Source organism: Nyctereutes procyonoides, unplaced genomic scaffold (genome assembly GCF_905146905.1).
Source record: "Nyctereutes procyonoides isolate TBG_1078 unplaced genomic scaffold, NYPRO_anot_genome, whole genome shotgun sequence".
NCBI lineage: Eukaryota > Metazoa > Chordata > Mammalia > Carnivora > Canidae > Nyctereutes > Nyctereutes procyonoides.
The window spans coordinates 2,352,728-2,474,623 of record NW_026575040.1 but is presented as its reverse complement, the minus strand read 5'-3'; the positions used below and the strand labels follow the sequence as shown (position 1 = coordinate 2,474,623).

General features: G+C 48.1%; 4 protein-coding genes across 15 annotated transcripts; 3 read left to right on the top strand and 1 right to left on the bottom strand.

The window, feature by feature from the left end:
• Positions 1-8,516: 8,516 nt before the first annotated feature.
• RPP25 (ribonuclease P and MRP subunit p25) lies at positions 8,517-9,957 on the bottom strand. Its single transcript, XM_055320019.1, has one exon. The coding sequence runs from the start codon at positions 9,797-9,799 to the stop codon at positions 9,158-9,160; it is 642 nt and encodes a 213-aa protein (XP_055175994.1). The 5' UTR covers positions 9,800-9,957; the 3' UTR covers positions 8,517-9,157.
• Positions 9,798-10,782, top strand: LOC129506160 (proline-rich protein 2-like). Its single transcript, XM_055319613.1, has 2 exons — positions 9,798-10,026; positions 10,343-10,782. Exons 1-2 carry the CDS (start codon positions 9,798-9,800, stop codon positions 10,780-10,782), a joined length of 669 nt encoding a protein of 222 aa, XP_055175588.1.
• Positions 10,783-27,810: 17,028 nt separating this feature from the next.
• Positions 27,811-49,281, top strand: SCAMP5 (secretory carrier membrane protein 5). The gene is made up of 7 exons (XM_055319583.1): positions 27,811-27,953; positions 40,243-40,306; positions 41,043-41,171; positions 44,396-44,552; positions 45,704-45,805; positions 46,238-46,355; positions 46,621-49,281. The coding sequence occupies exons 2-7, from the start codon at positions 40,300-40,302 to the stop codon at positions 46,813-46,815; spliced, it is 708 nt and encodes a 235-aa protein (XP_055175558.1). The 5' UTR covers positions 27,811-27,953; positions 40,243-40,299; the 3' UTR covers positions 46,816-49,281.
• A 1,336-nt stretch (positions 49,282-50,617) lies between these two features.
• Positions 50,618-86,342, top strand: PPCDC (phosphopantothenoylcysteine decarboxylase). 12 transcript variants are annotated; one of them, XM_055319878.1, is made up of 9 exons: positions 50,664-51,017; positions 54,680-54,768; positions 56,778-56,860; positions 57,047-57,191; positions 58,367-58,575; positions 71,896-71,991; positions 72,866-72,994; positions 77,039-77,207; positions 77,597-86,342. In XM_055319878.1, the coding sequence occupies exons 5-9, from the start codon at positions 58,441-58,443 to the stop codon at positions 77,680-77,682; spliced, it is 615 nt and encodes a 204-aa protein (XP_055175853.1). In that variant the 5' UTR covers positions 50,664-51,017; positions 54,680-54,768; positions 56,778-56,860; positions 57,047-57,191; positions 58,367-58,440; the 3' UTR covers positions 77,683-86,342. The 12 variants fall into 12 exon arrangements, with proteins under 12 accessions (XP_055175854.1, XP_055175852.1, XP_055175861.1 ...); XM_055319879.1 differs by lacking the exons at positions 50,664-51,017; positions 56,778-56,860 and adding an exon at positions 50,618-50,657; XM_055319877.1 differs by lacking the exon at positions 56,778-56,860 and having other exon boundaries at positions 50,638-50,749.
• The last annotated feature ends 35,554 nt before the right edge of the window (positions 86,343-121,896 follow it).

The window sequence follows — 121,896 nt, the reverse complement described above, 5'->3', positions numbered from 1 at the left end:
GCCTCCCGGGCGTCCTACACCCTGGGAATTTCTAGTAAAGGGAAGATCACAGTCCAGGAAAACTCTTGTTTTCTCTGGTAGGAACAAAGTGTATACTGGGAAAGTGTTAATGCTGCTTGTCAAGGCTGGACGTGGTGCCCGAGGCCAGTAGGCTGACTGATCCTTTTTTTTTTTTTTTCTGACTGATCCTACATGCTTCCCTGTCCTCAGGCCCCCAGTGAGCAGTCCCAGTGATGAGGATCCCACTGCCAGAGGGATGGGGATGAAGGAGGAAGGTACATGAGAGAATGATGTTCTCGCTGCTTTTGAATTACCGCTCTGCCACATGCCCTTAGACAAGTTACTTCACTTTCTAAACTTTCCTCATCTATAAAATGGGAATAATAATGGAATCTATCCAATAGGTTATTGGGCAGATTACATAAGATGTCATATATGTGATGCATGGGAAACACTGTCCCAGTGGGCACACAGGGCACAATAAATGGTAACTAGGAAAAGTATTTTCCTGTTGTAAAATTATAGTTATTTAACCAGGGCAGGGCAGGTTATGATATGGAGAAAAAGGCATGGAGGTGATGTGCACAAATATACCACCTTGGTCACCTGAGAATCAGGAAGAAGGAAGCAGCCTTCAAAGGTGATCCTGTGGGGCTGCCATTATATGGAGGCTTTAATGGTCTTTTTACACACTGTAGTTACTTATATCTATTATGTAATTTCCTAAACTATTACTTTTTAAAAAAGATTTTATCTATTTATTCATGAGACACACACACACACACACACAGAGGCAGAGGCACAGGCAGAGGGAGAAGCAGGCTCCATGCAGGGAGCCTGACATGGGACTCAATCCTGGGACTCCAGGATCACACGCTGAGCCAAATACAGATGTTTTAACCACTGAGCCACCCAGGTGTCCCTAAAATATTACTTTTTAATCAGAAAATTATTAAAGGATATAATTTTTATTGCTATGTGGCTTACATACCATAGATGCACCCCTCTGAAGTGTATAATTCAGTTGTAATATATTCACTCTGATGTGTAATCACTATCACTGTCTAATTCCAGAACATTTTCATCACCCCAAAAAGAATCTCTCTACCCAATGGCACTCACCAACCACATCCTAAACAGCTACTAATCTATCTTCTGTCTTTATGGATTGGTCTATTCTGGCCATGTCATATAAATAGAGTCATACCATGTGTTTTTTTTTTTTGTGTGTGTGTGTGTGTGTGTGTGTGTCTGGTATCTTTGTTAGCATAATGTTTTCTTTCTTTTTTAAGATTTTATTTATTTATTCGTAAGAGACAGAGAGAAAGAGAGAGAGGCAGAGGCACAGGCAGAGGGAAAAGCAGGCTCCATTCAGGGAGCCTGACATGGGACTTGATCCCTGGACTCCAGGATCATACCCCGGGCCAAAGGCAGGTGCTAAACTGCTGAGCCACCCAGGGATCCCCAGCATAATGTTTTCGAGGTTCATCCATGTTGTAGCATGAATCAGTACCTCATTCATTTTTATGGCGGAATTATACTCTATTATGTGGATATACCACACTTTGTTTACCCACTCATAAACTCAAAATCAGTTTATGGACATTTGAGTTGTTTCCATGTTTTGGCTGTTAGGAATAAGGCTGCTATGACCATCATGCACATGTTTTCTTATGGATATCTATTTTCCGTTCTTTTAGGTATACATGTAGGAGTATAGTACAGGTCAAATGGTAACTGTTTTTTTAAAAGATTTTATTTATTTATTTGACACAGAGAGAGTAAGTACAAGCAGGGGAGTGTCAGAGGGAGAGGGAGAAGTCGGCTCCCCACTGAGCAGAGATCCTCAAATGGGGCTCCATCCCAGGACTCTGGGATCATGACCTGACCTGAAAGCAGATGCCTAACAACTCAGCCACCCAGGCGCCCCTCTATTGTTTAACTCTGAAGAATTGCCAAGCTAGGGGATCCCTGGGTGGCGCAGCGGTTTGGCGCCTGCCTTCGGCCCAGGGCACGATCCTGGAGACCCGGGATCGAATCCCACGTCGGGCTCCCGGCATGGAGCCTGCTCCTCCCTCTGTCTGTGTCTCTGCCTCTCTCTCTGTCTGTGATAAATAAATAAATAAATCTTAAAAAAAAAAAAGAATTGCCAAGCTATTCCAAAGCAGCTTCTACCACTTTGCATTCCTTCCAGCAATGTATGCAGGTTGCAGTTTTTCTACATCCTTATAATTTTTTTTAAAGAATTTATTTATTTATTCATGAGAGACACAGAGAGATATATAGAGACACAGGCAGAGGGAGAAGCAGGTTCCATGCAGGGAGCCTGATGTGGGACTGGGTCTCAGGACCCCAGGGTCATACCCTCAGCCAAAAGGTGGTCGCTCAACTACTGAGCCACCCAAAAATTGAGTCCCCAATTTTTTTTTTTTTAACAAAGAAAGCTAAGTCTTTGTAGCTGTTTGAGCTGGGCTCCACACCCTCAGTTTCCTTTCCGGAAACAGGGCCCAGGGCGGGGAAGCTCTGTGTTTTGTGTCCTTTAGTGGCTCTTCTACAGTGATCTCCCTCAGCCTGCGAGCTCCTGGAGCGGAGTCTCTGTCTCCCAGAACCGCCCCTAGGGGGCAGCTCTTAACAGTTCTTCAACAGTTAACGTTTCTCTCCAGAAAAGGGTTCAAACTGGCTGAATGTGCAGGGTCAGAAAAGGGGATTTAATTTCATGCCTCTCCTACCAATGTGAGTGCTGTTCTCTATATTTTAGCTCAGAGAATAGTCAACCCTGATTAACTATCAAAAATCATATGATGATCTAGGGGCACCTGATGGCTCAGTCAGTTAAAGCATCTGCCTTTGGCTCAGCTCATGATTCTGGGGTCCTGGGATTGAGCCCAACAGCAGGCTCCCTGCTCAGTAAGGAGTCTGCTTCTCCCTCTGCCCCTCCCCGTGCTTGTTCTCTATCTCTTTCTCCCCGTGCTTGTTCTCTACCTCTTTCTCTCAAATAAATAAATAAATAAATAAATAAATAAATAAATAAATAAAATCCTTAAACAAAATATCATATAAGGATCTTATTAAAATGCCTATTTCCAGGGTGCCTGGGTGGCTCAGTCTGTTAAGCATCTGCCTTTGGCTGGGGTCATGATTCCTGGGGTCCTGGATCAAGCCCCATATTGCATTGGGGTCCCTGCTCAGTGGGGAGCCTGCTTCTCCCTCTCCTTCTGCCACTCTCCCTGCTTGTACTCTCTTTTTCTGTGTGTTAAGTGAATAAATAAATAAAATCTAAAAAATAAATAAATAAATAAAATCTTTAAATACAATAAATTGCCTATTTCCATTTCCATTCCTTCCTAGGAGATTCTAATCCCTTTAGTTTGGAGTTCAGCCCAGGCAATCTGTATTTTTAACAAGTACCCTAGGTGATTCTGATGAACTGTAGTTGGGAAGCAAGATATTATACCTTTTATCCCACAGTGATGTGGCCCATTTTGCAGAATAGAAAGCTGAGGCTCAGAGAAAAATTAACTTGCCCCAAATCACAGTTAGCTTGACCTTCTCCAAAGTCTCTATGTTCCATATGACGCCAGGCATCACATTTGTTAGCATGGGCCTGCAGAATAGAGAGCCTCTCTCCATGCAGGACTGGAAATTCTGACAACAAAGACCTTGGCAAACACCCTACATTCCTCTTCCCTATTTCCACTGAATGTGGTGAGAATACATATTGTATTTGATTCCTAAGCCTGTTATAACAAAGTACCACGGGCTGGGTGACTTAAAACAACAAATTTGTTTTCTCAAAGTTCTTAGAAGCTCAAAGTCCAAAATCAAGATGTTGGCAGGATCATGGTCTCTCTGAGGGATCTAGGGAAGACTTTGTTCCATGCATTTTTCTTAGCTTCTGTTGTTTCCCAGCAATCCTCGTCATTCTTTGACTTCCAGCGATGTGACTCCAATCTCTGTCTCCATCTTCATGTGTTGTTCTCTCTACATGTCTCTTTTCTTTTTTTTTAAAGATTTATTTATTTATTTATTCATGATAGACACACACACACACACACACACACACACACACAGGAGGAGGGAGAAGCAGGCTCCACGCCGGGCGCCGGACGCGAGACTCGATCCCGGGACTCCATGATCGCGCCCTGGGCCAAAGGCAGGTGCTAAACCACTGAGCCACCCAGGGATCCCCTGTTTCTTTTCTTTTTATAAGACACCAGTCATACTAGGTTAAGGACCTACCCTACTTCAGTCTGATCTCTTCTTACATATTAGTTACATCTGCAAAGACCCTGTTTCAAAATAAGGTCACATTCACAGGTACCGAGGTTAGGGCTTCAACATACCTTTTGGGAGGGGAATACCCCCCCAAATATCTAGGCTAGTCAGGAAGTAGCAAACAAAAGCAGGATTCTCATGCTGGACTTACACACCCAATCACTATGGTGATACTTAGTTTCTAAAAGCAGGTACAATCCAAGGGCCAGATGGGAAGAGAAGCTGTGGTGGGCACAGGGGGAGATTTGGGCACCGTGCATGGCACTTGACAATTAAGGACTTTGATCTGGCATCAAAATAGTTCATAAATCTGGCTCAACTAGATTTTATTCATTCAGTCAACAGCTCTGTAGGCTTCTCATGTGCCAAGATTGGGTAGGGAGCAAGGCAGGTGGGAACCATTCAATCATGGCTCCTGGTTTATTGGGATGACTGACCACCAGAGGATCACACCACACTAATGAGGGCACAATTACAAACTAAGATCTGTGCTCTAAGAAGAAACCTGTTGTCACCAAGGAGACCTTCCTGTTGCTGTATTTACTCCCTCGCCCCCTTCCTTCCTTTCCCTTCCATTCTTCCTCCTTCCCTCCCTTTTATCAATTAACCTTCTCTTGGGACACCTGAAGGTATTGCAAAATCTCAGTGAAATAGAGGGAATTAGAGCATTCCTAGTAGTGTGGGCGTAGTGGTATTAACAACCCAAACTGCAGGATTAATGGGGTAGAGGCTGGGAGATGGAGGGGTGGGAGGCTTCGTGTTAAAGGGTAAGGGTGGGAGAGTGTCCCACCCGAGTTTTCCCCCTACTGTGCAGTGAACACGCCCTGGGAGATTCATGGCCAGTGGGTAAGAGCTCTTAAAGCTTTTACCAATTTGAAGCTGTGGACCTCCTCCCCTCCAAAAATCCCTTTATTGTTTAGCCCTTATATAGCATGTTCCCTAGGATGCCAAGATAGCAGGCCAAGCCCTGGCCAGGGTAGGGTCAATGCCTAGAGAAGCCCCACTCTGACCTGGCTGTAATGGCTGTGAAATCCTGCCTAGCCTGGGGAAGCTCTCAAATCTGGCTCCGTCTCCCTCCCTACTACCATGGTCCCAAGGTCCCACTGATGAAGGATACTTGGAAGGCAGGCAAGTGGGGACACCCTTAAAAGGATCTGACACTACTCTGGAAGGCTTCCTCCACCCTTTCCCAAGAGATAGCTAGGTGACAAAAACCTGATTGGATGACAGGCTCAGGGAGGGTTCATCAGGTGAAAACAGCCCGCCAACAAGCCCTAGACTTAGGAACTCCTGTGGCAACCCTCTCCAGTCCCCTCCCTCTTGGGGAGCTTTGTATTACCATTCAATAAACCCTGCTTGACTGCCCACCACTCTGCCTGGCCACCTCTTGATTCTTTGAAGTGGCATGACCAAGAAGCAAAGGCACCAAAGTAAAACGAATCCTGTAGCACCATCTCTTACCTCCCTGTGACCAGGACGGTCAGGCTCCTTCCAATCCACCTCCCACCTACACAGGTGTCAGAGGGATCCTTCTCAAATGCCAATCAGGCTGGGCACTCCCTGGCTCCCACAGGCCTCCCATTTCCTTCAGGGCGGCTCCCAGTGACCTGGCTCCCATCTGGTACTCCAGCCCCACTTGCCTCTTGCCAGGTACCCTTCAGCTACTTGTGGCTGCCTCTACACCAGACACAGCATCACTTCTCTGTACTCTGCCTGGAATTGCCTGTCCGGTCCCGTTCTGGTGGCTAACTCCTCCTGATCCTTGGACAACCACTTCCATCAGCATCTCTGGATGCATTAAGTGCCCCTTTTCAGAGCTCTCACCTTCTCCCACTATCATTGCATTGTGTTGCAACTTTCTTTCCACTGAGACATAATTTTTCCTTTTTTTTTTTTGAGACTTATTTATTTATTCATGAGACACCCAGAGAGAGAGGCAGAGACACAGGCAGAGGGAGAAGCAGGCTCCTCATGGGAGCCTGATGTGGGACCCAATCCTGGATCCCGGGATCACGACCTGAACTGAAGGCAGCCTCCAACCATTGAGCCATCCAGGTGTCCCTTTTTTTTTTTAAAGATTTATTTATTTACTTTAGGGGGGTGGCAAGCACAGAGGGAGAGAAGCAGACTCCCCGCTGAGCACAGAGCCTGATGCGGGAGCTCCATTCCAGGACCCTGGGATCATGACTTGAGCCAAAGGCAGACGCTTTGGGCCTGAGCCACCCAGGTGCCCCTAACTGGGACATCCTTGAGGCGGGAACAATGTCGGATTATACTGTGATCTTCCCCCTACATGTCTCCCTGCCCTGCCCCACCACACCGTGTGCCTAGGAGCCGGCACCACAATACGACATCTCTTAATGCCCAGCTAGGGCTCCACTGCCCACCTGACCACAAGCTCTGGCCTTGGCTGATAGATACATTTATGTTCCCAAATGGACTTTGACTGTGACCTGACAGTTTTGTGGATGTGAGCCTTCACTACCACCCCTAGTCTGCAAGTGCCCCGAGACCCGGCCCAGAAAGCTCCCAGACAGAGGTCACTAGTGGAAAGATGGGGTCTCACAGAGCTGCTTCCGTTCCCTGAACTTCTGCCAGTAGTCAGTGAGCTATCCCTGAGGTGCTCCTGTAGCCACCCTCCTTATCCCAGAACTTCTCAGGTTCCCCCCTCGGTCTTGGGGGTGGGGGTGCAAAGGGGTATCAGTCCCCTTCCTTCGGAGCCTGCTCCTGGGTCGGCAGGGCCAGAGGATGGGTAAGGCAGGGGTAGGATGCTCAGGTGTGCTGGATTCTACTGTCCTTGTGAGTACCTATCAAAAGCCTGGGAACTGAACGTGTGGGGGTGGAGTGGGGGTGCTGAAAAGGGTTTCATAACCTGCTTTCTGGTATGGGCGGCAGAGACTCAGTCAACCATCAGGGCAGGTTAATGCTCTGAAGGTGAGGAAACAATCTCTAGGCAGGAAAGGGACTTAATCTGCTCCCTACCATCAAGAAAAGAAAGCCTCTGCTTGCGTGGTCCTGCTGACCTGGCAATCAGGACTTCAGATCTTGGTTTTGGAAAGTTGGCCCTTTTCCAGAACCAAGACCAGTCTTCTTTAAGAGTCTACCATGCAGGACCTCTTCCAAGTTTCATCATTTACTTTCAATGCACAAGCCCAGGACCAGCCCAGGGCAGCTTAGCTGTCAGGCTAGTGGATTTTTTCCAACCTTCTCGGACCACCCACCCGTGAGGGTCGGACAAGCACACATAAACCCCTTGGCCTTTTGCAGGGACTCATCAAGAAATCGGGGAGGGCAGACAGTGCCTGAGTCTGGGGGACAGGGCTCACTGATCCAAAGCTCAAGGGGAGGTAGGGGTGGGGGAGGAACTCCCTAAAGAGCCTCTCCTGTCAGCTGTCAGCAGACTCACCTCTTGTCACTGGAGTGATTGATTTCAGGGTCTTGCCAGCAACATTCTTCCCCATCTTCTTTCCAGACTTGCTGTTGAGTTGCAAGTGGTAGGGTCTGCTTGAGATCCTGGGGCTACGTGCTCCCCCAGCACCCCCTCCGCCTTCACTGGCCAGAGTCCTTCCGGCACATAGCACTCCTCCCCCCACCGCCAGCCCCAGTTGACTTGAGCTGGACCCAGAGGCTTATGAGGCTGTTATCTCTCAACAGACAGCTGTGCAGGGCTGGAGGCAGCAGCTTATCAGGGAGCCTGCAGTGATTCACAGCCCAAGTTCCAGCTTCTCTGCTGAATAGTAATTTCCAGCAGTGGATTTGTGCTCAGTCTGTCTCCTCCCCCTCTCCCAAGGGTGTGCTGTCCTTTCTGAGAGAGCAGTGAAGGGGAGATCCTACGGATGGCGAGGAGGGGTTTGGTGCCAGCTTTCTGGATATGGCTGTCAATTGGCAGGAGGTGGCAGGTTTAGGGAGCCCCGAGGGGTGTGCCTCCCTTGGCAGTGACCCCCAGGAGAGTTCACTGGGGCCTACCAGCCTGCCTGCCTTCCCAGGAAAGCAATGAGCTCCTCTTTTTCCCTCAGTGGTGGTGCACCCGGGGGGACAAAGGCCCCCTTCCAGCCACCAGCCCCTGAGCCTAGAGCCAGACGGAAAGCTGGGAGAGGAAGAAGAGGCCAGGGACTGGGCAACGTGCCCCTTGTTCCATCTTGGAACAAGACTGCAGGCTGGAGGGGACGGAGACCCAAGGCCGCAGGCCAAAGCAGTTTCCACATAGGTTAAGCGCTAAGAAAGAAACCTGGGGCCAGAGCCATTTTTGTGTTTGTTTTATTGGAAGCAGGACTCCAGCTCAGTGGGGGAAGGCAGAGAGTTCTGTCTGGGGTCTGTCCTTCTGGGCCAGCAGGGGAAGGGGGACTGTTAAGAGAGCTAGAGCCCATGGAGACGCCCCTGCACCAAGATAGCAGGATGCTCCTTAACAGCAGGGTAAGGAAACTAGAAAGGAAGAGGTCTTCCCGGGTGACATAGACACCCCCCCCCAGACTGTCCTGCCTTCCAGCCGTCTGCTGTCCTTCCTCGCCCCTTGCCTCAGCCGCCAACGGTGGAGAGGGTGCCAAGAGCTCTCCTGGGGCCACACACTGTCCTCGGGAGCACTGGATGCCTCCAATCCTCGGGGATCCTGGGCAAGGCTCAAGAGTCCCCCTGCCCATCTTCCCCTCCCCGAAGAAGGTCCCGGCATGGCTTGGTGGACTTCTGCGTCTCCAGGCAGCCCAAGTGGCGGAGCAGCCAAGCGCCCACGACGCTTCCCTGGGGTCCCCGCCCCGTGGCCCCGGGCCCGGGGCCCCGTGCTGACGGCGCGGCGCGAGGAGCTACGTCCCGAGCACCGGGGCATGAAAGGCTGGAGATGCGGCTCAAGGTCGGGGCTCCGGGGGTGGGGGCCCGGCCCCGCGAGCTCTCAAGCCGTCGGACGCTCCTCCGCGGCCCCGGGCTCAGGTCGCAGGCGCTTGGCGGAGCCTTCGGCAGCCGCGGCTCCCCCCGGGCTCCGCTTGGACGTCGGCGCGGCGGGCTGCGACGAGGGTCCCGGGTGGGCGTCCGGGGGCTGGTAGCCCGGCTGGCGCGGATCCAGGGCGTCCTTGCACAGCAGGATGGCGAGGCCGGGCACGTTCTTGAGGACACTGAGGCTGGCGGCCGGCTCGCCAGGCCTGTGCCCCGGCGCGGGCCCCGGCGGGAGGCTCTGCCACACCTCGCGCACGCTCCGGTAGCGCAGCCGCGTGACCTGGTGCAGGCCCGCCAGGCGGCGCTTGAGGATCTCCGCGCACGTGACGGTCTTGGTGGAGGCTCGACCGCAGCCGCTGAAGACGATGGCGCGCGTGGCGGGCTGCGCCATGCTGGCCGTGGCGAAAGCCAGCAGGTTCCGGATCTTGCTGCCCTCCTTGACCCGCATGTGCACAGCGCCCGGCGCCAGGTCGGCGAAGGGCCCGGAGCCCGGGCCGCCCCCCTCGGCCCCCTCGCCCCCCGGCGCCTCCTCCGAGCGCACCTTACGGAAGTTCTCCATGCGCCGTCGTTGCCCGGACCGCGGGGGCGCGGACTTGGCCATGGGGCCGCCTCAGCCCTGGGGCTGCATGGCCGCCGCCGCCCCTGGCCAGGGCCCGCAGGGCTCGGGGTGCGGGAGCGCCGCGGACGCCGGCGGGCAGGCTGGGACGGCGCGATCCTCGCCCCCGACCGTCTCCGGCGGGCGCCGCTCTCCGCCGCGCTCTCCGCGCCCAGGGCTCCGCGCCTTCAGCGGCCGCCCCGCCCGGGAGCCCGGAGCCCCGCCCCCGCCAGGCCCCGCCCCCGCCAGGCCCCGCCCCCGCCCGAGCCCCGGCCGCCTCCGGGATCCAGTCCCGAGTCCCGCCACCCGAGCGGTGCGCGGGGAGGTGCGGCGGCGGCGCGGGGGCGGAGCTGCCGGGCGCAGTTCCCGCGGAGTCGCCATCTGCCCTCCCTGAGCCAGCCCTCGTCAACGGGCGACCTGCATAAAAACTGTGTGTGCGACGCCAAAGCCGCCTCGAGCCGGGCGCCCCAGCCCTTGCGCCCCCGGTGCCCTCGCAGGGAGGTTTTGCCCCCCGCCCCCCGGGGGAACGCCTGCGCCCCGTCCCCCCAGCGCCCGAGCCGCTCCTCCCGCCTCAAGGACGGCGGGGGCGCAAGCCGCAGAGTGCGGGGGCCCGGCTGCAGCTGCGCCCCGCGCTGCGCCCCGCGCTGCGCCCCGCGCTGCCCCCCGCGCTGCCCTCGGAGCGCCACGTCGCGGCGGCCGGGGACGGGTGGAGCCGGAGCTCGCGGACCCCGGCCGGCCCCGGGCCGGGGATGAGGCTGTGGGCCAGGCTGCTCCTGCGGCGCGTGGGACGAGCCCGGGAGAGCCCCTCCCAAGGGCGCCGGGCCGCCTCCGCGCGTGGAGCGTCCACTGTTAGGGTAAGCCAGGCGCTGCTCCCTGGTGACGTGGACCCCCCTTCTTCCCAGGAGGAACTCGTTGACGGTCAGCCGCGGCCCCCTGACGCCCAGTGGGGTCCATTTCCAAAAAGGAGGCCCGAGGAAGGCAGGTTTTGAGAGGGAGAAGGGTGGCAGGTGGGAAGTGGAGGCCGCGGAGGCGGTGTGGAGCCACCGCGTGCCCCTCTCCGGGAACCCCGCCGGCCGGGAGAGGCGGGACAGAGCGGGGGCTGGGGTGGGAGGACAGGATGGGCGCGGAGTTCGCAGGCACTGGGCCCCCCGCAGCGCTGCCCTGGCCCGCGCCGTCGGGCGAGGGGAGTGGGGCGGCCCCGGCCCGGGTGGGGGCGACCAGCGCGCGGCGAGCCCCGGAGGCGCGGCCGGGAAGCCTGAAAATGCTGGCGGCCTGGCAGGGCCTGGGGGTGGCGGGGCCTGGCCCTGAGCCCGGGGCTGCCTGCCGGGGTGCCCCTCTCCCTTCCCACCGCTCCTGTCGCCTCCTCGGCATCGGGTTTGTCCTGGGTCCCGGCCCCTGCTGTTCAGACCCCGGGCTGACCCCGCTACCGCCCTCGGGGAACGGCTGCAGGGTAGACTCGGCGGCTGGGCTCGGGGCCCTCGGGGTCGTGCTCCGCTTGGAGCCGCGACTGGGGCTGTGCATCAGCTCCCGCGGGCCCAGCGAGGGGCAGCCACGGAGGCCGAGGCACCCCAGCCTCGAGACAACACGCAGACGGCCTGCAGCGCGTGGCGGGGAGCGGGGAACCTCACATTCCGTTAGCGCGGGGTAGTTGTGGCACTTAGAGGGCAGCTGTTTCGGCTAGGCCTGGGAGCCAGCCCTGGAACTGGGGGAGTCGGGGAGGAGCGAGCTCGCCATCCGCAGGGGCATGCAAGCCTGCGCCGGACCTTCACTAGGAGGGTCTAGGGCAGGGCTGCGGCTGGGCGGGTGGGCCCTCCAAGGCGGCCCCCCCCCGCCAGCTGTGGGGCGCTGGATTTACTCCGCTCCCCAGGGGAGGGAGAGCGCGGGAAGGGCCCGCGTCCCCCCCCCTCTTCCCCGCTCCCTCTGCAGCACTTAAAATGTAAATGTACATCGTGATTAGCCGCAGGGTCGCTAATTACCGCCGAAGCCATTCATTACCCTGTCAACGCGCGTGCTAGCCCGCCGGCTGTGCGCTCCCGCTGGGCCGCGGGGGTGCGGGGGGAGCAGGGAGAGGCGAGAAGGTTCGCGCGGGGGCGGGGAGGGGGGAGGCGGGGAGGGCGGTGCGGGAGAGCGGACGCGGCCTGGGAGCCGAGCGGCGGGAGGATGCGCCCCGCGGAGAGCAGATGGGAGCGGAGCAGAGGGCTCAGCTCCGGGCAGGTGGGCAAATCACTGCGCCGCGACCCCGCGACGGTGAGAAACGTGTAAAGACGGTCGAGGCTTTCTGTTAAAAGAGCTGGGTGGAAAAAAATAAAAATAAAAATAAATAAAAGAGCTGGGTGGGGCCACAAGTATTTTTCTTTCTTTTTTTTTTTTTTTAAGGCGGACGGGTGGGGAGAAATCTATTTCCATATGTGCGTGTTTGTAGATGTAAATGTATTTTAAAATATCTTTAAGAAAAGAGCATACTGCATCTGTTACCTCTGAAGCAGCATCCAGTTTTTTGAGCCTCTTCAAGAACTACCGAATACAGAATTTAACGCGGAGCCTCGGAACAGCCTGTGTAAAGGAGGGACTGACCGTGCAGCATGAGCTTCTTTGCCTCTGTGTGACCTTGGGCAATTTACTTAACTCCTGTGCCTTGATTTTCTGAGCTGTGAAATGGGGCTAACGTAGGCACCTGTCTCTTAAACTGGCTGTGAGACACATAGCAGTCTTAGGAACTTGGCTGGTAAATTCTCAGGAATGTCGGCTAATATTTTCCATGTATTATCTGAGATTAAAATACATTTTACAAAAATTTTAAAGGGAGATGAGGGAGAAAGGAAAATGGGCAAAACCTTGGCAAGAGCAGTTTTCCTATATGCCACTGTCAGCGGCAGCTTATAGTCCTTGCACTCTCAGAGGAGGTGGAGGGGTGGCTAGGCTGGAGCCCAAGCCCAGCCAATGCAGCACCAGTCCCTGTCTTGCAAAAGACCTTTCCAGCAGTGCACCCTGCTTCAGTGGACAAGTCTCTTCTCACCCCAAGATTGAGAGAACCCCCCAGGCTCAGGACAGGTCTCCTCCTCTGTCTCCAGTAGTAGGAAGAATGAGCATGGGGAGCTCCTAAAGCGCTGGTCCTAGTCCTAGCCTCTCTGGGCAAGGACTTGGGAGCATGCAAAACTAAACTTTTGAAGGGGGCCAGAGGGAGCTCAGACTTACCAGGCACCTACCAAGTGCCCAGCATTGGGCCAGATGCTCTCAAAGATCTATTCCCTGATTCAGTTTTCATAATCTCCCTTTTCATCATATGGAAACTGAGGCACAGAGAGGTTAAGTAACTTGCCCTATCATCACAGCTAAAAAGCAGCAACCACAGGTGTTTGAATGCAGGTGCTCTGACTCACTTTACTACCTCACCTGAGTATAAGAGAGAAGGAAACTCTAATGATTACGCTGCCCAGTAAAGGTTTGAGTTGATTTTGGGGAGAGTGGGGGTTTCTACAGTGGGGAAGGTACATTGATTATCTATTGCTGCATAAAAAGTTATCCCCCAAACTCAGCAGGTTGAAACAAATTCACATCTTACACAGTTTCTGAGGGCTACAGACCCAAGAACAGCTTGTAAGGGTGGTTCTAGCTCAGGGCCTTTCCTGAGGTCACTGCCAAGATGGCAACTGAGTCTGGGGGAACTGCTCCCCTGCTCGCTCACATGTTAGTTAGAGGCCTCAGTTCCTTATCACGTTGGATGTTTCCATAGATGTGCTCATGACATAACAGTGGGTTTCTGCAGAGCAAGTGATGTGAGACAGAGAAAAGAGAGAGAGACAGAGAGGATGAGAAGGAAGCCACAGTGCACTTTGTAACCCAGCTGCCTCTGAAGAGGAATTAAGATCTACTTCTTGAAGGAAACAGGGTCAAAAAATTTGCAGATATTTTGAAACCGCAGCCTAAGGGGAGTATTTGGGAGGCAAATTTAGCAGGAGAGGCAATCAGGAATCAACATATTGAAGCAAATATGTGGAAAGAATCAGGAAAGCTGAATGTATTTCCTGGCATACAGAAAGCACTTAATAAATGTTTGCTTGTTTGTTTTTAAAGATTATTTGAGGGGGGTGGTGATGCCTGGGTGGCTCAGGGTGCCATCCCGGAGTCCCAGGATCGAGTCCCTCATTGGGCTCCTGCATGGAGCCTGCTTCTCCCTCTGTCTGTGTCTCTGCCTCTCTCTGTGTGTCTCTCATGAATAAATAAATAAAATCTTTAAAAAGAGAGAGAGAGAATGCACGCAAGTGTGGGGAGGGGCAGAAGAGAAGAGAGGGAGAATCTTTTTTTTTTTAAGATTATATTTATTTATTCATGAGAGAGAGAGAGAGGCAGAGGGAGAAGCAGGCTCCATGCAGGGAGCTCAATGTGGGACTCGATCCCGGGTCTCCAGGATTACCCCCTGAGCTGAAGGCAGAGGCTCAACCACTGAGCTCCCCAGGCATCCAGGAAGAGAGAGAATCTTAAGCGTGCTCCACATTCAGCACATGTCTGATGTGGGGCTTGATATCACAACCCTGAGATGATCTGAGCTGAAATAAAGAGTCTGAAGCTCAATTGACTGAGCCACCCAGGTATCCCCAGAATCTGCTCTTAATCGTGGCACTAGACCCCTCCTGGAGGAGGAAGGGGCAGCAGGGCTGAAAGCCATCAACTATCAGCCTCCCTAGTTATCCATAACGGAGGTCCTGGAACTCCAGGGTAGAGTTCTCCTCTGCCTGGGATGGAGGGCACCAGGGCTGCTCTTCCTTTTCCAGCTCTGAACTGGGATAGAGCGAGGGTGCTTAGTTTATCCCTTCCTAGAATTAAAACTATTCATCAGGGGTGCACTGAGTTTTCCCACAAGTTATAAAATGCTTGCCCATTCAACACCCAGAAGCAGCTAGTGGGGTGGTTAAGAGTGTGGACTCTGGAGCCCATTGCCTGAGTTTGAATCCTAGCTTTGCCCCTTGCTAGCTGTGCCCTTGGTCAAGCTTTGGAACTTCTCTGTGCCTTACTTTCATCTCCTGTTAAATGGAAATGGGGATGTAAGTGGTAATAGTACTTACCTCTTGGAATTGTCTCAGGTTATCCCCCTAGTACTGCTATGGGATCATTACTCTTACTTTTCAGAGACAGGACAAACCCTTTGCACACTCAGCTACTGAGCAGTAAAGCTGGAGGCAGATGGAAGGTAGGGTAAAAACAAAAAAGCAAACAACATAGGCAGAACAGAATGTTCACCTCCATGAGGCAGCCAGAACTGTTGGGCCCCAGCTGTTAGGCAGGAATGCGGGTCCAGTGGCTTTAATTTGCTTGTGTGTGATTTAACACTTTTGGCTTCATTTCAATGGGGAGTGGCTGTCTCAGCTTTTCTCAACATCACATATACAGAACCTTCTCCCATCACGTCCTGTTAGAGTCAGGCTTATGAAAAACTGTATCATTTTGTTGCTGTAGAGGCAGGCAGGGTCTGGAGCCCTAGGAAGATGTCAGGAAACAGTCTTCTCTTCCCTGGATCACCTCTCTTCCAAGCAATAGTCCCTTCCCTACTTCTCTGTGGTGGTGAGAATAGAAACGGGTCTTTTTTTTTAATTTTTTTTTTATTTACTTATGATAGTCACAGAGAGAGAGAGAGAGAGGCAGAGACACAGGCAGAGGGAGAAGCAGGCTCCATGCACCGGGAGCCCGATGTGGGATTCGATCCCGGGTCTCCAGGATCGCGCCCCGAGCCAAAGGCAGGTGCCAAACCGCTGCGCCACCCAGGGATCCCGAAACGGGTCTTTTTATCTAAGACCCCTGTCACCTCATCCCCCATCCTACCTACCAGCCCAGAACAGAGCCCCCAAATCAAGGTGGTGAATTGGAGCTCCTTCCAGTTCAGGGAGCTGCTTGGTCAAATCCCCTTTATGGCCATGAGGGTTCCCTGTTACCACCAGGTAATTAATTATGTCTTTCCTTCCTTTGAGCAAAAGATGAAGTTAACCAAGTGTGCCTGCCATCTATTGTTCGAAGTAAGTCACAAGGTGCCCTGTACATACTGTCCCGGAAAATAAATTGTATGTAGTTCATCAGGGGAAAGAACATCATTTTGTTTGCAGAGTTTCTGGGAGAATTCCCTCTGCCTAGAAATTATGTATATTTGCTGATTAATGGCTTTCCTGGTGAACCTGCCTCGGAAAAAGTAATAGAGTTGTGAGTGGGTGTCACTAGCCCCCATCATTCCCGCCTCCTCCAGGAGAGGTCATGGGTACAGGCAGATCTCTGAAGTAGTTGTCTTTTCTGCCCACATATCTTCACTGTGGGTTGGGGGTGCACATCCTTCAGATTCTGCCCTGAAGTCCAAGTGTTTTCAAGAAAACAAGCCAAAAAATGTCATGGTTTTATGTGACAGCTTCATGTTTTAAAAATGTGATCAACCTGTTTCAGCCCCCTATTGCTGGGTAAAAAATCACTTTACAACATCATTGCTAAAAATAATAATTTATTATTTCTAATGCCTCTGTAGTTTCACTAGACTCTGCTGGGCAGTTCTTCTGTACCACAGTGTTGGCTGAGGTCACTCCTTTGCATTCAGCTGGGAGCTCGACTGGGGCTGGAACACCACAGGTGGCTTCACTCACATGTCTGGTGACTGAGCTGGGCTGGTTGGAATGGCTAGGGCTGCTGGCTGTGCTTTTCTCCACATGGTCTCAAGCTTATTTCTTGAATGGCATGATCCCCAAAAGATGACAGTGGGGGCCGTGATGCCTTGCAAGGCCCAAGCCTTAATGCCACACATTATTACTTCCCTTGCAGTCTGTTGGTCAAACCAAGATAAATATCCAGTCCGGATTCTAGTTGTAGGGAAATTGTACTTCTTAGTGGAAGGCCTGACCTTCATATACAGCCATGGGAGCATTTGTAGAAATGGTGGCCATTCTGTGGACAGTCTAACACATCAAGTAACTCATGCTTTAAAACACACTTACCTATAGGTCTGTGTGGCTCACAGTTGCGGTTTCTACTTAAACTTTTAACAAATTCACCTGGAAATCCCTCATGGACCAGGAGGTTTTTTTTTTTTTTATGTTGGGAGGAAGAGGTGGGGAATAGCCAGGAAAGGAGACCCTGGGTTTTCTCTTGGAACTAGGCACTGCCCATGCCAGACTATTATTACTTCCTTCTTATTAATCTGCTTTTGGGACTACCATCCATTAGCCTGAATCTCAAAGCTGCACAGTTATAACCTGGAGGGAAGAAGGCCGAGTGATTGCTGAGATTTTTTTTAATGCTTTGGTGGGATCACCACCTTTGACTTTAGCCTACTAAATCACTGCAGGATTTTTTAAAAAAGATTTTTATTTATTTATTCACGAAAGACACACACACACACACACACACACACACACACACAGAGGGAGAGAGGGAGAAGCAGGCTCCATGCAGGGAGCCTGACACAGGACTCAATCCCGTGTCTCCAGGATCAGGCCCTGTCATTGCAGGATTTTAATCAGGCCTATATTATTAGATTAGTACTTTGGAAAGGTCACATAGAATGGCAAGAGGCCTCTGTTCTAGTTACCAATTGCTGCATAACAAATTATCCAAAACGTCTTTATGTAAAGCAATAGTTTGTTATGCTTCCAGATTCTGTGAGTTAGGATTTTTTTTTAAGATTGTATTTATTTATTCATGAGAGATGGAGAGAGAGGCAGAGACATAGGCAGAGGGAGACGCTCAACCACTGAGCCACCCAGGCATCCCTGTGAGTTAGGAATTTGAGCAGGGCTTAGGAATGAATGGCTTGTTTCTTTTTCCATGATATCTGTGGCTTCAGCTGGAGGACTTGAAGGTTGGGGACTGAAATAATCTGAAATTTTGTTCACCTGCTTGTCTGTTGGTTCTGCTAGCTGTCACCTGAAAGCCTCAGATCCCCGTGTGGGCCTCTCCATGTGGTCTTGTCTGCTTGGATTAGTTTGGGCTTCCTCACAGCATGGTGACTGGATTCCAGGGTGAGTATCTAGTAACAGAGAGAGAAGCAGACATAAACCATGTTGTGCTTTATGACCTAGCCTTAGGTGTCACACAATGTCATTTCTGCCACATTCTGGTTATCAAGGAAGTCACTGAGCCCTGCCCAAGTTCAAGGAGAAAGGAAGTACACTTTACTTCTTGATAGGACATGGCAATGTTCTGGGAGAGCATGTGGGGCTAGAAATATTGCTGTGGCCATTTTTTGGAGAATATAACCTGCTGCCGCCTCAAAGAAGGGCATGGATTCATGCATGTCATTATCCCTTTAAAGTATGCCCAGAGTCGGGACGCCTGGGTGGCTCAGTGGTTGAGCATCTGCCTTCGGCTCAGGGCCTGATCCCAGAGTCCCAGGATCGAGTCCCACATCAGGCTCCCTGCATGGATCCTGCTTCTCCTCCCTCTACCTATGTCTCTGCCTCTCTCTGTATCTTGTGAATAAATAAATAAATAAATCTTTAAAAAAAAAGTATGCCCAGAGTCTGAGCACTCCTCCCTCCTCTAACCTCATCTTCCGCTCTCCTCACTCATCCCATTTAAGCCCTACCAGCTTCCTCGCTTTTCCTCCAACACTACGAACATACTTGTGCATCAGGGTTGTTATACTTGTGCCCCTTCTGCCTGGAGGGTGCATCCCACCAGCTCTCTCAGAGTCGGCAGGCTCTGCTCAGATGTCACCTTTTTCAAGAGGCCTCCCTGACCACCCTAAAATAACAATTCTCCTCCTTCAATCTCTCCCATTAGAATGTAGGCTCTGTGAGGGCAGGGACTTTGTTCTGTTCCCAGCTGCATCTCTAGCACCCAAGGACAGTGTCTGATACTCAGTGCACAGTATTTGTTGAATGAATGAGTGATGGGCTTCTTTGAGTGTGAAAAGTCAGCATCCTACCCTAAGATATGGTCTGGAGCAGTGAATGGTTCTAAAAGTGTGATTCAGGGATCTTTGGAGGTCCTTAAGACCTTTTCTTTGGCTGGAGAGAGGGGTGGGGAGCTGTGAGATTAAAACTTTTGTTTTTTTAGGGGACTCCCGGGTGGCTCAGCGGTTTGGAGCCTGCCTTCGGCCCAGGGTGTGATCCTGGAGTCCCGGGATCGAGTCCCACATCGGGCTCCCTGCATGGAGCCTGCTTCTCCGTCTGCCTGTGTCTCTGCCTCTCTCTGTCTCTCTGTGTGTCTATCATGAATAAATAAATAAATAATCTTTTAAAACAAATAAAACTTTTGTTTTTTAAAATATTTTATTTATTTATTCACAAGAGACACACAGAGAGAGAGAGAGGCAGAGACACAGGTAGAGGGAGAAGCAGGCTCCATGCAGGGAGCCCAACTTGGGACTTGATCGAGGGTTTCCAGGATCACGCCATGGGCCAAAGGCAGGAGCTCAACCGGTGAGCCACCCAGGGATCCCCAGAGGTCAAAACTTTTTATAACAAACTAAGACATTATTTGCCTTTTTCATTCTTATTATTTCACAAAGGTTCAGTGGAATTTTCCAAAGATTGCATGATATGATATTTCAACAGATTAAATGCAGAGGCAGGGGTGACTGGGTGGCTCGGTTGGTTAAGAGTCGACTTTTGATTTCAGCTCAGCTCATGATCTCAGAGTGGTGAGATCGAGCCCCCTGTTGGGGTCTGCACTGGGCATAGAGCCTGCTTAAGATTCTCTCTCTCCCTTTGCCTCTGCCCCCTCCCCCGACTAAAATGATAATTAAAAAAAATAAATAAATGCAGAAGCAGATATGGGACTTCAGTTATCTTCTATGAATCCAGATATTAAAGAGATTTGCAAAAATGTAGAACAGTGCTATACTTCTCACTACTTTTATATGTGTGTTTGTTTTAGAAAATATAAATTTTTTAATGTTACCATGTAATGAGATGATGATGATGATTATTATTATTATTATTTAGAGAAAGAGCATGCATGAATGAGGTGGGGTTGGGCAGAGGGAGAGAAAGCATCTTAAGCAGACTTTGTGCCCAGCACAGAGCCCGACATGGGGCTTGATCTTAAGACCCTGAGATCATGATCTGAGCCAAAATCAAGAGTCAGTCACTTAACCAACTGAGCTATCCAGGTGCTTCTATCATTGTTATTTTAAGTGAAATTATGGAGAAAAAAGTTTTAAATTACTGGTTTTAATTCATAATGTAGTAAATATTGGTAAATAACTCAAGTTTACAAAGTTCTGTGGTGTTATAAATAATTATAAAAATGTAAAATGGGGACAGCTGGGTGGCTCAGTGGTTGAGTATCTGCCTTTGGCTCAGGTTATGATCCCAGGATCCTGGGATCGAGTCCCACATGGAGCTCCCCACAGGGAGCCTGCTTCTCCCTCTGCCTTTGTCTCTGCCCTCTCTCTCTGTGACTCTCATGAATAAATAAAATCTTTAAAAAAATGTAAAATTGTTTTCAGACAAAAATGTTTGAGAGAGTAGGAAGTAGAGGCTAAATGGGGATGCTACAGAATTGGGGATTTTGGAGCTGATCAGCAGCAGTTCCAGAGAGAAATGAGGTTTGGGAAGAGGTGAGAGGCCTGAACCCAGGGAACCCTGAGTTAAAGTATGCAAGGGAGCCTAGCATCACAGTGGCCCATTCTGCCTTTGGATGACAAGGCCAGGGCTATAAGTCTCTGAGTTTGGTGATAACCAAAAATATTCTGGGGACTGTCATGTATGATATTAACTGGTTATTATTTTGTTTGGTCCAAAAAGATGATTTTTGGAGGCATATGCATAACCATATTTTTATTTTCATAGTAAGTTGCATATAAGAACAAAAGAATAAAGCAGACAGATCCTTGAAATCAAAAGTGAAAAGCCTAATATGAGTGCTAGAAGCAGCTCATGCTGGCCCATGAGAGCCAATTGTTAAAATTTCAATTTTGTAATCTGCTGTTCAACTACAACCATTATTAAAAATTTAATTATATCAGCTTACAATTAAGCTTGTTGCAGTAAAAGAAAAGTAAAATATTAAACTCATCATTCAAAACTCATGGCTTTCTAATAACTTTATGACATTTTACTATTCATGCTCTTTTTTAAAAAAGATTTTATTTATTTATTCATGAGAGACACAGAAAGAGAGAGAGGCAGAGACACAGGCAGAGGGAGAAGCAGGCTCCATGCAGGGAGCCCAACGCGGGACTCGATTCCAGGACTCCAGGATCACGCCCTGGGCTGAAGGCGGCGCTAAACCACTGAGCCACCTGCGCTGCCCTCATGCTCTTGAATTAAGGTATGCTTCTTGTATTGGTGTGGCAGTAACACTATATAAGAGTATGCTGTGGTGCCTCTTTGCCGGACCCAGCATTTAGTAACATCATGTTAGTAGCTTGAAATCAGCCATGGGGGATGTACTTACAGCACAGAAATTAGCAAACACTACAAACACAGAGTTTGACGTATTGTTATTTATTTGTTAATTATCACATTCATTCATCAATTGTAGCTATAGGTTACGGAGACAAGAATAAAGGAAAGACCAATGAAAGCATTCTTTGAGGATTGATTGGCTATATGGAATTGATAATAAACTGTATTGTATATTTTATTATGTATAAGTTGTGTGTTACACATCCTTTATATCAGTAAAGCTTATAATAAATATATCGGTACTTTTTTTCCCTGAAGAGCCAATTGTTAAACATTTACCAAACACACTACTCAACCGAGGTCCACTGTCCCTGAGACTAGCAGTGCGATGAGGGTATGCAACACAGGGGTATGCTCCCTCACCCTTGGCCCTGAACTGTCTGATGGGGAGTCAGATACGAAGGTAATAATACAGCCCTGGGGGATGAGGAAGGAAGGTGCTGAGGAATCTAGTCCAGGGAGGTGTCCAGAGGATCTGAGACTCACATGGGCGCTCAAAGGATGAGTAAGAATCAGCTAGCCAAAGGAACACCATGAGCAATGCTCAGCTCTGGGCAGGAACAATAGCAACAGAGGATGGAAAGTTGAGGACCCCAGGGCGTGCTATGCCTGCAGTTAGTGGGGTCAGGTTTGGATGGGCAATTCTGTGCTAATTCGACAAGTAAACAGTGGGTGTTGCATGTTCAGAGCTTCTGGCTAGACTGTGAAAGGTGGCGGCGATGAAGATGAGCTGCACAGGCCATCCGTCGCACCCAGCTCTTCTGCTGCCTGCTGAGCAACCAGGCTGGTGGCCAAGCAGCTCTTGCCAGGGTTAGTCACTGCGGGCGTGGCTGCCCCCAAGTGGTCCGTCGGAGGCACTGCTGGGAGCAGGAAGGAAGCGCTGAGAAGCCACCGTGGACCAGGGCCGGGGACACCCACAAGAGGTTGGGGATTGGGAATTGTACTTGTTTCCTACTCTCAACCTGTTCCAGTGATCCCCATCTTTTCAAGCTAACGAAACTGAGTTATAACCTACACACAATAGAGTACACAGATCTTCACTTTTCAGTTTAATAAGTTTTGATAATTTTATATAACTTGTAACTACCACCCAAAACAAGATCTAGAATATTTCTATCACCCCAGAAAAAATTGTTCTCTTTTTAGTCAGTCAACTCGCCCCTCCCACCCACCCCACAATCAGCAGCCCCTAGGTTCATTTGTATCACATTAACTTTCCTGTTGTTAAACTTCATGTAAGTGGAATCATATAGTATAGCTTTGTTTTGGTTTTTTGGTCTGGCTTATTTTGCCTAATATAATGTATTTTAGATTCATCCATATTGCTGCATGTATCCATTGCTCATTCATTTTTCTCCTTGAGTCATATTATATTGTATGAATATATAATAATTTGTTTATCCATTCTCTTGTTGCTGGCTGTTTCCAGTTTTTAGCTATTATGAATTAAGTTGCAACCAATTTGCAAGTCTTTTGTGAAGTTATGTTTTTATTTCTCTTGGGTTTATACCTTGCTAGGTCAAACAGTAACTCTATGTTTAACTTTTTGAAGAACTGCCAGATTATTTTCTAAAGTGGCTACACTATTTTATAATCCTATCAGCAGAGTATGAGGGTTCCAATTTTTCCACATCCCTGTCAGTGCTTAGTGTCTGTCTTTTTGATTATTCTAGTGGATGCACAATGGTGCTTCATTGTAGTTTTGATTTGCATTTTTCAGTTTACTAATGATGATGTGTGTATTTTATTTTTTTTAAAGATTTTATTTATTTATTCATGAGAGAGAGAGAGGCAGAGACACAGGCAGAGGGAGAAGCCGGCTCCATGCAGGGAGCCTGATGTGGGACTTGATCCTGGGACTCCAGGATCACGCCCTGGACCAAAGGCAGGCACTAAACCGCTGAGCCACCCAGGGATCCCCTCCTTCCTTTTTTTTTTTTTTTTGTTTTTTTTCCCTCCTTCCTTTTTTTAAAAAAAGATTTATTTATTTATTCATGAGAGACACAGACTCAGAGAAACAGGCAGAGACACAGGCAGAGGGAGAAGCAGGCTCCATGCAGGGAGCCCGATGTGGGACTCCATCCTGGGACCCCAGGATCATGCGCTGGGCTGAAGGCAGGCGCCCAACCGCTGAGCCACCTAGGCGTCCTTCCTTCCTTCCTTCCTTCCTTCCTTCCTTCCTTCCTTCCTTCCTTCCTTTCTTTTTCAAGTAAGCACTATGCCCAATGTGGGGCTTTAACTCACGACCCCAAGGTCAAGAGTTGTATGCTTTACTGACTGAGCCAACTAGGTGCCTCCTCGTTGGAGAAATTTCTATTCAGATCCTTTGCCCATTTTAAAGGTGAGTTATTTTTCATTGTATTTTTTAAAAGGTTTTATTTATATGAGAGAAAGAGAGAGAGTGGGGAGTGGGGAGAGGAGCAGAGGGAGAAGTAGGCTCCTCACTGAACATGGAGCCTGAGGCGGGGCTCAATCCCAGGACCCAGCGATCATGACCTGACCTGAAGGCAGATGCTTAATCTACTGAGCCACCCAGATGCCCCTCGTTGTTTTATTGAGTTTTGTGAATTCTCCATATACTCTACATGCAAATCTTTTATCAGATATGTGATTTGTCAGCACTCTCTCCCATTCTGTGGGTTGCCTTGGTGGAGTTTCCAGTGTGGTGAGGGAGAGAAGACAAACATAGGGAGCGGGTGGTAGGGAGGAGGTGTGGAGGGGGAGAGGCACTGTCCAGGGGGCCTACCTAGGGTAAACTCTCTGAGTTTGAGGGTTCCCCACCTTGGTAGTAAGTGGACTGGATGAACTTCTCTGACAGTGCCATGGTTCTGCAGGCAAGAATGTGTATCATCGTATATGCAGTGCTGTGTGATCAAGCATATATGCTAGGTGTCAGGGACCTGGTATCTCACGAGACCAGAAGCATGGGGTGGGATGGGGAGCCGGAGCTTCTTTCTTAAGAAAGGAGACTCCATATTGCAAACTTCAAGGACTAATGGGTTACCTTGAAGGCAGCATGATGTGGCTTGAGAGCCAGATAGACTGAGTTTAGATTTTGGTTGTAGTAGATGCTACTACATAGTGCTCTCTCCATACTTCCTTAACCATTTTTGATGATATCTTACTGCAAGCCCCTGGGATTTACTGCCTGAGGGATTTCTCTGCTCAGAAGGCACACAGGAAAGTCTGGAAGTGCTAGGAGCAGTTCTCAATCCTTAGTTTCCTCATTTTCTTGGCAGGACAGCTGTGTTGTACTCTGCACTGTGTCTCAGAGGTCCCCAGTAGGATGCCTGCCACCCCTGCCACCATTGCCCACAGTGGTAACCTGCTCATTATTGTACCTTGAATTGGTTTCCATTCATTTCTTTGCTTCTACTAGAGCTTCCTGGGATCATCTTTCAAAAAGACCATTTGTACTCACATCCTTATCTCAATGCCTGCTTCTGAGGAAACCCAACCTAAAAATACTGATTCTTCCATGTCTTAGATACATCCATTTTATTTCCTTGGGCAGATCACTTTACCTTTTTGAACCTCACTTTCCTCATGTACAGATTGGGGATAGTAGCACAACTTCATGGAATAGTCATGAGGCTTAACATCTTACTCAGATATATTAATGGTTTAGTAAATGCTAGAAAAATCCTCTTTTATTTTCAGTTGTTTACTGACTTGTTCTGATAACAGGTGCTATCCCAGAGGTGCTTTGGTGGACCTGCCTCATTCAACCATAACTGGGCAAGAAAAGCCAAGCAGCCTGGAGCTGGCCCAATGAGTGATTGGATTATTGCTCCCAGTTACTTGCTCCCTCCCTGCAATTAGACGTCCCTACTGTCTGTCATGCCTGCATCCTCTAGAGAGAGCATATCTTCTGTCTCTCATGCATTAGCCCTATGACATTCTTTGGTGAGTGGCATGTGACATTTGCCATATGTGAGAAGCTTTAAATGTATTACAGCATGGTTTGGCTCAGGCTTTTTCATTCCTGCCCCTAACCATGAGAAAAACATGTTCCCAGTGCTTAGCACATAGTATAAACCAGCACTTATTAACAGTGTATTAGGTACTGTCTTTGTGTTCCATGTGTCTACATGTATTAATTCATTTCATTGTCACAGAAAACCTAGATACAGGTTCTGTTATCACCACCTTTATTTTATGTATGTGGAAAACTAACGTTCAGTAAGAATGAGTACTTTGACCAAACTAACACAGCTGGAGAAAGGCAGGCAGTCTGCTTCATCGGTCCATATTCTAACCACTGTATCATGCTGTTTCCCATTGTAGGTGATCAGCAAATGCTTATTGAATAAAAGTATGTTTAAATGATTGTTATCACTGACAGCATTGTTCCTTTCCATTTACCCACACTCCAAAGGTGTAATCCACTGGGACAGAGATGGGCTTATGACTTTGGACCTGGATGCTTTTCCTGCCTTACTTGTTGGACAGATAAGAAGCCCTTCTGAATCTCCTGCCTGGGGAAGAAAAATCATCTGAGGTCATCAGTTGGGAACCCAAACATTTCTCCCATAGGACCCACAGGAACCACAAGATATCTCCTGTAAATTCTATGTGGAATCCAGACATACACCCTGTAAACTTATTTTTAAAGAATATTTTATTTATTCATGAGAGACAGAGAGAGGCAGAGACACAAGCAGAGAGAGAAGCGGGCTCCATGCAGGGACCCCGATGTGGGACTTGATTTCAGGTCTCCAGGATCATATCCTGGGTTGAAGGCAGGCACTAAACCACTGAGCCACCCAGGATTCCCTACCCTGTGAATTTCCATGTGGACCTCAGACCCCTCTCCTAAAGGCTCATGTCAACCCCTATATCTTTCCTGAGGCTCACATGGACTCCCAACATCTCTCCTGTAGGAGTCATGTTTGACAACGTCCTCAGGTTCCCATTCCTCATCTTATTGGGTCCTCCTTAAGGCTCTGTAAATCTGCTAAAGCTTGCATTATAGCAGGGGGAGAGTACTGACCATATGAGTGAACCAGGGACAGGACTAACAGCAGAACCCAGTGTCCTTCCCTGTAGCACATGATTGTCCGCTCCTGATTGGCCTGGGTGGCTAGATTATGCATCCTGCTCAACTCCATAGCCCCCGAGACTCCCTCCCTTCCCTTCCCTCTCCCTGTTTCTTGTCTGCCTTTCTTCATTCCCACCCCCTTTTCATCCCAGCTGTGGGAGTGTGGCCCCACTCACAGCAGGCTAGAGCCAGACAATGGGCCCTTATTCTGGGCAAAGAATCCCCTCAGTGTCTCCCACCCACTGAGGCCCCCTTCCAGGCCCAAGATGGTGTGAGTGGAGGGCACTGTGGAGGGCAGGAGCCATTGGCTGGCAGGACAGAGGGTGGCCCTGGCTTTAGAGGTCTCCACAGGAGGTTTGCAACATAAACACTGTTCACAATAAAAGCTTGTCTTTCACTCTCAGCCCCATTTCTCCAAGCGGGTCTCTCCACTGTCACTAGTTCTGGGGTTTTTAACTATTTACCCTAGTCTCTACTCTCTTTAGGTGTTCATCTCTGCGTATTACAGTCTCTTTCATTCTTTTTTTCTGTGTCTTGCTAAACTTCTGTCTTTCTATTCCATTGTGTACCTTGCCTGTCCCTATTTCTCATCTCTTTTACTTCATCACGTTCTCTCTCTCTCTTCTATCTTTCCATATCTTTTTTCTTTCCAAATCTTGATCTGTTTGCATTTTTCTCTCTCTGTCTCTGCATGTTTCTATGTCTCTATGTTGGTGGCTCTCCTCTTGTCTTCCTATTTCCATATTTCCATAGATCTATGTGTCCATTCTCCATATGTCTTGTCTCTGTCTCGTCTATGATTTTTTTAAAAAAATTATTTATTTATTCACGATACACACACACACACAGAGGCAGAGACACAGGCAGAGGGAGAAGCAGGCTCCCTGCGGGGAGCCCGACGTGGGACTCGATCCCAGGACCCCGGGGTCACGCCTTGGGCCGAAGGCAGGCGCTTAAACCGCTGATCCACCCAGGCTGCCCCTCGTTTATGATTTTCTTTTCTTTTCTTTTTTTTAACATTTTATTTATTTATTCATGAGAAACACACACAGAGAGAGAGGTAGAGACACAGGCAGAGGGAGAAGGAGGCTCCATGCAGGGAGCCCGACATGGGACTCGATCCTGGGTCCCCAGGATCACGCCCTGGGCTGGAGGCAGATGCTCAGGCGCTGAGCCACCCAGGCGTCCCTCGTCTATGATTTTTCAGCCTCCATCCTCTCTGCCACTTCGGGCCTGTGGACCTCAAGGAGCTTCATCAGGTGTCCTGCTCGCAAAGCTCTTCCTTCCTGATACGTCCCTCGGAGTGGCGTGGAGGTTATTCTCCCCATTTTACAGATTTGGAAGCTGAGGCTCTGGCTACAGGTGCCAGGCTACCAGCTCCGGGCCTTTCTCTCCCCGTCCTAGCTCTCCGTGCACCCTCGCCCTCTGGGGGCCCGCTCACTCCCGGATCGGGCGGTGCCTGGGAACTTAGCACCTCGGACAGTTCCCGCAAGGTGCGGGGGCGGCCGGGCCTGTCTTCTCGCGAGCGCAGGAGCGGCGGCCCTAGAGGAGGCGAGGGAGTCTCGCGAGAGCGGCGGCTGCAGCGGGCGCGGGCGGCGCGGGCGCGTGAGCATCCTGCCCGGAGCGCGCGCTCCCGGCCCCCAGCCCCGGAGTGGCTCCCGGCAGGGCTCCGCGCCGCGTCGCAGGCTGAGCAGGCGCAGCGCCGCGGCCTTTCTGCAGCCGAGCGGCGGCGGCGGTGAGTCCTGGGCCTCCAGGCCGGGGGAAGGGCTTTCCAGGGAGGCTGGGCGCAGGGCGAGGGGCGGTGACCCCCGTCCCGCTGGGTGCCCCCTCCGCGCCACCTTGGCGGGCAGGGCAGGCCGAGCGGCTGGAGAGGTGGGCTCCAGGTGACCTTCCCCGTCGGGGGCGGGAGAAGATCGCTCCAGGTGGCCCCGGGCCTCCCAACCCCCACCACACCCATTCCCGGCTCCCGCAGCGGGAACCTGGGTCTTGGGTGACGTCAGACCCTGGAGCCTGGGCTCGGGCCCCCTTCCCCCCCAGCCCCACCTGGCCCTGGAAACCCGCCTCCTCCTCTGGGGGATGGCGCACGCAACGGGCGGCGGGGTGACGGTGGCCTCCTGTGGGTGCTTGCAGGTGGACCCAGCCTGTGCACCCCCCACCCCCAACGGTCTCCTCCCTTGGTTTGCCGACCTTTAGTCGGCGGGAGATGGGTGCACTGGCTGGCCGGAGCCCGGGGTTTTGGAGGGGTGACGCCGAGGTAGCTCGTTCCCGTTTTGGCAGGAGGTGACCATGAGGAGGGGGGTGAGGTGCGTGGGGATGCATCCCGGTCCCTGCCCCGAGGAGCTCCTGGCAGGGGGTTGGGGAATCCGAGGAGGGACTCCTACTGAGAATTCACCATCTCGTAATGCCCCAGCTCCGGGATGGGGGGATCAGTTAGGGCCTGGCCGACTTTCCCAGGGACAGAAGGAGAAAGGGAGGCAAGAGCCAGTGAATAGACTTCCTGGGGGAGGGGAGATTTGGTTGGGGGGAGAGTCCAGAGGGCATTCCCAGGGAGTGGTATGGGCTAAGAGGGGAGGCCCGCCTGTGACCCCAGCTCTGTGCCTGTGCCCATGGGGTAGGGGGACTCTGAAAGGATCCGAGCGTTACCTGCTCTACCTGCACAGGCACAGGGCTCTGAAAGAGGGGGATGGTTCTTGCAGGGGCATGACTGACAAGGGGGATTTTGTGTGGGGCTTCACAAAACTTGCTAGTTTAGATCTGACTGGGGCGTACTCCAGGAGCCTGAAGGCAGAGTCCTTGGAGCTGAGAGAGGATGTCTCTGGCGAATGTCTCTCTTCACAGAAGAAAGGGTCGCGGGTGTAGCAAACCCGGTGGAGAGTCAGCGGGATCGGGGAAGAGAACTCTGGAGAGGGGCCTCGGGCTCTGGGCTCTGCCGCTGTTTCTTTAACTCTTTCCCTGGCTGGCCAGCTACCTCTGAACAAGTTGATTCCCCTTTTGGGCGGCTCTTTGCCAGCACCTTTCTCTGGGGAAGAAATAATAGGACTAAATACTGTCCTCCCTTGAGGAAGCTGCTTGATCTAGTTTAGAGCGTCCCTCCCAGTTCTTCATTTTCCTTTCCTCCCTCCTCCCTTCGCCTTCCTCCCCCTCTCTCTGCCCCCTCCCCACAGCATTTCCTCTACAGGCTGTGCTTCCTTCCCCACTGATAGCCTGGAATCTTTCAAGGCTTCCTGGAGGAAGCATGGTACAGCAGGGTTGACAGAAGTTTGTGGGCTTAGCCTGGTGGGGGAAGGGCAGCAGGTGCTCCACTCCCACCCCTTGGGAGGCTTTTTAAGTCTTTTTTTTTTTTTAATATTTTACTTATTTATTTAACAGAGAGAGTGAAAAGCAAGCACAAGCAGGGGGAGCAGGAAAGGGAGAAGCAGGTTTCCCACTGCAGGGCTTGATCCCAGGACCCTGAGATCACGACCTGAGCCGAAGGCAGATGCCTAAAATGCCAGCCAGGCTCAGGATCAGCAGGGGTACTGAACAGGCGTCACAGGACAGTGACAGCCACATGCCAGAAGAGTGCTGTTTTCTGAGGATGATTCATAGTTCTGGGACTTTAGGGCTGGGGATGTGGGCTTGGGGTGTGATAAGCGGACCAGAGGTAGAGCAAGAGTGGGGAACTTCCGTCTTAGCAGCCTTGCTCTGTGCTCTGGCTTTTGCACTGAGTCATCATACTTTGCTACACTGACTTCTCTGTAACCACAGGCACACCTTTGGGAGAAACCCCGGGAGCAGGATGGGGGTCAGGCTGGAGCAGGGTTGGAGTCTCCTCTTTTGACTCTCCCACAACCCAAGTTATTTTTTTTAAGATTTTATTTATTTATTCATGAGAGACACAGAGAGAGAGGCAGAGACACAGGCAGAGGGAGAGGCAGGCTCTCTGCCGGGAGCCCCATATGGGACTCAATCCCAGGAACCCGGGTTCACGCCCTGAGCCAAAGGCAGACACTCAACTGCTGAGCCACCCAGGCATCCCATCCCACAACCCAAGTTATTATCTGCCTCCCTCCTCCTTGTTTTTATGGAGGATTTTAGTGCTGGGCCACAGTCTTTCACTCCATTGCTTCCTTCTACCATCCTTTCTACCAGCCACATTTGAATCTGGCCATCATTGGCATGTGACTACCTCTAAAATCTTAAACTCCAGTATCCTCTGGAGGTCCAACTTCTATTTTATCTGCTTTGTGATCTCAAGGAGACCTCTAGTTCTCTGGTACCTCCATTTCCTCTGTTCCATGAGCATTACACCTTCCATGTCCTTCCTGGACCCCAGGGTCCAGGATTTTAACCATTCTCTGGTTCATGCCCTCAACAGCCATACCACTTTGTCTGTGTGTCCCACTACAGCAGCAGACCCCCCATTTCTGGATTCTACACTCAGAACACAAAAGTTTCTGGGTGCTATCACATACCAGGGCAATCTGGTTCTATGTCGGTGCATGGTCTCCAGCCTCAGCTGTTCCTCTGTCACTTTAGAAACCCTTCCCCTCTTCCCATCAGCTCCCCATTCCATTTTGTGGAGAAGTATCCCAAACTGGACCACTTTCCCAAAGCCTTTTGCTCCCAAGGAGGAGAGTTGGGTGGGTGTGTGGGAGGTAGGACTGTGCCCACGTTTCTCCATTTCTTGAGTTTGGTTGTTCAATCCCAGTGGAAGGAGGGCTGTCTACTCTGTGTTATGGATGCTGGCCCTTCTGTCTTCTGGGGTCCCAGTGTCCATCAGCTGTTTCCCTCTCTATTATATCTGCCACTGTTTTCCCTGATGCCTTCCTCCCACTTCCAAATATATATACTCAAGTATCCTATCTGGAAAAACCTTTCTAACCCTATGTCCTCCTCCAGCTGCTGCTGTTTAAAACCTATTGTATCTTACTACAAAAGTGATATGAGGGGACGCCTGGGTGGCTCAGTGGTTGAGCTTCTGCCTTGGGCTCAGGGCGTGATCTCGGGGTCTGGGATCGAGTCCCGCATTGGGCTCCCCGCAGAGAGCCTGCTTCTCCCTCTGCCTGTGTCTCTGCCTCTCTCTGTGTGTGTCTCTCATGAATAAATACATAAAATCTTTTTAAAAAAGTGACATGAGACCATTGTAGAAATTTTCGAAAGCAAAGATAGAAGGAAAGAAAACAACTTATAATCTTGTTATCCAAACATGACTACTATTCATTCTTTGGCACATGGTGTTACAGTGTTGCCACTGATAATCTTTGTGTGTGTGTGTATTAAAATCTCAGCAATTTTTCTGAAAGATGAGTCTGCTAGACTTGTCCCTTCTTCTCTTTCCTGTTTTCAGTTCTTGGCAGCTGGCCTTTGCCCCACCACTTCCTGAAGCTGTGACCTCTAAACTGCCAAATAGCCCGTGACACACCTCACTGCTCCATGGCCCATGATGTTGTCGATCCAGTTGATCAATCATTAAAAATATTGAGATAACCTGTATCATTAACATGAAAAATTTTCAAGAGATATTGTTGAGTGGAAAAAAACAGGTTGTAAAACAGCATGTACAAAATGATCTTGTTTTTGTCATATATGCAAAACAGACACCTAGAGGTCAATCTTTTAAAGAGATGGCCTTTGAGAAGTAGATTTGGAAGAACTTTTTTTTTTAAATATAGTTCTTTTTTTTTTTTTATGATAGTCACACACAGAGAGAGAGACAGAGACAGAGACATAGACAGAGGGAGAAGCAGGCTCCATGCACCGAGAGCCCGATGTGGGATTCGATCCCGGGTCTCCAGGATCACACCCTGGGCCAAAGGCAGGCACCAAACCGCTGCACCACCCAGGGATCCCAAAGATTGATTGATTGATTGATTGATTGATTGATTCATAGACACAGAGAGAGAGGCAGAGACACAGGCAGAGGGAGAGGGAGAAGCAGGCTCCATGCAGGGAGCCCGATGTGGAACTTGATCCCGGGACTCCGGGATCACGCCCTGAGCCAAAGGCGGGCGCCAAACCGCTGAGCCACCCAGGGATCCCCAAAGCCACCCAGAGATCCCCCAAATATTTTTATACAAAGCTAAAAACATTTTCATTTTACAAAAAAAAAAAAACCTATGAGACTATATACACATATTTTTACTTTCTATTTAAATTATAGCTAGTTAACACAAGGCGCTCTTTCTTTTTGTTGGTTTTAATTTTGTTTTTATTTTTTGGGGGGGAGGGGTAGAGGGAGAGAGAGAAAATCTTAAGCAGGTTCTAGACCCAGTGTGGAGCCCAGTGCAGGACTCAATCTCACACCCCTGGGATCATGACCTGAGCCAAAATGAAGAGTTGAATGCTTAACTGACTGAGTCTCCCAGTCACCCCATGAGGCTTTTTTTTTTTTTTAAAGAGGAGAGGAATAGAATATTTCAGTGGTTTTCAAGACTCTTGAGGATAAAGCCCAAATTCTGCCCATAGCCTTCAAGGCCAGGATGACCCAGCCCTTCTACCTTTCAACATGATTTTTGCCTTTCCTTCCTTCCCTTCGCTTTGAGCTTCATTCAGTCCCTTGAATATGCCATGCTATCGCTGTCCTGACTTTCACACTTGTTTCCCTGTCTTTCCCTGGCCGACTCCTATTCATCCATCAGGATTCAGGTCTTTTCTGAAGCGCTCCATGGCTCCTCCAGGACAGACCAGGGAGGGGCTCTTCTATGTTCTCACAGCTTTTTGTACTTGCTCTTCCGCGACACTTCTCAGGCTGTGTTATAATTGCCCATTGACGGGATCCCTGGGTGGCGCAGCGGTTTGGTGCCTGCCTTTGGCCCAGGGCGCGATCCTGGAGACCCGGGATCGAATCCCACGTCAGGCTCCCGGTGCATGGAGCCTGCTTCTCCCTCTGCCTATGTCTCTGCCTCTCTCTCTCTCTCTCTCTCTCTCTCTCTCTGTGTGACTATCATAAAAAAAAAAATGCCCATTGACTTAACTGGGTTCTCCACTCTTCCCTCTTCCCTCTCAACCCCATCCTGTCTCCTCTTTTATAAAGAAAATTGAAGCAGATACACAGGACTCTCACTGTCCTTTCCAAGGCCTCAAACCCTCATCTGTTTGCATCATGTTTTCCTTCCCACTTGCTAGTATTGAGGCTTGTCCCATCTCCCGGCACTGGACCCCATCCTTCTCCCTTTATTAGGGGCTTGCTCTGTGTTAACCTCTGTTTCTATTGTCATTGCAGCTTGCCTGGATCTTTCCCATCTCTAGCTTACTTCCATCTTAAACACCCAGCAGCTGCAGCCCTCCCAGGACCCCATAGCCCACCTACGTAGTACCTGTCTCTCTTCTCTTCCTAGACAGGCTTCTTCAAAGAGCTTTCTATGCCTGCTCTCAGCTTGTGTGTTCAACTAGCTCTAATTTGACGTCTACTTCTGCCCACCCTCACCCATCTGTGGCCATCAAAACAATTCTTGCCCGGGGCATAGATGACTAGTTGTTATTGAGTGTTATACACACCAGTCTTTAGCCCTTCTCATGCCAGACTTCTCAGTGGCATCTGTCATATTTGTTCACTGTCTGCTCCTAACTTTGGAGACTCCATGCTCCTGATTTTCCTCCTGCCTCAGTGACTGCTCTCCTCATTCTTTGCCAGCTCATCTTCTTCTGCCTGGCATTCATTCATTCATACATTCATTCATTTATTTTCTGTTTGTATTTTTTTTCAAAGATTTTATTTATTTATTCGTGAGACACACAGAGAGGCAGAGACATAGGCAGAGGGAGAAGCAGGCTCCCTGCAGGGAGCCTGATAATGGCATTCAATCCCAGAACCCCAGGATCACACCCTGAGTCAAAGGCAGACACCACTGAGCCACCCAGGCATCCCAGATAATGACTTTTAAAAATTGTCATTCCATTTACGTTTATTAGAACATTCTCTTTCCTTCCTTTTCTTCCTTTTTGGATTCTTCCATAATCCATGGACTTATGCATTTTTTTCATTCCTTATATTATAATCTATTCCTTTCATTATTCATATTCTTCTCCAACTTTGTATTTTGAAAACTTTTACACCAAACTAAAGTAGAAGGGACATTTAATATTGCTTTGCCTAGATTCACACCTTGTTAACTTTTGCCACATTTGCTTTGATTTTGTATCTATGTCATTTTTATTTTCTGAACTATTTGAAGCGAGTTTCAGACATATGACACGTTACTCCTAAGCCCTTGAATACATATTTCCTAAGAATAAGGGCATTCTCCTGTAAAACTTCAATTAAATTATCACACCCAAGAAATGTAAACATTGACACAATAATTATTATTTAGTTTCCTTTTCATCCCAGTGATGACCTTTATAGTGTTTCCCCTTTGAACAAGGATCCAATCGAGGCTTACTTACACGTTGCGTTGGTTCTTGTTGCCATACATCTTTAGTCTCCATTAGTTTAGATCATCCTTTATTTTTTACTTTAAAAAATCTTTTAGGATGTTGGCATTTTAAAAAAGATTTTATTTGTTGGGACACTGGGTAGCTCAGTGGTTGAGCCTCTGCTTTCGGCTCTGGGTGTGATCCCGGAGTCCTGGGATCGAGTCCCACATTGGGCTCCCTGCATGGAGCCTCCTTCTCCCTCTGCCTGTGTCTCTGCCTCTCTCTGTGTGTCATGAATAAATAAATAAAATCTTAAATTAAAAAAAATTATGTAAGATTTTAATTTAAATCTTTTATTTAATATTTTATTTATTTATTTAAGATTTTTTAAAAAAGACTTTTTTGGGACGCCTGGGTGGCTCAGTGGTTGAGCACCTGCCCCTGGCTCAGGGCGTGGTCCGTGGTCTCAGGATCGAGTCCCACATTGGGCTCCCTCCCTGGAGCCTGCGTCTCCCTCTGCCTGTGTCTCTGCCTTTCTCTCTCTGTGTCTCTCATGAATAAATAAATAAAATCTTTAAAAAAAATAAAAAAGACTTTATTTATTTATTCATGAGAGACACAGAGACAGAGGCAGAGACACAGGCAGAGGGAGAAGCAGGCCCTCCATGGGGGAGACTGATATGGAACTTGATCCCAGGACCCCAGGATCACGACCTGAGCCAAAGGCAGATGCTCAACCACTGATCCACCCAGGCACCCAAGATTTATTTTTTGTTATTATTATTATTTTTTATTTATGATAGTCACACACAGAGAGCGAGAGAGGTAGAGACACAGGCAGAGGGAGAAGCAGGCTCCATGCACCGGGAGCCCGACATGGGATTTGATCCCGGGTCTCCAGGATCGCGCCCTGGGCCAAAGGCAGGCGCCAAACCGCTGCGCCACCCAGGGATCCCCCAAGATTTATTTTTAAGTAACTTCAATATCCAGTGGGGGGCTTGAACTCACAACCCTGAGATGAAGAGTTGCTCCACTGGCTAAGCCAGCCAGGTGCCCCTGGATGTTGGCATTTTTTAACAGTCCAGGTGTGTTTAGTTTTAAATTATTTTTATGAATTATTATTATTAATTTTTAATAGTCACTCATTTATTTATTTAAAGATTTATTTATTTAAAAGAGCTAGTGTTTGGGGAGGGGGGTGGAAGGAGATGAGCAAGCCGACTAGCAGGGAGCCGACTTCCTGCTGAGCTCAGTCCCAGGACCTTATCCCATGACCCTGAGATCATGATCTGAGGTGAAAGGAAGAGTCGAATGCTTAACTGACTGAACCATCCAAGCACCTCCAGGCCAGTTTAGTTTTTAGAATGCTCCACAACTTGGATTAGTTTGTTTCTCATGATTGGATTCAAGTTAAATGTTTTGGGGCAGGAATACTACATAGGTGATGGTGCATCCTTGGTACATCATACTGGGAGGCCATAATGTTCATTTGTCCCATTATTGGTGATGTTAAGTGTGATCACTTAAGGTTGTATCTGCTAGCTTTTTTCACAATAAAAGCACCTGTTCCCTTTTGTAATTAGCAAGTCACCTTTGGGCTGGTACTTTGTGACCGTGACTCTTCCTCCTCATAGTCTCTGGTCCAGTGGTTTTGGAAGCCATTGAGGATCCTTGCCTGAATCAGCAGTTACATTAGTGATGGTGGAGCTGGGTGATTTTCTAATTGTCACTCCTACATTTATGGCTAGCTTTTCTGCAAAGAAGAACTCTTCCCTCTCTTTTAATTTTTTTAAAAGACTTTATTTATTCATGAGAGACGCACACACAGAGAGGCAGAGACACAGGCAGAGGGAGAAGCAGGCTCCATGCAGGGAGCCCGAAGTGGGACTCGATCCCGGGACTCCAGGATCAGGCCCTGGGCTGAAGGCAGGCGCTAAACCACTGAGCCACCCGGGCTGCCCATTCCCTCTCTTTTTAAAAAATAAGATTGTCTCTTTGGACTCATGGATTATTATTTTTTTCACCACAAAATAGTGATATTTATTTTTGACTTTTGTATTTTAAATACTATTTATCTTATTGAGGAAGTAGTATATATTCGTTGTAGAGAATTTGGAAAATAAATAGGGGAATAAAGGAGAAGATAAAAATCACCTATGATCCCCACCATCAAATGAAAATTCCTGAGAGCATTTTGGTGTATCATAGATTATTGTTTAACATTCAGGATGTCATATATTACTATCATTATTTTTGAGACTCTTAATTGTATCAAATTTGGCTGGTGGTAGCTCTTTCAAACTGGTGTCTTTTTGACATGCGTCCATTTGTTGAATACCTACTTGTTTCTGGTACCACAAGATGTTCTAGGCTCTCCTGGTATTTCCTTGTCCTGGCTTGAGACCAGCCGTATATATTTTTTTAAGCTGTGAGTACATACTGATTCCTCCATTTCGAATTCAACATCATAGGGCTCTTACCTTCCCACATTGCATATTCTCTCTCCATGTTTTAACAGTGGGAACCCACGTCCCAATGATATCCACCCTGTACACTCATGCTCTCTCCTATGATACACATGACAAAGTTTCAGCATCACCGCACTGTAACAGCGGTAACAGTAAACCTGCTTATATTTAAACTTTTGTTTTCTTTTTTTAAAGATTATTTATTTATTTATTCATGAGAGACACGGAGAGAGAGGCAGAGACACAGGCAGAAGGAGAAGCAGGCTCCCTGAGGAGAGCCTGATGTGGGACTCGATCCCGGGACCCTGGTATCACGCCCTGAGCTGAAGGCAGGTGCTCAACCACTGAGCCACCCAGGTGCCCCCCCCTTAAGCTTTCTTTCCAGTTATTTTTATCCTTAAGATATATCCTTTTAAGAGAACACAGAGTGCTCTGATCAAGTTATTTGGCCAGTTCTTTTTTCTATGTGGTCGTGTTATCAATTTCCTGTACAGTTAACTTCATTTGCTTTTGTTTATTTCATTTTTAGGGTTTGCTTTTCATTCTGGTGTAAGTTCTTGAGTATTTAGATATTATATGTACATTATATGTATATTATAATGTGCAAAACAAATGTACAAAAATGTACATGTATATGTACAAAAGTATGTATAAATCTTTACCCAGGGAAGTCTCATTAGTCATCTGAGCCCTGACATCACGTAGGTGACCATTTTTTTAGTGTCTGGTTTACTTTTCCTGTGTTTCTTTTGCAAAAATAAGCAGCTTTGTATGTATGTTTTTATCCTTCCCCTTTTTGCATAAAAGGTAGCATACTATTTATACTTATTTGTACTCTGCTTTTTTTTTTTTCATTTAACCGTTCCACAGCAGTTAATAGAGATCCTCTTCATTCTTTTTTACAGCTACTCCATTGAATGATGCACCACAGTTTATTCAAATGGTTGCATTTAGGTCACTTCCTACAGTTTGCTATTGCAAAATAGAGTCACACTGAATGACATGTATTTATTGTTTCTTATTTGTGGGTAAATAAGCAGAAGTAGGATTGTTGGGTCAAAGGAAAAAAATATTTTTATTTTCTTCTCCCCTCTTTTATTTTTTTACTATAAAAGATAGCATATTGTTTTGACTTTTCTGTCTTTTGTTTGCCTATTGTCTAGACTACACTGTTTTATATTTATGTCATTTATTCAATGACTAGTAATGGTGGAGATCTTCCCACACCAGTATTTTTTTTTTTAAATAGCTGCAGAGCATTTTAAAAACTGCGGAACAGTCCACTGTATGATTGTACCCTTTATTTCATCATCCCCTATTAATGTAAATTGTTTCCAATCTTTTGGTGTTACAAACAGTGCTACAATTAATGCAGCTGTGTAAGGGGATAATGTCTTTTCTTTTCTTTTTAAAGATTTTATTTATTTATTCAAGAGAGACACAGAAAGAGAGGCAGAGGTAGAAGCAGGCTCCTCGCAGGGAGCCGGATGCGGGATTGGGACTCTGTGGGATTAGGACTCCATCCTGAACCGGGATCATACCCTGAGCAGAAGGGTGTAGTCTCATGCTTGATGAATTTGCACAAAGTTGACACTGTGTAACCAGCTCCCAGGCCCAGGGACAGACCATTACCAGTACCTCTGTGTATGTTCCCTGTTCCCCCAAGGGTAACACTATCTTGACTTTAATTTTTTTTTCCTCTCCTGCATCTTGACTTTTAATACCACAGATTCATTTTGCCTGCTTTTAACCTTGATAGAAATTTCTACTGAACTTTTAAGCGTTGCATTACCTTAGTACTTGGTCATAGACGGTTTTCTTTATTTTTTTTAGATTTTAAAAATTTTGTATTCATGAGAGACACAGAGAGACACAGGCAGAGGGAGAAGCAGGCTCCATGCAGGGAGCCCGATGTGGGACTTGATCCTGGGTCTCCAGGATCATGCCCTGGGCCAAAGGCAGATGCTCAACCACTGAGCCACCCAGGCACCCACAAAGACCATTTTCTGATTTTGAATATTCACAATGTCTACAAGGCAGCCCTGTCTGGGGTGAGGGGGTTCTCACAGCAACTGGGACTTAGTGTGTCCATAAGGCAACTTCTTATCTCCCTGGGACACTGTGTCTGTTCTCTTGGTTTCTTCCCACGATGGGACTCTCAGTGAATAATAGCTCCACCATCATGCACTTATGGTTTTAGCTGGCAGGGAGTCTTCTTGATGGCCTCCCTCCTCCCACTCCCCAAATCCACCTCAGGGTCCCTTCAAACTGGCCTCCTAAGCGCCTCAAGAATCACTCCCCACCTCACCTCTCCAGTTGCTGCTTCCACTTTGTACTCTTTGCTTTGGCTAAGGTAGCTTGCTTTTCCCTTTCTTAAAAGTGTGAGGCTTCTTCCTACATCAGAGTCTGTGCAAGCTTTCTACTCTGCCGGGAAGGATGCCTTGCCCTAGGCATCTCCTCTATATTCTTCAGGTCTCTTTGCTCACTGCTTACGTCAAATTTCCCTGACTCCCTGACTCCCCTTACCAGGTTAGATCACCTTGCTATCTATTGTGCATATTTTCATGGTAGCCACCTTTCCCTTTTAGAGTACGTACTGCACAGGTTATTGACTGTTTCATGCAGAGGGCAGGAGCCACATCTGTCTTACGCTGTCTCCCTGTGCTTGACACATTACACATCCCCAACAGATGACCGAAGGCAAAGGCAGGAGAGAGGGGAGGCCAGCCATGAGTGATGCCGGCTTGTCATGTTCAGGATCAAGGAATAGAATTTTCTCTTTCATGGGCAGCCCGGCTGGCTCAGCGGTTTAGCACCGCCTTCAGCCCAGGGTGTGATCCTGGAGTCCCAGGATCGAGTCCCATGTCAGGCTCCCTGCATGGAGTCTGCTTCTCCCCCTGTGTCTCTGCCTCTCTCTCTCTCTGTCTCTCATGAATAAATAAATAAATAAAAATAATTTTCTCTTCCAGAGGTCTCTAGTCTCCTCAGGCTTTCTCTGTCACTTGCCTTCTCATGGGGGTCCCTTCCCAAGTTCCTTTCCCCTCCTCAAATAGGATTTCCTGAAGATAAACTCTATGCCTTGAGGCAAAGGACGGGAGTGCCTGGGCTCACGCCCCCTGTAGGCGTTAGAACCAGGTTCTAACCCTGCAAGGGCTGAGAGAGGGACTTGGTTGAGCTGGGCCTGATCCTCATCCTGCTCTGGCTTTTCTTTTCTTCCAGGTCAAGACAAAGAGGCGTGGGCAGGCCACTGGGCCGGCTGGTACCATCGGTGCCATCATGGCAGGTAAGGACAGGGTCGCGTGGATAGAACATGCAAGTGAGCATAGGATGGGTGGCCCCCTTCCTAGTCTCTTTATCCCCTTTGGTTTTTAGAGGTCGAGTTCTTTCTGTCCTCTTGTCCCCAGGCTTTTCCTGGTCCCCCACTGAGGCCTGTATCTCCAAAACCCTCAGCATGACACTGTCCAGCTCTCTGTCAGGTCTCTGATTGAGCATCCTGATGCCCTGGTCCTGCTGGCCATCTGACTGATACAGCAGCACAGGTGGCTCACTCCCTGTCCCTCGGTCACCATTGCTCTTTAATACTGTGAGACCCTTTCCTTCTGGCTTCTCAATTGTCTGGTTTCCAAAGGCTCGGGTACAGAATGCCAGAGCTGGAGGGACATTGAGAGACTATCTAGCTGATGCCCCACCATACCAGATAAACATAAAACAGGAGTATTGGTGTACACATAGAAACCCTCATCTCCAGGCTCGCCCATCCTGCTTCATCTGTCTGGAACTGGACAGCATTTAATTGTTCTTCTGAGAGATGGTAACACTGCCTCGAGGCCTTTGGTTACTTTGGGAACCTAAGAGCAGACTTGAGGAACCAGGGATAGCCAGGTGGGGATTGCGTGTAGCCTGTGACTACAGGGGCCGGGGGCGGGGCGGGCAGCTGAAACCAGGGCAAGGAGGATCATACTGGGTCATCAGGGAGGGGAACATTCAAGGTGATGCTGTGCAATATGCTTCACCCACAGAGAAAGTGAACAACTTCCCACCGTTGCCCAAATTCATCCCCCTGAAGCCATGTTTCTACCAAGACTTTGAGGCAGACATCCCTCCCCAGCATCTCAGCATGACCAAGCGCCTCTACTACCTCTGGATGTGTAAGTGCTGTGGGATGGGGGTGGGCCATGGCGGGTGGGAGGAGGTGGGAGGAAGGCTGGTGGGTGCTGGCTATCAGGATGGGGGCCCGTAGGCCTGGCTGTCCTTCAGCCACACTTGCAACATCTGCATGGGCCATCTCTCAGCAGCCTCCTTTCATGGGCCGACCCCCCCATCTGGGCCCCGGTTTCCCTCATCCCCTTGCCCTCCACTTCTCATTCAGAGAGCATCTGGATGAGCATTTCTGGCCACAGTATCATTTCTCTTTTCTTGTGCTCCCTTCCCCTTCCCGCTTGGGTGATTTGCCAGGGAGCCTCCAGTGGCTGCCAGGACCTTGGGATTCTGGATTCAGAGAGAAATCCTAGTCTCAAAGCCACATTTGTCTTGGCTTCCTTTGGAAAACTGCTCAGAGAAAAGAGCATTAACTGGGAATTGGGAGATAGGGGATCAAATTGGGCTGGTTGTCCTTCTTCCTAAGCAACGGTCCCCTCACTTATAGCAGGAGAGTTTTGAGTCAGTGATCACTATGGTTCCAAGGAGTTCTGTGTTGTTCTCTAAGAATATAGAGGTCTAATGTTCTACAGAGTCGAGGTCTAGAGTTTAAAGGCTCTAGTTGCTGATAGTCTGTGTCAGGTTGGTGGGAAAGTATCATTTTAGAGGGATGGGACTTGGCTGTGCCCAGGCTAGTACCTTCCAGGCATGTACAAGGAGGGGGAGGGCAGGCTGGCTTCCTGAGTGGGTACCTGGCCTCACGGAACCTTAGACCTGCAGTGGACCACCGCCAGGGTCTGTCACGTGTGATGTTCCTTGAGTCAGCCCACACTTAGCTGCTGACTTGGAGAGGTGATTGCTCATGCCAGCAAGGTGGCAAAAAACGCTGTCTTTGCAGGTTCTTCATGGGATGGTAGAAGGAATGTGGGATAGACAGACTCAGTTTCAAGTCTTGGCTTGGCCTTTGGGCAGAGAAGGAGCCTTTCTCCAAGTAACATGAGGAAAGGAAGAGATGGGGCAGGTGTGGCTAGGTCTGTAGATGTGGGGAAGAGGACAAGGAGGTCACCTCTAATGGCTTCTGTTTTTTCCAATCAAATGTGATGTAGAAGCAGCAATGGGAGCTTTGAGGAAAGTGGGATTAGAATGAAAGCACATTTGTGGACAGAGGGTAAGGACACTATCCAAAGACACATGACCCCTAAAATTTCTAGGCCATTCACAGGGTCCACTTGAGTTTGGCTGATGAATTTATGGTCCTTGCAGGCTTCTCTGTAGGCTTCCTTCTTTCCTAGCAGCACTCAGCTCAGGTACAGATGGGAATTGTGTCCATCCAGGGGGAATGTGACCAGAAAACGAGGTAGGGGAGAGCATTAGAAAACATGTAATGAATTATGGAATCAAATCTGGACAGGGAGAGAAATGGAGGTAGTAAAAAGCTGAGTGGCCATGTTAATGGATCTGTTCCAAAGAAGTAGTAGAATAATCCCAGTAGAGGCACTAGCACCAGTGAGCTAGAGGGAGACAGGACTGGGAGGAGAGGTGTAACCAATATAAAAACAGGTTAATGTCTGTTCTATGTATTGAGCAAGTAAAAGCAGTTCTGGGAGTTCCAGCATTCTCAGAAATTGGGGTGGGGGGGCAATAAACAGAGATGGAGGAAATGCAGCTGAAGTGCAGAGGAAGAAATGCTCACCCTTGTTATGAGGGGCCCCAAGATTGCTGTGAGCCAACAGATGACCATGTTGTCCTGCCAGTCTTGGGGAGCACCCCACCTGGCCCCAGGCTCTGAGAACTCTGCCCCTGAGAAGATCTCATCCAGGAGCTGGATTTAAGGGCTATAAATACCTTCCTAAGTCCTCACTAGGCATCTGCCAGATGCTTTGCTCCCAAGGAAATGCCTATGACCCTTGAGATGCTTAAGGGCTCTATTCAGAAGCCAAGAACCAGATCCCTGGTTGTTTGAGGCCAAGATTGAGGCCCCCTGCCTTTGATTTATTCAGCGGGTCTTACTGGAGCCTTCAAGGGACTCAATCTAATGTTCGAGGAAGGGAGGAAGGAAGCACCCTGATGGCAGAAGCCCTGAGTGTATGTTAATGCCAGCATGAGTCTTTAAGGTTTCTGCTGGCTGTGATTCAGTAACCCTGTGGTTCTGAGTTCAACTAGAGTAGGTGGGCACAGAGGAGTGGGAGCCTGAGTTCTACACTTTGGGAGCTTCTAGTGTGGTTGATGGGCTGGGGTTTTGTACTTGGGGAACCATCCAGAACAGCCCAAGTCTGCATGAGGTCGGAGCGTTGGGACATGAATAATGCTGCAGGAGTGAAGGAAGGCTTCGTGGAGGAAGTGGCATGGTAGTTGTCTCAGAAATGAAGTAGATAAAGACTGAAATCCCGGCCAATGCTGCCTGCCCCATTTAAGAACAGGGCAGATGGTACAATGGCTCGAAGAGATGCTTCTACAAGGCCCTTTACTTTCCACTTTTTGTGCCCCTTGCAAGAAAAGATGTAAGGGTTTCCAATACTTTGAGCTTGGTGATTGCTGTGAGCCTGGGAGGGCCAAGGGCTGAGGCCATTCTTAAGAAGGAGAAGAGCATTTGTTTTCTTTTTAAAAAATATTTTATTTATTTGAGAGAGAGATCACAAGCAGGGAGGAGGGGTAGAGGGAGAAGTAGACTCTCCACTTAGCAGGAAGCCCAATGCAGGACTCGATCTCAGGACCCCCAGGATTATGACCTGAGCTGAAGGCAGATGCTTAACTGCCTAAGCCACCAGGTGCCCAGGAGAAGAGCATTTCCACCACCTGGAGGCTTTGGGGCCCTTCAGTGGGGCTTGTCGGGCTGAGGCTCTGGGTTCCTGATCTGGAGACTCTTTGTTCTCCAGATTTCTCAGATCTCTAGGAGTGGGTATGGGAGGGGAATTGGTCTAAGCTCCCAGCTTTCTTTCTTACAGTCTCTACTCTTCTGTGTGTGTATGTATGTGTGTCTCATGTATCTGTGTGTGTGTGTGTATTCACTGATGTGGTTGTGGGCACGAATCTCTGTAAATGCGGTTCTCATGTATGTTTGTGTGTCTCTACCTCTCTCTACATTGTGCTGCTTCCATTTGTTTGCTTGTGGGTCTGTTGAGTTATGGGTGTGTGTGTCCATGTCTGGTTGCTCACGTGTCTGTCCATGGGCCTGGGTGTCTGTGTGTGCACCTGGTGTTTGTCTCTGTGTGTGCATGTGCTCCTGGGTCTGCAGTGAACAGCGTCACGCTGGCCGTGAACCTGGTGGGCTGTCTCGCGTGGCTGATCGGAGGTGGGGGAGCCACCAACTTTGGCCTCGCCTTTCTCTGGCTCATCCTCTTCACACCCTGCTCCTACGTCTGCTGGTTTCGGCCCATTTACAAGGCCTTCAAGTAAGTGGTTGGTGCCGACCCCAGCTCCTAACCTTGTCTCTTTGCCTACCTCCCCTTTTCTTCTTTACATATTCTCTCCCCCTTTTTTTTTTAATTACCCCCTGTTCCAAACTCACTTTCACTTGTTCATCTTCAGCTCAGATGGCCAGATAGGATGTGGGCTTCCTGAGAACGCAGTGCTGGGGTGAGAGAGCTAGGAGGCAGAGCCTTGGTTCCTTCTTTCCTCACTCCTCACTTCCTTTTTCACTTCTTTGGGTGGACACAGCATGGAGATTAGGTCTATTTTTGTTTTGCCTTCCCCAGGCAGCTGTATGTCAGATTTGCCAATGGGGCCACCTGTCCCAGTTGGGCTGCCTATTTTTGTACCTCTGGGGCCAGCTGATTTGGTACCAAGTGGACCATCTATCCATGTGCAAATGGAATCAGTCATCCATGTACTACGGACATGGTTTATGTGCTAATGATGTCATCCAACTCTGTGCTAAAGGGACCACCCATCCATGTATGAGTGGGGCTGTCTTGGTGCCGATGGGTGTCTACCTTGTGTAAAATGAATTTTCAATCTTGGTGCTAATGGGACTATTCATCCGTATACCAACAAGGATATCTGTCTTGGTGCCAATGGAGAATCCATCTCAGCGCTAACGGGGCCTCAAATGTCTTTGCCAATCAGATCATCTATCCGTATGCCAATTAGGCTACAGTTTAGTTCCAGTAGGGTTCCATTCTTATACCAATGGACTTTCTGTCTCTGAGCTTATGGAAATGTCCATCCATGTACCAGCGGAGCTAGATATCTTGGTACCAGTAAGCTTATCCATCCCCTTGACAATGGAGTCATTTATTCCTGCCATAACTGACCCATCTATTTCTATGCCAGTAGGGCCAACCCTCCATGTACTTACTGTGCATCTGACTGGTCCATTTGTAGGGAGATCTCTCCCTATGTAATGTTGCACACACAAGACTAACACATAGAAGCTTGCGAAGATCCATGTAAACATGGTCCAGTTTTTGCCTCTCCACTAAGTCCTGTAAGCGTCTTCTGTCCATTGTATAATCATTTAAACTTGAGAGGCCTGGGGGGTCTTGAAGATAGGGGAAGCCCTGGCCCTCTACCCAGTTAATGAGAATCATCTCCTCTGCTGCAGGACTGACAGCTCCTTCAGCTTCATGGCATTCTTCTTTACCTTCATGGCCCAGCTGGTCATCAGCATCATCCAGGCCGTGGGCATCCCAGGCTGGGGAGTCTGGTAAGAGATTGGGGTGTCTGGGATGGACCCACGCCTGGGCACCCGTGGCACCTTGGGTGTGTCCTTTGTTTACATCTTGGGCTAGCTGCTTGGCCTGTAAGAGGATTTTCAGGGTAGTGTAGTAGACACAGCCATAGCAGCAGAGGGGAAGAAGAACCTCGCAGTGGTTTTTGAGGTTACCAAGAGGTGAACCCAAGAGCAGGAAGCATGATGGGAGAACCCAAGGGCAGGAAGCTTTAGTCTGAGGAGCTTATCTCCTGAGTCCTGGTAAAGGATTTTTCTGAACCATTGCCATAGGCCCTTTGGATGATCTCTTTGCATCCGATGTTGTGGCCCCTCCCTGTGACAATGAGATTGCTCCTGGCTGTGGTGGGGTGGCTCCCGGTTATCCCTCACCATGCTGGCAGCCCGACAGCTGGCCTCTTCTTGCAGCGGCTGGATCGCCACCATCTCCTTCTTCGGAACAAATGTTGGCTCAGCAGTGGTGATGCTCATTCCCACCATCATGTTCACGGTCGTGGCTGTGTTTTCCTTCATCGCCCTCAGCATGGTATGTGGTCACCTCAAGGTTGAGAGGGCGGCTTTGGTAAGGGGCTACAATCTGTAACAACCCCTCCTCCATGTGACAGGAGGACCCAGAGGTCTTCCAAGGGACTCAGTCTAAAATGGCTTGGTGGACTTTGCTCCTAGTACACAGGGCAGGTGTGGGAGGGAGGACTGGCTTTTACAGGGACTTATCTCTGGCTTCCAGGTGTTTCCTGGATAGGCTGCCCCTGCCCTTTGATTAACCTTTCCTTGTGCTTCTCCTCCTACAGGTTCATAAATTCTACCGGGGCAGTGGGGGGAGTTTCAGCAAAGCTCAGGAGGAGTGGACCACGGGGGCTTGGAAGAACCCACACGTGCAGCAGGCGGCCCAGAACGCAGCCATGGGGGTGGCTCAGGGGGCCATGAATCAGCCGCAGACTCAGTACTCCGCCACCCCCAACTACACATATTCCAATGAGATGTGAGCCATCCACGCCTACCAGGAGGGCAGGGCTGGGGGTCAGTGGGCCGGGGACTCAAGCCACATTGTCTGTTGTGGTAACCAAGCAGGGTTCCTCCCTCCCTTTTCTCCTCCCCACCTTTGTACAAAGAATCAGAGTTATATATATATAACTCCCCCTTCCCCCACTCCTTCGGATTCTGCTCTCAGCGCCCTGAGAGCTGTGGGCTGCACGTGGAGCTGTCCCGTGCGGTGGTAGCTGTGTCCGTGTCCCCTTCTGAAATAGTATGCAGTGGAGGTCTCTGTTGTTGCGGTGCTAGATGTATGTTTAGAACTAAACCAGCCCCCACCCTCCACCAGGGTGCCCCCTCTGACCTTGGCCCAGGGACCCCTCATGGACCAGGGGGAGGCAGAGCAGAAAGCCTGGCTCCTTCCCCAGGGTTATGAGCTGAAACTGTCTCCACTTTTGATGTCACTGGGAAGGAACAGTATTTAGCACTCATGGGGGCGGGGAGGGGGGGGTCGATAGGAAGGTGGAGACAAGCTAGGGATCTTCTTTGCTCTTCCTGATCTGGTCTCCTCTCTCCTTCTCCTCCCTCCTCTCTTCCTGGTGTCAGATTCCCTGTGCTTCTTTTCTTGCCCAGGGTCTCTCTCTTCCCCATGTGGCTTATCTTTGTCTTCCCCAAGGCTGAGTGTCCCAATTGTATCTGCTCCTGAGACTGAGCCCATTCCCAAACCAAGGAAGTAGACAGGAGCTGAGCCTTAGGCGCGATGTAGGAGGGCACACAGCTGGAGATGCACAGCCTACCTGGGTACCCGACTCCCAGAAAGTGGAAATGCAGGGTCATCTCAGAGCTTGGCCTGCAGGAGTAGGCTCCTCTCTTCTCTGCCCTGCTTCCCCTCCTTCTCTTCCCAGAGCCCCCTTGAACTTTTCTGCCTGTGTCCCTCCCCATACCCTCAGCTGCTAGCCTAGCCCCATCCTATGCTAAGTGGCATCTGCCATCCATGAGGGCAGATTCCACTGCCTTCTCTGAAGAGCTGGGTGGTGTCCAGGTAATGTTCAGGTGTAAAGTTGCAGTTGGAGCCAAGGATATGTAAATAATTATTGGTCTCTGTGTGAGATCTGGCTGGCCCAAGCCCACTGGGCAGGTACCAGCTATCTCTGAATGACCATTGGATTCCTAGGAGCAAATAGCTGTTCTGCTTGGGTCTGGTAGAGTGGCAGGCTTAGAGGCTGGGAAGATCAAAGAAGGCAGGCGGGGCCCAGTGAGAGGAGAGCATGCCTCCTCCCACCCCAGCTTGCTTTTGGTCATGGAGCAGTTCTGGGCACTTGAACTCAGGTCCCGGAAGAAGCACATGTCCAGTCCTGTCCATAAGCACAATGGCTGGAATGGGATTTCAGGTTGGATGGGGTGGGAGTGGAAGCCCTCTGGTTTGATTTTTTGTTTTCAAATCAAGATTGCTTTTTCCCTTCTGCCTATTAGACTTGTTTTTTGGCCCTTCCTTACCCTGTCAGGACCCCCTTTCCCTTGCAGGATAGTGATTTAAGGCCCGTGGGGATGTTCTGTTCCAAGCATTGTGAAAATGTCCCTGGCTCTTTCTGAGTCCTAGAGGGAGTGGATTCTCACCCAAGGAGCAGCTGCCTATTTTCCATCCTCCCTTCTCCTGCCTGCGCTATTTGGCCTGCAAAATGTAGCCAACCCAGCTTGGTCACTCTGGGCTGGCTCCAGCTTGGAACCCAACATCTGGGCTTCCAGGTGCCATCCTGAGCTTAGAGCTCCAGGCACTTCATTTTCCTGTAAGGGGAGCCAAGACCTCTGAAAAGTTATCTTCCTAATGGTCCCTTAAGCTTGGGCCAGAATATGATTGGCTCTCTGCTCTACCATTTTCTCTCCAGAAAGCAGGTGTCACAGCCTCTAGTACCTAAGAAGAGACCCAAGGTCTAGGTTTTCTTCGCCTTTCCTCTCCCCTGCCCTAGACCTCTGGCTCCCTTTCTCTTAGTCTCTCTGGTAGCCCCAGGAGGCCTGTGGTAGATCTCATCCCTGTTGGATGCCACCTGCAGTCAATTTCCTGTCCCACCTGCCTCTCTTCTTTCCTGGCCTAGACCTATATGGCCATGCCTTGGCTCTGCTCTTGGGAAGGCCTGCAACCTGTGTGTGGCCTAGCTGGTCCAGGCCCTGGGATGCTGTATCTCCAGGCAACTATGCACTTTCCTAGGGAGGGAACTAGTATGAGATATGGGGGCTGGGCAAGAATTCATCTCTGCTGGATGGTCTGTGTTGGGGCTGTGGTGGAGGAAGGCCCAGGTCAGTTCTGGGAATCCTCAGGTCTGGCCAGCCAGTGATCTGCTTTGCATTTTACTGGTGCCTACTGCTCCTCCTTGTTTCTGGGAGACACAGACCATTGTCCAACTGGCAGTTGACCTGCCTGAGCTAATGTCTGTCTGTGGTAACTAAGTGAACCATAATAAAGGGGAAAATTTGGCCCTGTGCGTCCTGCTGCATCTTGTGTCTTCATGTGGGCCTGTGTGGAGCTTCACTGTGGGCTGTGGGACATGGCGGTAGGGTGGGTCAAGTGGGTTTGTGGCCTGTCATTCCCAGAGGCCAGAAGTCACACATCTCTGTGTGATTCTCCAAGGCAACCTTGGATAGGCCTTGAAAAGGCCACACAGGCCACCTTGCCTGTCCTATTAGGAGGAGGAGTTCAGAGTTGCCTGAGGAGAGGAGGAAGTGGAAGGCTGGATTAATGGGTGGGGGGTGGTTTGGTCCAGACAGTCACTGCAGGCAAGGGCAAGGGTAGCAAGGGTAGAACACAGAGGGCCCCCACCTCAGCTCTCGCTGATGGAGACTGGCAGCTGACTGAGCAACCTCAACAAACACAGGGCTTGGAGGGGGGGAGGGTTGTCTCTGGATGGTGAAGAATGAAGATGGCAGAGAGACAGCAGCGAAGGGTACCCAGTATGCTCTCTCTGCTCTGGAGGAGTGTGTGCCCTCCATTTAGATCGCTGTGCTGGCACTTTTTTTTTTTTTAAGACTTTATTTATTTATTCATGAGACACACAGACACACACAGAGAGAGGCAGGAGGAGAAGCAGGCTCCATGCAGGGAGCCCAACGTGGGACCCGATCCCGGGTCTCCAGGGTCACGCCCTGGGCCAAATGGCAGGCGCTACACCGCTAAGCCCCCAGGCTGCCCGAAAGTGCTGTGCTGGAACTTTAAGTTTCTGGTCATCCTTCAGGATTCACCTTGAGTGACTCCTCTGAGGGCTTCCCTGCCTCTAGTTGTTTGGTCCCTCTGCTTCATGGAGGATCTTCATCTAATTTCCTGTCCCCTTGCTTGTCTCAAGAGCAGGGACAGGTCTGATTTAGCTTTTTTTTTTTTTAAGATTTTATTTATTTATTATTAATGAGAGAGAGAGAGAGGCAGGCTCTATGCAGGGAGCCTGAAGCGGGACTTGATCCCAGGTCTCGAGGATCAGGCCCTGGGCTGAAGGCGGCGCTAAACCGCTGAGCCCCCCGGCTGCCCTCTGATTTAGCTCTGTCACCCGTGCATTTAAAACACAGGAGAAGCTCGGCAAAGCTCAGTATTAAGTGTCCAGTGATGAGCAGTGCTTACGTGTGCGGTGAGAAGGGCAGATAGGCCAGACCCCGGAGAGGGCGCCAGCAGCTCCGACCTGGCGTTCGCGGCAGGACTCCCAGGTGGACTACAACTACCAGGAAGCAGAGAGGTCGACTACAACTCCCAGAAGGGTGCGCCTCACGTGGGTAGCAGGACACTCTCGCGCGGCTATGCGCTAGAGCGGAAAACAGCGGCGGGGCGGCTGAGATATCGCGGTATTTGGGGCTTCCCGAGCCGCCCCAGGCGGCGGTGAGGACCTTGGGGGTTTAGGGGGCTGGGTCCTCTCGGCCCCGCGGTAGCAGCCCTGGGAGCCTCGCTTCGCTGTCGGTCCGCGACTGAGTGTGCGTGACCTCACTTTCCGCCCGCGCGCGTGTCTGTGCGTGCGTGTGTGTGTGTGTGTGTGTGTGTGTGTGAAGGCCGTGGGTCCGCGGGGGCGTGTGCTCGCGTGTGTGACCTCAGTCTCCGGTCTGTGCCCGCGAAGCTCGGGTCGCCCGTGTGGCTGGACGGCTGTGACGGGCTGCGGACGCCTCGGCGCTGCGCTTCCGGGCGGCCGGCGCCTTAGGGACCTCCGGCCCGCGTCCTGGTGGGTGTGTATCTGCCCGAGTCCAGGTGGGTGTGTGTCTGCCCAAGTCCGGGTGGGTGTGTATCTGCCCGAGTGGGTGTGTATCTGCCCGAGTCCAGGTGGGTGTGTGTCTGCCCAAGTCCGGGTGGGTGTGTATCTGCCCGAGTGGGTGTGTATCTGCCCGAGTGGGTGTGTATCTGCCCGAGTGGGTGTGTGTCTGCCCAAGTCCGGGTGGGTGTGTATCTGCCCGAGTGGGTGTGTATCTGCCCGAGTCCAGGTGGGTGTGTGTCTGCCCAAGTCCGGGTGGGTGTGTATCTGCCCGAGTGGGTGTGTATCTGCCCGAGTCCAGGTGGGTGTGTATCTGCCCAAGTCCAGGTGGGTGTGTATCTGCCCGAGTGGGTGTGTATCTGCCCGAGTGGGTGTGTGTCTGCCCAAGTCCGGGTGAGTGTGTATCTGCCCGAGTGGGTGTGTATCTGCCCGAGTGGGTGTGTGTCTGCCCAAGTCCGGGTGGGTGTGTATCTGCCCGAGTGGGTGTGTATCTGCCCGAGTGGGTGTGTGTCTGCCCAAGTCCGGGTGGGTGTGTATCTGCCCGAGTGGGTGTGTATCTGCCCGAGTGGGTGTGTGTCTGCCCGAGTCCGGGTGGGTGTGTATCTGCCCGAGTGGGTGTGTATCTGCCCGAGTGGGTGTGTATCTGCCCGAGTGCGGGTGAGTGTGTATCTGCCCGAGTGGGTGTGTATCTACCCGAGTGGGTGTGTATCTGCCCGAGTCCAGGTGGGTGTGTGTCTGCCCAAGTCCGGGTGGGTGTGTATCTGCCCGAGTGGGTGTGTATCTGCCCGAGTCCAGGTGGGTGTGTGTCTGCCCAAGTCCGGGTGGGTGTGTATCTGCCCGAGTGGGTGTGTATCTGCCCGAGTGGGTGTGTATCTGCCCGAGTCCGGGTGAGTGTGTATCTGCCCGAGTGGGTGTGTATCTACCCGAGTGGGTGTGTATCTGCCCGAGTGGGTGTGTATCTGCCCGAGTCCGGGTGAGTGTGTATCTGCCCGAGTGGGTGTGTATCTGCCCGAGTGGGTGTGTGTCTGCCCAAGTCCGGGTGGGTGTGTATCTGCCCGAGTGGGTGTGTATCTGCCCGAGTGGGTGTGTGTCTGCCCAAGTCCGGGTGGGTGTGTATCTGCCCGAGTGGGTGTGTATCTGCCCGAGTCCGGGTGAGTGTGTATCTGCCCGAGTGGGTGTGTATCTACCCGAGTGGGTGTGTATCTGCCCGAGTCCAGGTGGGTGTGTATCTGCCCGAGTGGGTGTGTATCTGCCCGAGTCCGGGTGAGTGTGTATCTGCCCGAGTGGGTGTGTATCTGCCCGAGTGGGTGTGTATCTGCCCGAGTCCGGGTGAGTGTGTATCTGCCCGAGTGGGTGTATATCTACCCGAGTGGGTGTGTATCTGCCCGAGTCCAGGTGGGTGTGTATGTGCCCGAGTGGGTGTGTATGTGCCCAAGTCCAGGTGGGTGTGTATCTGCCCGAGTGGGTGTGTATGTGCCTGAGTGGGTGTGTATCTGCTCGAGTCCAGGTGAGTGTGTATCTGCCCGAGTCCAGGTGGGTGTGTATCTGCCCGAGTGGGTGTGTATCTGCCCAAGTCCAGGTGAGTGTGTATCTGCCCAAGTCCGGGTGGGTGTGTATCTGCCCGAGTGTAGGTGGGTCTGTATCTGCCCGAGTGGGTGTGTATCTGCCTGAGTCCGGGTGGGTGTGTATCTGCCAGAGTGGGTGTGTATCTGCCTGAGTGGGTGTGTATCTGCCCAAGTCCGGGTGGGTGTGTATCTGCCCGAGTGGGTGTGTATCTGCCCGAGTGGGTGTGTATCTACCCGAGTCCAGGTGGGTGTGTATGTGCCCGAGTGGGTGTGTATCTGCCCGAGTGGGTGTGTATCTACCCGAGTCCAGGTGGGTGTGTATGTGCCCGAGTGGGTGTGTATCTGCCCGAGTGGGTGTGTATGTGCCCGAGTCCAGGTGGGTGTGTATCTGCCCGAGTGGGTGTGTATGTGCCTGAGTGGGTGTGTGTCTGCTCGAGTCCAGGTGAGTGTGTATCTGCCCGAGTCCAGGTGGGTGTGTATCTGCCCGAGTGGGTGTGTATCTACCCAAGTCTAGAGTGGGTGTGTATCTGCCCGAGTGGGTGTGTATCTGCCCAAGTCCAGGTGAGTGTGTATCTGCCCAAGTCCGGGTGGGTGTGTATCTGCCCGAGTGTAGGTGGGTCTGTATCTGCCCGAGTGGGTGTGTATCTGCCCAAGTCCGGGTGGGTGTGTATCTGCCAGAGTGGGTGTGTATCTGCCTGAGTCCGGGTGCGTGTATATCTGCCCGAGTCTAGAGTGGGTGTGTATGTGCCCGAGTCCGGAGTGGGGTGTATATGTGCCCGAGTCCGGAGTGGGGTGTGTATGTGCCTGAGTCCGGAGTGTGGGTGGTGTGTATCCGAGCGTCCCACTGCTGCTTTGTGCTGCACTGTGATTGCTCAGTGTTGTTTAGACTAGGTTAAAGGGTGGCCCTATACTTACCCTTAATTTAAAAATTGGCAAAATAGAAAAAGCCTTTGTGTGTTGGAGTTTTATCCCCTAGATCTGCGTAAAAGTGCTGAATGGTGTTTCAAAATTAGAATGTGGCTAAATTTTGCCAGAGAAAAACTTCCTAGTGTCCTGAGATGTATTTAGAGGCCTGTGCCAGCTGATAAGCAGGAGAGATTCCTATAGTTGGGGAAGTAGTGAAGGTCTTGGGAACAGGGTTTTTCCTCACCTCTCTTGCCAGTGTGTGGCTCATAGCCAGTGTGTGTATGTGTGTGTGTGAATTTGATATTTAATTAATATACAGTGTACATATATATTAATATACAAGGCATAGAATACAAATGTATAAAATATATATAATATAGTGTATAATATATGTATATATCCCCAACATGTGGGCTTGAGGAGGAGTGCCTGAATGGGATTTCAGAAGCTGCAGAGTCCAGCTTGCCTGCCTCTAGTGAGAGAGAAGAGCAGTTTTATTTTTTATTTTTTTTAAAGATTTTATTTATTTATTCATGAGAGACACACAGAGAGAGGCAGAGACACAGGCAGAGGGAGCAGCAGGCTCCGTGCAGGGAGCCCGACACGGGACTCGATCCTGAGTCTCCAGGATCAGGCCCTGGGCTGAAGGCGGTGCTAAACCACTGAGCCACCCAGGGTGCCCGAGAAGAGCAGTTTTAGCAGAATGCCGAGGCCTTGAGCTCTCTCGCGAGTTCCTTGTCTTACCTCGGGGACAGGAATTTAAAGTGTCCTGTGGCCTTTAAAATTTTTTTTTTTTAAGATTTTATTTATTTACTCACAAGAGACACAGAGAGAGGCAGAGACACAGACAGAGGGAGAAGTGGGGCTCCCTGCAGGAGAACCTCATGCAGGACTCAATCCCAGGTCTCCGGGATTATGACCTGAGCTGAAGGCAGATGCTCAACCACTGAGCCACCCAGGTGCCCCAGCCCTGTGGCCTTTAAAGTCTTTGGGTTTGGGGCAAGGATGACATTTTGGGGAGCTAGAAGCTGTTCATTAATAGTGGGGCAGAGTATAGTGTGTTGACTGGTTGGAGATGGGGTCAGAGCAAAAGCCTAGAGCCAGGAGTGAAGGGCTTTGACCTCAGACTAGAGATGACAAGCACTTAATGGATCCCCGAGCCCCTCATGTTTGGTTCTGCTTTGTCCTAGGCCCCAGCCCTTCTCTGTTGCTGTGTTGGGCAGTGCTTGTACCACCTGGTTCTCTGTGGCTCCACACGTGCCCCTATTGTGACTGGCAGGTATTCCTGAAACCTTTACTTAACTCTGCCTTCATTACGCTCATCAGAGGAGGCTTACAAAGCACAAGTTTGCCGCAAGCAAGCTCTGGATCTGCCTTTTTTTTTTATTTGAGAGAGAGAATGTGTGCATGCTCAAGCAGGGGAGGGACATAGAGGGAAAATTTTTTTTTAAGATTTTATTTATTCATTCATTCATGAGAGACGCAGAGAGAGAGAGAGAGAGAGAGAGAGAGAGGCAGAGACACAGGCAGAGGGAGAAGCAGGCTCCATGCAGGGAGCCTGATGCAGGACTCGATCCCAGGTCTCCAGGATCACGCCCTGGGCTGAAGGCAGGTGCCAAACCACTGAGCCTCTGAGCCACCTGGGGATCCCAAGAGAGGGAAAATCTTAAGCAGACTTCACAGCATGAAGCCTGGCATGATTCTGGACATAGGTTCTATCTCACAGCCCTGAGATCGTGACCTGGGCTGAAACTGAAGTCGGACGCTTAACCTACTGAGCCACTCAGGTGCCATTGTCTGGTTGTCTTTCTAACAGAACCTGCCATTTTTCTGGCTGTGGCTTACCTGCATGAGGGGTGCTGGGAGCTGGAGGCTTAGTAATCATAGCCTTCAGCTCTTACAACCTCTCTGCCTGCCAACTCTTTCTGCTGCTCAGGAGTTCCTGAGTCCAGCAAAGCCCAGAAAAATCAGGCACTATCTATAGTTACCTTGGCTGTGCAAGTAGGTGGTTCTACCAGGACCTGGCTAGAGTAACAGACTTAGTGGTTTGGGATTTGATCTTTTTTGAGAGTAAACAAAGAGCTGCCAGCTATCACACTTCACAAGATTCTTAGGTTGAACCAGTTTGATTTTGCTTTCAAATATTGGTTGAATTATCCACTTTCTGTTACTCAAATACATCTGTCCCTCACCCCTGACACCCAGCCCACACTCACTTTTCTCTAAAGGTAAGTAGGCTTTGGTCCTTTTAAACCTTGCTCATCAGGCTAAGTAGTAAATCTTGGGCTATACCACCTACTGTGGGGAAGCAATTGAAATCCCTAACATGGCTACATGGCTTCATGCTCTAAGTTTTGTCTTTGTTTTTAAGATTTATTTATTTTAGACAGCAAGTGTGAGCAAGAGGAAGAGAGAGAATCCTCAAGGAGACTCCCTTCTGAGCATGGAGCCTGACTTGGGGCTTGATCCCAGGACTCTGAGATCATGATCTGATTTGAAATCAAGAGTTGGCTGGTTAGGGATGCCTGCGTGGCTCAGTGGTTGAGCGTCTGCTTTCAGCTCAGAGCGTGATCCCCCGAGGTCTGGGGATCCAGTCCCACGTCGGGCTCCCTGCAAGGAGTCTGCTTCTCCCTCTGCCTATGTTTCTGCCTCTCTCTGTCTCTCATGAATCAATAAATGAAATCTTAAAAAAAAAAAAAAAAGTTGGCTGCGTAACCAACTGAGCCACCCAGGTGCCCCGTGCCCTAATTTTAAGTGATTACTTTCAGTAGCCTCTTCCTTAGAAATGATATCAGCTTGATGTAGAGGCCGTTCGGGGACTGCAGAGATGAAGTTCAGCCTGTGGTGCGGCAGGAATCTCCCTGACCTGGCATCAGTTGGCTGGGGTGGGACAGGGTCAGGGTTTGAGATCTGGCAGGTAGGTGTCCCTGGAGATTCAAGAATGCCTCCATCACCTGAGGGTGCTAATCAGTGTGCTGATTAGTCCTGGGAAGGAGCTGGCTGATAGGCCCTCTAGACCTTGCCAGTTGCTAACAGGGCTCCCCGAGGCCTGGAGTAGACTCATTTCTGTTCTGGGCAAGCCTGGCCCTGGCTGAGGCCCTGATGTAGAGCAGAGACTGAAACAGAACTGGCAAATGGGGGAGTCTTGCTACCGGGAACTGGCTTGTGCTTAGCTCCTGCTGATTAATCCCTGGGTCTGGGCTTCTGGGAGATCTTTCCAGGTAGGAGTAGGATAATAGATCCAAATATGATCCTTAGCTCATGTGGATGTGTGCCTGAATCCTGAAGGCAAATACCGGACAAAGCGGTCCTCGGGAACCTAGGGGCCTGTGGAGAGAAGAGGAAGCCCCTATGGGTGTGCAGCCATGGAGGTAGTGATTCACAGATACTTCCGCCTCGGAGTTTGCCTTGGTTTCCCCTCCTGCTGCTGCCTGTTTTGAGTGCATCTTCCAGGACCCTTGTACAGAGAGCGCCCACAGCTGTCTTTCACACATTGACTCAAGATTCTACTGGAAGGAGCGTCAGAGATCACCTGGCCCTACCTCTATATTTTTCAGATGAAGAGACAGGTCCAGGGAGGGAAGTACTTGGGGCCAAGGTCACATACCAGCCGAGGAGCACGACAGGGGACAGGGCCCAGGGTTCCTGATGCACCAGCCAGGCTTCTGTGTCAGTGTCCTGTGCCCCACCCTGCTTTAGAAGGTACAGTTAATTATTCCTCCAGCAGTTCAGGACCCACCAGGTGCCTGGCTTTTGGCAGTTAGACCTGGTCACACATTCAGGGAACTTGCTGGTGGTGGTGGTGGTGGTGGGGAGTGGAGAGAGAGAGGCAAGGAAACGGGAACAAATTGAATCACTAATCACCAGAAAGGTGCATCTCAGAGAAGGGCCCATCTCAAATTATTTCACTTGTGACTTCTGTCTTCTCGACTCATCTACAGATTCCCTGAAGGCAGTGGCATGTCTTCCACAATTCCTTTGCCCAGTGCTGGACGTCATTGGCCCTCAGATAGTTGCTGATGGAGTGGGTGCATTTTGCTGACCCAGCTTGCGGAGTGCGGGTTTGGGTGTGTCCATCAGCAATATTATCTTAGACACTCCCTTCTAGCAACATCTGCGGGCCAGAGGAAGAGACCAAGCCCTGGTCCCATGGGGATGGCCAACATCCCCTTTATGCTTGTTTCTTCCTGGGCTTAGATTTGTAGAGTGGTGTCCAGTTTGATCCACAGGGACAGTGACAGAGGCAAATCTCTCCACTCCCTAGATCACCAAAGTCCTGTTGCCTAGGGTTTACCACCTCTCCGGTGTCCCTGAACCTGTCCCATCCTGCTACTCCCTTCAGTCAACCCAGCCTCCTCCCACCTTCATCTCCAGGGCCCCCTCCACACTCGGCACCAGCACTATCTTTCTAAAGTGAAAACCCGCCCTGGCCCTCACTGCCCTTGACATTGCCCTTGACCTACTGCAGCTTTACCTCCTGCCACCCCCTACCTCCCATCACTACCTCACTACTAAGCTGCTCCTTATTCCCCAAACCCACCACCCTCCTTAGGCCTCCTCACCTTTGTGAGATTATTCCTTCCTGCATAGTTATTTCTTTCTCGCTCTGGGAAACGCACTCATCCTTCAGGACTCAACCTGATGATCATTTTTGGGGGTCTCTGAATTCCTCAGTTACTCCTGGGTAGCCACGGCCCCTGGTACCAACCCTCCTCGCACCCCTGGACCGTATTACATGGTACCTGACCTCATCAAATTGTGTGCCCCCAGCCGCGGGGACTGCTATCCCCTCAGCAACTCCAGTGTCGGGCCCAGGGTACTCGATACATTGTGGTGGAACGTATGAGTGAAGTGGGTGCCCCTTGTTCTGCTTTTAGATTTGAAGTCCTGACAGAGCCTCGTGGAGACCAGTCCTGGCAGGCGCTGAGGATTTGATGCTCTTAGAGCCTACATGGAGCCCAGCACCTCATGTCCGGCCGCCGCCCCCTTGGTGAAGAGACCGTTTCATGTTCTCGTGGGCGTCACTGGGAGTGTTGCAGCCCTGAAGTTGCCTCTTCTGGTGTCTCGGCTTTTGGACATTCCTGGCGTGAGTATGCTGATTAGACAGCGTGGCGGTCTCTGATGGTGGAGAGCTCCAGGGGCCAGCCCATTTTTATGCACTGCACGGGGGTTTTTTGTTAATGGTGGTGCGTGTGGAGGCCCTCCGTGTGCCTGGTGTGCAGGCGATGCAGGAGGCAGTCCAGTATGACCGGGAGCTAGGTGAGAGGGTGTGGATAGAGAATGAGGGGAGACCGGGAAAGAAACACCGCTGAAGGTAGGGTTTGGGTTCCCATGTGCTGACCCTGGTTCCTTGGGGTGCTGGTGTGGGAGGAGGAGCGTCCCCTTGCTGCCCCACCCCCATTTCACCTTGAACACTGCGGCTTTAGTCTCCCTCCTCGTTAGACACCTTGGCTGTCCTGTCCATCTAGATGCGCTGCAACCTTGGGTACCCCGTTGCCTGCGGCTCTGGTTTCAAACTGCTCCTTCAGGTGTTCAGAGATGCCTGTGGGGCACCTCCATTTTGACCAGTTTTATATAGTTATATAAATTTTTATATATTGGGGTTCTGGGGCAGATTCTTCTTCTGGAAAAGTTCAAGGCCTTAAACAGTGTGAAAGCCAGGAGGTACTGACCTCATTTCCTTGTCTGGTCTCTAAGGTCTATTGAACTCCCACTGCCTGCATTCCACCTTAATGGCCTTTGCTTTGGCCTGTTCCCTGCCAGGCTGTCACTGCCCTCCTGTTCCTCTGCTTCTCTAAGTTCTGCACAAAGACTTTATAGGAAAGCTTTCCTGGCCTGCCTCGGCCCATGTGGCTTTGCTCCCTTCATTTTAAAAACTCAAGTGATGAGGGGCACCTGGCTGGCACACTGGGTAGAGCATGCAATTCTTGATCTCCGGGTTGTGACTTTGAGCCCCACACTGGGCATAGAATTTACTTAAAAATATATAAATAGGGGATCCCTGGGTGGCGCAGCGGTTTAGCGCCTGCCTTTGGCCCAGGGCGCGGTCCTGGAGACCCGGGATCGAATCCCACGTCGGGCTCCTGGTGCATGGAGCCTGCTTCTCCCTCTGCCTGTGTCTCTGCCTCTCTCGCTCTCTCTCTCTAAGAATGAATAAATAAAATCTTTAAAAAAATATATATATATATAAATAAAATACCCCAAAACAAAAACAAAAACAAACCCAAAACCCTCATTTGGTGTCTTAAAAACCAGAGACGGGCAGTAAAGTGGTAAAAACATATTTTGTTCAGAAAAACTATCACAATAAGGGAAAAGAGACCTTGATGGAGAACTGGGGTGATTCCAAATACAACAGGGAAGAGTAGGGGTTTCTAGTCAAGGAGCAGGTGAAGGGCAGTGGATGGAAAATTTCTAAGAGGAAATACCATGAGTCAGGAGGGTTCTGGCTCAACTGTCCTTCCAGGATTCTTGGTGCGGACAGGCCAAGGTGATCAGTCACCACCTGGGGGTTGTTGAGGGATGAGGAGCCTGATGTGATGTCAAGGCTGAACGGATAGCGAGGGTGAGGGGCTACACCCACTGAACAGGAATCTTGCTCTTAAGGACCAGGCCCGAGGATCGGCCTAGTTAAAAAAGTGGCGCAGAGGAGCCTGACTAGAGTTTGGTCTGGGAGAGAGTCTGGACCGAGATATGAGGGACCACAGGTCACGTTTGACATTGCCCACGTTGCTGCACAACTTGGGTGCACTGCGCCTTCTGTGGTGGCACGGGTGCACGTTGCCAGGGCGTCCAGCAGAGGGCAGTGCTCGCTTGCAGGTGACCGTGTCGGGACTCCAGGCAGGGGTGAGAACTCTTTTTTTTTTTTTTTTTTTCTTTATAACCCTTACTTTCTGCAAACTTCCCCCTGGGAAGTCACCCCCTCACAGTCCCCCTCATGCTGGGCAAGCGGTGAAGCAGGCAGCCAGGGATGGCAGCGAGTCCAGATTGGGGAAAGGAGGTGAGTTTTGTGGCTGTTGGGCAGTACCACCTGTAGCCTGTCCCCTCTCCCCGAAAGGCCCAGCACTGTTGGTAGGAGTTGGTTAACTGGCCCTGGGAGCTGCAAGGAATTGTTGCAGCCGTGACAGCCTGTGCCCCTCTGGTGGGAGCCAGCCAGGCAGTTCCCTTTTCCCACAGCCCCGGAGCAAGTGAGTTTCCGGCCTGAGGGCGCGCGGGGGCGCCTGGGGGCAGGGCATCCTATCCCAGGAAACAGATGGGCAGCCTTAGAGCTGGGGGAAATGGCAATTCCCCCACGTCCTGCTGCCCTGCAGCCCGCCTTACAGCGCTGAGGGAAGGGTTGCCTGAAGCGGGGAGGCTCTCCAGCCCACCGCAGGCCCTGGCCCCCTGAGGGGGACAGGCCTCGCCTGGAACAGGAACTGGTCTCTCCCTCCCTGGCCGGCGTCAAGCTGAAACGCTGGCAGCCAGAAGGTCACTGGCCTTGGAGGGCGGACTCCCTGACTTAGCCTCCTGGAGCACAGCTCCTGGCACACAGACGCGCCTAGTGGTGTTTGTTTCCTGTCCTTCACCCACCCTGCCGTGTCCTTTGGGCCAGCCACGTGGTGGGGTTGCTGGGGCTGGTGAGACAGCCCATGGGGGAGGAGCTGTAGGAGCCAGAGCCCTTCTGCTCTTGTGGAGGGGCCCGCCGCCCACACCACACCCGCCAGCTCATCCTACAGGTACAACAGCTCTCCAAGAAGCCTGGATTTGCTTGGTGGGGGCCTTGTGAGGTGTTGGCAACCAAAGGGGGGTCCTTGCTTGGCCCGCTGCTGTGGCCTCCCCACGCTCCCTGATGGTACTGATCCCCCCCATTGCCCTCTTTCTGGGTCACCCCAGGAGAGGTCTTTGTCCCATGGAAGGTCCTTCTCAGCTCTTTGCCTACATCATGAATTTACATGCTCAGGGCTTTCCTGAACTCCCTAGGCAGCTCTAAATTTTGGCCAGCAAACAAGTAGCTGAAGTGCGGGCTGCAGGGAGCTGGGTGATTCTGCAGATCTGGCTCATAACTGCAGGTGTGCCTCATTTTATTGTGCTTCGCAGATACTGAGTTTTCTTACAAACTGAAGATTTGTACCAACCCTGCATCAAGCAGGTCTGTTGCTGCCATTTTTCCAACAGCATTTGCTCACTTTTTGTTACCTTTTCGTAATTCTCATAATATTTCAGACTTTTTGATTATCATGACTGTTTTGGTAACCTGTGGTCAATGATTACAGCTTGCTGAAGGTTCAGCAATAAACTACTTTTATTTATTTATTTTATTTCTTTTGGGGGGACAGGGGCTGAGGGAGAGTGAGTTTCACGACCCTGAAATCATGACCCTGAGATCACAACCAAGAGTTGGATGTTCATCTGACTGCACCACCCAGGCACCTTGCAATAAACTACTTTTAATTAAGGTGTTGTTAGAAGTGGAGGAGGGAGAGTCAAGTGTCCTCCAGACGGAGAAGGCACTTTGAGACTGAAAACTGAGCCACTCCATAACTTTACAGAGATTTATTCAGGGTAACTGATGAGTGAGAGGGCAGGCAGGTTGGGTGGATGACGATCTGGGCGCTACACAGCTGTTCTCTGCCAAGTCCAGACCTTCACCTATAGCTTTTATAGAGTGAGGGGCATGGTGGGGTCAAAGAGTAGTTTTCTAATGTGGTGCCATCTGTGCAGCAGAGGATCTCTACTGGTTATCTAAAGTGATGCCCCTGGGCACCAGTTTAGGGAAGATCAGAGCAAAGCTTCCTGCATTCTGGTCAGGGCATACATTAACCACCTCACTCCTGGAGGGAGGTCATTGCACAGGCATGAACAAGATGGAGAGTCCAATATGGAGTCATTGTTGTCCGTACTCCTACAGGTATGTATGTTGCTTTTCTAGACATAATGCTACTGCACATGTAGGAGATCACAGTATGATGTAAACATGACTTTTATGTGTACTGGGAAACAAAAAAAATTTATTTGACTGGTTTTATTGTGATATTTGCTTTGTTGCAGTGGTCTGGAACCAAACTTGTAATATCCCAAGCTATACCTATATTCCTGACTCACCAGTGTGTCCACGTATCCCAGGAGAGCCACTGGCTAGATCCAGATCAGAGAGATGGTGGAGGGGTGCTGGAGAGGAGCTGGGTTTGGCCTCATGACTCACACACCAGCAGTCGAGGACAGTGGCCACTATAAAGAATCCCGGGAGACTCTTTGTGGTCGGGGGAATTAGTAGTGGGGGCCAGCTGTACCTCAAGAGAGGCAGCTGAGCATAGAGGACTTCTCATGCTGGGACTCTGGGCAGCTCAGGTCTCCTTTGTGGCCTCAGTTTTCTTAGCCCTGTAATGGAGTGGGGGCGGGGTGGGCACGTACTAAGCGATCCGTCTCCAAAGCCTCTTCTGGCACTAGTGCTTGAAGAGTCTAGATGTGAGGGCAGAAAGGAATAGGACCCGAAGGAGCCTGGGAGAAGGTCCTGGAATGCAGGAGCTTCGGGGTGTCTCGCAGCTCCACAACTGTCATGTGATCAGGTGGTAGTTCCGCCTCAGCACCCTGTCTCTTGGAGGAGAAGACGACACCTCTAGCTTTTGCCAGGGCGGGTGTCAGCAGGCGGCTGACAGCAGGGGATTTCTTAAGGTGGAGAAAGTCTCCCATTTGGGGAGTTGAGGGGCCTTGGGCATAGAGAAGGTCATGTTTCTAGGAAAAAAGTTCCCACTCATATGTAACATGAAGTGAATTCTGCCTCTGTGGAGGACCAGCTGGCAATATCTGGAAAGACCACGTGTTCATGCCCTCGATTCACACGTAGGATTGAATCCTGTAGGGTACAGAGATTCACTGTATGTACACGATGTTCATTATAGCATTATTTATCATTTCAAAGCAAGACAAAAACCAAAACTGACAACAGACTGTCCAGGGATGGAGAGCGAGCTCTGGTGCACTTTTGGTCCAGCCTTATAACGGATCACGGGCCGCGGTTCAGAGGATGGATGCATCTCGGTGTCTGCGTGGCACCAGTCCTCAGGATGGAAATGAAGTGCGCATGGTACGGGGGTTGGCACCGGGGCCCACAGGCCAAGTCTGGTCTCGTCACCTGTTTTTGTCTGTGAGCTAAGAATGATTTTTGCATATTTAAGTGGTTAAAAAAATCGAAAACGAGTATTTTGAGACACATAAAATTACATGAAATTCAAATTTCAGTGTCCATAATGTTTTGTTGGAACACAGCCATGCATTCATCTAAGTATTGCCCACGAGTGCAGTCTTGCTATTACAGAGTTGAGTAGTTGTGACGAAACTGAAAATAGCATCTGGCCCTTCAGAGAAAAAGTTTGCTGACCGCTGGCATATTGTATGGTTCCTTTTATATGTATCTGAGTTCCTGCCTGCAAATTTTCCTCTGGAGGTAGTCACCTTTGTGTAGAAATGGGGGCAGGAAGGAAGACTTGTATTTTGTATCATTCTGTTCAGTCTTAATTTATTAACCTCTGTATGTATTTTTAAAGTCAGTGGGACTCTTGGTGGGAATATTATGGAACATTCTTTGTAACTTTATGTATTTATTTTTTTCAATGTTCGCTGAGAAAAGGAAGCAGGAGACACAAGGCCTGGTTTGAGGTTTTCCTTTCTTTCTGGACAGAGGCTACCTGCCTCCTCTGTGGTCCTGTTGTGGAAGCTGGTCTGTTCAATAGTACTGCTCTGAGGCATTTGTTGAGGTGTCTGCTGGTTCTGCTGGCCCCTTCCATGCCTGGCCGGCTCCTCCAGGGAGGGAGCTCTGCAGTTTGCCTTTTGAGTCGCACCCTTGAGAATTTTCTCTAGCTGAGGAAGGGCACAGAGGGATTGGAAGCGTGGTCCTGCTTGAATGGCAGGAAGGGCTGATGAGACCAGAGCACCAGTTCCCCCCCGGAGGCCCACTGGGAGGCCAGTGGAGATTGGCTCTCCCCACGGAGCCTGGTGGGAAAGGGCAAGAGGGCTGGGACGGCATAGTGAGCTGGACGCTAGATGGCCCCTGAAGGCCTAGTGGGTTAAATGGCTCATGGCTCAGAAGAGGAAACCGGGGCCAGAGAGGAAGAGGGATTTGCCCTAGGCCCGCCCCCTCCCCCCACCTTGGGGCAGTGAGCTGGAAAAACTGGTGCTTGGGGCCAGCCTTCTTGACTCCGGTCAGCAAGCGAACTTGAGCTCGGATCTGGAGCACGGGCATTCTCTGCTCAAGCTGACCATGGCCGTGAGGATGAGAATTCCCAGGAAATTGTAGGCTCTTACCTGGTCTGCCTTGCTTCTTGGTCAAGGTCCTATATACCGCACCCCCTTGTCAGGCTGCGTCCTTGCCAAGGGCAGAGCACAGAGCGCATACCTTACCAGCTGTGGCCCCCATGTATACATAAGCTCAGTAAATGTTTGACAAGTCAAGACATCATCACCTGGGTGGTTCAGTCGGTTAAGCGTCTGCCTTTGGCTCAGTTTACGATCTCGGGGCCCTGGGATCGAGCCCCACATTGGGCTTCCTGCTCAGCAGGGATTCTGCTTACCCCTCTGTCCTTCTCTCCCTCTCTCTCTCTCTTTCTCAAATAAATAAAATCTTAAAAAAAAAAAAAGACATTATGAGCTGGCATATGATGAGTTGGGACACCCACTCAGCCAACCGGAACCCCCTCAGGGATTCATTAAGGCCAACTCCTCCACAGCTCCCCACCCTGTGTACTGACTGCCCTGGGCACCACGAGTCCTTTTTCCTAGAGTATACCCACCACCCCCACACTCAGGTTCGTGTCAGCTTCTTGGCTGGTCCCCAGGCTCTGGGCACTGCCAGTGCCAACACTGGTCAGCTCAGTGTCAGGGGCCTCTGCTGTGTGTGCCAGCCCCCGAGGACCAAGCCACCAAAAGCTCTGATTCCTTGCCTTGTGGCGGGTTAAGTCATGGCAGGCACTTCCTCTTTAGAATCCTCACCAGCATCCTGTGAAGCTATCATCACCTGCCCTACTAGAAACACCTGCTCTTTTTGGGCCACTCAGTTGGGGGTTCCAGCTGGGTCTCTCCTTCACTTGCGCATGCCAGGGCTGTGCTATCTAATACAGTAGCCACTAGCCACATCCAAATTTAAATTATTAAAATAAAACCAAAATTTCATTTCCTTAGTTACACTAGCCACACCTCGGGTGTTCAGTAGCCACATGTGGTTACTGGCTGCTGTGCTAAACGGCACAGGTGTGACCTGTTTCTATCTCTGCAGTCTTTTGGATAATCCTGTAGAGCAATGGTTCTCAACTGGGGGCAGTTTTGCCTCCCAGGGGACATTGGACTTTGTTCAGGGACCTTTTTCATCGTCCTAACTTGGGGAGCGGGTGCTACTGGCTCCTGGTTATAGTAGGTAGAGGCCAGAGATAGGGTTGGTGGGGGAAATTCAGGCCATGGGCTTTGTCTCATCCTCTGGCTGTGAAAGTGCTTCTCCCCAGGTCCCTCTGGTAGTCGGCCCCAGAGTCAGCCCTGGCCAGACTAGGCCTAGAAGTAAAAGTGGAGGTTTCCATTCGCCCCTCCCTGACTCTCCAGGAACCCCTGATGGGATTGCTAATGGACCTTCAACAGAGAAAAGAAAACTAGATTTGCCAGCTGGTTTCAAGAAGGAACCTCTATAAATGCCAGGCAAACTGTAGACAGCTTATATAAGGTCGCCAAGCCTTGTTCACATCACCCAAAGAAGTTCAGGTTTTAAATATTAGATATAAAAACTGTTGGCAAAGGTCTCACCAGGGGACCAAACACAGCGCTTCCTTTCAGGAACTCTCCAGTGTGTGGGAGATTGTTTTAATCACAGCCCTGCTTCTGCCAGGGCCCACGAGGGGTATCAGAGAAAGCCGAGGAGGGTTCCTGCCCTTAGGAGCTTCCTGCCCTGCCAGGGCTCCTTGGCATTTGCTAGGGGAAACATTAGGGTGAATGAGTGAATAGTCTGAGTTATTTAGTGTCTCAGAAGTTAACAAAACATGTTTCCCGCCCCACCCCCCTTCCTTTTTTTGAAGTGTGTGAAAACCCAGGCCTTAGCCCTTGGCTCTCAGGACATTTGACAGAGTAAATGAAAATGAAAGAACAAAGCCCATAGGGCTGATGAATCAGATCAAGTGACATCCCTCTGAAACCAGAAAAACGGGCTTGGGCCTGCCGGACATGTGGGCCAGGTCACTGCCAAGGAAAGGTAGCTGCTTCAGTGGAGTCGGATGGGCACTGGGAAGGATTGGCTCATTGCATACTCTTCAGATTACTCTTGAGGTAAAGATACTGACCCCAGGAAACTCCCTAACAATGACTGTAACCTGGGAGGGTAGTCAGAAAAGGATGGACTCAGCCTGGGGGTGGAGCTCAGAGGGAAGAGTTCAAGCAGGGGCCCAGAGTGGGAGGCTCACCTGGACCCCTGGTTAGAACTCCCTAGGAGCCAGAGGAGCCTCATGCCGTGAGGGGGACGTGGCAGAGCTGAGACGGAGGATGGAGCCCCAGAGCAGGGCCATTACCAAACTGGGAATGTTTCTTAGCCCTTGGCACAATCTTTACTTTTGCAAACTGATAGGCAGTTTGGGAGTTAGGGAAAATAGGGGAATTAGATCTTCAGGAAGCAGCCTTCCAGATTGCAGAATAGAGGATGAACTGGGATTTTTTGTTTTTTAAGATTTTAGTTATTTATTTGAGGGGAGTGAAAGAAAACAAGAGCATGAATGGGGTGAGGAGCAGAGAGAGAAACAGACTCCCCACGGAGCAGGGAGCCCAATGCAGACGGATCCTGGAACTCCAGGATCATGACCTGACTGAAGGCAGATGCTCAACTGACTGAGCCATTCAGGCACTACTCCCACTCCTTTTTAAGATTTTATTTATTTATTTATCTATCTATCTATCTATCTATCTATCTATCTATATTTATTTATTTATTTGACAGCACACAAGCAGAGGGAGAGGGAGAAGCAGGCTCCCCACCAAGCAAGGACCGTAATGCGGGGTTCAATCCCAGGACCTTGAGATCATGACCTGAGTTGAAGGCAGATACTTAATTGACTGAGCCACCCAGGGGCCCCTGAACTGGGATATTCTTAAGTTGCAAATTGTTCACAGGGGTTGGGAAGCTCTTAGAGATGAATGACAATGGCCCCCATGAGGAAAAGAAGGCAGTGACCAGAAACCAATGTCTACCTGGGAAGGTCTCTGTTGAAGGAGATGGGAAACCGTTAAATGGAAATGAGGACATATAACCAAAGATGGAGTTAGGAGTGTGGCCCAGAGCCCACCAGAGTGAGCCGAAGCTTGCACTGAAACTCAGCACGACCAACAGGGCTGTTATGTATATTTGGGAAAAGAAACCAGACCTGGTCTTGGAGGCCAGTGGTATAATGTTAGGAGGGAACAGAAGGAAACGAGAGACTCTTGTGTCCCATTTTGTTTCCATCTTTTGGGCTTGAAAGAGCAGGACAAATGTTGATAGGAGGAACTTGAACCCAGGTTGGGTGATTCATCACCTGGGCCAATTTCTGTCTGGTGGTGGGCCTACAAGATGTGTGGGAAACAGCAGAGGACTTGGGAGCTGGAGATGACTAATGTCATGACTTTTTGATAAAAGGTAAAGGAGGTGGGCTCCTCAGATTACCATAGAGGAGATTTGGGAACACTTAGGAAAGCTCTCAGCAGGTGGTTGTCACTGGGGCTTGATATGGCTCATTGGGAACAAGGCCTAACAACTTCAGTTTATTTATTTGGACGTCAAAATACTCTGGATTGAGGTGAGGCCTTCAGTAGAGTCTTGGGATATCCCCCTGGACCACCTGATGGTGATGTCTGTGGGTTTATAAGCAGTGAAAGATCCCACTTTAAAGGGTTCGTTCTTGATTCCTTCCCAACTCCTACCCCCACCCTGTGGACCTCAGGGAAGAGCTCCACTCTGAACCTTGTTCTGTCCGTGGTTTGGATTCATGTCTCGGGGTGGGGGTGGGGGGCTGCGGATGGTGGTGCTGGCTGAACAGGACTGAGATCTTAGGGGCTCTCTGTGGGCCCCCTCTGGAAAGTGGAATGTACCAGGAAAGTGTGACTTGCTGCATTTAGGACCAGGAAAGTAGCTGTGCAGGTACAGGCTGGGGTTTGTGGCTTATCAGCAAATAAGTGGTGAGAAGAACTCTTTTGACTTTGCTGATTGCAAACCCCATATATCTCAGCAGGAGGATGTGGCTTCCAGAAGAGCTGGTGTGGGCTCTGGCTCCACAGACAGACACTCAGCAGGTACCAGGGACGTGATGCTCTGGGTCCCCTGAGTGAACGACACCAGGCAAGCAGAAGAGATGCCTCCTGTCTCTTGAGTTCTTCAGCTTTGGGAGATTCCATTCCATTCCTTTTGTTGTTTTTCTCACCTTCATTTTTCTGTCTTCTTTTTGCACCTCAGGCAGATTTTGGACCTCTTAAATTGATCTTCTGATTTTCTCATCTATTTTTCTAACATCTGTCTTTTCTTTATCTTTCTGTTCTATTTTCTGGCAGATATCTTCTACACTTATGCTTAGTTTTTTATTTCACTGTTTGTAATTTTATTTTATTTTATTTTATTTATTTTTAAAGATTTTATTTATTTGTGTGAGAGAGAGAGAGGCAGAGACACAGGCAGAGGGAGAAGCGGGCTCCAGCACGGAGCCTGACATGGGACTGGATCCCGGGTCTCTGGGATCACGCCCTGGGCAGAAGGCAGCGCTGAACTGTTGAGCCACCAGGGCTGCCCACTGTTTGTAATTTTAGTGTCCAAGAGTTCTTTTTTGTTCTCTGAATATTCATAAGAAACTTTAGCGTCAAAAAAAAAAAAAAAGAAAAAGAAACTTTAGTGTCTCATCTTAACTGATCTGCTAATGCTTCCTTTCACTTCCATCTTCCAGAAATGTGTGGACAGTCTTACCTGCTGGTTTCTGGTCTTTGTTTTAATTTAATTTTGTTTTTTGGTCATCTTCTCTTTGTTCTTGGTTCATATCGTTAAAAAAAAAAAAATCCCTTGAGGAGCCCTGGTGGCCCAGCAGTTTAGCGTAGCCTTCAGCCCAGGGTGTGATCCCAGGGTCCCGGGATCGAGTCCCACGTCGGGCTCCCTGCATGGAGCCTGCTTCTCTGCCTCTCTCTCTCTGTCTCTCTCTGTCTCTCTCTCTCTCTCTCTCTCTGTGTGTGTGTGTGTGTGTCTGTCGTGAATAAATAAATAAAATCTTAAAAAAAATCCCTTTTATTTTAGTGAGATTTTGGAAGGAAGCAGAGTTGAATCTACCTTATTAAACTGAAAGTTTATTCTTTTGCTTAACATTTATATATCCTTTTTTACCTTTTTAAAAAAGATTTATTTATTTATTTGAGAGAGCAGGAGTGGGGGTGGGGAGGGGTAAAGGGAGAGGGAGGAACAGACCCTGTTGAGCAGGGGAGCTGGCTGGAAGGCTCAATCCCAGGACCCCAAGATCATGACTGGAACAGAAGGCAGATGCTTAATTGACTCAGGCACCCCACCTTTTTATTTCTTAATATTTTATTTTTAAGTAATCTCTACACCCAGCGTAGGGCTTGAACTCACAACCCCAAGATTGAGAGTCGCACGCTTCATTGTCTGAGCCAGCCAGGTGCCCCAGTGTATCCTCATGTTTTAAATGTACCTTTCCAGACACATTTTGATGTGATCGGTGGATTGTAAAGATCCAGTATGAGAGCCTGAGTTCTGATCGGGTAATTTAGCTCATTATGTGTTACTATAGTTGCTATTCTGTTAGGACTTCACTTATGCCTTCTTGTTGAATGGTTTCTACTTGTCACGTGTTCTCTCTGCTGCTCTTTTTTCCCCATTCCAATCCTTTATTGTCTAGATTGAGTTTCCTGCTGGTTTGAAAGTCACCTACCCTGCTTAGCTCTAACTGGCCATTGCCATGTTTTTCCTGGTCTCTGTCTTGTATCTGGAGGGCCTCAGCCCTGCCCTGCCTCCCTCTGCTCCCCTACCTGTGCTGGTCCCGTGTCCGCTCCAGCCCTGTCCGTCGGCCTTGCTCAGAGCTGTCCTGGAGGGAGTGTAGCTTCAGTGACCTTTAAACAGGTCGCTGAGGTCGGAGGGTGCAAGTCCTGTTGTGGTGGATTCTCAGGGATGGGACCGGGCTGAGAGCTGTCTCGGAGAGCTCGGAATAGCAGACCCTCTGGAGTCGTGCGCTCTGCCTCTCTGACACTCTGCGCCCTGGTCCCCACTTGGCTCTTACGTGCTGTGGGGAATGCTGCCGCAGGACAGACGGGGAAGCGGGAGGAGGGGGCCTCAGACGACAGGGAGGGATGGGGCTACTGTGAGTTGGCAGGGGCCCGCCATCCCAAGCCCCGTCCCAAGTGGCAGCTTTGCGCGATGCCACCGTTATCAGGTAGGAACACGGGCCCCACGGTGCCAAAGCTTTTAGTTTTTCAAGAGAAGCCAGGAAATTGGATTTTCTGTGTGAAATCTCCCGATCTGTATATATTGGCTTGAAAACGTTTATAACCTCAGGAAGGCCAAGTGGCACGTCTGCAGGCTGGATCTGGCCTCCGTGCCACCGTGGTTCCTGCTCTAGCCAGGTGACGATCCTTGCCACCCTCCACTCTCCTGTCTCTTGGAGGAATGTCCCTCCCAGACCTGTGATTTTCTACCCTGTTCCCCTCTTGGCCGCCTCTTCGGAGCTCTTCCACTCGGCCAGCTTGCAGTTCAGTGTCTCATTCTGCAGATGATGGCCCGGCCTAGTGCTGCGCGGCCGCAGCTCCTGGGCGGCCCAGCCTCCCTGCGGGCACTATGGATTCCTTGTGGATGACGAGCGTGAAAGTGAATTTCATTGCTGCTCTGCGAGCGTCAGGCACTCGGCTTTGGGTTTCCTGGAGTCTGTCTGCCGCCAGAGCCCAGAAGTACGAGAGGGGACTCTCGCTGGGGCCGGAGGCGGCCACCGCGCCAGGCCCGGCTGCCCCTGACTGGCCTGCAGAGGGCAGGGTTGGGGCGCGCATCAGAGCTCAGGACCTGCGAGCCTCAGGCGGCCCCTCCTGCCACCCCTCCTGCCTTCCGTGGCCCTCTGGCCCTGCATTCCTTCCCATCTGCCTCTGCCTCTTGGCCTGAGTGGCAGGAGCCTGCTGCTTTATATGCGCTGGGCAGTTGGTGACTCATTCTTCCGCAGCCCCTCAGATAGGGAAGTGAAACGGCCACATCTGCTGGGGCCTGACCTTTGGGTGACAGCGGAAGTAGCTGTGCAAACAGGAGGCTCACTGCCAGGGAAGAAGAAGCCTTTTCCAGAGCCAGGCCGTGCAGAAAGCACTTGCCTGTCCTGGCCCCGTGTGGCTTCCAGGCCAGTGGCTCTGGTAACAGTTTCCTTTCCCTCTCTCCCCCGCCCGCCTGTTTTTTTCTCTGTGACAGCTGGAAGTAGCAGTGGTCACAACTGAGAGAGCCAAACATTTCTACAGCCCCCAGGACATTCCCGCCACTCTCTACAGCGACGCTGATGAATGGGAGGTCAGTGCGCAGGGGCCCCACGGCCGAGTTCCATCGTATTTCTACCAACAGGACAGGAGTGGCCTCTCTGCAGCCCGTGGTCCTGGAGGCCAGAGCAGACGGGCCAGGCTCAAGTCAGTGGTCAGGGCCCTCTGGGCAGAGGCAATGAGGAAAACATCTGTCTAGCTTCTGGCCCGCAGGAGGCCGGGAGACTCCTCCCACCCCAGGCAGAGCTCAGGCCTGGCTGGGTGCCTCCGGTTGAGTGTCCTTGTACTTATCGGGGCTGATGAAACCGCAGAGGAGCTCTGTTCCCACCACCCTTGTCCACGTGGCTCCCAGTGTCAGGGCTGTCGAGATGCCTCGCTTCCCATGGACGTGGGCCCTGCTTCTGCTCCCCTGAAGAGGGGCAGGCCCCGGCCGATTCACCAGACATCGAGTGTGGGCCTCACAGGGGTGCCCTGCCAGGCATTTTTAAACACTCTCAGCCTAGAACATTTCTGGCTGGCCCGTTCCCCTACCCCACCCCCTCCATTCTCACCGCCCCAGAGCCCTTCCACTGGCTTGGACAACCCAAGCATCCGCCTCAAGCAGACAGGCCAGGAGTTCCCTGCCAGATGTCAGTTCTCTTGAAAACCAAACCATAAAGGGAATAGCTCGGAGAGACAAGGGGCGTTTGTTTCCTCAGGCCTGCTTTCTCTCAGGCTCTTGGCTCCACCGCCAGTGCTCACCAGCTTAGCAGCGAGAGGAACAGCAGTGGACGTGGGCAGGCATCGCTCAGGGGGTCTCCCTCTGTTTCTGACTTAAGCATCCCTGGCCTGTGTCGCGCACCGCCCCCCCCACACACACACACTGAGAGAGTAGCAGCTCAATGACTCTGTTTCCTTCCCTCTGCCAGATGTGGAAGTGCCGATCTGACCCTGTTCTCCACATTGACCTGCGGAGGTGGGCAGACCTCATGCTGGTGGCTCCTCTTGATGCCAACACCCTGGGGAAGGTGGCCAGTGGCATATGTGACAACTTGCTTGTGAGTGACTCTGCCCTCCTCCCTCCCTGGGCCTCCCTCCCGGTTTGCTGAGCTGCAGACTGCCTTTGTGCAGGGTTCTTGCCTTGGAATTCTTTTTATGGTGGGCTGATTTGCTCAGAACACAGTCCTCCTGGATCCCCTACCCTCCTCCTGGTCTCACCTATGTTCTGGCAAGTGGGCAGGTGGATGGGCTCGGCTTGTGTATGCTCTCTGAGGGCATGCACCTCTCACCTGCTCTTTGATGCTCAGCTCCTCTCCCTTTGTCATTGGCTGCCCTCGATGAGCTCTTCTGTTGGTCTCCCTGCCCAGCCCCCTTGCCTGCCCCCTCTTAGCCCTGCCTTCTCCCCAGGATCTGGATATCCACATGGGCAATCTGATAAGAGTGTTTACTTCCTCATGGATCTCTTATGCACACTTATCTCTCCTGTAGCATTGGCCACAAGGCAGAAATGTGGTTTTCCTGTGTGTTAGGGAAGGCTTAGAGGGGACGGGAGGAGAAAGACTGGGTGAGGCGTGCTAGCCGGTGAATGGTGGAGGAGAGGAGCAGAAGTCCAGCTGCACAAAGTGGGGATTGTTTTAGGCCTAAGGAACCTCCAGGAAGCTGTTGTCCTAAAAGGTCTTGTTTATCTGATCATCCTGGGAGGAGCTAGGTGTGTGATCTCTCTTCTCCCTCTCTCTCCATTATTACCCTGCTTTCCTCATACATTGAGCTTTTCCCTAACATGAATTGGGCCCCATGCTGAGGGACACACAGGACACAGGAGCTCATGGTCTGGAAGGAGAGGGTTTCTGGTGACCCGTGCAGGTGAGAAGGGAGTATGCTCTGCTGTGTGGTACAGTCTTAAATCACCCAGTTGGTCCTTTGACCATGGAGTCACCACTTTGCACAGTGCTGGGCATCTAGTAAGTTCAATAAATACTTACTGTATATATAAGGTAATTAGTTACTCTACTTTGGCAAAGAGCAAGGACTTTTTCGGAGTTTAATAGGATCAAGAAGTGAATAATGAAGCTGGGTCCCAATTTTGGGGGTCACATAGGAGCTTAGTCTTGTATGCTTGTTGATGCGTGTGTAGGGCACTTCTCAAAGAACCTGCTAGGGATTGAAACATCACTTGAATAAGAGTACAGGGTGACCAGAAGAAGGGCAGCACACAGACTGTATAGCCAGGAGCAGGGGGAGGGGAGTACAGGGAAGAGCGAGCTTAGTGGCAGCGTTATCCAGAAGGCTTCCCAGTGAGGCGGGTGCATGGTTGACAGGGCAGCTGGAGCAGGTGAGGCTCCTGGCCACTTTGATCTCAGTAGGTCTGACTTGGGCATGACCTGCACCATCTCACCAAATTTCTAGGCTTCCCACTGGCTGGTCAGAACCAGCTGATGTGATGAAGCACACTGCCATCTAGGAATTATGCCCCTGGCTGCGCTGGCTCTCTGAGGGCTCCTTTCTTTCCCTCCAAAGCTCTGCTTCCCTTTTTTCCCTTCAAAGCTGCCCCCACTCCCTGAATTCTTCGGGATTCCCTCCTCCTGAGTGGGCTGAGCAGTGGAACATGTTCCTATGACCAATCTCCAGGCCATTTGCCTCAAAAGGTTTCCTTTGAAGGCCCAAATATTTCAAGGAATTATAAATCTCATAAAGTTTAAGCTTTAAGTCATCATCTTCACTCCACGGCTCTGTCCTTACTCAAAAGATGTTTTGTCCTTTTATTCCTGGAAAGAGCACCCTGCTGCCCCTTGCTTTCAGATCTCCCGTCTCAGTGCCCAGAACTTGGGTGCCAGTAGAGCAGTGTGCTGGGTGTGAACCTGTGCGCCAGGCCTCTGGGCCCTCGGCCTGGGTGATGTGCATCTCCATCTGCCCTCTGGCCCACGCAGGCCCTAGCCCCTTCTTTGTGCTAAATAGCTGAGCAGAAGGCTGCCTGGCTAGCTCCGTCAGTAGAGCATGCAACTCTTGATCTCTGAGTTGTGAGTTTGAGTCCCACACTGGGTGTAGAGATTACTTAAAGAGAGAGAGAGAGAGAGAGAGAGAGAGAGAGAGAGAGAGAGAAAGAAAGAAAGAAAGAAGCCAGGAGATCCAGAAAGAGGAGTAACTTCCTTGGGTCACCAGTGTAGCTGGGAGCTGGTCTCCTGCTCGGGATCTAGGCCTTCTTTCCGCCAGGCAGCTTCCCAGGGCAGAGCCTGAGGTACAGAACAGAGCGTTGGCCAAACAGATGTGACCGTGGGAACTGCCGCCTCCTCTCATCCCTCCCACTGCCAGAAGGTTCAGAGGAGCTGTGGTTTGTCTGGAAGCACTGAGCTTTGGCATGAGATGGGAAAAGCTAGAGAGGTATGGGTCATGGAGGTATTGGGTTTGTCCTCTGGTTGGTGTGCTTTGCTCTGAAGACACTTAGAAACCCTAACCCCCACCCCGACCCCCACCCCCACGCTGCACACAAAGCCAGGGGGGGGCTCTTCTAGGTACGTTCGTGACTTTTGCAGAAGCGGCAGATGGCACAGGGCCAAGAGGAAGTGTGCCTGAAACTATCCACTCAGCCCACTGGTTGCCAAATTGAGAGGACTTGGTGGGAAACAGACGCTGGTGTCTGGGACTACACGGGTAGCCAGATCCTGAGGCTCTGTGCTGTTCCACTTCCTTCCTGTCCCTGGGAGAGAATGGGGGCACCGAGAGGGGCGGGCATCAGCTTTGGTCCATCCAGGCCATTGTTTTCTGGGCTCTCCCCTCTTTTCCCAGATGGGCTGCTTCAGGGAAGGGATGTGCTGACCACTGTCTCCCCAAGGGGCCCACAGCTGGAGCAGAGGAGCCGGAGCAGTCAGGGCACAGAGGAGCACCTCCTGGCCCCAGGAACCTATGCCTGGGGAATAATAGGAGCTAATGCTTCTGGAGCCCGTCCTGGATGCCAGGCCCTGTGTGAAGAGCTTTAAGCCTTTTCAGCCCATGCCCCACAGTCATCCAGTGAGGGAGGCTTTTGCAGGGAAGAAGCTGGCCTCCAACATTAAATTACTCGTCCAAGTTCTCCCAGTTAGTAGTAACAGTAGATGGCAGAGTCAGGATTTGAACCCAGGTCTCTGTGATTCTGCCACCCACTGAGCTGGGAAGTCCCTTTCATGGCTCCTCTGGTGTGTGACTTGGTGGGATGGCTGGAACTCGGGAGGTAGTGAGGCTGTGTGCTATGGTGGAAGATGACAGGGCCGGTGTGCAGAGCATCATGCCCTGATCTTTGTCTCCGTGGGACCTTGGGGAGCACAGCTTTCCCGTCTTTGAAACAGGCAGCCCCTCTTCACAGGGTTGCAGCGGGGTGTGTGGGATACTACATATGAGAGGGGTTTTGTCATGTGGAAGGTGTCCTCATTGCCAAGCTTTAGTTGGCCTTGGGCAGCCCGGGTGGCTCAGCGGTTTAGCGCCGCCTTCAGCCCAGGGTGTGATTCTGGAGACCCAGGATTGAGTCTCACGTCGGGCTCCCAGCATGGAGCCTGCTTCTCCCTCTGCCTGTGTCTCTGCCTCTCTCTCTCTCTGTGTGTGTCTCTCATGAATAAATAAAATCTTTGAAAAAAAAAAAAAGAGGGAAAACCTTTTAAAAAAAAAAAAAGCTTTAGTTGGCCTTGAAGTAGGGCTGGTGTTGGGGTAGAGGGGTCCCCACCCCATGAGTGGTCTGGGCCTTTGCTTTGGGGGTAACTGCAAAGCTTGACCTCTGCTCCCCTGGCCGGTTTCTCTCTATGAGGTATGTCTCACAGTGGAGAGGCCTTATGCTCCGGCTCGGAGAGCGCTTTCTGCACAGGAGTAGGGGTCTGTGTGGATGTGGTTGGGCCATTGCAAGTGGCCATTGCAAGAGACCCTCCTGTGGGTAGGCCCTGTGCTGGCAGCTGTAGGGACGTGGAGGGGATGAGGAGACGAGAGATGCAGGGACACAGACAAGTAGCACCCAGTCATCCTTAGCCCATGGCTGGCTGTGACCCAGAGGATGGGGGGCAGGATTTGGGAGCATTGGAGAGGGCTGGCAGGGAGAGGAGCTTGGGAGCACTTACCCGTCCCACCCTGGCCCTTCTTCACAGACCTGCGTCATCCGGGCCTGGGACTGCCGCAAGCCCCTGCTCTTCTGCCCAGCGATGAACACTGTCATGTGGGAGCATCCCATCACTGCGCAGCAAGTCGGCCAGCTCAAGGCCTTCGGCTATGTTGAAATACCTTGCGTTGCCAAGAAGTTGGTGTGTGGAGACCAAGGTGGGCATCTGGGCAGGCCCACAGCCCATCCTCACAGCCCAGGGTCCCAGAAGGGCTCAGCCCTGGGGTCAGATCTGGGTCTACATCCCAGCCTGTTGTGACCTCAGGGAAAGCTTGAGTGTATGTCAAGTGTCTGGTGTCCTTGGCATGTAGCCCATATGCAGTTCATGGTGGCTACTGTTACTGTTCCGGGGCCTGTCGTATGGGTGGCTTGGAAGGGATATGATGGGTCATAAGATATAAGATATAAGAGTTGGCTCTTGCAGAGATGGTCCTGGCCTCCAAAGCGCTGGGCTCTGGGTGGAGCACTCAGGGGAGCATTGAGCAGGGTGGGTGGGGGATGGGCCCCTGCCTCAGTCTATGAGCCACAGCAGAACCTTGCCTCCTAGGTCTAGGGGCCATGGCCGAAGTGGGCACCATTGTGGACAAAGTGAAAGAAGTCCTCTTCTGGCATGGTGACTCTCAGGAGAGTTGAAGCTGGGATCTCTGGCATGTGTATCCCTCTGTACTGAGTGTGTTTCCAGGCCAATCTGTGAAGAAGGTGGACATTGGCAAAATACAGTGAAGACTTCTGTGATTGCTGGGTAGGGGTTTGGCCTGGGCCTGCTCCAGAGCCTCCCCGGGGGCCTGACTTGCCTCAAGTTCAATTAGACCAAAGGCCCAGGTCCCAACTTCTTTCCAACTAGAGATGCCTGCTTTCCAGAACCCGCTCACCTTTCCCCAGGATTGGCATAGCAAGCTGCTGTATGTCCCCGTGCTCTGGGAAGGTCGCAGAAACCTCGATTCTCCCTTATTTCCGGGAGCCACTTCAGCTCCATGGGGGGCTGCCCAGGTGCCATGCTTGCAGACTCAGGGAAGCCTGGAACTGGCAAGACGCCGAGATTCTCCACAGGCCATGCTGTGAGATCAGGGGTACGTGGGAATAGAGAAGAGTGACTTGTGGGAGACTGTCCTTCCTTTACCTCAGTTTGTAGTCTTGGAGATCAGGGGCATTGCTTGGTGTGGCTGGGGAAGGGTTGGGGCGGACAGCTGACCAGCATATCTTCGAGCTACTATCAAATGGTTGTTAAGGGCAGAGGGCTCCGAGGCAGGGGGACCCTAGTTCAAATCCTAGCTCTGGGGACAACCAGGGGGCTCAGCAGTTAGGCGCCCGCTCTCAGCCCAGGGCGTGATCCTGGAGTCCTGGGATCGAGTCCCACATCGGGCTCCCCGCAGGGAGCCTGCTTCTCCCTCTGCCTGTGTCTCTGCCTCTCTCTGTGTCTCTCATGGATAAATAAATAAAATTAAAAAAAAAAAAATCCTAGCTCTGTCACGTGCTAGCAGTGGGACCGTGGCTCAGGGCTCAGCCTTTCTCTCACTTTCCTCATCTCAATTATCCTGCCTTCATGGACTTGTTGAGAGGATTAAATGAGATTATGTGTGCAAGATCTCTACCCCACTGCCTCTTACTTAGTAAATGTCGAATAAAGAGAAGTTAAAGCTAAGTGTGTATTCACACCAGTGAGCTTTTCTAACATTTACTTAAATAGACCCTCTCATTTTGGGAAAAATAAAATAACCAGCCCTTAGCTGTCGTGGCCTTTATGCAAATGAGAGGCAGATAGCCATTGGAACCTGCCCTGGAATCCAGGCCTCTGGTTTCCCCATGTCCTCATCAGCTTTGTGCACCTGAGACTAGGACCTGGGTGTCTGTGCCTCTTCCTGAGCCCCACCCAACAGCACACATGAAGGTGGGAAGTAAACTCTACAGAGAAACAGTTCTGCCCTAGAAAACCCCATCACCCTGCCTTTGACTTAATTGCAGTTTGGTGGCTGCGGGAGGGAGGGGCTTATTCGCCTATTTGGAGCTGAGGTTGGGGCTGGCTTGCTGCCTTCCAGGCCAGGGGTGAGTGAGCACTCCACGCATGCCCTTGGACCACTGAGCGTAGCGGTTACCTTTGAAGGGCACCAGTAAGCCTGTTGACTGGGACCAAGTCTTCCCAAGAGCCTTTATTTCTGCAGCACTTGACTTCATCAAGTGCTTTGGGATAAAGTTGCCTAAGGGCAATAAAGAAAATATAACTAAAATAGTAGCATCACAGACCCAACCTCTCTGGCAGGTTTGAGGGTTGGAGCATGAGGAGGGCCTGAATGATTAAAATCCAGAGACAGTCCCAAAGTTCTATTTAAGTGGTTTCCAATGTCCCTCCCCATGTCCACGTCTCCCTTTCTTTCCCTCAGCAGCCTGCTAAAGAGTAATGAAACGCTCCAATTTTAAGAAACTGCCACATTTACTGAGTGCTTATTGTATGAAAGGCTTTGTGCTGGGCACTTTGGGGAGGACAACTACCCAGCAGAGCTGCTACACCATGCCTGTTCTAGAAGGCCACAGGAGCAGAGAGGTTGATAGGCTTCTACCTAATACTTCTGCAGATAGCTGTGGCTCCTCAGAGCAGGCCGGAGATTTGTTGGCTGGAAGGAGAGAGGTCCCCAAGGCAAGGGCCAGCAGCGGGCTCCATCCTTAGGCTCCCCCAGGCCATCGCTGCAATCCTTTATCCCTGCTGCCTGTTTTGAATGGGGGTGAGGGTTGGGCTGCTGCTGAAGAGCCCAGCTCTCCCCTGAAACCCTGAGGCTGGAGTTAAGAGGAGAGGGGAGTTAGTGTCAGGCTGCACTTACCTGGCCCCAACTGAAGAGGAGTGTTGAGGTGGAAGTGGGAGCCACAGCTTTCCCCACCAGGAGTCAAAGCTCTTAAAGTTGGCAGCATCGAAGTTAGAAGTGTTTCTCAGAGAATATGGTAGTTTCTCTGACTTTTTAAAAAGATTTTATTTATTTTTTCATGAGAGACACACACACACAGAGGCAGAGACACAAGCAGAGGGAGAAGCAGGCTCCATGCAGGGAGCCCAGTGCGGGACTCGATCCCGGGACTCCAGGATCGCGCCCTGGGCCAAAGGCAGGCGCCAAACCGCTGAGCCACCCAGGGATCCCCCCAAGCTTCTTGTATTAACAAAAAAAGGTGTGGGGGTGCAGGAGGGGGCAGTCTTGCTCAGAAAGGAGCTCCTTTCTGAGTAAAACACACGACCTAGGAGCCATAAAAGCAAAGACTAATAAATTTGCTTACAGAAAAATAAACAAATCTGCCTAGCAATAGCCCAAAGGCAAGGTCAAAAGGCAAACAAGTGGGAAATTATCTGCAGCTCACATAACAAAGGACTAATGCCTCCTAATACATAAAGAGCTATTCATTGACTAGAAAAGGACCAAGAGTACAAAAGAAAACTGAGCAGAGGATAAGAAATCAAGTCCACATGTATATGTATGCTCGAGTGTGTGCGCGTGTGCGCGCACACACACACAAACACCCCACATGGCTCTTAAACATAAAAAGCACTCAGCCACATTCATGGGGAGAGGGATGCGAACCAAACTGCACTCAGCAGAGGTTTCTGTCTGTTAGATTGGTGAGGGCGAGGGGACTGGCACCCGTTACTTTGCTAGTAGGACTGCATACAACCTTGCTGGAGAACAATTTGGAAATATCTATCAAAATTACATTTTGATAAATTATGTACTGGGGCCACCTGGGTGGCTCAGCAGTTGAGCATCTGCCTTTGGCTCAGGGCATGATCCTGGGGTCCCGGGATGAAGTCCCACATCGGGCTCCCTGCATGGGGCCGGCTTCTCCCTCTGCCTGTGTCTCTGCCTCTCTCTCTCTCTCTGTGTCTCTCATGAATAAATAAATGAAATCTTTAAAAAACTTACATATGTACTTTACCCTTAGACCCAGCAATTCTGCTTCCAGGGATTCATCCCACAGATACACTCACACATATGACGTATATAGTCTGAATAAGGCTATTCATCACAGCATTGTAGGTGGCAGTAAAAGGCCAGGAGCACCCTCACTAACTAACTACCGGAGATTGGTTGCATCAGTTAGGGACTGGAACATGTTGCAGCCACAAGATGAGTGTGAGGAAGCCCTCTAGGTGCCGTCCAAGATATGCTGCTAAACAGAAAATGCAAGCTGCAGAACAAATGTCTATTGCATGCTAGTTGGTGTGCAAAAAAAGTGAGGGCTGAAAAGGAGGATGTATTCCTGTTGGCTTGTAGATGCATCAAACACCTATTGAAAAATAAACAAGAAACCAGTCCATTGTTTGCCTCTTGGCAGCAGAACTAGGTGTGATTGAGAAAGGTGGGAGGCCAGCTTCATTTTAAGTTGTGAGGCAGATGAGTATATTATCTCCCACAAAGGCAGTAAATACACACATTTTATTTTATTATTTTTTAAAGATTTTCTTTATTTATTTGACAGAGAGTGAGAGAGCACAAGCAGGGGGAGCGGCAGGCAGAGGAAGAGGGGAAGCAGGCTCCCTGCTGAACAGAGAGCCCAACACGGGGCTTGATCCCAGGACCCTGGAATCAGGACCTGAGCTGAAGGCAGCTGCGTAACTCAATGAGCCACACACATTTTATTTTATTTTAAATATTTATTTATTCATGAAAGACAGAGGCAGAGACACAGGCAGAGGGAGAAGCGGGCTCCATGCAGGGAGCCCAACGCGGGACTCGATCCCAGGACCCCGGATCACACCCTGAGCTGGCTCAACCACTGAGCCCCCCAGGGATCCCAAGCCACACACATTTCAAAATGGGTTATTTCTGTCCTTTATCCAGAAGTTCCTAAAAATGACGGGGGCATCTGGAGATTTCCATTGAGGCCTCTGGAGTAGAAATGGGTCTGGTTTTCTTGTCATGAGCTAATTAATAGAGGAGGAGAGCTTTTGAATACCCCCGAGGGCTACTCATAAGCCTTTGAGACGCCTGATCTCAAGCAGCTGATGGTCTACGGGAAGATCCAAGGCCTTAAAACAATCAAGTGACCATGAGAATCAAGCGTGAGACTGTGCTAGTCTAAGCTGCGTGGCTCCGAATCGAGTAGTGTGGGTGGGCCTTTGGAGGCTGTAGAACCCGCGCCCATGCTTTCTGGAGGACTGAAGAGTGGACACGGGGGGAAGCCCTGCGGCCGCGTACCTGGTGAAGGACACATGCGTAGGAACCCGGGCTCCGTGTGCTGGGGATGCCGGAGCTTCAGCAGGGAGCCCGGCGACTGTGCAGTGTGGTGTGGTGTGGAGGCTCGCTGGGTGGCTCGCGGGACACGTTGGAGGGTCAAGGAGGAAGCCAGATGCTAAGCTGGGGAAGCAAGGCTGTGCCAGCCTGTGCTTCTGGAGGGGAAGGGGGTGCAAAAGTGAGTGAGGACGTGAAGAAAATCCAGCATGATTAGAAAGTAGCAGAACCACTGCCCTGTGGCTAGAGGTCCCCCCTGGGGCTGGGGGACACTTAATGGCAAGATTTATTAACAGCCCCTAGTGCCACCCACTAAAAAGAATTTTGCTTTGCTTACCACAGTTTTTTCTCTCAGGATTGTTTAGTCTGCCCTCACGGTTCCTGGGCATTTTGTGGTGGGGAATTAGGGAAAAAACAGACTGAGCTACAGAACTGGGGAGATGGCAAGAAAGGGGAAGGGAGTCTTAGTTTTTATATTGTGTCTCCTTTGAGTGGCAAATTCCGGTACTGGGTCAAGGGGGAGAAATTAAAGCAATGAGCCGAGAGCCGATGAACTCTCCAGTAAGGGGCCGAGAGAGGCCTGAGTGGAGGGGGGCAGCTGAGCCATGTGGGTGGCCAGGAGTTGGGGCTCCATTTGGGACTTGGCTTAAGAGTCTTTGAGCTGCTGAGGGGGTACAAGGAGATGGGGGTGGGGGCTATGGGAGTTTTTAAGGAATGTGGCTGACGATTGTGAGTTGGACACACTTTAGGTTCTTCAGGAGGCCTCCCTCTTCAATTCCTTGGCCAGCGTGTGCTTCTCTGAGTGAGACTGCGCAGGGTTCAGCCACCTGGAGCCCTGCTTCCCTTTGGGTCATATACACGTGGTGGGTGTCCTGCTGAGTTTCCTGGATCTCCTTCTCCCCTCCTAACACCACAGCTGGGTGATGGGGTCAGCTGGATTTCAGACAGTGACAGTGAGGGTCACTGGCCAGTTCCTCGCCCTGCCCAGGGGCGCCTCTCCTCTGGCTGTTGCAGCAGAACCCGAGCTCCACCCTTATTAGCACTTACCTCGCTGAGGTCCTTTGAGATGCTCCCTCCACCACACACCACCACTACCACCAGATACCTGTTTTGGTTTTTTTTAGTCCCAATTTAGTAGCTGCCTCATTACCTTTTTCCTCCCATAGTTTCCTTCACACATACATTGTGGTTTCTAGGGCAGCACAGAAATCTGAAATGTCACGCAAATGCCCCTGAACAAAGAGCCCTGGAATCAGATCCCAGTGACTGACAGCTTGTTTACACCAAGAGCTTCCTGGTGGAACCAAATATTCTACAATATTCAAGGCAGGTTTGGGACTACCTGGGGCAAGGCGAGGAGCAGGCCAGAACTGCCAGTTGTCTAATAGCAAAGGAATGTCAGGAGTGGGTGGGTGCGAGGGCAAGAGGCTCGGAGACTTGGGCTTTGGGGCCTGTGGAGGACATGCTGCTAATCCAGCTATGATCTGGGAGCATGTTTTTCCCTGGTTGCAACAGGCTGGTCTCATGGTGGCTTTATCTACTGAAGTTTCGTGGTTACCCTTTGCCTGCTGACCCAGATAGCAGGTCCCTGGGGGAATTGGAGGCCCAACAAACTCCCTGTGGGTCTCCGGATTCCTGGAAGAGCGGGGAGAGTTCAAAGGTGCCTTCACTCCGTGTGAGTGGGGGCTGAGGCTTCCCGGCTGGCCTGGCTACTCAGCAGTGCTTGAGGCCAGAAGGCAAGGCTGGGGCGCCCCGGAGCCTGCAGTGGAGCTCGGGGTGGGGGTGGAGGCCCTTTCTTGCTCTCAGGAAAGAGCACAGGTAGGCAGCTCACTTGTCGCCTGGAACTCCTAAAAGTCACCCCCTCGAGAGGGGAGCAGTTGAGCTCTGGAGCTCCACTCTTGGGAAACTGGCATCATGGGGAGCGGGCATGCTTCTCTCCGGCACCTGGCATGTGCTTTGCATTCCTTATCTCATTTCTTCATCTTCACCCGTCCTTCCGGATAGGCATTGCGATCCCATTAAAATTAAGAACCCGAGGCTCAGAGAGAACTACAAGCCAAGACACGGCCCCTTAGAGGGTGCAGAAATGGGTGCTGCTCTCATGGGCTGGGCCTGAGCTGGGAACAGAAAGAGGCGCAGGTAAGCTAACCGAGTATTTTGTCACCCCGAGTGAGCACCTCTGAGAGTAAAAAGGGGACAGTGAACACATCAGGACAACAGGCATCCACTGGGACTGACCCGGGTGAACCAGGATGTGTGGTCGCCCTACCCCGTGAGCACTGCTCAGGGCTAACCGCCAGTGTTTATAATGCAATCCTCATGGCGATCCCTGAGGTGGACATTAGCCCCATTTGGCAGATGAGCAAACGGGGGCTTGACTTCCTCAAGATCCCATAGCTTTGAAGTCGGCTCCAAGCCCTGCTGCCTCTCAGGCCCCGAACCTTTGGAGGTGACCAGAGGATGAGAGCAGCTGGAGAAGCAGCTAGAAAGCTCGAGTCTTCGAGTGTGCCAGGCTGTGTGGCAGGCCGTCCCTGCAGTCTCTGGGTAGCCTCTTCCAGGACTGGCATGTGAGCAGTAGCTGAGGAAGGTGAGTGTGTGTGGTGGGGGGCTGGGCAGGGTGGAGGCCCCAAAGGCTTCTGTAGCATTCCCTGAGCTTCCTGGGCCTCCAGGGAGGCAGTGGCCAAGGCAGGCAATTTTGGGGGGGGAGAAAACATCTTCACTGAGTTGGCCCATTTCTAGGATTGGTGAATAGGAACACTGAGAGATCTCAGGGCACCTTTCCCAGAGCCAGGACTGGCTCCCCCGGGGCTCCCGGGGAGACTGGTAGCCTGGGATGCAGGCATACGCTCGCTCGTTATGGGCAGTGGGTAAGGTCATGCATAGGTGGAGGGTTTGTGAGCCTCCGGGTTATTTCCTTCTGACCTTCACCAGCCAGGCTGGCCTTCCGGGGGGGTGGGGGGTGGTGGCAGATATGGAGGGCCCGGGCCAAAGGTCAGATGGCCTTTGCAGGCCCCTTGACATATTGCATCACAGGTGGATGCGCAGCCTAGGCCGCCGGTCATCCAGCCAGGCCGTCCGCACCACCTGTTAGCACCCATGCCGGGGTGGGTTGCAGGCTGGCAGGGCTGGCAAAGGGAAGGAAGTCCTTTCCGTTGGGGAGGACCAGTCAGTCTGGGGCACTTCACACAAGTGCAATGGCCTAAGGCCTCTGCAAGCCAATGTTGTACAATTGAAGGCTGATCATGTTTCTTCATTCATTAAAAAAAAATGAATAGACTTTTACTTTGTAGAGTAGCTTCAGGTTCACTGCAAAACTGTGTGGAAAGTATAGTGAGTTCCCTGATACCCGAACCCCAACACACGCACAGCCCCTTCCTATTCATTCATCCTTCGAACTCTGTGTCCAGACACTGTCCTGGACCGAGGCCCAGCCCTCACCTCAAGGTACTTCCAGCTTAGTGAAGTAGATGGAAGAGCAGATAGGCCAGCCCGGGAGGGGCTCAGGGATGGAGGTAAGTAATCCTAGGGTGCCAGAGCGCAGGACAGCCCACTCCCTGCAGGGGCAGCCTGAGGAAGGAGGAGCTCTCCAGGAGGCTCTTTTGGGCTGAATTCTAAGAGGGGGGAGGCATTTAGCAAAGAGGTCAGGGAGGCCAGAGTGGGGGGCAGTGTGTGCAGAGGCCTGGGCCTGCTTTGCATCTGAGCCGGGCTCTGGGTCCAGCTTTGAGGCTGGCTGTGGTAGGTGGAGGCAGGAGGACTCCCTTCCTGCAGAGCCTGAAGCTAAAGGGTTTAGTCCGAGAAGGAAGAGTCCAGGTGGGCCAGAGCCAGCAGGGGGGCTGACTGGCATGGGGGGGCGGCGAAGGCCTTTGAAAGAGTCTGTGCAGGGGGGGGGGGCTCAGCAGCTGAGCGCCTCCCCTCAGCTCAGGTCGTGACCCCGGCGGCGTCCCAGATTGAGTCCCGCATCGGGCTCCCTGCGTGGAGCCTGCTTCTCCCTCTGCCTGTGTCTCTGCCTCTCTCTCTCTGTGTGTGTGTGTGTGTGTCTCTCATGAATAAATAAATAAAGTCTTAAAAAAAATCTGTGAAAACTCAGCTACTGGATTGTGCAAACTGTGGCTTTAAATGTGTTCTGAACATGCTTTCGGGGTGTTCCCCGATGCCTCCAGTGTGAGCCCCTTGAGGACGGGCTGTTTTTCTGAGGGTCCACGGGCCGATGCCCCCCTCCCCTCTGCCCAGAAATAGCCTTGACCAACAGTCTCGTCCCCCGAAGCAGCAAAGCCGCACCTGGCACAGGTCTGTGCCCAGAAGGGCTTCCTGGGTCCTGTCAGGGTTTCTCCGCGTCCTTATCCCTGGGGGTGGTTGTGGGGAAGGGGCATGAGAGAAGGGAACACCCCTTTCTGACCAAGTGAGCAAGGCACCCAGAGGGCCAGGACTCGACTCCTGTCTGCAGCGAGGCCGAGGCACAGCCAGCGCCCCGGCCCGAGTCCCCCTGACCGGCGTCGCCACCAGGAGCAGGTGCGTGTCGCCCATGTGGCCCGGACGGGTCTCTGCTTCCTTGGCTGCAGGGGTGCCAGGAGGTGTGCCCTTGCCCTGTGATTCTGGAAGAGAGGCGAGGACAAAGGGCTGAGGCGGTCCGGGAGGGAAGACGTCCCGAGGTAGGGAAGTCCCGGAGCCGTCCTACACCCAGGGACACCTCTCCCCACGGCCACTCCGGGCCTGCAGCGGACCAGCCCTCCCGGGCCTGGGGGCCGACCTGCCGGGGCCCGAGGGGCAACGCGCTGCTCCCGCCAGCGTCGTGGGCAGGACACGCATGTTCTGAGCATCGGGGGTCAGGTTCTTTTCATACATGACTAGTTCTTTTTTCCTTTTTTAAAAAGATTTTTTTCATGAGACACACACACAGAGAGGCAGAGACCCAGGCAGAGGGAGAAGCAGACTCCACGCAGGGAGCCTGACATGGGACTTGATTCCAGACCCCGAGATCATGCCCTGAGCTGAAGGCAGATGCTCAACTGCTGAGCCCCCCGGGCATCCTGCACACATGACTATTTTGTGTCATCCTGTGAGGTGGACACTGTTACCATCTCCACTTTACTGGTGAGTACGTTGAGGCTCAGAGAGGTGAAGTGACTCACCAAAGGCATAACCTGGTACGTGGCGGTGCCTGGAATACAGGCCCAGGCCTGGCCGCGTCTAAAGCCCCGGGCAGCCTTCTCCACCTGGGCAGGATGGAGCTGGGTGGCTATGCAGGGGCGTGGCCTAATCAAATCAAATAACACGGTGCTTCATTCATTCATCCCCTGGATTCCCTCTCTGTTGTACATATTTCTTATGCCAGCACTGTGCTGGGTATTGGGGAGGCACACGGGGAGGAGCAGAAGCACATATGCTCCCTGCCCTGGGGGCTGGCTATCTAGTGGGAGGGACAGACCTTTATCAGATGAGGAAGAAGAAGCACTCTGATAAGCACCACAGAAAAAAGTACAGAATGCTATGGGAGTGGTGACCACAGGGCCTAATTTCATGAGGGCGAGAGGGGAGCGTTTCAGGAAAGACTTCCTGGAGGAAACGAACAGAGGAAAAATGAATGACCAGTAGTTAGCTGGGGAAGATGCACCAGAACATTCCAGGATTCCAGGCCAAGGTTACTGCCTGTGCAAAGGTAGGAAGGAGAGTGCTAGTTGGGGAAACTGAAAGAAGGGCAGAGGGTAGTAGGTCAAGGTGGATAAGGATACACAGAAGCCTAATGGGGTGGGGCTTGGGGGGCCACGGCAAGTAGCTGTGGGAAACCGAGGCAGGCGCGTGTGAAATGAGAGCTTCCTCTGTTTGCCATGAGCTAAATGAGAATACACAACGATGCATGTAGCGTCCCCAAAAGTTTGGGCCGCATTAATAGTGGCATGGCATGCAGATCGAAGGAGGTGTTTGTTACTCTTTTTGACCCAGACTGCACCTGAAGGGTTGTGATCCTCTCAGAGCCCTTGCTGTCCAATATCTACTGGAGAAGAGCAAGCATACTGAACAGATTTACAAAAATAGCTGGATGTGCCAGGAAGAGCAGCCCCAGTAAAAGGAGTGTGTGCTAGACCTCTGAGGAATCTCCTGGAGACACAGTTCAACTCCATAGAGAGCAAAGCATCCCAGCACTTCAGGTTTATGAAAGACAGAGTGAGCTACTGTGAGGCACTGAGCCTCCTACTCTGGGGGATCTGAGATATAGAGGAGGAGCCTGCTTAGCTTAATGTGTGGTCTAGCTTCAGTCCATACTGTCCGCCCTCCCCCTGCTCCCTCTGAGCTGGAGACCCACCACACAGGTCAAAAGAACACAGGGTCCTGGGCCACAATCACAGTGGTGACCTTAGCTAGCCTAGGGTGGGCTCTAGCTTTGTTCTCTGTAGATTGCTCTGGGGAAACCAGGCATCGAGGATGGTGGTGGTCTTAGGCCTGCGTGCTGGCTGCTGCTGTTTGCCACCTAAAGCTGTTTCCCAGGGCACCTCTTTAAGAATCCGGAGTACTTTTGGTAACCAGGACGGTCCAGTTGTCTGTCACATGGTCTGCACTCAGTCAGAATCTAAGAGAAGCCAACAAATCCCTCTTCCACTTACCTACCAACTGTGTGCATATTGAGACTTCCCAGAACTCCTATGTTTCCTTAAAGAGAGGGCTGCTGGGATCCCTGTGTGGCACAGCGGTTTGGCGCCTGCCTTTGGCCCAGGGCGCAATCCTGGAGACCCAGGATCGAATCCCACGTCGGGCTCCCGGTGCATGGAGCCTGCTTCTCCCTCTGCCTGTGTCTCTGCTTCTCTCTCTCTCTCTCTCTCTGTGACTATCATAAATAAATAAAAAATTAAAAAAATAATAAAAAATAAAGAAAGGGCTGCTGTGGCTCTTATAACCCGGAACTCTCACTCTTGATCCCCACTCTCTTTTTTCTTTTTTTTAAGATTTTATTTATTTATTCATGAGAGACACAGAGAGAGAGAGAGAGAGAGGCAGAGACACGGGCAGAGGGAGAAGCAGGCTCCATGCAGGGAGCCTGACGCGGGACTCAATCCAGGGACTCCAGGATCACGCCCTGGGCCAAAGGCAGGTGCTCAACCGCTGAGCCACCCAGATGTCCTGCTCCCCTCTGTCTTTGACATTCTGTTAGACCTCAGACCTGTCTTCTTTCTTGACAAGAGCTCCAACCTGTGCCCTTTGCTCCTTCCCACTGCCACTATAACCTCCAGACCTGTTCTTCCACATGGCCCTGCCACGTGCCCTCTGTCCCCCACTTGGCCTGTCTACTCTCTGAGTTCTGGAGCTGGGGCCAATTGCAATTTTTTGTAATTGAAGTGTATATATCTTAAGTGTACAGCTTGATAATTTTTGCATGTGCGTGCACCTATATAACTAGCACCCAGATCAAGCTACAGAACATTTCCAGGTCTACCCTTTTAAAAGAGATCCATCCTCAAGACTACTACTACATTATTATTGGACACTTGGCAAGTGTTCCCTTTTATTCCAACTAGCTAGAGGACAGGAATGCATCCTGTTTACTGTTTTTCCTTGTCCCACCTGGCCTAGCACAGAGCCATGCCCATAGGAGATGCCCCTCGAGGCCCATTAGATGGAGGGATGTAGAATTTGCCAAGTATATCTCATACTATGTGCTCAGTTGTCCCTCAGAAATGTGGGAGAGGTGACAGAGATGGAGGAGGTCACTGGAGTGCAGGAGAATCCCTGAGCACTGAGTGTGCTGGTTCGGTTCAGGTGACCTGTCAACCCCAGGGTGATGTGTACCGGGCTGGAGGCACACATTCTCAACAGAGGGCTCAGGTGTGTGGAACATCCTGTATGGAATGCCCTTCCCTGAGGGCACTGGCAGTAGCATGGAGCTAGCAGAGCTCCCAGCCTGGCAGCTCCCAAGCCTCTGGTTTGAGCACTTGCCGCTGGTTCAGAGAGCTGAAGGAATAGGGCCAGACCCAACTCAGGCGAGTTTGAATGCCTGGTGCGGAATGCCCTGAGGGAGGGACGCCTGGGTGGCTCAGCGGTTGAGATCTGCCTTTGGCTCAGGGCCGGATCCTGGATTCCCAGAATCCAGTCCCACATCAGGATCCTTGCATGGAGCCTGCTTCTCCTCCCTCTGCCTGTGTCTCTTGACTCTCTTTCTGTGTCTCTCATGAATAAATAAATAAAATCTAAAAAAAAAAAAAAAGAATGCCCTGAGGGAGGTCAGAGGGCATGGGTTCTCACTGGGAGGCCAAGACCTCCCCTGCTGGCTGCCTTTTTCTGGGATAGCCTGTCCCTTCCCTCCTTTTAATCCATAACCTTGCTTGGGAGATGATATCGGGAAGGAAATAGAGCTTTGGCCTTGGGCTTGAGCAGCAAAATGGGAATAGCAGGAAGGAGTTGGAGGGAAGTGTGGAAGCGGGCAGCACGTGTATGTGGCACACAAAGTCCAGCAGTGCCTCAGAGAACTGTGTTCCCAGGCTATTGACACTTGAAGATGTGCTCTTTGCTCTAAGACACAACTCTCCAGTTCTTTGGGGAAAAGAGAGGGACCTCTTTTCTGGGGCCCAGATGCTAGTTGTCACTGAGGGTCTTCCCCTTGGGTGAGCTCTGCATCCCTCAGACTATATTGTTCAGATTTCCTCTCATCTTTCTGACTGTAGTAAATATGTCTCACATGAGGCTTGGGGACCCTGGCTGAATCTTGGCTTTTATATCATCTCTGTTGCTCCAGGACTCAGTACAGGGCTTGCATCCCAGGTCCACCTAACACCAACATCTTATTAACCACTCTGTGTAAGGCAGCAGGACAGCAGAATCTTATTATTAGGGATGGCCTGTCCCTCTGTAATTGATAGAGGCATGATCGTGAGCATATGACGTCAGATAGGAAAGGAGGGAGAAAAGGAGGGGAAGTGCACATCAATGCTTAATGCAGATGATAAGGATTAACTAAAGTACCTTAGATTAATTTATGAATGGGAAAGGCTGGGACCTGCTAGGGTGTAATGTTATCCTTATTTTACTAAAAGAGAAACTGATGCTCAGGGGATTTACTCAATCAGCGTCAAGAAACAGGAAGATGTGAAGATGTGACTAATTGCAATGCTGGCTCTTTTTCTCCTCCATGGGAAGTGATCTTCAGGTGCCTTGAATATGTCTTCAGGTTGGGATATTTAGCTCCAAAACAAAGAGCCAATCTCCAGACATTCAAGGGAAGCCTTCAACATGTAAGAGAGGCCAAACAAAAAAAAAAAAAAAAAAAAAAGGAACTTAGAAACAAATATCTCAGAAACAAGGATGCTGCAAAGAGTAGAAGAAAACCTCAAATAAACTATCATTGATAATCTCAGAGACTGGGAGAAATACTGTATCCTGAGACAAGAACAAGATGCCACAAGAAGGGGAACAATCCGAGAACAAGTAAATTAAGTGATAAAAAAGACAGTCAAGAAAATCTTTCAAAAAGTTAAACAGAAAAAAACAGATAGATAATGGAATAAAAGAGATAAGAAAATTAGATCAGGGATGCCTGGGTGGTTCAGTGGTTGAGCATCTGTCTTTGGCTCAGGTCATGATCCTGGAGTCCTGGGATCGAGTCCCACATCGGGCTCCCTGCATGGAGCCTGCTTCCCCCTCTGCCTGTGTCTCTGCTTCTCTCTGTGTGTCTCTCATGAATAAATAAATAAAGTCTTAAAAAAAAAAAAAGAAAGAAAATTTAATCAATCTGAGATTAACCATCTGACTGATACCATTTCCTGAAAAAGAGGAGACAACTGTGTGTGTGTGGCTATATGTATATAGATAGATATATATAGATATAGATATAGATAGATATATTATTGTATATATAGATATCATAAATCTATATTTATATACCACCAAAACCCACAATAAACATTTTCAGATTAAGAGTCCACTGACTATCCAGCTCAATAAATGAAAACCAAACAAAGCTAAACCTGTCATCAATCTTAGAACACCAAGATTTAAGAGATCTTAGGGACATGATTTCTGGAATGGTGACAAGAGCCCTGCAGATCCTCTCCCCAGTAAAACAACCATAACTGATGAAACTTAATTTAAAAATTAAATTGTCGGGATCCCTGGGTGGCGCAGCGGTTTAGCGCCTGCCTTTGGCCCAGGGCGCGATCCTGGGGACCCGGGATCGAATCCCACATCGGGCTCCCGGTGCATGGAGCCTCCTTCTCCCTCTGCCTGTGTCTCTGCCTCTCTCTCTCTCTCTGTGACTATCATAAATTAATTAATTAATTTAAAAAATTTAAAAAATTAAATTGTCTAGAATCTATCCTAAAGGCACAGCAAAAAAAAAAAAAAAGAAAGAAAGAAAAGAAAAAAAACATTAAGAAAACCTACTAAAACTTGGTAAGAAGAGAAAGAGACTGTAGCATTTGAACTATGACTTGCTTCTTCCCTCTCCCCTTCCAGCTGATTGTAACAGAAATCCTTTCTAGGCAGGGACAGCCAAGAACACAGGGTTCTTGTTACCCTTGGCTCCCAGTTGAAAGCTACTATACCTCCCTGGGGGTTACAGACCACCAGCATTTCCGTTTCCCTTACTCCTGTGTTGCAGAAGTTCTATTCCAGGGAAGAGTAGCTGAGAGGAGTGGGGCTTTCTTCCCCAACACATCCCCAACTCATAGGGTGGAACCCCTATCTACCCCAAGCATAGCAGGCTGAGAATATGGAAACCCTAATCTTCTTCACCCTGGTTCATTCATAGAACGGGGTTTCCACAATTTCTAAACTAGGAGAAGCCAGTTTAGAAAACCAGAGGTTACTGATCCAACCCAGCACCTTTAATAAAGTAGGGGTCTCACCCCAACACACACCCTTTAGAGCAGTGGCACAAAGGTTTTGTACAGGGAGGGAGGAAGACCTTTGGAACAGAACTCTGATTCTCTCCCCAAAGGAACTGACTTTGCTTGGAATAGAGGGTGGGGAAATTCAAGCCTGCAGGTACTCTCAAAAACAATGGCAATATTGGTGTTAAGCAATGAGGAGAAAGCTGGTAGCTCCATGAGAAAAACAAACTAAACATTTAACCATCTAGAAGATTCCCGGAGAGGAGCAGGGAAAGAGACAGCAGCGGAAGGGATTATAAGGGAAAATGAATGGGGAAAATTAGAGAGGAAGACAAACCATGAGAGACTCCTAACTCTGGGAAATGAACAAAGGGTTGTGGAAGGGGAGGTGGGCAGGGGGATGGTGTAACTGGGTGACAGGCACTGAGGAGGGCACTTGATAAGATGAGCACTGGGTGTTATACTATATATTGGCAAATCAAACTTCAATAAAAACAAAACAAAACGAAAAAGAAGATGCTCAGTTATTAAAAAAAAAAAAAACCCTCTGGGTTCAAAATCTCAAAGTCTAGTCTCAAATACTGCCCTAGCAAAGGGACTTAATTTAATTGGATTAGACTGTGAAGCAATTTATGCCGTAGAGCATTGTTGAAAACAAAAGAGTAATCAGTCAGGAATTAGTGGAGACTAACAGCTAGGTGTGATAACAATAGACAGCATAACAGAAAAGTCAAGGAAAGAGACAAAGCCCTCTTAAAACCACTGTCATCCCAGAGTGACAGTGCATGCCTGACTGTGCCTTTTAGAAGTGACATCAGATCCTGCACACTGCAAAAGAAATATTTTTTCAAAATAGTCTAGCCAGATCACTAAATAAATAAACAAGCAAACTGCAAGAGGAAACTCTGTGTTGGAGTTGAGGCTAGTATTCAGTTGATGCATTATATTATCTAAAATGTTAATATATATATGTATATGTATATACAAAATGCTGTATATGTATATATACATATATATTAAAGGTTTTATTTATTTATTCATGAGAGACACACAGAGAGAGAGAGAGAGAGAGAGAGAGAGAGAGAGAGAGAGGCAGAGACATAGGCAGAGGGAGAGGCAGGTTCCATGCAGAGAGGCTGATGTGGGACTCAATCCCCGGACTCCAGGATCACACCCTGGGCCGAAGGCAGGCGCTAAACTGCTGAGCCACCCAGGGATCCCCTAAAATGTTAACATATTTTTATATTACAAATATATTATAGATTTACATTATTATATAGTAAATAAAAAACAAACTACAGTTTTCAACAAAATTATGAAACATGCAAAGAAGCAGGAAAGTGTGACAAACACACAAGAAAAAAAGAGCAAGCAACAGAGCTTCCTCTTAGAGGATCCAATGTTAAACATAGCATAGAAAGACCTCACAGGAATCATTATAAATTATGTTCAAAGAATGAAAGCAAACTATATACAGAAGTAAAAGAAGGTGTAATGATAATATCTCATTACATAGATAATATCAATAGAGAGATAGACAGTATAAGAAAGGACCAGATGGAAATTCTGAAGTTGAAGAATGTAAGAACTGAAATGAAAAATCCAGTAGAGAGGCTTGATAGTAGATTTGAGCTCACAGAAGAAAGAATCAGCAAACTTGAAAACAGATTTATAGAGAATATGCAATCTGAAGTAGAGAGAAAAAAGGATTTAAGAAAAATGAACATGGCTTTAGAGAAAAGTGGGATACTGTTAAATGTACCAACATAAGCATGATAGGAGTATCAGAAAGAAAGGAGAAAGAGAAAAGAACATAAAAAATATTTGAAGAAATACAACTTCCCAAATTTGATGAAAAACATTGATCTACACATCTAAGAGGCTTAATGAACTTCAGATAGGATAAACATGAAGAGATCTGCACACACACATTGAAATAACTTTTGAAAGTCAAGGACAAAGAAAATCTTGAGAATAGCAAGAGAAAAATGACTTGTCATATCCAAGGAAGCCCTAATGGAAGTAACAGCTGCCTTCTCACCAGAAGCAATGGAGGCCAGAAAGCAGAGGTATGACATATTCAAAATGCTAAAAGAAAAAAAAAAAAAAAAACCTGTCAACCAGAATCTTACATTCAGCAAAACTAGCTTTCAAAAATGAAAGCAAAATAAAGACATTCTCAAATAAGAATTGAGGGAATTTGTTATTAGCAGACCTATCTTGCAAGATATACTAAAGGAAGTTTTTCAGGCTAAAAGCAAGTGAACCCAGAAAGTAATTCAAAACCATGTGAAAAATCAGAGTGAAGGTAAAGGTAATTATGTAAAAGACAATATGAGTGTATATTTTTTCTTTCTTCTCTTAACTGATTTAAAAACAGTTGTATAGAACAATATGTCTATAGTTGTATTATTGGGTCTATAACATATAGAAATGTAATAAATTTGATAATAACAGCAGAAGGAAAGTAGGTGGAAACAAAGCTGTATTGGAGTAAGTAAATGACAACAGCTTGTAACTTGGATCCACAGGAACAAATGAGATCAAAATTGGTAAGTAATAAACTCTGTAAATATATACTGGTTCTCCTCTCGGCTTCTTTAAAATACATACAAATATATAAACGTAATAATCTCAACAACGTAGCGTTGAGTTTGTAACTTACATAGACATTTGTAAACACATAATTTATAAACATATTAACATATCCATAACAATATATAACATATAATAATAATAACACAAGGAAATAGGAACAAAGCTGTATAGGAATAATATTCTTATAGCTCACTCTGATTAAGGTAGAATAAATTTGAAATCGATTCTGATAAGTTAAGATGTATATGGAGATCCTAGAATGACTACTCAGAAAATAACTAAAAATATAATTAAAATATAGTGAAAAATTATTAAAGAAATTAAAGTGTTACACTAGCAAGTATACATTTATGCAAAACAAAGTAGTAAAGGAGGAAGAGAGAAAAATGGTTAAATATACGGAAAACAAAAAGCAAAATGGTAGACATAAATCCAACTATGTCAATATTACACTAAATGTGTCAGCTATAATCAGAATATTATTTTATTTATTTATTTATTTATTTATTTATTTATTTATTTATTTAAAGATTTTATTTATTTATTCATGAGAGATACACAGAGAGAGAGGTAGAGACACAGGCAGAGAGAGGAACAGGCTCCATGCAGGGAGCTCGATGTGGGACTCCATCCCGGGACTCCAGGATCACGCCCTGGGCCGAAGGCAGTGGCTCAACTGCTGAGCCACCCAGGCATCCCCAGAATTTTAAATAAGTCATAGAATTGTACTGTATATATAAAAAGTGGTTATTAGTGTATATAAGCTACATAGCCTTAAACTGATTTTTAAAAAATTACACTAAATGTGAGTGGGTTACACAGTCTGATCAAAGGTAGAGATGGTCATACTGGTCTGAAAAAGCAAGCTGCACGTAACTATGCTGTCTATAAGAGACACACTTCAGAATCAAAGATACTAATAGATTGAAAGTAAAATTATGGATGAAGATGTTATGTAAAACAACAACAACAGCTGCAAACAAAGCTGGACTGGCCATGCTAATAGTCAAAATAGACTTCAAAACAAATATGTAACTAGATATTTTATAGTGATAAAAGGGCCAATCTGTCAGGAAGACATAGCAATTACAAACATATATTCACCTGGAAACAGGGCAACAATGTATGTTAAGCAAAACCTTAACAGAATTGAAGGGATAAATACACAATTCAGCAATAAGAGTTGAAGACTTCAATGTCCGACTATAAATAATGGGAAGAACAATTAAGCAGAAGATCAACAAGGAAATAAGAGTTGAACAATACTGTAAACCCCATAGATCCAACAGACGTTTAGGGAACTTTCCACCCAAACAGCAAAATATATATTCTTCTCAAATGCACATAGAACATTCTCTGAAGTAAGCCATATGCTAGGCCATAAAACAAGCCTCTGTAGCTGTAGATTGAAATTATAAAATGTATGTTCTCTGACCATGATGGAATACGAGTAGAAATCAATAGCACAAAGAAATTTGAGCATTTCACAATATGTGGAATATAAGAATATACTCCTTTTAAAAAAAAAATTGAAATTCAACTTGCCAACATATAGTATAACACTCAGTGCTCATCCCATCATGTGCCCTCCTTAGTACCTGTCACCCAGTCACCCCATCCCCCCACCTTCCTCCCCTTCCGCAATTCTTTGTTTCCCAGAGTTAGGAGTCTCTCATGGTTTGTCTCCCACCTTTTTCCCACTCAGTTCCCCTACATTTCAGAATATACTTCTAAAACAACCCCCTGAAGAACCAAGTAAGAAATCACAAGGGAAATTAGAAGATACTTTAAAGTGAATAACAGAGAAGACATAATATATCAAAACTGGGATGCAGCTAGGCAGGGCTTCAAGGTAAATTTATAGCTTTAAATGCCTATATTAAACAAGTGGGGCACCTGGGTGCCTCAGTCAATTAAACGTCCAACTCTTGATTTCAGCTTACGTCATGATCTCAGGGTCATTAGATTAAGCCCAATGCTCAGCTCCACATTGAGTCTGGAGCCTGCTTAAGATTCTCTCTTTCCAAAAAAAATAAAAAATAAAAATAAAAAATAAATAAATAAATAAGATTCTCTCTTTCCTTCTCCCTCTGCCCTACACCCCCCCCATCATGTGCTCCCTCTCTTTTTAAAATTTTTTATTTATTTATTCATGAGAGACACAGAGAGGCAGAGACATAGGCAGAGGGAGAAGCAGGCTCCCTGCAGGAAGCCGGATGCAGTATTTGATCCCAGAACCCTGGGATCACAACCTGAGCCAAAGGCAGATGCTCAACCACTGAGCCACCCAGGTGCCCCCCCCACAAATATATATATAAAATAAATAACAAGAAATATCAATCCATAACTCCACTTTCTACTTTAAGACATTAGTAAAGGAGATCAAGCTGAACATAAAGTGAGCAGATGGAAGGAAAGTATATAGAGTAGAAATTAATGGAATAAAGAGTAGAAAAACAGAAAGCCAATGAAATAAGTCAGTTCTTTGAAAAGACCAATAAAATTGAACAAACTTTTACCTAGACTGACCAAGAAAAGAGAAAGAAGGCTCAAAATTCTAAAATCAGAAATGAAAGAGAAATCCACACTACTGACCTTAGAAACATAAAAAGGGTTATAAGTGAATATTATGAACAACTGTATGCCAACAAGTTAGATAAATTAGATGAAATGGAAAAACTCTCAGAAAGACAACGACTGAAACTGATTCCAGAAGAAACAGAAAATATGAATAGATTTGAATTAGTAATTTTGAAACTTCTCACAAGAAAAGCCCAAGCCCAGATTTCACTGGTGAATTCTACCAAACATTTTTTTTTAAAGATTTTATCCATTTATTCATGAGAGACACAGAGAGAAAGAGAGGCAGAGACACAGGCAGAGGGAGAAGCAGGCTCCATGCAGGGAGCCCGACGCAGGACTCAATCCCAGGTCTCCAGGATCATGCCCTGGGCCAAAGGAAGGCACTAAACCGCTGAGCCACCCAGGGATCCCTCTACCAAACATTTGAAGAAGAATTAATACCAATTCTTTATAAACTCTTAAAACTAATAGAAGAGGGAAAACTTCCAACTCATTCTATGAAGCCAGTACTAACCTGATATGAAAACCAAGGACATTATGAGAAAATAAAATTACAAACTAGTATCTCTTTGAATATAGATATGAAAAAGCATCATCAAAATACTAGCAAACTAAATCTAGACTATGAAAAGAATCTAGATTCTTTTGTAAATTCTTTTTAAAAAATCTAGAAACACCATGACCAAGTGGAATTTTTCCTGGAATGTAAGGTTTGCTTAATAAAATACGCCACATTAATAGAATAAAGAACAAAAGCTACACAATCATTTCAATAGATACAGAAAGCATTTGACAAAATCCAACACATTTTCATGATTAAGAAACCACTCAGAAAAACAAAAAACAAAAAAACAAAAACCACTCAGCAAACTGGGAGAGGGAAGTGTCTCAACCTGATATAGGGTATCTATGTACTTAATGGTGAAAGTCTGAAAACTTCCCCCTATAATTGGGAACAAGACAAGGAGGTTTACTCTCATCAGTTCTGTTCAACATAGTACTAAAGGTTTTCCCAGGGCAATTAGCCAAGAAAATGAAATATAAGACATTGAAATTGGAAAGGAACTTCTATTTGCAGAAGACATGATCTTGAATGTTGAAAATTCTAAGAATCCACTAAAAAACTGCTAGAACTAATAAACAAGTTCAGTAAGTTTGCATAGTATCAATATACAAAAATCTTTTTACGCATTAGCAATTAACAACATGAAAAATTCCATTTACTATAGCAGAATAAAGTATTTAGGGGTAAATTTTTATTTTTTATTATTACTTTTAAAGATCTTAAAAATTTATTTATTTGAGAGAGAGAAAGAGAGAAAGAATGGGTGGAGAAGCAGAAAGAGAGAGAGAGGGACAAGCAGACTCCACATTGAGCATGGAGCCTGATGTGGGGCTTGATCCCACAACCCTGAAATCACAACCTGAACAGAAATCAAGAGTCAGATACCCAACCAACTGAGCCACCCAGGCACCCCTGTCAGAGTAAATTTTTAAAAAGAGGTGCAAATTTTATACTCTGAAAACACAAACATTGCTGAAAGAAATTAAAGATGATCCTAGGAGCACCTGGCTGGCTCAATTGGTGGAGTGTGAGACTCTTAATTTCAGGGTTGTGAGTTTGAGCTCCATATTGAGTGTAGAGATTACTTAAAAATAAAATTAAATAGGGCAGCCCCAGTGGCGCAGTGGTTTAGTGCCGCCTGCAGCCTGGGGCATGATCCTGGAGACCCTGGATTGAGTCCCACGTCGGGCTCTCTGCATGGAGCCTGCTTCTCCCTCTGCCTGTGTCTCTGCCTCTCATTCTCTCTCTGTGTGTCTCTATGAATAAATAAATAAAATCTTTAAAAAATATATTTTAAAAAAATAAAATTAAATAAAATTAAATAAAATAAAGATGATTTAAATAAATAGACATCCTGTGTCTGTGAATTGGAAGACTTACTATTAAGATAGTAATATTCCCCAAACTGAACTGCAGATTCAATACAATTGGCATCTTTGCAGAAATTGACAAGCTGATTATAAAATTCATATGGAAATTCAAGGAACCCAGAGTAATCAAACAATCTTGAAAAAAAGTAAAGTTAGAAGAGTCACATTTCTGGATTTCAAAACTTAACACAAGTCAATAGTAATTAAGACAATGTGGTACTAATGCAAAAATAGACATATGGATAAATGCAATAGAATTGATAGTCCAGTAATAAACCCATATATCTAAGGTCAATTGATTTTCCATTGGGGTGCCAAGACCATCCAATGGGAAAAGAATAGTCTTTCTAACAAATGGTTCTGAGAATCTGGGTATCCACATGTGGAGCATGGCATGGAGTCCTTACCTCACACCATACACAAAAATTGACTCAAAATGGATCAAAGAGTCAAATATAAAAGCTAAAATAAAAAACTCTTAGAAGAAAATATAAGATAAAGCTTCATAATCATGAATTTGGTATTGTTAGATATGACACTAAAAACATAAGCAACAAAACAAAGACCATCAAAATTAAAATCCTTTTTGCTTCAAAGGACCATTTTCTGTTGGTTTCAGTCTATCCATAGTGATACTATTGAATAGAAAGGCCCAAGGCATTTGCCTGGGCCCATACTACTGTACTGACCACCACCACCACCACCCCGCCAACATTTCTCCATCTAGAGTCAATGCTGAAGCTAGACTTGCCCTTGTGGGTCTTATGATTTCAAGACATATCTCAGCAATAACCATCAGGGGACTTTGAATAAAAACAAGGCTTATAACTTGGCAGGTTTTGGAGGATACATGCCTTCCCTGAGGGTCACACAGCAAAGCTGCAGATAGAGAGAAAGAGGTAGAGGAAATGTGAAGACCTGGGGTTCTGCCCTTGGGTTTGAGGGTGGGTGCCTAGAGTTTCATGAGTTCGCTTTTTATTGGAAAATTAAAAACAGAGCAGCCTGGGTGGCTGAGTGGTTTAGCACTGCCTTCAGCCCAGGGCGTGATCCTGGAGACCCAGGATTGAGTCCCATGTTGGGCTCCCTGCATGGAGCCTGCTTCTCCCTCTGCCTGTGCCTCTGCCTCTCCCTCTGTGTGTGTGTGTGTGTGTCTCATGAATAAATAAATAAAATCTTTAAAAAAAGAGAGAAAATTTAAAGCATAAGAGTGGGAATTAGAGTATGGGAAGAGAAAAACAGGGATCAATCAAATGTCCATTATCAAGGTTACTCAGGACTTTCTGAAAGGGAAACTTCACGGGTGGGGGTGGCCTGACTCCTTATCTAGTTGTTTATCTAGTAGCTGCATATAGAGCTGGAAATATATTTATTCAAGATGTCTTTGAAATGGATGCCTCAGGAATCAAAAGTTTAATGCCACAGGCTTGTATTATGATCTGCGGTGACTCTTTCCAAATAAGGTCACCACATCCTGAGATACTGGGTGGTTAGGATTTCAACATATCTTTTTGGGGAAAACAATTCAACCCATAACATACACTGGTCAAGAAAGTAAAAAGACAATGTATAGAATGGGAGAAAGTACTTAAAATGTATGGGTCTGATAAGGGACTTGTATTTAGCATATATAAAGAACTCTTTCAACCCAATAGGAAAAAGACAAATTTAATCCAATTAAAAACGGGCAAGTGATATGAATAGACATCTCTCCAAAGAAGATATACAAATAGCCAATAAGTGCATGAAGACAATGTCAACATCATTAACCATTAGGAAAATGCAAATCAAAACCACAATGAAATACCATGTCATAACCACTATAATAAAAAGGATAGGTAACAAGTGTTGGCAATACTGTGGAGAAATTTGAACCCTCATATATACTGCTGGGAACGTAAAATGGCACACTTGCTTTGAAAAAGGGTTTTGATGCTTCTCCAAAGGTGAAATGTAGAGTTACCATATATGATAGCAGTTCTACTCCTAGGTATATCCCCAAGAGAAATGAAAACATATGTCTACACAAAAGCTTGTACAGGAATGCTCATAATAGCTATATTTATAATAGTCAAAATATTGAAAAACCCAGTTCGGTTATATATATATATATATATATATATATATATATATATATATATATCCCAGTTATATATATATGTCCAGAATAGACAAGTCTATATAGAGAGAAAGTAGATTAGAGTTTACCTAAGGCTGAGCGATTTGTGGGGAGGTGGAGAGTGACTGGTAATAGATGTAGTTTCTTTATGGGTAATGAAAATATTCTAAAATCAATTGTGGATAGTTGTACAACTCTATGAATACCTTAAAAACCATTAAATTGTTTAATTTAAACGAGTGAATTGGATGGTGTGTGAATTGTACTGCAATAAAGCTGTTTTCTGGAGCATCTGAGTGGCTCAGTGGTTGAGTGTCTGCCTTTGGCTCAGGTCATGATCCAGGGGTCCTGGGATCGAGTTCTGCATCAGGTTTCCCACAGGGAACTTTGTTTTCCCTCTGCCTATGTCTCTGCCTCTCTCTCTCTCTCTCTCTCTCTCTCTCTCTCTCTGTGTGTGTGTGTGTGTGTCTCATGAATAAATAAAATCTTTTTTAAAAAGCTGTTTTTAAAAATGGGAAGTAGATCCCAGAAAAGTCCAGAAAGTGACATCAGATCTTATACAAACAATCAGGAATAAGACCAACATCAAACCCCTCAACAGCAACATTTGAAGCTATAAGTCTGCTTTACAGATGCTGAGGGAAAATAATTTTCAACTCAGAATTCTATACCCAGCCAACGTATCAATACAAGAGTAGAATATAGATATTTTCAGATATGCAAGGTTTGAAAAAGTTATCTTCCAAGCAAACCTCCTCAGGAAGCTACTGGAGGATGATGTGCTCTGCCATAGAAGGGCATATATAAAAGAAGAAAAAGAAATGGAATCCAGAAAAAACAGAGATCCGTTAAGGAAAGTAAAGAAAAAAGAAGTTTCAGGATATGGCAAAGAGGAATTTCAATTTCAGGATGACAGTTGTGTAGTTGATCTAGAGAGCCTTTATTTAGTTCAGGTGGAGGCAGGAGAACCAAAGGCTCAGGAGGAGTGTCTCAGAAGAAAAAAAAAATATTTTAAAGGAACTGGAACTGATAGTGAAAATGTGTAATGACAGTCATTTTGTAGGGCTTTCACAGGATGTAGGAAGGTTTAACTATGGGTCAAAAAATATATAGAAGAAATATTTATAAATAAATAAAATATTTTAAAAAATTCACCAAGTTAAAAAATGACTGAGCAAAAGCTCCAAGCATGGACTCTATATCTACCCTGAGCACACACTGTACATCTTCATTAAAGAAAATAACCAAAAAGGAGTATTCTGAACACAAAATAAAAAGCAGTCAAACTCCCTGATCCCCATAAGATTAGAGTCATATAGCCCTGCATATACTGGAAACCAAATCTGCATCTTTTGGAAATGTCCTTTGTCTAATGATTTGTAACTTTTCATGTAAAAAATGTATATGACCCTACCCCAAATGTTCCTTTGCTGGAGCACTCTCTGCTTTGTAAAGAGTGTGTATCCTGGGCAGCTGTCCTAACTTGGGCTCCAATAAAACTCTTCCTTTTCTTTAGAAATTCTTTTTTTAAAAAAAGATTTTAGTTGTTTATTCATGAGAGACCCGGAGAGAGAGAGAGAGAGAGAGAGGCAGTGACACAGGCAGAGGGAGAAGCAAGCCTCTGTGCAGGGAGCCCAATGTGGGACTCGATCCGGGGACACTGGGATCATGACCTGAGCCAAAGGCAGACGCTCAACTGCTGAGCCACCCAGTCATCCCATTCTTTAGAAATTCTAAAAGCTTCATTCATTTTGCTTCAACAGCAGTGAACACTATTTACTGATTGAGAATGTAATTAAGAAATGTGAAAAAAAAAAAAGAAATGTGATGTTGTGATATTGAAGGGAGAGGAGAGAGAGTGTAAGTGAACTTCACTTGTCATGGTAGGGAGGCCAGAGAGACAGTATCTAAATCAGACCTCTCTGGAGATAGCAATAATAGCAATAAATACTTTATTTAGGAGATAGGAACCAGAGGAAATAACAGAATGGGTTGGAGTGGCTGCTTTTGAAGAACAGGATGGAGGGGGGTAGGAGAGTGCTATTTTTGTTATAGCCCTTTAGCACAGTTTGACTCTGTAAGTACTTTGCAGGTATTACTTTGGGAAAATAAAAATTAATTAAGAGACATATGAGGAGAAACCATGACAACAATAAGGGTCTTGAGAGTTTCCTGTCCTCTGAAGCAATTCTTCCTTTAAAACTGAGCAAACGGGGATCCCTGGGTGGCGCAGCGGTTTGGCGCCTGCCTTTGGCCCAGGGCGCGATCCTGGAGACCCAGGATCGAATCCCACATCGAGCTCCCGGTGCATGGAGCCTGCTTCTCCCTCTGCCTGTGTCTCTGCCTCTCTCTCTCTCTCTCTCTCTCTCTCTCTGTGACTATCATAAATAAATAAAAATTTAAAAAAATTTAAAAAAAAACTGAGCAAACGGTTCTATCCAGTTTTTCAGTTGTGCCATAAAGCACATTCTCACCCTCATAAGTGTTCCTGGGAGGCAGACCCTGATAGGGTTCTTGTGAGGGTCAAGAGATGGCACTCGCACAATAGGGAATTGCAGGTTGTTCAGATGGTTACTATCAGGCATGACAGAAGGAAATATGCCCATTTCACATACACAAAAATAGAGGACCTCCCCGCAAATCACACAGCCAGGTAGTGGCAGAGCTGGGTTTCTGACCCCCTGTCCTGTTTTTACTCAGCTGACATCAATCAGGCCCAGCCTCGTCTTAGCACTCATGTTTCCTCCTCACCCCTCCCTGCTAGCTGGCAGCCCCTTGTCTTCAGACACGGTGTACAACTTCCCTGGCTCTGAGCCCCACCTGGAGGGTGATCCTTAATGCGAGGCCCTTGATGCCGTCACAGTCTGAGCTCTCATCCTGGTCACACCATAAACCTTGATCCCGGTCAGAGACAATCCTGATGTTGGTTGCAGACTGAGCCCTCACTTCTTGCCACTCTCTAGCTTCCTTAATAGTGTCTACAACTGCACATGAGTTGGGCTTGGCCTAGAAGTCATGGGTGGCTGAGTTCCATCCCTCTCCAGTGTTGTCTCAGGGGCAGAGTTGGTGCAGCCGCAGCTTGGCTAAACTCTCTGACGTGGTTTCCCTCCATCCTGGACTAGAATCAAAGCCACAATCTGTGGCCAGTCCATTTCTGTCCCCTCCCACTGCTCCTAGTGTGGTGGAGGACTGTGGGGCCCATTGTGCACTCTGTGTTGAGTCATCTTTGCTCAAAACAAAGGAGTCTGGAATGGAAAGCACTTCTTATGGCTTCTCTGCGGCAAGGGAGGAACCTCACAATCAAAATGTTAAAGTACCACCTTGAACTGGCTGTTTCCCACCTTGGACTCTTCACTCCTGTCCCTCACCAGGTCAGCATTTCTTCAACATGATTTCCAGGGGTTCCAGAAGGCTGGCTTGTTGCAGCTGCTGCCCTGTTCTTAGCGGTGGACATCTCTAGGCAGTCGTCTAGGGCCAGTTGGGAGAGGAGGCTGACTTTTAACCACTCTCATCTCTTATCAGCCCTAGGAGAGGTCTCAGAGCTAAATAAGTCAGATAATTAGGATGGATTTTTTTCTGTCCCCTCCTTCTGTCTCCCTGGACCTTCTTCAAGAGCCCTCAGCTGGCCTTGGGGGCCATGTGGTCTGCCCCTCTGCCCAAGGCTGATCTTTTTTTTTTTTCAAGGCTGATCTTTAGGAACAATAATCCATACTTTGGGGGCCCCCCTGCTCCTAAGTCACTGTGGGATCTTAGGAAAGTACCTCTGCCAGGGACCTCACTTCTCTCTTGGTCTGGTGCAGGAGCAGAAAAGAGTCTTACAGCTTCCTGACTGCCTTGACATTTTATGACTCAATGGTATATCAAGCTCATGATTCTGTACCTGCTCCCTGCTGGCCCCTTGTTTTCTCCCCTCCAGGTAGCTGAGACCAGACCCATCGTCTGCCACTGCCCCACCCTGATCTTTCACCTCTCTTGGGCACTAAGTCTTTCTCTGAAGGGGAACATGGACATTGCATCTCTGTGCCTACTGTCCTGCTTTTTAGTGCACTTTTGAGGAGGGCTGAATGAATGAATGAATGAACTACTTTGAAAGAAACTCCTGAGGGACAGCGGTTTCCCTGGGTGGGGTGGTTCAGCAGTTGAGTGTCTGCCTTCAGCTCAGGGCATGATCCCAGGGTCTGGGGATTGAGTCCTGTATCCGGCTCCCTGCATGGAGCCTGCTTCTCCCTCTGCCTGTGTCTCTGCCTCTCTCTGTGTCTCTCATGAATAAATAAATAAAATCTTAAAAAAAAAAAACATTTTGATCTCATTCTCTCCATCTATTTAGTGGGTATGTCTTCTACACTCATGCTGTGAAAGGCTAAACCCATTAAAAACACCACTGCCTATGAATGTAGGGCCTTCAGTTCTCTTACAGTTGACACCCTGAGGTTATGGCTAGGGCATTGAGGGGTGGAGTGGGAAATGGAGGGTAGGTGGAGTGGGGTTGGCAGTTTGTGGTTGCTGCTTCAGGGGAAACCACAGCTGCCTTCTCCTCAGGGTGGTCAGTGAGGCTCAGGGAAAAAGATCATTTGCAGGGTGAGCCCTGGCCACTGAGTCACCACCCAACCCAGAGGAAAACCACAGCTTCAAGAGCTCCAAGGCTCAAGGAGAGGTGGCAGGTAAGCTGGGCGAGAGCTAGCACTCAGGAAATGAGCATTTGGATAGTCTCCTCACCTCAAGAGCCATCCCTGTCCCATCTGGCAGGGCATAACCTATCGTACGCCTTGACAAAGAATGGCTCAGTCACAGATCTCTGTGTAACAGAGCAAGAACAAGAGCCTGGGAAAAGAACCACTGCTCTTTGGTTTCCTCCTTCCTGGTCCCCCAGGAAAATGGAGATAATTCTTGAATTTGGGAAAATTCATCTAGGATGTCCTCACCTGAAGACACAGAGTCTGCAACTTTGCTTATACAATAATTTTACCATCATCATTACAGTCTGGAGAGCTGCCGTCCATCACATTGCATTTATCTACTGATTCCTGGATTAAGTGTGAAATGTCTTCTTCTGTTCATTTTCTTCTTCTTCTTCTTTGTAGGAAAATGAAATATTCTGAATTCTCATCTGTGTGAAATGGAAGCTAAAAAAAAGGTACAAAGTTAATGTCTCCAGACTTCTTTTACATTTTCTTAAAAGATGATCTAATGCTTTGGATGAAACAGTAAGGAAACTGAAGGATGATGGAATAGGAATGATTCATGTCACTATCAAATCAGTCTTCCAGGCATCTCCATCATTCTTCTGTTTTCCTATTATTTTAGTCTCCGTCTCTTTCATATAAATATGATTGGGAATAATTGATGAGTAATGATGAAATAGTAGGTAGGAGATGGAATAGCAAAATATTTTAAGATCTAGGAAAAAAAGATCACTCAAGTCCAATGATAGGTTTTATTTATTTTTGGATGGTGATCACATTTATATTTAGATTTAGCCAGCTGGACTCAGTTTAGATGATCCCAATTCTGTTGGCAACATCCAAAGCATCATAGTCAGGAGCCAGATAAATATATGCCTTCTTCTCTCCATTGGGCCTGATCAGGATGTTGACCTTGGCCACATCATCTCCTTCACAGCCTGTTTGACCTGGTATTTGTGGACCTTGAATCCACAATGAACACAAGTGTGTTGTCGTCTATTTTCTTCATAGCTGACTCCATAGGCAGGGAGGAGTTTGAAGGCATAGTGGTCAAGCTTGTTCCTCCTGGAGGCTCTCTTTCTAGTATAATTGGGCTGCCTTCAGAGACACAGTGTCTTGGCCCATCACATCGGAAGGTAGGTGATGTGCAGATCTCCTCCTCCTCCTCCTCCTCCTCCTCCTCCTCCTCCTCCTCCTCCTCCTCCTTCTTCTTCTTCTTCTTCTTTCTTCTTCTTCTTCTTGACTGTGGACACCTTGCAGCATTGCTTTCTTGGCCTTCAAAGCCTTGGCTTTGGCTTTGGCTTTGGCTCTGGGAGGAGCAGGGACTTCCCTCTTCACCTTCAATGCCATCTTTGTCAAAGGATATGTTTTGGAGGGGATCCCTGGGTGGCTCAGCGGTTTGGCGCCTGCCTTTGGCCCAGGGCATGATCCTGGAGTCCCGGGTTCGAGTCCCACATCAGGCTCCTGGCATGGAGCCTGCTTCTTTCTCTGCCTGTATCTCTGCCTCTCTCTCTCTATGTCTATTGTGAATAAATAAATAAAATCTTAAAAAAATAAAAATGAAATAATATCTACTTCCTTCTATACTTAAAAAAAAGGATATGTTTTAGATTAAATAAAGGATCCAATGGATTGATATGGTAATTGTGAGATAGAATAGGCTCATTCTATTAAAAAGAAATTCAAATTTCACTTCGGTTTTTGGAAGACCTCTGTGAAAGAAAGCTGTAAAACACCAATCTTTATGAATAGTTAGAACTCAAAAAAGAGCCCCACATCAGGCTCCCTCCTCAGAGGGGAGCCTGCTTCTCTCTCTGCGGCTTCCCCTGCTCATGCTTTCTCCTCTCTCTCTCTTAAATAAATAAATCGGGACATCTGGGTGGCTCAGTGGTTGAGCAAGTACTTTTGGCTCAGCTTATGATCCCAGCGTCCTGGGATCGAGTCCCACATCGGGCCCCTGCAAGGAGCCTACTTCTCCCTTTGCCTGTGTTTTTGCCTCTCTCTAGAATAAATAAATAAACTCTTTTTTAAATAAATAAATAAATAAATAAAAATAGGGATCCCTGGGTGGCGCAGCAGTTTGGCGCCTGCCTTTGGCCCAGGGAGCGATCCTGGAGACCCGGGATCGAATCCCACGTCGGGCTCCCGGTGCATGGAGCCTGCTTCTCCCTCTGCCTATGTCTGTGCCCCTCTCTCTCTCTGTGACTATCATAAATAAATAAATAAAAATTTAAAAATAAATAAATAAATAAAAATAATATAAATAAATAAACAAACAAATAAATAAATAAATAACTTTTTTAAAAAAGAAAGTTTATAGAGCAGCATGTCTACAAATGTTAACCAAAGAAAGCTGATATGGACACATTAATATTAGAAATAAAGACTTTGGGGCACCTGGGTGGCTCAGTTGGCTGGGCATTTGACCCTTGATTTCAGTTCAGGTCATTATCTCAGGGTCATGTGTGGGCTCTGCGCTCAGCGGGGAGTCTGCTTGGGATTCTCTCTCTCCCTCTCCCCCTGCTGAGTGCACATGTACACACATACTCTCTCTCTTTTCATAAATCAATCAACCAATCAATCTTTAAAAAAGAAAGACTTTAAGAAGTATGAGGAAAAGAGGAATATTTCATAACAATGAAATTCCTGGGACTCCTGGGTGGCTCAGTGGTTGAGCATCTGCCTTTGGCTCAGGGTGTGATCCCGGGGTCAGGATCGAGTCCCACATCAGGCTCCTTGTGGGGAGCCTGCTTCTCCTGCTGCCTGCTCCTCCTGTATTTCTCATGAGTAAATAGATAAAATCTTTAAAAAAAACCCAATGAAATTCCTAAGAGACTATTTGGCCCATTTTACAGCCAGACGAGGTACCAAGTCACCATCAGCTGTGAAGGTTTCAGTAGATTACTTGTCATACCAAAAACCAGGGAAGCCTCACACTGAAAAAAGACAAGAAATGTTACAATTATCTAAGGAAGGTTTTTGTTTTCCTGAATTTAAAAAATTTTAACTTTAATTTTAATTCCAGTATAGTTAACATACTGTGTTAATATTAGTTGCAGGTGTAAAATATAGTGATTCAACAATTCTATACATTACTCAGTGCTCATCATGATAAGTGTACTCTTAATCCCCTTCACCTGTTTCACCCATCTCCTCTCCGGTAATCATCTGTTCTCTATAGTTAAGAGTCTGTTTGTTTGTTTGTTCGTTTTTTTTAAGATTTTTATTTATTTATGCAAGACACACAGAGAAAGGCAGAGACACAGGCAGAGGGATAAACAGGCTCCCTGTGGGGTGCCTGATGTGGTACTCCATCCCAGGAACCGGGGACCATGACCTTAGCCAAAGGCAGATGCTCAACCACTGAGCCACCCAGGTCCCTTAGAGTTTGTTTTTGTTTATTTTGTCTCCTTTACCCTCTTGTTCATTTATTTTGTTTCTTAAATTCCACATATAAGTGAAATCATGTGGTATTGGTCTCTCTCTGACTTATTTCACTTAGCTTTATACTCTCTAGAACCAGTCATGTTATTGCAAATGGCAAGATTTCATTCTTTCTTATGACTGAATAATATTCCATTATATATATATATCACATCTTTTTTTTTAATTTTTATTTATTTATGATAGTCACATAGAATGAGAGAGAGAGAGGCAGAGACACAGGCAGAGGGAGAAGCAGGCTCCATGCACCGGGAGCCCGACGTGGGATTCGATCCCGGGTCTCCAGGATCGCGCCCCGGGCCAAAGGCAGGCGCCAAACCGCTGCGCCACCCAGGGATCCCTATATATCACATCTTTATCCATTCCTCCACCGATGGACACTTAGGTTGCTTTCATGTCTTGACTACTGTAAATAATGCTGTAGGGGCACCTGGCTGGCTCAGTTTGGGGAACATGTGACTCTTGATCTCAGGTTTGTGAGTTTGGCCTCACGTTGAGTATAGACGTTAGTTAATTAAATAAATAATTAAAAAATAATAATGCTGTGATAAACATAGGGTTGCATGTATCCTTTTGAATTAGCGTTCTTATATCCTTTGGCTAAATGCCTGGTACTGTGATTACTGGGTCATAGGGATTTCTATTTTTTGAAGAACCTCCATACTGTCTTCCACAGTGGCTGCACCAGTCTGCATTTCCACCAGCAATGCATGAGCATTCTTTTTTCTCCACATCCTCCCTGACACTTCTTTCTTGTGTTTTTTATTTTAGCCATTCTGACAGGTGTGAGGTGATATCTTACTGCAGTTTTGATTTGCATTTCCCAGATGATGAAAGATGCTGAGCATCTTTTCATGTGTCTGTTGGCCATCATATGTCTTCTTTGGAGAAATATCTGTTCATGTCTTCTGTCCATTTTTAAATTGGATTATTTGGTTTTTTGGTGTTGAGTTTTATCAGTTCTTTATATATTTTGGATATTCACCCCTTATGGAATGTGTCATTTGCAAATATCCTCTCCTATGCAATAGGTTGTCTTTTAGTTTTGTTGATTGTTTCCTCTGCTGTGCAGAAGCTTTTTATTTTGATGTAGTCCCAATAGTTTTTCTTTGTTTTCCTTTGTCCCAGGAGACATATTGAGAAAAATGTTGCAATGGCTGATGTCAGAGAAATAACCACCTGTGCTCTCCCCTAGAGTTTTTATGGTTTCAGGTCTCGCATGTAGGTCCTTAATCTATTTTTAATTTATTTTTGTGTATGGCGTGGGAAAACAGTCCAGTTTCATTCTTTTGCATGTAGCTGTCCAGTTTCCCCAGTACCATTTGTTGAAGATATTGTCTTTTTTCCACAGCATATTCTTGCCTCCTTTGTCAAATATTACTCAACCATATAATTGTGGGTTTGTTTCTGGGCTTTCTATCCTATCCATTGATTTATGTGTCTATTTTTGTGCCAGCACCAAACTATTTTGACTACATAACTTTGTACTATAACTTGAAATCTGGAGCCATGATGCCTCCTGCTTTGCTTTTCGTTTTCAAGATCGCTTTGGCTACTCAGGGTCTTTCACAGTTCCATATTAATTTTAGAATTGTTCTACTGTGAAAAAATGCTGTTGGTGTTTTGATAGGGATTGCATTAAATCTGTAGATTACTTTGGGTAGAATGGACATTTTGACAATATTTGTTCTTCCAATCCATGAGCATGGAATATCTTTCCATTTGTTTGTGTCATCTTTAATTTATTTCATTAATGTTTTATAGTTTTCAGAGTACAGGTGTTTCACTACTTGGTTAGGTTTATTTCTGGGTGTCTTATTGTTTTTAGTACAGTTGTAAATGAAGTTGTTTTCTTAATTTCTCTTTCTGTTGCTTCATTATTAGTGTATAGAAATGCAATGGACTTCTGTAAATTGATTTTGTATTGTGCACCTTACTGAATTCATTTATCAGCTCTAGTAGTTTTTGATGGAGTCCTTAGGGTTTTCTATGTATAATATCATGTCATCTGCAAATACTGAAAGTTTTACTTCTTCCTTACTAGTTTGGATGCTTTTTATTCCTTTTTATTGTCTAATAACTGTGGCTAGGATTTCCAGTACTATGTTGAATAAAAGTGGTGAGAATGGACATCTTTGTCTTATTCCTGACCTTAGGGGAAAAGCTCTCAGTTTTTCACCATTGAGTATGATGTTATCTGTCAGTTTTTCATAGATGGCCTTTATTGTGTTGAGATATGTTCCTTCTAAAAATACTTTGTTGAAGGTTTGTATCATGAATGGATGTTGCACTCTGTCAAATGCTTTTTCTGCATCTATTGAAATGATCATATGGTTTTTATCCTTTCTCTTGTTGATGTGATGTATCATGTTGACTGATTTGCAAATACTGATCAACCCTTGCATTCTGGGAATAAATCCCACATGCTCATGGTAAGTGATTTTTTAATGTATTGTTGGATTTGGTTTGGTAATGTTTTGTCAAGGATTTTTGCATCTATATTCAACAGAGATGTTGGCCTGTAGTTCTCTCTTCCTGTGGTGTCTTTATCTGGTTTTGGTATCAGGGTAATGCTGCCTTCATAGAATGAATTTGGAAGCTTTTCTTTCTCTTCTATTTTTTGGGATGTTTTTAGAATAATAGGTATTTACTTTTCTTTAAATGTTTGGTAGAATTTGCCTGTGAAGCCATCTGGTCCTGGACTTTTGTTGTTGGGGTTTTTAATTTTTTTGGGGGGGGGGTTAAATTATTGATTCAATTTCACTGCTGGTAGTTGTTCTGTTCAAATTTCTGTTTCTTCCTGGTTCAGTTTTGGGAGGTTATATGTTTCTGGGAATTTATCCATTTTTTCTAGGTTGTCCAATATGTTGGCATGTAATTTTTCATAACATTCTCTTAGAATTCTTTGTATTTCTGTGGTGTCAGTCATTATTTCTCCTCTTTCATTTCTGATTTTGAGTCTTCTCTCTGTTTTTGATGAGTCTGGCTAAAGGTTAATCCATTTTGTTGATCTTTTCGAAGAACCAGCTCCTGGTTTCATTGATCTGTTTTATTGTGTGTATGTGTGTTTTTGCTTTTGTTTTTTAGCTTCTATTTCATTTATTTCTACTCTAATCTTTATTTTTTCCTTTCTTCTGCTGGTTTTTGTTTTTTGTTTTTTGGGGTTTCTTTCTTTCTTTCTTTCTTTTTTTTTTGCTGTTGTTGTTGTTATTTTTCTAGCTCCTTTAGGTGTATGGCTAGTTTGTTTATTTGAGATTTTTCTTGCTTCTTGAGGTAGGCCTGTGTTGCTCTAAACTTCCCTCTTAAAACAATTTTTGCTTCGTCCCAAAGATTTTGGACCATTGTGTTTTCATTTTCTCTATGTATTTTTAAAATTTCCTATCTGAGGAAGGTTTTAAAGCAATCATCATAAAGTGCATTAAAAAGCAACTATAAACACTAGAAACATGAAAAAAGAGGAACTCTCAGCAAAGAAATAGGAGGTATAAAGGAAAACCAAATGGAAATTTTAGAATTTAAAAAAATACAATAACCACAATGAAAACTCAGTGGATGTGCTCAGCAGAACAGAGTGGACAGAAGAATCTGTGAACTGGAAGATACAACAATAGAAATCCTAATCTGAACAACTTTGGTTTGGGAAAATAGGCCAAAAATAAAAGTAAACAAATCCTCAGGAACCTGTAGGACTATAACAAAAGATCTAATATTCATGTCATTTTCATCTAAGGAGAGAAGAGCATGTGAGATGGCTATATTGTGGTGGCCATCTTTGGCAAATATAATTGGCCTCATCCATGTTGATGCACGGAGCTATAGTTTTCTATTTCACAACTATCCTATTGCATGATTGAGCCCTAATTTATTCATTTTACTATAATAGGCATTTGGGTTGTCTCCCCCCCACCTTTGCTATTATAAACGATGTTCAATGAATATTCTGCTCACGTCTCCAGAAATAGAATTGCTGGATCATTAGTGTGTTAATGTTTACCGTCACCAAATAATGTCAATTTGTTCTTCAGAGTGAGTGAACTAACTTCTAGCCCCACAGCAGTTTTGTAGTTACATTTCACCAGGATTCTGTCAATCTTTTCATTTTTTTTCACATGAGTAGGCATAAAATGGTAATTTGTGGTTTTATTTGCATTTCTCTTTTTATTTATAAGTTTTGGTATACTTTCATAAATTTAATGGGCCATTTGTGTTTTCTATTCTGGGAAATGTCTGCTTATGTTTTTGAAAAATGTTCTATTGGATTGTCTTCCTAATAGATTTGTGGGATCTGACTACTAAATTTTGGGGGGAGATGCCTGGGTGGCTCAGTCAGATAAACATCTGCCTTCGGCTCTGGTCATGATTTCAGGGTCCTGGGATGGAGCCCTGCATTGGGCTCACTGCTCAACAGAGAGCCTGCTTCTTCCTCTCCCTCTGCTGCTCCCCTTGCTCATGCTCTCTAAATAAAATCTTTACATAATAATAAAATTTGGGGGGTTTTATGTGTGTAAAATTTTTTGTTAGGGTTTTATTAGAATAGCAATAAAACTATAAATCAATTGGGGAGAAATAACAACTTTACAGTATCGAAACTTTCTATCAATGAACATGGTATTGTCCTCTATTTGGTTTTCTATCTTCCAACAAGGTGCTATAATTTTCCACATAAATGTTTTGCACATCTTTTGTTAGAATTATTTTCAACTACCTTATATTTTTCATTGCTATTGTAAATTTTTTATTTCATTTTCTAACTTTATTGATGTTTATAAATTCAATAGACTTCTATTTTTTAGACGTTGGATTAATATCTTCTTTCAGGCTCTGGATTGCCTTTTCATTTTGTAAAGTGTCTTGAAGGTCATTTTGATAATGAAGATTTTAAGCATTTTGATTATGATGTCCCATGGTATAATTTTCTTCACATTTTTCCTGTTTGGGGTTCACTGAGCTTTTTTGCAATTACTGGTAATTTTAATAAATTTGGGAATTTTACGCTGCCATTATTTCTTCCAACCATTTTCTGTGTCTCCCTCTGTCTTCTCTTCTTCTGGAACCTCAATTACATGTATATTAGATTTTTCTCTCTTTTTTTTCTGTCTGTATTACATTTTGGATAGTTTCTACCGCTATATTTTCAAATTCACTAATCATTCTTCATTGTCTAGTCTGCTGCTAATTCTATCAAGTGTACTTTTAATCTCACATATTGTATTTTTCTTATCTAGTGATTAAATTTGGGTTTTTAGAAATAGATTTCGTGTCTCTTACTATGCTCAGGCTTTTGTCTACTTTTTTGAAGATATGGAATATATTCATAATTGTTTTAATGTTCTTGTCTACTAATTCTATCATCTGCGTAGTTTCTGAATCCGTCTTCTGGACTTATTTTTCTCCTTTTGGGTCATATTTTCCTACTTCTTTATATACCTAGTAATTTCTTTTTTTTTTTTTCTTGAGAGTATGTCAAGTTTATTAACTTAATAGCAAGGAGCCAGCAAGCTGACCAAAGTATGCTGCTTCAGGGAGGGTGTGAGAAGTAGGAGTGAAATAGTATGGCTATAGACACTTGCCTAAGCAGAACATTGCATATGTAGGAAAGGGGGAAGTTCTTTGGGCAAGATCGCAGCAACATGAAGTCTATATCATTTTATCAGTTGTCAACAGAGAAACCCTGTGTCAGGTGGCCTGCGGTGCTTGTCATCAGTAGCAGAAAGGCACGATGAGGCTGAACACACATTGTGTGTGAATTGGACCCACAGGCCTCAACACCCAGGAGTGTCTCTGGGTGGATTAGAAGGGAGGAAGCGGTGTCACCTCTGCGACAGGAGGGGATTGGAACCTGGCGCAGGCTACCGCCAGGGCTTTTGCTCAGGTTACCCATTCCTGAGTGTCGGGACAAGGGGGGGTCTCCGTGCAGCCCCATTTCTGCGGGAACTCCTCGCTGCGCCCCGGTCAGCACCTGCGCCTCCGCAGCCACTGGTGTCTGCTTCACTCCCGTGGCTCTCTTGCAGGCAGCCCACTCACAAGGTGACGGCATCAAAGCTTCCTCCGCGTCTGGCTCCAGCCAGAGTCCCTTTGCTCCTGGTGTGTCCTTACCTGCGGCCCCCCGGCACCCGGCCCCTGGCTTTGCCTCGCGGGGTCCCATCCGCCTGCCCTTAGGCCCAGCTCTGACTTACGCCCCTGCGGGGGGCAGAGGGGGCTGCAGGTTCCTGGGCGGGCTCCTCGCAAGTGCTGGCCAGTGTCACCCTCTCTGTGCGCCCCCACGCCCACCACACGTGTTAGACCGCTGCCCTCTCCCCGGTGGCCTGGGGACGCTAGCCTGCAGGTTCTGTGGCACAGCACCCGCCAGGGCCAGGGCGAGGGGCACTTTTACTCTTACATGAGCAGCTTCTCTTTTGCACTCTTGTGGGCATGGCAGGATCTGAGAGCACGGTGGGATGTCTTACTAGTGCTCCCTAGGACGCCTGTTCTGTTGGCAGTGATTCCATTGGGCCAACCTTGGTTGGCTCTGCCTTTTTCTTCTTCAGGCCTACCATTTCTTCTCTCACTAAATCAGTCCCTTTCTCTCCTTTTCTCCCTCTATCCATCCTTCTTTACTCCTTCCCTCCCCCTCCCTATTTTGGCTGCTCCTCCTTAGTTCAAATCCTTTGGACTCACAGCTTCTGACCCGTGGCTGGTGCGCTCCAGCTCGCCTGCCCGCTGTATTTCTGATGACCTTTCTAGAATATCACTGCTAGTGATGCCTGCAGTATGGCCTTGCTGTGACTATGCCATGGAATTTCTTAGTGTGTTCCAGCCTGACCTCTGCTCCTGCCAGCCCTCTCCCCTCCCAGCCTCTCCAGGAGCCAAGCTCTTTCTCTACTTCTCACCATCACTCAGTTGTTCTTCCAGAGCTACTCACAAAATGTCTTCTATGAACCCCATGGTGCCTGTGGCCATTGTAGTCCCCAGGGTTCTCCAGTTTCTTCCTCCTCTTTTTTTTTTTTTAGATTTATTTATTTATTTTAGAACAAAGGGGGAGGAGCAGAGGGAGAGGGAGAGGATCTCTAGCAGGCTTCCTTCTGAGAGACGAGCCCTACTCCCTGTTCATATCAGGACCTTGAGATCATGACCTGAGCCTATATCAAGAATTGGATGCTTCACGGACTCAGCCACCCAGGGACCCCACCCCTCCTTTTCTAAAATTATGGTAAAATACACATAACATTTACAAACGTCATCATTTTTAAGTGTACAGTTCAGTGGTATTCAGTACACTCACAATGTACAGTTCTCTATATATTTTGGATATTAATCCCCGTTTGGGTATATGATTTGCAACTATTTTCTCCTGTTCTGTGAGTTGCCCCTTTACTGTGTGGAGATGTCTTTTAATGCACAAAATCTTTTAATTTTCATGAAGCCCAATCCATTTATTTTTTTCTTTTGTTACCTGTGCCTTTTGTGTCATATCCAAGAAACCATTGCTAAATCCAGTATCATGAAGCTTCTGTCCTATGATTTCTTCTGAGTTTGATTGTTTTAGGTCTTACATTGAGGTCCTTCTTTGATCCTTTTATTTTTTTAAAGATTTTATTTATTCATGAAAGACACAGAGAGAGAGAGGGGCAGAGAAACAGGCAGAGGGAGAAGCAGGCTTTTCTTGAATACAGGGAGCCCGATGCGGGACTCGATCCCGGGCCTCCAGGATCACGCCCTGGGCTGAAGGCGGTGCTAAACCGCTGAGCCACCCGGGCTGCCCCTTGATCCATTTTGAATTATTTTTTTGTATACAACGTCAAATAAGGGTTCAACTTCATTCTTTGGCATGTGGATACCCAATTTTTCCAGCACCATTTACTAAAAAGACTATCCTTTCTCCCATTGAATGGTCTTGGTACCCTTGTCAAAGATCATTTGTCCGTATGTGTGAGGGTTTATTTCTAGGCTCTCTCTTTTATTCTGTTGCTCTATATGTCTGTCTTTATGCCAATACCACAGTGCTTTGACTACTGTAGCTTTGTAGTTAGTCTTGAAATCAGGAAACATGAATCCTCCAGTTTTGATCTTCTTTTACAAGATTGTTTTCCTAATTGGGGTCCCTTAAGATTCTGTATGAATTTTAGGATGAATTTTCCTATTTCTTCCCCCCAAAATGAGATTTGTATAGGATTACATTGACTCTGTAGATCACTTCCGATATTTTAAAGATATCAACTGTTCCACTTCATGAATGTGGGATGTATTTCCATGTACTTGTTTTCTTATTTCTTTCAGCAGCATTTTGTAGTTTTCTTTGACTTTGTACAAGTCTTCCACCTCCTTGTTTAAGTTAATTCTTAATATTTTACTGTTTTTGATGCTATTATAAATGGAACTGTTTTTATAATTTCATTTTCAGATTGCACATTTTGTATAGAAATGCAACTGATTTTTGTGTGTTGACTGTATCCTGCTACTTTGCTGGATTCACTCATTTTAACAGTTTATTTTTGTGGAATTTTAAGGTTTTCAAACTATGACATTATATTATTTGTAGAATCTGTACTCATTGTACTTCTGTACAATGTACAATTTGTACAATCTGTAGATCATTGTACTTCTTCATTTCTGATTTAGATGCCATTTATTTATTTTTCTTGTTTAATTGCTCTGGCTAGAATGCCAATATATTTTTTAAAGACTTTCTTTCGGGGATCCCTGGGTGGCGCAGCGGTTTGGCGCCTGCCTTTGGCCCAGGGCGCGATCCTGCAGACCCGGGATCGAATCCCATGTCGGGCTCCCGGTGCATGGAGCCTGCTTCTCCCTCTGCCTGTGTCTCTGCCTCTCTCTCTCTCCCTGTCTGTGACTATCATAAATAAATAACAAAAAAAAAAAAAAACTTAAAGACTTTCTTTCTTTTCTTTGTCACTTTTTTTGCTTCATGTATTTTGATAGTCAATCATCAAGGGCATAAATGTTTATAATTGTTATATTTTCTTGTTGTAGTAAACCTTTTATTAATATATACTGTCCCATGGGGTGCCTGGGTGGCTCAGTTGGTTAAGCCGCTGACTCGATTTTGGCTCAGGTCATGATCTCAGGGTCATGGGATCAAGCCCTGTGTCAGGCTCCATACTCAGCAGGAAGTCTGCTAGAGGATATCTCTCTCTCTTCTGCCCCTGCCCCACCCCCATCATGCTCACTCTCTCAAATAAATAAATACATATTTAAAATATATACTGTCCTTCCTCTACAACCTGTTTTTAAAAATATTTTATTAATTTATTTTAGTGAGAGTGAGAGAGAGTGGGGGGAGAGGCAGAGGGAGGGGGAGAGAAGCAGCCTCCTCACTGAGTGGGGAACCTGACACCGGCTTGATCCCATGAGCCTGAGATCATGAACTGAGCTGAAATCAAGATCCGGGTGCTCAACTGATTGAGCCACCCAGGTACCCCTCTTACAATCTATTTTATATTTAAAGTGTATTTTAGTTAATAATTTATTCATTTAGGGGTGGGGCAAGATGGCGGAGGAGTAGGGTCCCCAATCATCTGTCGCCACCAACTTACCTAGATAACCTTCAAATTATCCTGAAAACCTATGAATTCAACCTGAGATTTAAAGAGAGAACAGCTGGAACGCTACAGAGAGGAGTTTGCACTTCTAACAAGTACAACTCATTTTTTAACCACTCTGCACTGAGCAAAATGACTAGAGAGAAGAACTCACCACAAAAGAAAGAATCAGAACAGTTGACTCTGCCACAGAGTTACAGAATTTGGATTACAATTCAATGTCAGAAAATCAATTCAGAAGCACAATTACAAAGCTACTGGTGGCTCTAGAAAAAAGCATAAAGGATTCAAGACACTTCATGTCTGCCGAATTTAGATCTAATCAGGCCAAAATTAAAAATCAATTAAATGGGATGCAATCCAAACTGGAGGCCCTTTTTTTAAAGATTTTATTTATTTATTCGTGAGAGATAGGCAGAGACTCATGCAGAGGGAGAAGCAGGCATACAGAGAACCGGACTTGGGACTTGGGACTCGATCCAGGGTCTCCAGGATCACGCCCTGGGCTGCAGGCAGCGCTAAACCACTGCGCCACCAGGGCTGCCCCAAACTGGAGGTCCTAACGATGAGGGTTAATGAGGTGGAAGAAAGAGTGAGTGACATAGAAGACAAGTTGATGGCAAGGAAGGAAGCTGAGGAAAAAAGAAAAATAATTAAAAGACCATGAGGAAAGGTTAAGGGAAATAAATGACAGCCTCAGAAGGAAAAATCTATGTTTAATTGGGGGTCCAGGAGACACCAAGAGGGACAGAGGACCAGAAAGCATTTGAACAAATCATAGCTGAGAACTTCCCTAATTTGGGGAGGGAAACAGGCATTCAGACCCATTCAGACTCAGGAGATAGAGAGGTCACCGCCCTAAAATCAATAAAAACTGTTCAACACCTCAACATTTAATAGTGAAACTTGAAAATTCCAAAGATAAAGAGAAAATCCTTAAAGTGGCAAGAGACAAGAGATCCCTAACTTATATGGGGAGAAATATTAGATTAAAAGCAGACCTCTCCACAGAGACCTGGCAGGCCAGAAAGGGCTGGCAGGATATAGTCATGGCCCTAAATGAGAAGAACCTGCAGTAAAGAATACTTTATCCAGCAAGGCTCTCATTCAGAATAGAAGGAGAGATAAAGAGCTTCCAGGATGGGCAGAAACTAAAAGAATACGTGACCACCAAACCAGTTCTGCAAGAAATATTAAGGGGGGCTCTGTAAAAGAAAGAGGATACCCAAAGAAACAATCCACAAAAACAGGGACTGGTATTATGATGACACTAAATTCATATCTTTCAATAGTAACTCTGAACGTGAATGGGCTGAATGATCCCATCAAAAGACGCAGGGTTTCAGACTGGATAAAAAAGTGAGACCCATCTATTTGCTGTCTACAAGAGACTCATTTTAGACCTAAAGACACCTCCAGCCTGAAAATGAAAAGTTGGAGAACCATTTACCATTCAAATGGGGGTTACCCTTAAAAGAAAGCAGGGGTAGCAGTCCTCATATCAGATAACTTAGAGTTTATCCCAAAGACTGTGGTAAGAGATGAAGAGGGACACTCTATCATACCTAAAGGATCTGTCCAACAAGAGGACCTAACAATCATGAATATTTATGACCCTAATGTGGGAGCTCCCAAGTATATCAATCAATTAGTAACCAAAGTAAAGACATACTTAGATAATAATAAGACACTAATAGTAAGAGACGTCAACACGGCCCTTTCTGCAAATGACAAATCTTCTAAGCACAACATCTCCAAAGAAACAAGAGCTTTAAATGATACACTGGACCAGATGGATTTCACAGATATTTACAGAACTTTACATCCAAATGCAACTGAATACACATTCTTCTCAAGTGCACATGGAACTTTCTCCCGAACAGACCAAATACTGGGTCACAAATCAGGTCTCAACTGATGCCAAAAGATTGG

What these genes read in the sequence shown, in the direction of transcription:
- PPCDC (XM_055319879.1), top strand. Translation starts at nt 58,441, where the DNA reads ATGGAGCCCAGCACCTCATGTCCGGCCGCCGCCCCCTTGGTGAAGAGA. An exon ending in GGCTTTTGGACATTCCTGGC is followed by an intron (nt 58,576 to 71,895) that starts GTGAGTATGCTG and finishes TCTCTGTGACAG; the next exon opens with CTGGAAGTAGCAGTGGTCAC. An exon ending in GCGACGCTGATGAATGGGAG is followed by an intron (nt 71,992 to 72,865) that starts GTCAGTGCGCAG and finishes TCCCTCTGCCAG; the next exon opens with ATGTGGAAGTGCCGATCTGA.
- SCAMP5 (XM_055319583.1), top strand. An exon ending in CCCATTTACAAGGCCTTCAA is followed by an intron (nt 44,553 to 45,703) that starts GTAAGTGGTTGG and finishes CCTCTGCTGCAG; the next exon opens with GACTGACAGCTCCTTCAGCT. An exon ending in CCTTCATCGCCCTCAGCATG is followed by an intron (nt 46,356 to 46,620) that starts GTATGTGGTCAC and finishes CTCCTCCTACAG; the next exon opens with GTTCATAAATTCTACCGGGG.
- RPP25 (XM_055320019.1), bottom strand. Translation starts at nt 9,799, where the DNA reads ATGGCCAAGTCCGCGCCCCCGCGGTCCGGGCAACGACGGCGCATGGAG.
- LOC129506160 (XM_055319613.1), top strand. Translation starts at nt 9,798, where the DNA reads ATGGGGCCGCCTCAGCCCTGGGGCTGCATGGCCGCCGCCGCCCCTGGC. An exon ending in CGGAGCCCCGCCCCCGCCAG is followed by an intron (nt 10,027 to 10,342) that starts GCCCCGCCCCCG and finishes CCGTCCCCCCAG; the next exon opens with CGCCCGAGCCGCTCCTCCCG.